Source organism: Calypte anna, chromosome 11 (assembly GCF_003957555.1).
Source record: "Calypte anna isolate BGI_N300 chromosome 11, bCalAnn1_v1.p, whole genome shotgun sequence".
Classification (NCBI taxonomy): domain Eukaryota; kingdom Metazoa; phylum Chordata; class Aves; order Apodiformes; family Trochilidae; genus Calypte; species Calypte anna.
The window spans coordinates 1573099-1678515 of record NC_044257.1 but is presented as its reverse complement, the minus strand read 5'-3'; the positions used below and the strand labels follow the sequence as shown (position 1 = coordinate 1678515).

At 52.5% G+C, this 105417-nt stretch overlaps 1 protein-coding gene across 1 annotated transcript; it reads right to left on the bottom strand.

The window, feature by feature from the left end:
- Positions 1-352: 352 nt before the first annotated feature.
- On the bottom strand, positions 353-96768 carry PLEKHG4 (pleckstrin homology and RhoGEF domain containing G4). Its single transcript, XM_030457671.1, has 23 exons — positions 95973-96768; positions 79101-79298; positions 70479-72612; positions 64459-64650; positions 60278-60401; positions 59172-59265; positions 53790-53876; positions 51965-52081; positions 49300-49398; positions 48134-48282; positions 31088-31226; positions 28672-28794; positions 27975-28166; positions 9806-10728; positions 7926-8175; positions 7170-7259; positions 6634-6858; positions 5716-5886; positions 5070-5283; positions 4411-4527; positions 4053-4322; positions 1864-2690; positions 353-656 (listed from the first exon to the last, which is right to left on the bottom strand). The coding sequence occupies exons 1-22, from the start codon at positions 95973-95975 to the stop codon at positions 2362-2364; spliced, it is 6240 nt and encodes a 2079-aa protein (XP_030313531.1). The 5' UTR covers positions 95976-96768; the 3' UTR covers positions 353-656; positions 1864-2361.
- Positions 96769-105417: the final 8649 nt, after the last annotated feature.

The following is a 105417-nucleotide window of genomic DNA, read 5'->3' as shown; positions in this document are numbered from 1 at the left end:
GGGTTAGTGCAGAGGGAGGAGGTGGCAGGGGGTTAGCACAGAGGTAAGCTCAGCACTGAGGCACTGGAGGGATCATCTGAAGAAACACTTGACCGTAACAATGGAATTGCTTTTATTAAAACAGAAGTGTTAAGCCAAGAAAATAAATTATTGCTATCATAGACATATTTAGAACATAAGGAAGGACGTTAAATCTTGAGCTCCAGGTCAATATAACCCTGAAACAGAAAGTTAAACTACTTTTCTTAAATACCTCAGCTTCACTTCTTGCCCTTCCAAACTCTTTATAAAATGTGCAGCTTACAGAACAAACAGGAACAGAGTCACTCGTAACAAAAATCTATACAGCTCATAGCTTTAAAAACAACAGTTTATTTTTTTTTTCCTCTCCAAACTGCTATGTTACTTATTACTCATAAATATAGGGCTAACAAATTCTGAATGCCAAGGTCCCATCCAACACCAAAGCTATTACGTGTAAGTTGACAGAAACCTTCTTGGGACTCCCTCCAAGCAGAGCTCAGCTTGGGGCCGTTTGAACCAGAGTCTAATTATGTGTAAAAAACCAAAAAAACCCAAATAAATATCTTCAGGGGTGAAGACTGTCTCCTCCTGATGCTCAGAGGTCTTCAAGGAGTTTGAAATGGCAATCAAACCTGGAACACAGCACAGGCAATGGTCAGAGGGGCTGCAGTCCCAGAGGGGGCAGGGGGGTCCCACAGGTCCCTCAGGCCTGGCCAGGGGTTTTACAAAAGGCCTGAAAAGCTTTTTCTCAGAGCTTTTGTTTTTTTGTCAGAGCTGTGCCTGGGGAGGGAAGGAGGGAGAACACTGTACTGGAAGCACCTGGAGGGTCCTCACTCCTGGGGAGGGGCTGTCTCCACACCTGGGCACTCACTGTCCTCCCAGCAGTGGGCCAGCAAACCCCACTGCTTCTGTGGCCACTTGGAGGGTCCTGTCTGTGGCCCAGAAGGGGCTCTGGAGCTGCAATCTTGGCTGGTTCTGCCAGGATCTGCTCTCCCTGCAGACTGCAAGCCGTGGGCCTGTGTGCTTTCAGCACTCCTGCAATGCCAAACCTGTGAGCCATCTGCCACCCTGTGCCTTGCCCATCCAAGCCACCCTCCTGCATTCCTGCTCCTGGGGAAAAGGGAGGCTCAGTCCTAAGGACAAGAGAGGAAAAAGCTGAGCCAGAGAGAGGTGAGCTTGGGTGGGCTGTGAAATGACTTTCCAAGGGCTGCCCTGTGGCTGTGTGTCTCACCAGGGCTCATCATCCTTCCCCAGCTCAACAGCAACTTCCTGGCAGATGAGGCATCCTCCAGAAATCAGCACACACAGGAGCAGCAGCTGGCAGCTCCCTCAGGACATCCTGACCAAAACCTACTGGGTTCCTCTGCCTGATGACATGCAGTTAAAGTTTAAAGGAAGCTCTGGGATAAATCCAGCCTGGGGAGAATACCATGGATTCTCCAAGACAGTTCAGAGAGCAGCATTTCAGCAAACAGCCACAAAGAGACAGATTAGTGGTTAGACAGCTGGGCAGCATTCAGAGGAAAGAAGCTCATCTGAACACTGACACTAAGGTGGTGTCCAAGCCTCTACTACCTGAAAGTGGTTTTGCTTCTGCCCCTTCAGAGCCAGAAGGCAGCAGAATGGCTGTTTTTAGGTGACAGCTCAACAGGAGCCACCTCTGGGGGGGCTCATCTTCCCTGACCAGATGAATTAGAGCCCCAGAGACTGCTCAGGAATGCATGCTGAAAACTTCTGATGGAGAAACAAACAGAGGGTGAGAGCCTCCTGACTCAGAGCTACTGACAAACCTGACCAGCACTGAGAGCTGCTGGAAAATCCCTTTCAGGGGCTACTTACAACAACTCTGCTTCCTTGGGTGGTATAGGTGGGGCTCACACTATTGTCGAGGGACTTAGGGGCTGCTTTCTGCAGAGGAGAGAAGCCAGCATTAGTACAGGGTTAGAGGACAACAGCATCAGGACACCACCTAGCAAGAGGGGAAGCAGCTCAGAACTCCAAGGAACACAAGAGGAGACACTCAGTGACAGGCTCCTGCCTCCTCCATTTCGTTGCTGTCCCCAAAAAGGCCCAAACCTCCCAGGAAAGGAGCTCAGCAGCATCTGCAGCACAGCCCCATCCATCCCAGAAGGTTCTGTGTGCACCTCATCCCAGTATTAAACAGTATTAAAGCTCCTGTGTGCAGCATCCCCTCCTGCTGTAGATTCCAGCACTGCAGGTCCTTTCCAGAACATCTCCTCAGGGATCCAGGCCACTGCAGGGGGGGAAGGGGTGGGCTCTGACACCAGAGGGGCTTTCACCTGCCCCAGAAGAGCAGAGTCTCTGCAGGAGGAAATCTCACTTCCCCAGAGTGATTCCTAGCCCAAAACCAGGATCTTCAGTCCCCCCATGAGAGGCAGTGGCTTGACCTGGGGCAGCAGTTGCAGGAACAGGTAAAGTGAAGAGAGGAGTGTGGCTGCTGGCACTTACTGCAGAAATGTACTGGCTGTTGGTGAACCTGGGTTTCTCCTCCATTGCAGAGCTGTGCTGGGAGCTGAGGGGCATGAAGGATGGGGAGCCCATGTCTTCACAGAAGCTTTCTTGTGGGATGCTGGAGACACAGCCACTGTCAGAGCCACTGGAGCCACTGCCTGACATGCAGTGTGATGACTCTGAGCTGTCTGTTGCTGGGGGAAGAGAAGAAAGTCATTCTGATGACCACAAATCTGGTCTACAAGACCTGCCCCACATACACAAGATGTTCTGTTTGCAGAGGCACTGGCCCCACAAGCCCACAGATAAGCCACACTCCTGTCTGGGCCTCTCAAAAGCCACAGGTAACAAAACAGCCCATGAAGTGTAGCAAGTGGTGCTGAAAACTGGTATGGATTGGCCAGGGAAATCCACACAGGGAAGCCAAGGTGCTAATGAGAGCAATGAACCAAATGCCTCATACCTGAGGGACAGGCAGAGACACCAGCACCCACCCACCAGGCTGCAGCACCAAGCCTGCCATGGGGATCTATGGACCTTCCCTCTGCCAGTTCCCACCATGAGAGCAGAGCCAGAGCTGGGGTGGGAGGGATGGGACCTCCTTGCCCTGGGCTGGCTATGGGGCAGTGAGCCTGGTGTGAGGGCAGAGCACAGGCAGGGGCTGTATGGATGCTGTATGTATTCCCCCTGTATGGATGCTGCATGTGTTGCCCCTGTATGGATGCTGTATGTATTCCCCCTGTGTGTATTCCCCCTGTATAGATGTTTTATGTTTTCCCCATGTATGTATTCCCCCTGTATGCATGCTGTATGTATTCTCCCTGTATGTATTCTGTATGTATTCCCCCTCTATGGATGCTGCTGCATGTATTCCCCCTGTATGCACTGCCCCTGTATGGATGCTGTTTGTCTGGCCTCTGTATGGATGCTGTATGTACTCCCCTTGTAAGTATTCCCTCTGTATGGATGCTGTATGTATTCCCCCTGTATGTACTGCCTCTGTATGGATGCTGTAGGTCTGGCCCCTGTATGTATTCTGTATGTATTGGCCCCTGTGTGTATTCTGTACGTATTCCCCCTGTATGGATGCTGTATGTATTCCCCCTGTATGTATTCCCCCTGTATAGATGTTTTATGTTTTCCCCATGTATGTATTCCCCCTGTATGCATGCTGTATGTATTCTCCCTGTATGTATTCTGTATGTATTCCCCCTGTATGGATGCTGCTGCATGTATTCCCCCTGTATGTACTGCCCCTGTATGGGTGCTGTATGTGTTCCCCCTGTATGGATGCTGTGTGTCTGGCCCCTGTATGCATGCTGTATGTGTTCCCCCTGTATGGATGCTGTATGTACTGCCCCTGTATGGATGCTGTATGTGTTCCCCCTGCATGGATGCTGTGTGTCTGGCCCCTGTATGGATGCTGTATGTGTTCCCCCTGTATGGATGCTGTATGTACTGCCCCTGTATGGGTGCTGCATGTGTTCCCCCTGTATGGATGCTGTGTGTCTGGCCCCTGTATGGGTGCTGCATGCCCTGCCCCAGCAGACACATACTCAGGGAGGGCTGGCTGCTGGTCTCCTGCTCCAGCTCATCCTCCTCGATGCGGGCAGCCACGTCGAAGGGGCGTCGGGGTGCCAGGACCCCCGGGAGCAGAGCCTGGTCCAGGTACATGTGGAGGTTGAGGGGTCCCAGCAGGGAGGAGGAGGAGGAGGAAGGGCCATAGGGAGCTGGGGTGCTGCCAGCGGAGAGCTGAGCCTGGCTCCTCTTGTAGGGGTTGGAATGGTCGAAGAGAGACACTGCGATCGATGCTCTGGTCCTGGCACCTGCCAGGAAACATCCCAAAAAATCCCTGAGCACCAGCCCTGCCTGGCTCACACGGAGTAAGGAGGGAGGCACGGGCAGTGCACAGACCTCTGCCCTTCATGATGTAGTCGATGGCCCGGTCATTGATTGCTGCCTCGCTGGGTTTGATATCCAGGAAGGGTTTGTTGCCCACACCCATGGACACCATCTCCTGCATACGGATTTCTGGAGGGAGAGAGCACAGCCACATCATGACACTGCCTCGACCCATCCCACGGGCACCAAGCAGCACCAGGCCAGGCTGCTCCCCAAGGCCTGAGGTTTGATCTGCTCTGCCCAGCTCCCCAGCTGTGAGGACTTTCTGCAGAGAAGCCATCATGCCCTCATCTGGCCAAGCAGCTCAGTGCCATGCCACCTCTGAGGGTCCTACCAAGCAGGAAGCCTTGGGTGGAGAGGAGGGACTCAGCCAGCCAGCTGCCACTCCAGCAGAGACCCAGAGCAGGGGGAGAGGAGCAGAGCTGCTCCCAGCACAGCCCACACTGACGGTGCCAGCACCACCTTGGTTCATGGAGTCCAGGCAGCCTCACACAGAGCTTGGGCTGCTCAAGGTTCCTGGGGATGAGGGGCGAGGAAGAGACATGCCCAGCCAAGCCCAGCACATGCTGCAGAGGCTGCATGCTGGCACACAGCTGCTTGCTGCACAGAGCTGCCTGGGAACAGACTCCAAACCTACTCAGGACAGCACGAGCTGAAGAGGCCTCCCGCACCTTTGGCAGCAGAGATGCCCCAGGAAGGAATCACACCTTTATTGCGGGCTGCCTGCTGCCACAGGATCTTGGCAATGTCACTGGTCCAGGCCTGCTTAGTCTCAGCTGAGCTGGCCTGGAGGATGTAGGTGTCATTGGACTTTCGCCTTCGGAACCAGATCTCAAAGCGCAGGCCGCTGTCTCCAGAGTTCTCTGTCAGACCAATGTCTGCAGTCTGCAGGGAAAAGGAAGAGCAAAGCCATCAACTGGGGCTCCAGCAGGAACCTCCACCCACACCCAGTGCATCCAGTGCTCAGCAGACCCAAGGGGAAGCAGCCCGAGGGTCTGGACAGGAGCAGGTCCAGTAGCAACACAGCAGAGCGGTTCCCAGTGCCCAGATCTGGCACCACCTCCCAGCCACACACTCCCTGCTTTTCCCTCACACTCTGCACCCCTCAGCAGACCTTGGCCCCACGTCTCACAGCACAGAGGAGGCCCAGGCATTCACGTGTGAAGTATTATTCCTTTACAGCCTGTGTGGCCAGGACAAGGCTCAGCTTTGGTGGGAGCAGCTCTTCTGCTGTAGGCTCCTGCTTCCCCCTGTGTCCCTGGGGAACCCAGCCATGGACACCCCCTGCAGGAGAGGGAGCTGCAGGGCTGCCCTTACCTTGAAGGAACGTTTGTAGATGTACACATCAAAGCCACCCTCAATCCTCTTGGGCTTGCTGAAGAGGATCAGGTCCTCAAAGAGGAAGACGTGTCGCTGGCACTTCCTGCGGCCCAGCCAGATGGCGAACTCGTCCTGCCTCACCAGCTGCCCCTGCTCCTTCAGGTTCACCTGGACACAGGGAACACCCTGCTCAGATCCCAGCAGGATCAAGTCTGGGCAGCAGGGTCCTCCCACATGGCTGTGGCCCAGGTGAAGCTACCTGTCACCTGGGGAGGGCTCTTGGAGAGGTGGGGCTGTGTGGCACTGGCTCAGAGCTCAGGGGAGAGCTGTTCCTTTCTTCTCATGGGCATAACTGACACTACACCCTCTGCTGTCACCCTCTGCAGAGCTGTGACAAACCTCTGGGGTGGCAGCTGGAGGCAGCAGCCATTGCATTATCTTAGGAGGAAGAGGAGAGCTGAAGAGGAAAGGAATTCTAACAAGTTGCCAGGAGAACATCTAAGTCAGTCCTTTCAGCCCAAGATCCCTCATCCTCCTCCACCCTCTGGTTTCTCCTCCTCCAGTGCTGCACTTTCCACACCTTTCCTTCCAGCCCCACCCACCTGATTCTGTCCTACCCCTGGCATCACCACGAATTTCAATTCCTTCTTGTAAACTTATCACCAACTCAAAAGAGATGGAAGGGCCCCAGACAGCCTGAAGGATGCCATCTGCAAGGGCTGCCTCACGCTGCCAGTAAGCACCTGGGAGCACGCCCATGGGAAACAGCATCCAGGCTGGGGATCAGGGGGACCTCCAAGCCACACTGCTCCTTTGCCCTGCACCTCAGTAATCCTGCCATGCCATCCCAGCAAGGAATGCTCAGCAGGCAGCCCAAAGACCCCAAAATCTAGAGAAAGGGACCCTGGGACATACATCACAGTCCCGGATGGCATCCATGGCCAGCAGATCGTTTCCGTGCCGGAGCTGGAACTTCACCATCTCCTGGGCTGCACGGAGGTAGCTCAGCTCCTGCTCCTGGGCCTCACTGCACTCCTTGATCAGGTCCTTCAGGAGCAGGGCGTATTTGCTCATCCTCTGAATGGGTTTCAGCAGGTAGGAGGCCAGGTCCATCTTATCCCCAAGCTGCACCTGCTTGAACTGAGAAAGGCAGAGGAGTGAGGGCAGCAGGTTGCTGAGCAGAGCCCCGTGTCCCCAGGGAGGCACTGGCACCCCCAGCTCTCCTGACAGGGAGAACCCTGTTTGCTCTGAGGCTGTTGCACCAATGCTGCTGGGTGCTGGGCTCCTTTCCAAGCACCCACCCCCTCTCTGCCCTGTCCCTCCCACGTACACTTGTGCAGAGCTGTGCCAGGGAAGCACGGGTGGTGATGAAGGGAAAGTTAGATGATGCTGATCAACTGATCAGTGATCCAAACCCCCAGAGCAATCCTGATGCAGGCAGGGGAACTTACCTTGAAGAAGGTATTGCCATGGCTGGCCAGCAGGGAGTCTGACTTTGGCTTGTTCTTGCTATACAAGGCATACATCCCAAACTGGTCTTTCTGCAAAAGAGACCTCGTGTGAGAGCAGGCCACCCAGGACACAGGGATGGCCATGCCCTGGCATGGTTACCCTTGTACCCTTGTACTTCTGCCTCTCCCAGGCTGCACCAGAGCCTGCTGTGGCATCAGGAATGACTTTGCTTTAAGTTTATTAAGAACCAAGGAATGTTCTTGCCTTCCTACTCCTACAGCAGCTAGGACTTTTGAATCCATTGTCCTGTCACCCCTTGCTTCTTACACGTCCCAGCACACACCCTTTACCTGCAAGCAGCAAACATGCATGGGGCAGCTGAGCTTAAGACCAGTGTCCCACGCTTCTCCCAGCAGCCCTTTCCAACAGGACCTGCAGGTCTGCAACCTCCCCTCCACACTAACACCTCAAGCAGATGTCAGGGTAAGGGACAGCCCTGCAGAAGTAGCTGGGCTTTGAGAAACAGACACTTTGCTTCCCTGGCAAGGTGGCAAGAGGAAAGGCACCAAGGAAAGGCAAAGAGCATCTGCTGCTGCCTGGGCTCAGCCTCGCAGAATCATCCCAGTCCAACCCCAGCACAAGGTGGTCCTCCCACTCCTTGAAAGCCACGTGGAGGTGAGCAGCCCCCCCAGCAGGCACTGCTGGACCAGGGAAACCCCAGGAAACCCCAGGAGGAAGGTGTGTGGATGCCTTACGTGTCGGAGGAAGCAGTGGCTGACCCGCAGCGGGTGGTTGCAGCAGCTCTCAAGCTCCCGCAGGAAGTACTGGCTGTGGAAATCATAGAGCTTCTCCAGGTTGCCAAAAATGACACTGCGCTTGCCCCGCAGGTCCTGGGGGAGGTCGGGACGTTCCATCTCAGGGAAGTAACTCTCAATGATGTAGGAAAGGGAGCGGACATACTCCCGCTCCGTCGTCACCATCTCGTCGATGATGTGCCGCAGCTTGCTGCAAGGGAAGCACTCAGCCTTGAGGGAACCCCTTCAGGGGCTTTCCCTCCAGAAACTTCCCCTGAGACCCAGTCTGGAAGTGAGAAGATCCCTGAGAACCACCCGAGTTCAAATTCACAACCATCTGTGCTGGTTCTGACCCTGAGCATTGACCCAAAGTTTGGGGGTGATCCAAGGTTTTTCTGTTCAGGAAGGGGGGACACCACACCACATCTCTGGGGTCCTTAAGAGTCACAGAATCATCACCAGGGTTGGAAAAACCCTCTAAGGTCATCAAGTCTGTCCTACAACCCCTAACCACTACACTATTCCCTGTGGCACCTCCTCTACCCATCTTTTGAACACCTCCTGACCCAACTCCAGCAGGACACACCCCAGGCTCACCCAGGCCCTGCTCTGGACACAACAGCTTGGTCTGCAAACAGCCACACTCCTGAAAACAGGGAAAGGAGAAGCCACAGGAGTCATCAGCCTGATGCTTGTGGATGCAGTGGGAGGCAAAGTTACCCCTGGGAGACACCACCAGGTGCTGCTGGGCTTGTCCTGACAGCAGGAAACAAACCTCATTCATATCCCTTCCTCAAACAGAAGCTCCTACTCCAGGTTGCTCCACCCATCTCTGAAAGGATCACTCAAGAGTTACTCGAAGTTTCCACTGTGAGGCAGTGCAGCACAAAACCAAACTCCTCCAGCTTGTGCCTGGGATCCTGGCACCTCTGCTTCCCCCAGAGGAGCTGGGCCACCCCGCTCAGCACCCACTGCAGGGCTGCTGCAGCACTCTGAGAAGCAGAGCAGTTGTCCTCCTGTCTGCTGTGCTCATCCCCTGCCATCAGCTTTCCCTCCACATGCTGGGATATCCCAGGCCCCTTCCAGAGGATTTTGCTGCACTATCCCATCCACAGCAGGAGCAGTGTAGCAGCTCTGGTGGGTCCCCCTGCATGCAGCATTGATTTTCACCTCCACCACTATCTGTATTTTTATTACATCCCAGGAGAGCAGCTGAAGGAAGCAGTTCCCATCCTTGGGTTCTCCACATCCTAGGCACATTGCTCTAGGACAACAAAGTTAAGCTGAGATCTTTGAGCACAGAGAAGGAATAGAAAAGAACAAAAGCCAGCTGTAGGCCACCCAAACAGAGATTCCAGCCCTGATGAGCAAATCCTAACACCCTCTGACATGTGAAGAAGCTGTCACAGAGTTCTGGAAGTGCCCCCCACCACTCTGGCTACAGCCTCCCCCCAAAAGTGAGGAGGCTGATGCACTTTGCTCTCCCACTGCACCCTCACCACTGCCTCACTGGTTCCCTGAGCACCATGTCCCTGTGATCCCCATCCCCCAGCACCAGCAACGTTTAAAGATTCTCCTGCCTGGGAATTGCTCTTTCCTCTGGTGAAGGAATTATGCTGTAGGGGAACAGCAAGAGATCCCATTTCTCTGCCTCTCCCCAAAGGGAGCTGTCAGGGGACATGCTGGTGAGCCTGCTCAGCACCATGTGCAGGTGTGTGGGGCAGCTGGAGCTACATCTTTCCCTGCCCTGACCTCGTCACCACCACAGAGCCCTTCACATCTTTGCCAGCTGCCTTCTTGCCGGCCTGAGGACCTGAGCCCCCAGTGCCACGGTCACTTACCTGCCCCAGCTCCTGGCTTCTGAGGCAGAGAGGCAGCCCTTGTGTCCCTCCAGCATGGAGTCTGCAGCCCAGGAGGGGGTGGCTGGCTGCCTCAGGGCGAATGTCCTGTCCACCAGCTCGGTGCTGCTCACCTCCAGCCCCTTGATGAAGACCCCGGTGTTGCCGTACCGGGCTGGCTCGCTCAGCGTCCTCTGGCAGCCCGACCACAGGCTCTCCCCACAGGGCAGGTCAAAGCTTTGGGCTTTCCTCAGGATCCTCCTGGGAGGCAGCTTCCCGGAGGCCGGAGGGGAGGTGCAGGATGGTTTCACCTCCAGGGTTTCTGATATGCTCTCCAGGTTTGACTTTTCTTCGGGCAGCTTTGGAGATTTGGAGGCCTCGCTGCCGGAGTGAGGAGCTGCTTGGCAGACAAAATCTTCCCCAGCACTGACACTGCCAGGGCAGCTCAGGGAGTGTGGGGGAGCTTTCTCCTTATTCCACCCCAGGGAGGAGCTGGGTCTGCTGTAGCAGTGGGACACGCTGCAAGTCCTGTCCCAGGGGGACCCGGAGGTGGCTCCCTGGGAGTGCCTGAGGTGGGACAGGTTGCTGGGCTCGCTGCTGGCCCGGGACTGCTCCCCCACAGCTGCTCTGCGGTCTGACAGCAGAGATTTCCTTGTTCTCAAGGCTGCTTCCAGTTTCTTTTCAAAAACCAGCTTGGTCTCTTGGCATTTGGACCACGCAAACTTCCACTGCTTGAGTGCTTTGTCACTCTTGAGCTCGCAGGCCACCTCCTTCATCTCCTGGAAGCGGGAATCGCTGATGCCCGGGTGATGCCCCTTGTAACTCTCCAGGCACTTGATGACCCCCGTGCAGTGCTCAGCAGAGCTGCAATCCTCCATGCTGATGCAGGCGAGGTGTCTCATCCCTTCCAAAGCCCACTCGTAAGCCTGCAGAGAGCCAGAACAAAGGGCAAAAGCTGGTCAGGGGGATTCGGCGAAGAATAACCCTGACTCGGTGCCTGAAGACAAGAAAAAGAATCAGTGTGTGGCCACCACAGTTCCTCGAGTGTGAGAGAAGAGGGGGGGGGAGGCTGCTGGTGTCAATGGGGTTTAACAATTCAGCTGAACAAACAGCTCCTTATGCAGAGGGCTTCAGCTGTGCTGACTGCTCTGCCACAGCCCCACCTCCCCGCCAGGTCCCGGTGACACCCACGCTGCTGGGCACATTGGTGCTGCTGCCAGGACTGTAGGAATTCCCATCCCAGTGTAAAACCTGGAGCCTGCCCTCCACCCCTCCATCCCCACCAACACCAAGCAGGAGGAGGTTGAGGGGGGATCCCTAAGCTGCAGGGCATGGGAGTGCTGCTCCCCAGGCTGTTTCCCTGGAGATGACTGCATCACCCCCAATGCTCTGACCCATCCTTGCAGGAATCAAGAATCAGGGACCATGCCAGCCCAGCTACAGGTTGTGCACTCTCCATGCTGCTACACCACCACCTCTGCCTGCCCTGCCTGCTGAGCTCAGCAGTTTATTTCTGATTCTCCATGGATGATGGAAACAGCTTCATGGGACTCAACTCCAGCAGTGCTGCACGTGCTGGCCTGGCCAGGACAGCTCTGACAGTTCAGAGGAGCAGCACAAACCCAGACTCAAGGTCTGAGTGCCCTGGTGGTAGGAGAGGGGCTAACAAGGTGTTCTACACCAAGACTTGTCTGTCCTTGGTAAAAATGAGAAGAAAGGCAAACATCTGCATTGCCCAAGCTCATAAGCCACTGCTTTCTCTATAGAGAAAGGGTGATAAGGTTGAACTGTAAAGTGACTCAAGTGTGAGCAGCTGCTATGAGGCCATGGGACTTTACTGTTTGTCACTGAAAACACAGTTATTTGTGAAAATCAGATGCACAGAGGAGGGAAAAAACATCCAGGATGGGCCTGTATACCTGCTTTGTATATACTCACACTCAGTGCCAGGAATGAAGTGACAGTCTTGGACCATCTTCCACCTGCTGAACCACCTTACCCTAACAGTCTTCACTCCAAGAGCTTAAAAACACCCATTTTAATGCACAATAAGGCTCTAGAAGACCAAGAAAATCCACCCAAACTTTATGGGAACCTGAAGCAGAACCTGCATCCCCATCAGGGACGTGGTGGTGCAACAGATCAGGTGCCAGGCTCACTCTCTGTTGGTGACAGAAGGCAGGCAGGGCAGGGCAGGGCACACTTCATTCACCTGGTGCCCAGCCCAATGAGAACCAAGCACTGGTGTTTGTAGGAGAGCTGAATGCCAGCCCAGGAGGGGCAGCCTGCAGCTCAAGCAGTGACATCTGTCCCTGGAGCTCCCCCAGCCATCCCCATCCCTGCCCTGAGCTGCAGCTGCAGCTGCAGGGGGTTGTGCCCCATTACTCATGCAGACAGAGCAAGGAGCTGCTCCAGCAGCTGCTCAGAGAAAACACTTCTCAGGCAGCCCAAATGCAACCACAGCACAGGACAACCAGAGGAGCAGCAATCCCCTCCCACAGCCCTGCCTGGCGGCCCCTCACCTGCCTGTCCCCTGCATGGCCAGGACATCCCAGACCCTGGTGAGAATCTGCATCCCATGGTGAGAATCTCACCCAGCTCACCCCTGGTGAGAATCTGCATTTATTGCTGCTGCAGAGGGGCTCTGATTCTCTTGAGGCAGAAGCACAGCCAAGGTAAGGTGAGGTGCTGCCAGCAGATGGGACAGATGGACCATTTTGCTGCATTTTGATGAGCTGCTGACTCCAGCTGTATGGAAACCAACACCATCCCCTTCCAGCTCTGTCCTGAGCAAGGGCTGGTGGCTCGGGGCACATCTCACCTGGGCTGTGGAGGTCCAGGGGTCATCCTGGCCCCTTTCACTAAGAGATGGGAAAAGCTGAGCTGAAAAGGCACCCAGGGCTCTGCAAGAGGGTGCTGAGAGCTGTGTGCAGGAGAGGCCCAGCCAGCAGGACGCCCTGCCCAGGAGGGAAGGCCCTATGAAGGCCTTCTGGGAGGCTGGGGACCTCACTTGGATGCACAGATGGGAGAGAGAGAAAAAAATAGCCTGCTTTTTCTTCTAGGAAACTCTGCAGATCTGTGTGGAGTGAGAGTGAGGAGGAATTTGGGCTGCAAATCACACAGTGAGGCAGCCCTGGCACCTCCTGTCTTCATATGCTATCTGTCTGCTCTTGGCAAGGACCCCAAAGGGCTGCACAGAAATGACTCTCAGGCTCAAGGACATTTCTTCCATCCCCTGTGACCAGCTCAGCTTTGTCCCCTGCACAACTGGAGCAACCTCCCACACTCCACAGCTTCTTGGGAAGATGCTAAGTGGCCAACAAGGCTTTTCTCCAGTCCCATCACCTGCTTCATCTGTCCCTTGTAGCACCCAACCTGTCCTGGAGGGAACACCCTCATGCAGGGAGGGGTGGCCATAAGTTTCTGTCCTGGGAAGGTTGCAAACCAGGCTCTGGGATCCTGCCCTCCAGCTCTGGGACACTCAGGGAACCAGGCAGCCCTTCAGCTTTCTCTGCAAGGCTCCAAGAGCTGCTCCTATGTAAGAGGAGGCACCACCATGCAGGGAAGGGGAATCCTCCCAACCATGCCTGGAACCAGGCAGGAAGGAGCCTGCACCTCAGCTTTTGATCTTTCAGGACAAGTTGTTGCTGCAACTCCCAATTAGAGGATTAAAGACAAAACATGCTTCCTGCACACACACACACACAGGGCTGACCCATCCTGCACCTGGGTGAGCAGCCAGCAGCAGGTTGGTCCTGCCAGGCTGCCAGGGGGAGGCTATCTGGGAGCTGCTGTGCCACAAGGAAGAGCCAGGGACTCCCAGGGAGCACGGGGCAGCCCTCAAGCTGCTCATCTCACCATGGGCAAGACCTGCAGGGAGGGCACTGAGGACAGAAGCTCCCAGGGTCTGTTGTCTTTGGCATCACTCAAGTGCCATCTGCAAACACAGGTTTGGAGAAGCTGCTCTGCCCTGGCTGGGAACACCTTGCCAGCTCTGCACAGAAGGCCTTGCAGGGTCCTGGATCCTCACACTTCCCCAAGCCAAACCTAGCACAAACCCACCAGATTCCTCTCAAACAGAAGATGCAGTTGTCTCTGAGATACCTGCTGGGTAGCCAGGACAGGAGACACCCACCATGTACCTGCAGGCACAGGACAGAAGGGGCAGTGCCTCCTCCTTCAGCCCTTCCTGGGGGGAGAGGATGACTACAACTGCATTTTTCCTGTCCCATAGGAAACTGGGTGTCTGGATAGGCAGGTGAAGGAAGATCACAGCTGCTCCAGCTTTCTGCAGAAGAATAAGGCACCCAGGGAGGTGCCTAACTGCTGTGAGAAGGTTTCTTTCTGAATCCAGAGTGTGGAGGGGAGCTGTGATAGGGGTGATGAAAACCAGACTGATTCTGATGGGAGCAACACTTCAGGGAGGGACACGGTGCAGCTGTGGGTGTGATGACAGAAGCACAGCACTGACACACACCAAGCTCCCCATTCCTTCTGTGGCCACATCCCAGGACTGCAAAGCCCCCCAGCTCCCTTGATTTTGTACAAGACACAGAGAGGGAAGCAGCACAAGAGCTGGGTACAAGGACAGGGAAAAAAAAAAAAAAGAAAAAAAGAAAAAAAAGAAAGGAAACCAATATAAACAAGCCCTGATCCAGACTGCATTCAGACTGGGCTCCATGCTGCCATTCATTATCAAAACACAACAGTTCACAGGTCTCTGTGGCAAGCACCAACTGCCCAGCTCCCCCTTTAACAGGACCTTCTCTCACTGCCAGGTTCACCCCAAGTGAATTAACTTCAGCCATGAGTTTGGAGAGCAAGCTGGGGTTTGCTTGCTGGAAAGGAGAGAAATTGATGCAGCCACAAAAGGCCAAAGCCCCTCTGTGGTTGTGCCAACCCCTTCTCTGCAGCTGGACACAGTGCCAGGCAGGTGCCACCAGCCCCAGGGCTCAGTGCTGGACCTGGGAGAGGGACAGGGCACTTACAGAACACAAGCTCCAAGTAAATGCTGCTCTCCTGCATGGAAATGCCTGCTCCCTGGGTGTTCCTCTAATGACAAGTGCTCATTTGGGCTTAGTCCCTCTAAAATTCAACCTGGCTTTCTTTCAGCTGCTTTGCCTCACTGGTGTGTCCCTTGTCACAGGCTGCTTCATGCACAGCATCAGCTGGAGACTGGGTGCTGACAGTTCCAGAAAACCACAATTAAAAAGCCATCTGATACACAAATATACTGAAAGCAAAATTATCCAAGCTAAAATGTGTCACAAGGGGTGCCAGGCAGCAAAAAGTGACAAGGCTGTTCCTCTGCTAACCTGGGGACCAAGAAAGAAAAGCAGAAAGTTGTCAGCTCCCCTCACTTGGATCTGCTTTGTGCTTTCCTCAGGCTCCTACCCCCTGATATTCCCAGTGCCCAGGAAGGAAGGGGCAGGGGGAGAGCAAAGCTCCAGGATCTGCTGATGGCCTCTGGCAAGTCAATTCACCTGTTAAAACCAGAGCTTGCCCTCCCTGCCTCCTGCCTCTCCACAGGGGGGTCCATGTTCTGCCTCCATTCTCTCTGTGCTCTCCATCACCATCCCCTGGGGCCAGACTGAGCCAGGGCCACCACTCCAGAGCTCTGGCTAGTCACAAGCAACTGCTGCTAGCCCAAAGAGCAGACTGAGGAGTCCTGGCAACTGCAGGAGGAGAAGGATGGAGCCACACTTCACAGCAGAACTACAGAAGTGGGAGTAGTACTGAGTGTTCTCCCTGGGGAGATTCTGACTGAACACAAGAGGGAAATGTTTCCCCCTGAGGACAGTCAGACACTGGAATGGTCTCCCAGGGGAAGGGGTGGATTCCCCCACTTGGGAAAGTTGGAAGTCTCAGCTCCATGGGGTGCTGGGACATCTCAGATAAACAATAATATCAGAAGGGTTGGACCAGATGATCCCTGAGGTCCCTTCCACCCTGACACTCCATGAAGTGCAGAGAACACCCTGCCTGGGAGCAGGGCAGCTCTCCCACTGTGCATGGAGAGAAAACATCCCACCCCAAATCCAGGCAAAATTCAAAGCAAGCTGCTACCTGACAAAAGAGCTCTGGAGAACACAGCAACCTCTCCAAGACACTGAGATGCTTTTTCCACATCTCCAAGAGCCAAAGCTCCTGCTCACCTCTAGCAAGATTTGCAGCAGCACTCAGATGTACAAGAAACCATGGGATTTCAGCAAAGCCACCAAGAAGTGGTGAACCTCCTCTCTACGTGGACTTTTGCTGTTCTTCTCTTCCCAGCCCTATAGCATTCAACTTTTCCAAGCTGCATTTGAAGCCCTGCCTGGGATTCTGTACCAGCAGAAACCAAACTAAACAAAGCTGTGACTTACGTGGGATGCAGCTCTGCTTTAAGCAGAAGAAAGGACTCACCCCCTCTCAAAGTAAAAAGTTCAATTCTTTCTGAGTTGCTCTGTAGCTCACAATGCCTCTCCCTCCTCTCTCCAAGGGAGGGCAGACCACTAAATTCACCAGCTCACCTCAAACCAGCTGCTAAGGAAAACAAACTTTAAAATCCTGTGTTTGGATTTCTCTCTGTTACAGAGTGCAAACATCACAGGAGGGCAAAGGATGAGAGAGAAGTGCAGGATACAAACTCCCTGGGTTTAAGAATTAGGCTGGAGAACAGGTAGGAAAAAAGAACAAGGGCCAGGGGAGCACCAGCAGCACCATCAAAGGGTGCTCACTCCAGCAGCCTGCTTGGAAACCCTTGTGCAGCAGCACTCTGGAGGAACACAAACAGAGCTCAAAAATCCCTTCCCATTTCCCCTCTGGCCAGTCGGGCTTGACAAGTCTAATTACAGGAGGATATAATTGGGTAAAATAGCATTGCACATGATTTTTCAGCTCTCATGACAGCAGGAGAGCCCCAGGGGTGACTGGGGCTGGTGGTGCTGGCGTGCAGGACGCGTGCTTGTCCCACTTTACCTGCTGCAGCTGCAGCACCTCAGGTAGCCCCAGCAACACCAGGCTGACTCAGCTCCTGAATCACTAAATGCCACCACAATCCCTGCTTCAGTCCAGGTCAGAGCTTCCACGGAGCCTCTGCCAGTTTCAGTGCATGCACCTGCACACCAGCACACAGGGATGCACATGTAACGTGCAGGGATGGATGGTGACTCCTCAGGAAGCTGCTGGTTGGGATTTGCCCTCCCCAACCATCCCAACCTGTGGATGCTCCACGTCCCAACACCCAGTGATGTGCAGCTTACCCTCAGTTACTCCTTTTTGCTCCCTCAGGGCTTTACATCCCCTTTTCTCCCCCCATTTTTTCTGTCCCACCAAGGGGGTTTCCTCCACATATAAAAACTCCCAAGCCTGGACAGGCAGGCTGAGCTTGCTCCCAGTAAAACCTGAGCCTTTCATGTCTGCCTTTGCTGCAAACCATCCTCATCACATCTGAGGCACTGGTGGTCATTTCATCAGCTCTGGAAAGCTTTTTTTTTTTTTATAGGGAAGTTCAGCTCACAGCCCCTTCTCACCAGAACAAGAGCAGATGCTGTTTCACTGCCACTGTCACCTATTATCCTGCCTCCTCCTCCTCCTCTCTGATGCATCCCCAGTTACAGCCTCAAACTGGGAGCTGAAGCCTGATTTGGGTACAGCCCTTTTCTCAGGCTGCCCCAACAAGTGGGATCTGGGGGCTGGTCCTTCAGTTTGGCCCCAGCCAACATCAGAGCCATGAAACCACCTAAGGACTGACCTGAAAGGAGCTACACACACACTGAGTGTAACTCCCTGATGAGGAAGAGGAGGAGGAGGAAGAGGAGGAAGAGGAAGAAGAGGAAGAGGAGGAAGGGGAGGAAGGGGAGGAAGGGGAGGAAGGGGAGGAAGGGGAGGAAGGGGAGGGAGGGGAGGGAGGGGAGGGAGGAGAGGGAGGAGAGGGAGGAGAGGGAGGAGAGGGAGGAGAGGAGGAGAGGGAGGAGAGGGAGGAGAGGGAGGAGAGGGAGGAGAGGGAGGAGAGGGAGGAGAGGGAGGAGAGGGAGGAGAGGGAGGAGAGGGAGGGAAGGGAGGGGAGGGAGGGGAGGGAGGGAAGGGAGGGAAGGAAGAGGAGGAAGAGGAGGGAGAGGAGGAAGGGGAGGAAGGGGAGGAAGGGGAGGAAGGGGAGGAAGGGGAGGAAGGGGAGGAAGGGGAGGAAGAGGAGGAAGAGAAAGAGGAGGAAGAGGAGGAAGGGGAGGAAGAAGAGGAAGAGAAAGAGGAGGAAGAGGAGGGAGGGGAGGAAGAGGAAGAGGAGGAAGGGGAGGAAGGGGAGGAAGGGGAGGAAGGGGAGGAAGGGGAGGAAGAGGAGGAAGGGGAGGAAGGGGAGGAAGGGGAGGAAGGGGAGGAAGGGAGGAAGGGGAGGAAGGGGAGGAAGAGGAGGAAGGGGAGGAAGGGGAGGAAGAGGAGGAAGAGGAGGAAGAGGAGGAAGAGGAGGAAGAGGAGGAAGAGGAAGAGGAGGAAGGGGAGGAAGGGGAGGAAGGGGAGGAAGGGGAGGAAGGGGAGGAAGGGGAGGAAGAGGAGGAAGAGGAGGAAGGGGAGGAAGAGGAGGAAGAGGAGGAAGGGGAGGAAGGGGAGGAAGGGGAGGAAGAGGAGGACAAGGAGGAAGAGGAGGAAGGGGAGGAAGGGGAGGAAGAGGAGGAAGAGGAGGAAGAGGAGGAAGAGGAGGAAGAGGAGGAAGAAGGCAGCATCCTATCAGGCAAAGGGCAGAGTGGCACCTGGGAAAGGTCCAAGAGCCTCACATTAGCAGCCACACTGAAGATCAAGCCCCTGCACGATGTGTGAGTCACTGGAGCTGGAAACTTGCACCACCACAGCCACAAATCATTCTCTCCTGGGCCAGATGGAAAAGCAAAAGCTCTAGAGGTGCCATCAGCCCTGCCAGCCCTGTGATTATGCAGTGCAAATCCCCAGCTGTAACATCACACCCCAGGGCAGGCAGGACAGGCTGGGTTGGGGTAGGTGTCTGCTGTCTGCCCAGCACTGGCTCCCTCCTAACCAGGTCCTCCCAGGCCCAACTGGGGATTGGGAAACCTCCAGCATGCCCTTGGGCCTGGATGGGGGAGCCTGGATGCTTCCTCTTCAGTCTTCAATTCAGATCCCTTCCCTTGTGACAAAATAAACTCCACTTCACCCTTCAGTGATGTGCTGGGATCTCTCTGCACTGTGCCTGGGCAGAACGTGCACCCAGACGCCTGAGGGACCACCCCTTCTCCAGGGTGGCTGACAAGGCTGGAGACAGCTCCTTGGTTTCAGAGCCCCCTCCCTAAGCTGTACCCACAGGATGAGAGCCCCTGGTCAGAGGCAGAGGGTGCTTGGGAGAGCCCTTGTCCATATGTCCAGGGCTTTGATATGCAGATGGAGCTATTGTGAGCTCCAGCCCCATCTGCACACCCAGAGGAGCTTCATGTCCAGATTGCCTGAACAGATCTATTGAACTCCCGTGACTAAAGGGAATTCCATCCTCCAGAAGGATCCCAGCATCCAGATGGATGCCAGCACACAAACATTCAGAAAAACCTGTCCACTTGTGCAGCTCCCGTTCCGAGTTCAAAGTGAAAATAAAAGCCCTGAAATCCAACATTTTATGGACATGCAGGAGGCTGGGCTCAGCTGCAGAAAAGGCCTCTGCTAGCATCAGATCTGGCACCTCGAGGCAATTTGTTCCCCTTGCAGCTCAGCTGCAACACGAGCTGGGAAATCCCTAAACCTGCCAGGAGGAAATGTTCCTTCCCTGCCATTAGTGACCAGCTACCTGTGTCCTGATCCTGCAGGAGAGCTGATCCCACCCCACTCCTGGAGGAGGAGCCCCTGGCTTTCAGATAGCTGGCAGTCTGTACTCCTCATGGGCAGCCCAGGGCACAGAGGAATTGTTTCTTAGAGGTGACCAAGGATGAAGGCAGCAGATGCTTTCAACACATCAAGCACTGCTCCCCTGCAGAAACACCAGTGGCAGAAGGTGCTGGCACTCCTGGGATCAGGGAAAGCAGGGTGAGAAGCCTGCATCCCAAAAGATGCTGCTCCTGGCTGGCTCCCTGGGCCTCCTCCTGCCATGGGGAAGGATTCAGCCAGCAAAGCAAGAAGAAGAAACCCCCAGATCAAGGGTTTGCCCCCCTGCACATGCCACAGACATCACACAGACCTCCTGGTGCACTAAGACACTGAGGTGCTGGGGGGGGTGAGGTGTTCAAAAGCATCTCAGCTCGAGAACCCTTCACCTTCAACTGCAAATCTGCTTGGATGTAGCACCCTAATTAATTTCCTGCTGCCTCATAACACTGAGAGGCAAATTTATGCACCAGTCTCACCCCATATTGTGCAACCAGAAAGGAACACCAAGTTGCTGGTGCTAAATACCACTTAGAGTTCACCTACAGAGCTTGCTGGGAGCCAGGGGTGCTGCTATGGTGCCAATTTGGTAATAAACTCATTGATGAAACAGGAGAAAATAGCCTGAGGAGCAGCAGATCCAGCAGTGAATTACTGCAGAACTAATAAAACAGGAACAGTTTCCAAATCACTGATTTGGCAAGTCAGAAAAATAGAGGGGAGCTGTAAGGTGCAGCAGATCAGATTTAAATGGTCAGGATTTCTTGTTTGTGCAGGAGAACTCTCACAAAGTCCAAGGCAAAGCAAAACTTCCTGATAATGAATCCTCTCTGATGGGAAAGTGAGCATCAGAGGCTTATTAACCTTGCAAGAAGACTTCTTTGGCCAAAACCTGGCAGGGAGGCAAAGGGAGAGATTTCACACATTAACCTTGCACGAACTCTGCCAGAGGATCAGTTTTCCAACTTCTGGGCTCATTCCCCCCCCCTCTCCCCTCCACTGCTTCAGGCTGTGCATGAAAAAAGACACCCCTGAAATGGGAGAGCAAATCAGACTGATGTCTGACGTCCCAGGGCACGACTTCCAAGGGTAACATAGGAAGGAGAGAGAAAAGAGAGCAAAAGAGATGAGCCAGCTGTTGTCAGACAATACTGCTGCCCTGAAACTGGTCTACAGCGTCAGGAAGGCACAATCTGTGCTCCCCCCAGTTGTGCTTCTCAGATCTTCCTTCACCATCATCCAGATTTGCATCAGTACTCAGTACTGCCTGACTGGAGCAGCAAACCCCAGAGAAGTAAAGCAAACCCCTGGGCAGAGGCAGGAGAAAATGTTAAGCCTCTCACAGGGACTTTACTCCAAACCCCAGCAAAAACCTCATTTGCTCAGAGGTTTTGGGGGGCAAAGCTCTATTCTGACCCGAGCAGGACTGCTAGTGAGACCCAAGCATCCTGCCATGGTGCCTCCCTGTTCAGCAGATGTCTGCCACAACCAAAGCCTCCTTTTCCACTTTGTTGCTACACTCACCACTTCTCCTCCAAACACATTTCCACAGCAGGGAATCCTAACACCCTTTCAGTAAAATTAACTTTCTACCTGTGAGAGGAAAAACCAAACCAAACCACCAAAAAACCCCAACACTTTTAGGTCCCAGTCACCAGGATCCTTTCCAGCATTCACAACCTTTCTTTCCTCACCAGCAGATAAGTAAAAAGCAGCATCAAAACTTCATTGCTCTAAGGGGACTCCATACATTTGTTGTTTGGGGTTTTTTTTCCTCAAAACTTTCATCTGCAAGGCTGTGTCTGGGACACCACCTGAGAGCAAGCACAGCAGAAAACAAACTATCAGCACCTCACTGTTCTGAATCTTCTGGGGAGCAGTGGGAGGTAAAGCCACCTGTGGAAGTCAGCTCATTTATCATGCTCTGGCCTTCTGCTGTCAGATTGGGATCAGCTCCGTGTCTGGATGCAGGGAGAGCTGTGACAGCAGGTTCTGGGCACCGATGGGACAGGAGCCCAGGAGCTGTGCCAGCAGGTCCCAGGCACCGATGGGACAGGAGCCCAGCAAACCTGGGAGCAGCTGAGGAAAGCAGCTCCTCACTCTGCAGTCCTCACCTCGAAGAGAAGTTGGGGCAGGTGGAAAGGTGCCAGCAGCTCGGTGTGACCCAGCTCCCCTGGGGACACCCAGCAACTTGCAGCCACAGCAGAATTATGGCAAAACATGCAATATCCCCTCACGAGGAGAAAAAGGGACAGGCACTGCTGTACTACAGCCCGGGGACTCACAGGGACCATGCGGAGATGAGCAGAACCCGCAGAGGCGAATAGAACCGGGTTCGGTCCGGGGAAAAGCAGCCACACACACAGCGTTCTGCTTCCTGCCGGACGCGGGCAGAGGCGCCCAAGAGCCGAGGGAAAATCCTCCTGCTCCACATCGCTCCCAAAGAATCCCGAACCAACTCACCCCTCAGGCAGAGCTCCGGCCACTCGGTACTTAGCAGAGGTTCTGCTGGGGCGGCTGCCGGAACCGGGCTGGGCTGGGCTGGCTGCCGAGGCCCGGGAGGTGCATGGGGTGTGCAGGGAGGCTCCGTGGTGCCAGCGCGGACCGGACCGGTGGGAAGGAGGCTCCGGCCCCGCCTCGGGCCCCAGACGCAGCAGCACTTGTTAGGGGATGGAGCAGCGCTAGGAGACTGCTGGCATTCCTACAGCAGGCAGGACAATGGGGAGGGATGGGGAGGGATGGGGAGGGATGGGGAGGCGCTGCCATAATCAAATGCAGGCCAGCCGGCCCTCCCCCAGCAAGGGCAGGCACCTCCTTCACTTGCCAAAGGCTTTGTTTTCTAAGCCACGCAGAACAAAGTGGCTGAGGAGAAGGAGAGGAGGAGGACATGGGAGGAGAAGCCGCTGTGGGGGTAGATCCACCCGTGAGCACAAGTAACCCACTCCACCGGAGATGTCAACACAGATGGAGGGGGGTGGGCAGCCCTTGAACCCTCCCAACAGAGCTCAGAGGCAGCAGCGCCTTCTGCAGAGCAGAAAGGAGGCAGGGACAGCTGGAGAGTGTTCCCAAAGGATCAGCAAAGGCTGGTGGTCCTCTGGAGAATGGGATCCAAGGCTGGCAGACAGAGAGAAAGCGAAGGAACAGCTCATGGAGCAAAGAACTCCCAACAAGGGAAGTTTCAACCAGCCTCATCCCACCAATCCTCAGCTCCAGCCTGTCAGTGCCTCCCTTTGGAAAGCACCTTGAGGGGGATTCTTCCACCTTGAGGAGAATGAGACAGAGACAAAACTCACCTGACACCACCACTGACACTCTGTGACACTTTCTATGACACTCAGCAGATCTGAAGCATTGAGCCAGGCACCAGCATCCTGCAATCCCTGACCTGTCCCCAGGAAGGCTGTGAGCTGACCCAGACAACATCTGGTACACAGCTGATGAAGCCTTGCAAACCTGGCTTCTGCATCTCATGTCTGCAGCAACAAGTCAGAGACTCAGAGACACACACTTCCCACTGCCATGTGTGAGTGGGAAAATGCACCCATGAGAACTCTCACTAATTATTAGATCATAATATTTTCCTCTAAAATGATGATGCACAAGTCTGTTGTGCAGCTTGTTGATTGAAGGAGAGATTATTTGGCTAGAAAATGCCCACACAACAATCTTCTACTAAGTGAATGCAAAAGCAAATGTTATTATATGAATATTAAATAAATAGAAAGCCCTGAGCCCTGGCAGAGGCAGCATCTTGCACAACCACCCTGACAGGCAGGAGAAGCCCCTGGGAACACCTGAGGCCCTGCCTGAGGGTATCCAGGTGCTGAGGGATGGGATGGGGACGCTGCCCTTTCCGGCTGGCTCAGAGCTTCCTTCCAGGGGTGACTTTCACCATCAAGTACCAAGCACCTTTGCTCTGACCTTTCTGCAGGACTGGTTGGGATCCCAGGACTGGGAGAGATGGGGCTGTGTGCTCCAGCTCAGCTGAGATGCCAAGTGATGAGAGCCAGGGAGCTGCCAGTCCTCCCAGGACACAGAGCTCCACGTCAGCCACCCCCTGCCTGGGGTTCAGTGCTGGGGAATTTTGCTGGTGGGGAAGTCAGGAGCAGGCAGAGGCCTGAGGAATCCATTTCACCCAAAGAAAGCTTGAGAAAGGAAAAAAATGGGAAGCAAGAAGAGGGAGACTTCTCTATCTCCTCCTGGTGTGCTGTGACAGGGTTCCTGTGGAGCCAGGATGGGTGGTGGTGGGGGAGAAGGGTGCTGGGGGCTGCTCCCCAACCCAAAGCAGAGAGCAGTGCTTGGGGGACCACAGACACCCCTGCTTGCTCTGCTCCCCTCTGCTCCCCCAAAGCCAGATCTCCACAGTCTTGGAACTGAGTAAACAAGGGGGAGCAGTAAGACCAGGCCTGAAGCTCCAGAAGATGGCAGGGTCCTCAAGTGTGCCCATGGTGCCCCCTGGGCAGGGATGTGGCAGGCAGCTCCCCTCACCCCCCCAGGACCAGCACAGCCACCACCAAGAGCTCCTGCTGCAAAGGAAGTGGGGACAGAGCCACCAAGATGATGAAGGGAGTGGAACATCCCTGAGGGATGCTCCCTGAGGGAGCTGGGGCTCTGCAGCTTGGAGAGGAGGAGACTGAGGGGTGAGCTCAGTGATGTTGATAAATATGGAAAGGGTGAGTGCCAGGAGGATGGGGCCAGGCTCTGCTCAGGGATGTCCAGTGACAGGACAAGGGGCAGTGGGGACAAACTGGAGCACAGGAGGTTCCACAGAAATAAAAGGAAAAACTTTTCCACTGTGAGGGTGAGGGAGCCCTGGCCCAGGCTGCCCAGGGGGGTTGTGGAGTCTCAAAGCCCCCCTGGAGGTGTCTGTGTGACTGCTGGAGGTGACCCTGCTCTGGCAGGGGGGTTGGACTCCAGGATCTTTCAGGTCCCTTCCAAACCCTCACTTTCTGTGATTTCTGTGAAAAGGGAACATGCAGTCTGGCCCAGCTCAGGCTGCCTCATGGCAGAGCAGCAGAACTGCCAAGCAGTGAAGGACACAGCATCTCAGACTGTACAGGGTTGTGCTGTCCTGTCCCACAGCATGTCCAGCAGCAACATTTGCCCACCACATGCAGCAGAAGGGCCAGAAGAAGGGAACCTCCCCTTCCCAGCAGGCAGCAAGGAGCATGAGGGATGGGTACCATGGTGGGCACTCCTCTCCCTTGGCAGATGCTGAGATGTTTGGAGAAGCTGGGGCTTGCCAGCTCATGGCCACTGTGTGCATTGCTTCTGCATCCTTAGGCTCCTTCCCCAAATCCTGGGGTCTGGCACACTGCAGGCTCTTTACAAGAAGGAAAATCAAGGACATTGAACTCCTGCTGCTGATCCCACCTCTGATATTAGGGAAAGGAGAAGGGCTTAGCAAGGCACTGCCAAGATCTCTACAGGAAGGTCAAAGCAGCTCAGCATCAAAAGAGTGAAATCAGTTTAGATAAAATCTTCCACTTTCCACCCAGCCCACAACACTGACTTTGGTCTGGGAAGGCAGAGAGCACTCTGGAGATGAAGATCAAAATAATCAGCACTGAAAGAAATTCTGTGCTGCACAGCAACTTCTGCCCTCATCCCACAGCTGCAGGATGTGTATCCCTTCCACACCCCTGGTTTCAGTTGGCCACCAGTTCACAATACACTAAATATATAAATATAAATATAACACAGGCATTGTTTATACATCTGCTGAAAGCAGGGAGATCAAAATCCTCCTCCTGCACACAGGAGACACCTCTTCTCCACACAGTCAGTTCTCACCAGGGCTGTGCAAGGCACAACCAAGAGGGATGTGGCTGCCAAGGACTGCAGCCCCCAGCTGTCACCCACCAGAAAATCATAGAATCACAGAATGGGCTGGGTTGGAAGGGAGCTCAGAGCTCATCAAGTCCAACCCTTGATCCACTCCCCCCGTGGTTCCCAGCCCATGGCACTCAGTGCCACATCCAGGCTCTTTGGAAAGATCTCCAGACACGGAGAATCCACTACTTCCCTGGGCAGCCCATTCCAATGCCTGATCACCCTCTCCAGAAAGAAATTCTTTCTCATCTCCAACCTAAACCTCCCCTGGCACAACTTGAGACCCTGCCCTCTTGTCTTGCTGAGAGTTGCCTGGGAAAAGAGCCCAACCCCCCCCTGGCTCCAACCTCCTTTCAGGGAGTTGCAGAGAGTGATGAGGTCTCCCCTGAGCCTCCTCTTCTCCAGCCTCAACACCCCCAGCTCCCTCAGCCCTTCCTCACAGCAATTCTGCTGGATCCCTTCACAGCCTCCTTGCTCTTCTCTGGACCTGCTCCAGCACCTCAAGCTCCTTCCTGAACTTCCTGAGGGGCCCAGAACTGGACACAGGACTCAAGCTGTGGCCTCCCCAGGGCTGAGCACAGGGGCAGAATCCCTTCCCTGGACCTGCTGGCCACGCTGTTCCTGAGCCAGCCCAGGATGCCATTGGCCTTCTTGGCCACCTGGGCACACTGCTGGCTCCTCTTCAGCTTCCTGGCAATCCAGACTCCCAGGTCCCTTTCTGCCACTCTGTGCCCAGCCTGGAGCTCCCCATGGGGTTGTTGTGGCCAAAGTGCAGGACCCGGCACTTGGAATGTTGAACCTCATCCCCTTGGGATCATCCCAACTCTCCAGTCTGTCCAGGTTCCTCTGCAGAGCCCTCCTGCCTTCCAGCTGATCCACACTTCCCCCCCAGCTTGGTGTCATCTGCAGATTTGCTGATGATGGACTCAATCCCCTCATCTAAATCATCAATTAAGATAGTGAACAGAAATGAAGATATTAAACAGAATACAAACAAAACGCTGTGACATCCTCAGAAATGGGTCACTGTGGGATCTCTGTACCATTTGTGTACCTAGGAATGGCTTGGAAAGGCTTTGGAAGATCCCCTGTCACACCTGACCACTTGGCAGCCCAAGTGTGATGCAGTTTCCATGCCTGACTGGAGCAGCCACCATGTGCCACACACCTTGCTCCAGACACCTCCAACTTTGGCTGAGTCTGTTCACACAGCACCAACATTTGGCTTGGCCACAGACAGGACAAGATGCTGAGCAGAACTTGGCCCCTTCCTGGGTGCCACAGTTTATCAGAGAAAGATGACAAAACCACCCTTAGGAGGAGCCCTGCCAGGACCCCCATGATGGCTGCAGGTCCAGAGCAGCCCCTGCACTCAGTGAGAACAGAGCACAGGTTCCTGCCCCTCTCCTGTGGCCTAGGAGGCACTTTTCATTGTCTGGATAAAAATTAATAATTAAAATACACATTCTCACAGCAAGACCTCTACCTGAGCTACAGGGGACCTTCGAGAGCACTACTCCATCCTCCCTTGTCCTGGCAGCAGTTTTCTGGGCTGCCTTCTCCACTTCCCTCCCTCACACAGGATGCTTTCTCCATGTTTTTGTGTTTAGCTGAATCTCCTCGTGCCTCTCTGAGCACTTCTGGCTGCCAAAGCAGCTCAGAGAGTGGCACCTCCATCTGGTACAGCTTAACTTCCACTGTCTGTTCTTTCTGGAATTTGAGAACTTTAATACCCAATGTTTGTACAAGTGTGGAATAAATGGAGCACAGGCTCCCTGGCCTCCTCTGCTTGCCAAAGGCGTGTTTTAAAATGCACTTAAAAAAAAAAATCCTCCTGTTTATTCAACTGCAGCTTTGGAAATTAAAGGACACCAAATCCAGCTGCAGGTCTGCTGCCAAGTGGGTGCATTTGCATTAAACCAAACAGGTGAGAAGGGCAGTTCCTCAGTGGAGTCACCACATTCATCCTCTCCTCCTCCTCCTCCTGCTTCCCAGATGCCTGGGCCAACCCAGCCTCCTGGTTCCCTCAGCCAAACTTCCCAGCACCATGTTCTGCTGCTCCATTTCCTCACACAGGGCTCCAGGAGAGAGAAGCTGGGCCACATTCAGGGATGAGTAGCAGGGTGCTATTCCTGATGTCTCAACAGCCTGAATTCACCAGTGTGTAAGGATACAGCAGGAATAAAACACAGGCAGCTTGCCCTGGCCAAGACTGGGCACAAAGCAACTGAACTCTTGGCCTCTGATGTCCAAGCCAGCACTGCCAGGACCCTCCTGGCCACTGCAGACATGAGAGGGACCTCCAAGCTACAGCCCAAGATCTCTTGTTTATAACAGATGTGGACATTTTCCTGAATCCACATCCACCCCTTCTTCTCCAAACTGACTGGAAAAGAATCACTGCAGACACCTGAGTGTGAGGTGAGGGGGCTTTGCAGACCCAGCTCCCTCTTGGTGCACACACAACATTTCACACTTTTCACAACCAACCCAGCAGTCTCACCTTGTCAAAGAACTCATACAGCCTGACAGTCTCACAGACTCGGTGCCTGCTTTCATCCAACTGTGTGCAGAACTCTTCCAGTTGATCTCTGTAAGTCTGCAGCTTCCCCTTATAAGATCCTACATCCACAGAGGAAAACTCTTCCCATTGATCCATCTTCTTCAGTGCATCCTGGCCCCTTCTGCAATAGTCCTGAAAGCAAAACAGGGCCAGGGGTGAGGGCAGAGACCTGACAGGAACAGCAGAGAGTCTTCAGTGTCATTAATATCTAGGGCTACTGAGACTGGTTTTTATGGTTCAAATCCCATGGGCAGGGATGCACCTGTTTAACACAGAATTCCAGACAGTTCTGCCCTCTGTCATGATACACATGAGCCACACAGCAGCTCATAAAGACCCACATCACAAGGCCACAGATCAGTGAGGATCAAAACAAGCCAGTGGTACAAGCACATTAAGGGATTAACAAACAAAAACCAGATCCATCTTCCATGACAGCAGTTGCTTTTCTCAAGACTGGTAAATACCATCTCCTGAAGGGCTGAGCTGGTGGCTTTGGCTACAAGGACAGCAGGGAGCCAAGAAGTGTAAAGGAATGACACAGATCTTGGTGCTGAGCCCTCTACCAGTGCCACATGAGCACTGGACACACATGCTGCCAGCTCAGACTCTGGTTTTCCAACCAGACAACACTTACACTGGCAACAAGATCAAACTCCCTGAACTGCTTTTGGGTTTGAAGCAGAGTCTCCAAAGAATCCTCCAGGTTGATCATTTCCTTAAGCCTTTTTCTGCCAACATTCTCAATCCAACTGATGACCTGGGTGGGAGAAAAGGGAAAAGGTTGGCTGTTAGTCACACTGTGCTACTCACCAAGGCCTTCATGTGGGGAGAGGAAGGAACTGCTCTCATACTGCTGGTCATGGAAAGAATGTCCATGGCCACTTCTCCCCTCAGCCTGGCATTTCAGCCTCTTGCTCAAAGTTTTTTTCCACTTCAGGTTACTGAGTAATTGCCAAGCTTTGCTATTGCTCAGCAAGCAGCCTTAGGCATAAACAGGGCAAGTAGCTGCTTGGGCTCTGTTTCAGGTCAACCATGGCCTAATACAAGCCCTGCAAGCTGCAGGCTGGCCTGATAGGATTATTATTGTTACCCCCAAGTGGGATAAAATCTCCCACATTTCCCACCCCACTTCCCTCCTCTAACTGGCAGGGCAAGAGCTATGTCAGTGTGAATCTACTGACAGATTATCCCCTCACCTGCAACATTTCAGAGTCCTCAGGGGCTCTTGGTTACTGGTTTTCTGAAGGCAGATGAGGGTAACTCTTCAACAGGCCATGGTTCTAAGGCCCTATCCCAAAACATGGGCAGACAACTCCCTAACAGGGGTGTTCTAAAAGCACAGCAGATGCAGGAGGCCAGGCAGGGGAAAGAAGAGCATTTCCATCAACAGTGGGTTTTAGAAACAGGCTAATAAACTTGGCAGGCATAGCTGCACCTGGGGGTGGGGAATAAACCTTTCCTAATGCCCATCCATCCTATCTTCCTGCATCATCCCAATCCATACCCACAGCCAAGGACAAACTTCTGGACTGAGCCCATGGAGTGGGCAGGAGGAGGAGATGGGGAGGGCTCCCAGGTTGTGACCCACACAGCAGATTTAAAAGCAGGAGCTGCTGCCACCAGCAATGCTGCAAATGACCCACAAGCAAAGTGAGCAGGGAGCAGAGGGACAGTTCTGCTCAATTCAACCAAAAAAAGCTCAGCTTCACTCAGGGGCAGGTCACAGAGCCTGCCTTTGTGCCTTTTTTTTTGGTTTCTGTTTGGTTTTAGGAACCTGTGTGTATAAGGGAGGCTGTACTAGGTTGTTGCATCACACTTAAGTGTCCTGAACACACAGCTCCTGGAGCCCAAGTGTCTACCTCCAAATGGGAGGTCATTAAAACTCCTGGATCCACCTTGGCCTGGGAGAACAACAGGCAGGCTATTGCCTTCTCTCCCAGGGGAAAAAAGCCCAGAATCCTAGAAAACCAATAGTGAAACTGGACCCAGTGCTGATTTTTGGGGATGCAGGTTCCCAAGGTGAGCTCTGAACAGCACGGAGCCCTCCACAGACACACAGGGTAGAAGCAAAACTTCCCATTGCTGAGGAGCTCCAGCAAAGCAGACTATGGGAGACTCCTTCATCCCAAGGCTGAGTTGAGGGTGCTGGGACCTGCAACACTGACAGAACCTTTCCCACCCTGCCAAACACTCAGCCTGAGCTGCTTTATGACTCTTTAAGGTCCAAGCTCTGCGTGGCTAGAGGTCTCAAAGGTCTTTCTGGTTACTTCAGTGACCCCACAGCCCTGAAGTGTCCCAGTGAGCACCAGGGGAAGCTCAAGCTCCCACAGAAGAGCAGGGGAGTGCATGCTGGGGGGGTAAAAGCAAAGCTCTGAGGCAAAGGACAAAAGCCTGTTCCCCTGCCTGCAGACTGGGCTGCACCCAGAGGGGAAGAAGGAGCATGCCTGGGGCTTGTGAGATAGCAGGAACAGGATAGCACTGCCCAGGAATCCAAACAACAAGGAGCAGGGAGGGCAGTTGCCTGGGGTATGCAATGTCTGGCTCATTCTGCAGCAGGATGTCAGCATGCCCTGGAGGGGACACGCAGACACATCATCAGCTGTCATCAGCCTGGTGCCATTGCTCTGCTGCTTCCCAAGGTGGAACATCAAAATGGTTCCTCAACAGCCTTCCTGGGAGGGTGCTGCTGCTGCCCAGTGTGGAAAGACACCCCAGCCCCAAGTGTGCCATTTACTGAAGGGCCACTGCACTGTGCTCTTTAAGTCTGGGAAAACATCACAGATGTTGAAAGGCTTTGCCAGATCCACACCTACAGAGCAGCTGGGAGACTTCTGCTTGGTGTGAAGAGTTACCAGGCACCCAGAGCCTGGGTTCTCAGCACATCAGAAAACACAGCCCAAATCCTAATGCTCACTTATTGGGGTTTTTTTTTTTTAAGGGTCTACAGGCACCGTTCTACACCTTCAGAGGAAAGCCCACGGTACCTGCTGTGGGATGCAGAGTCAGAGGGTGGCAGCAGGCAGTCACTACAACTGTCCCACGGGCCTTACCTCCTTGAAGCATTCTTCCACTTTCTCAAAGTCCATCACCAGCTCCAGCTCCTGGATGAATTTGTTGGACACCCTCACCAGGCGGTGAACGCCCTCATCGAAGCGGCTGTAGAGCAGGCTGGCAGCATCCAGGGACTCCCTGGGAGGGGACAAAACCTGCTCAGGGGATTTGTTTCCCATTAGGTCCTTCCCCCAGCACTTCATGCATGCAAACACAACCTGGCTACCAGCAGTGTCTTCCTGCAGGGGTCTCAGCCCTCACCCCTAGGCTGCAAACCCTCTGGCTGTAGGAATATTCACCTGGGAGTGACCTGTGCTCTTGTGGCAGATAAGCAGGAGGACTCTTACAGTCAGAGAAACAAAAAGACAGCCCTATTTCTACCAGGTCACTTCAGTCATCCTCACCAAACCACCACTGGAAGAAATCCCTAAGAAACTCAACGTGAAGCTGAGTTACAGGGAAAGCTCCCCCTGCAGCAGAGCCTGGGATAGGATGTGGACACATTGTCCTGGGAACACTGAGCAGCAGGCAACCCCTCCAATGACCACACCACAGGCTGGAGCTGCTGGGAGAATTCCTGCCTGAAGCACAGCTCACTTAAACATCATTTTAGCAGAAATACACCCTGAAGTCCCTTCAAAACCAAAAGGGTTCAACAATTGTCCAAGTGTGGTCCCAAGCTGTGACCTTTGAGTCCTTCCCCAGCCTGGCTGGCACTCAGTTACAATAAACCTGTGTGCAGACTCTGGTTGATTTTAAACCCCAGCAAGAGCCATAAAACTGGTTGGAAAAAATCCCCCAAACCAACACTGGAAGAAATCCCAAACCAAGATGAAGCTGAGTTACAGGGAAAGCTCTCCCTGCACTGGAGATGGGATGTGGACACATTGTCCTGGGAACACTCAGCAGCAGGCTGGGGGTTTTTCCACCACCTGTAAATCCTTTCTGCCTCCAAACCTTGTCCCATGTCCATCAACCTGTCCGTGTTTCTATCTGTTATCCAGGTCAGCTGCTCTGTGCCCATCAGGACCATTTCAAGATGCTCTGCTCAAACACAACCCCACTCTCATCTCAAGCCACCCCCTCCCAGCCAGGCTTCCTACAAGTGTCAGACTTCCAGATAGGATCATCCAGCTTTCCATAAATGCAGGTCATTACACCACTGGGTTTTCATGGGACATAGGCTCAGTGTCTACAGGCACCATTTGAAATGAGTTTAAGTCAGTAAATAAGCAATCACTGGGAAGCAAATCTCTCCTCCACGATGACAACAGTATCCAGTGCTTGATGCCCCACCAGGAATTACTTCCACCAACCTAACAAGTATGCAAAGCACCCAGAGATGGAATGTTACAAAGCTGTGCTGGAAAGATTCAAAGCTGGATCTCCCCATCCTCCCCAGGCAGCTGTGCTGACCCAGCAGGCACCCTGCCAGCCAGGCCACACCAGAAATGAAGCTCATCTGCAGAGAGGCAGGGATGGAGGCTTCCTTGGATGCTGGAGCCAGGGATTGAGCACATCCCTTCCCTCTGGCACACTGATGGACACCAGCATCCCTGCAGATCCATCAGTTCCTTCCAGGTGTCTGCAGCACCTCTCCAGCACAGGTTTGGCCAAATTAGAGCAAGGATCTAGAACAGCAGTCAAGCTTATTATTATTTCTGTGTCCCCCTTAACTTCTGGTGTTTCCTCTGCCCCTGGATTTCCTCTCCTCTCACGTGGAGGGACTCAAGAGACACCTTCCACAAAAACACCACAGCCTTCTTCAGCTCTACACCACCACGTTCAGCTGCCTGAGCATCTCCTGTGCTCACCCTAAACCAGCTTTTGTTTTGCAACTGTCTCACAACTTTCTGGCTCATGAGAGCAGGGCTTTTGGGTCATATTATTAAAACGATCCAAAGCACTTGTGAAATAGGTAGCTTATAAACTCCAGCAGCTTTGCTAATGGGAATTCATAGAAGCAATTCAAGCATTCATACTCATTGCTGTCGTAGGTTGCTGCTATCTTTCCATCAGCAAATCTGCAGATGACACCAAGCTGGGGGAAGTGTGGATCAGCTGGAAGGCAGGAGGGCTCTGCAGAGGGACCTGGACAGACTGGAGAGTTGGGATGATCCCAAGGGGATGAGGTTCAACATTCCAAGTGCTGGGTCCTGCACTTTGGCCACAACAACCCCATGGGGAGCTCCAGGCTGGGCACAGAGTGGCAGAAAGGGACCTGGGAGTCTGGATTGCCAGGAAGCTGAAGAGGAGCCAGCAGTGTGCCCAGGTGGCCAAGAAGGCCAATGGCATCCTGGGCTGGCTCAGGAACAGCGTGGCCAGCAGGTCCAGGGAAGGGATTCTGCCCCTGTGCTCAGCCCTGGGGAGGCCACAGCTTGAGTCCTGTGTCCAGTTCTGGGCCCCTCAGGAAGTTCAGGAAGGAGCTTGAGGTGCTGGAGCAGGTCCAGAGAAGAGCAAGGAGGCTGTGAAGGGATCCAGCAGAATTGCTGTGAGGAAGGGCTGAGGGAGCTGGGGGTGTTCAGCCTGGAGAAGAGGAGGCTCAGGGGAGACCTCATCACTCTCTGCAACTCCCTGAAAGGAGGTTGGAGCCAGGGGGGGGTTGGGCTCTTTTCCCAGGCAACTCTCAGCAAGACAAGAGGGCAGGGTCTCAAGTTGTGCCAGGGGAGGTTTAGGTTGGAGATGAGAAAGAATTTCTTTCTGGAGAGGGTGATCAGGCATTGGAATGGGCTGCCCAGGGAAGTAGTGGATTCTCCGTGTCTGGAGATCTTTCCAAAGAGCCTGGATGTGGCACTGAGTGCCATGGGCTGGGAACCACGGGGAGAGTGGATCAAGGGTTGGACTTGATGAGCTCTGAGCTCCCTTCCAACCCAGCCCATTCTGTGGTTCTATGATTCTAATGGGAATTCATAGCAGCAATTCAAGCATTCATACTCATTGCTGTCTGAGGTTGCTGCTATCTTGAACCTATGAAATGCAGCTGCCCAGGAGCACTCAGTGGCAACCAGCCTGGAGTTTTTAGGCAGCACTTCATGGACACGAGGTAGCACAATAGGTCTGGACAACCAGCTCTGCATAGCAGGAATCCACAGGATTTTTCCATTCAGAATTCCAGCCAGAGCTCAACAGCCAACTTCTCAACCCTCAGACTCTTAAGATACTTTTTGTTTTTCCTCTTCAAAATGCCATCAGACTGAATGAATTCCTGCAAAGTGCAGCCAAAAAAAAAACCCCTAAATTGTTTCTGGCCTGAGATCAGTGGTATTGCAGTGCAGAGCAGACAGGTTTCCTACACACGATCTCCAATCTTCAACAGAAAGATCAGAGCTGTTAATACCCCTCCTGCATTTCCCCCAAAATCACCATAAACAAACAGTGGTGTTTGGTAACCCTTTCCCAGGGATGGACTGGGATCCAGCCCAGGAACCTGCAGCAGCAGCAGAGCCATGAGCAGCGTCCAAGCTTGAGCTCTGGAGTGTGTTTATGGAGCAGGTTGGGAAGGGCAGTTCCCAGCAGTGACACAGCTTGGGCAGCTAATGAGAAACAGGCTGAAAGATGGCTGGAAGTTGTATTTGGCAACCCCCCTGACGTGGTTGGATTTTGGGGCAGCAGAGAGCATCTCTCGGGTCGTGGTTTCTGAGTGAGGCTCCAGCAGAGTGAGCGCCAGACAGGCAGACACCCTTTGGTCTTATCCCACAGGAGTCCCTGCTGGCATCATTGCCTCTCATCCACCCAGGATGCTGGGTGCACCCAGGGTGCTGCAAATGCTGTTCCTCCCACCCACACAGCCAAGCAAGCACCTATCACTTTAGATATTACAGGCCATTACATGCAAATATTTGCCATTATCCTCTCGTGAGGCAAAATATTTTTCCAGCCTTTCCATGGAAATCAGTTTGGTGCTGATGCTGCCTCTTTGATGGCACTCATCAGCAAGCTAGATTGACCTGCTAGACCTTTCTGTAATGGGAGGCCTTACATCCACCCAAGCCCTTGATAAGGGCTGCAGTGCACCATGAGACATCACAAGATGCTGACCTCGTGCTGTGTGGCAGCTTGGGACAAGAGTTCAGCTCCTCTGTGGCCCAACCTGGCACGGGGAGCCAGGCAGCCCCACTCCACTCCTCTCCATACCCCTTGGAGGAAACAGGACTCCAGATGTCTCCAGTTTGACTCCTCTTTAAGAGGAGTCACTCACAACCTGGGCTGCAAGGCTCTCCCATGGAGCAGACAGCCCCTTTTTCCCAGATTCCCAAAACATGGGCTCTCCTGGTGGCAGGGATGGCCAAAAAACCACCCTTGAGGTGGAGGGATAAGGAGTGATAACAAAACTAACATGTTTTAAGTGGTTTTTTCTAAAGAGATACAGGCCTATCACAAACCAGCACGGACAAGCTCAGCCTCTGGGAGCACCTCTAAGGCCAGCATTGGCCTTGCCACCAGCAAACCACTCCAGGGAAAAAAAGGTTCCAAAATGGAGTCATAAAATACTGCTTCTGGCCCCCTCACTGAGCCCCAAGGAGCCCACCTCGGGAGGAGAGAAAGGCTTTGGGGGAACTTTTTGCTGCTGAGCTGAAGGACTGAAAAAAAATCCACCCCAAAGAGTGTTCTTCTGGCCCCACACGTGTTCTTTCCCCAGAAGCAATTTTCCCAGATTGTTTGCAGCACTTGAGAAATAAAGAGCCAGGCTCTGAAGACCTCAGTAAAACCAAGTTTTCACTGAATTTGCAGAAAAGGGTTGTAAAGGACCAAGCTAGAGCCCCAGATGAGCAGCAAGCCCCCTGTGCAATCCACACCCCAGTAAATACTGTGGCAGCCACACACATCTCCAGCTGCTTTCCTCTTCCTTCTGTCCCAGCTGATCCCATGGAACTGAGAGTGACATCATGAACTGAACCCACACATGGAAAACCTTTGTGCTGCTGACCCACGGGCATCTCAAACTTACTCAGGGCATTTGGGAGTTGATGTTCTGAGAAGGGACTGGGCAGGGAATTCATTTCAGGTGAGAGGGCTGGAAATTTGCTCTCCTTTTCAGTTCAAGTTGGGCTGTTCAGAGCATGGCACCTTCCCTGAGACCCCTTATTCTTGCCACTTCAGCCATTTTGTTTTCTTGGAGCTATTGATACACATCAGGGCACAACCCCACACCCTAAGGCTTCCTCACCTCATGGTCCTAAAGTTTCCCAAAGTCTCCTCTGGGTTTTTGCAGCCCCAGAGAGATGCCAGGTGTGGCCTTACCCCATCCCTCCTCTACCTCACCCTGTTCCTCCAGACCCAGCATCTCAGCCCTTTGTTCCAAGGTCCACTCAGGCTGTTTTCACACGTTCTGCCTGGCTTGGCAGGCATTCAGTGAAACCTCAGTGTCTGCTTGCTCTTCTGTTGCATCTCCAAGGTAACTCCATTCATACACTGTCAGCTCCACACAGTTCCCTTTTCCCAGCACCACAGGCTCCCTGACTAACATCCATCTTCTGCTCCTATGGAGAGGAAATCCAGCCCTTCCCACCCTGCAGCAGGCAGGCAAACTGAGCCAAACAAAGAAACCCCCCACAGCCCATGGGAAAGTTTGGCTTTTTTTAATTCCCCCCAACCCTTCCAGTGCTCACAGAAAGGATCTGCTGGGTGCTGACTTCCTTCTCCCAAACCTCTGTAAATCTCTTTCCCCATTTACACACATCCATCCAGTTGCTGATACACACTGCAACAACTCCTCCCTAAACCATTTCTGGTTGTGCTGAGCCATCCTTCCAGCCTCCTCATTGCAGAAAAAACTCTTTATTTTTCAGAGTCAGACCTGGGAGTTTTTCATTCCTATTCCTTATTCCTTTCACAGCACCTTGAAGCAACCAAACCACATCTCAAGCATTTATTTGAAGAGGAAGAAGTGACTTTTCCCTCCTGCCACACAGAGGGAAGTACTTGGTTGTTAAGCACCTTGAAGATATTTTAATAAGGTTTGGGAAAGCCCATGGGAAAGTTTGGCTTTTTTTACTTCACCCCAACCCTTCCAGTGCTCACAGAAAGGATCTGCTGGGTGCTGACTGCCTTCTCCCAAGCCTCTGTAAATCTCTTTCCCCATCTACACACATCCATCCAGTTGCTGATATTCACTGTAACAACTTCTCCCTAAATCATCTCTGGTACTCTGGTACACTCAAGGCCACTCTGCAACATGGGAAACCATCCCATGCAGAAAAAAACTCTTTAGTTTTCATATTCAGACCTGGGAGTTTTTCATTCCTGTCCTTCACTCCTTTCACAGCACCTTGAAGCAACCAAACTCAAGTGTTTATTTGAAGAGGAAAAAGTGACTTTTCCCTCCTGCTACACAGAGGGAAGTACTTGGTTGTTAAGCACCTTGAAGATATTTTAATAAAGGCCTGAAGCAATTCTGAGAGAGAAAAGCAGAGTGTTGTTTGAAGCCAGTGGAAAGTCTTGTCAGAGGATAGATCTGTTGGGATCCACTGCCCTCCACATCTGAGTGTGGTAACCAGAGGCTCTCCCTGCATTCTTCCATGCTCAAATCACCCAAAATAATTTTGCAGTAGTGCAGAGTCAATATAATTTATAGCAAAAAGGAGCAGCTTGATGTCAGTTTATGTTTCCCCCCAAATCCTGTTTTCATTGGGCAATAATCATTTCAGCAGAAAACGTTCCAAACGTCTTCATTTTTCTGGAGAAGTGCCAAGCAGTTGTATAATAACAGGGGAACTTGAAACCTGTAATTGGGAAAGACCATTTCTGTCTGAATCTGCCCTTAAAAAAAAAAAAAAAAAGAAAAAATCTATCACAGGAGGGGTACACTTCAGCTTTCAGAGTAAAAATACCTGATTTCTTTTTGCAAACAGGTGGTGACAGAAGTGGCATCCAGCAGGCTGGCAGGAGCAGCATGAGGCATGCTCAGCCATGGCAGGGATGGGCAAAGAGAAGGGAGGAAGCAGCAGAACTTTTACTGCTCTGCACTGCCTGAAAAAACTGCTCCATCCAGCCAACAGCCAGAGGAGCAGCTACAGGAAGGCTAAAGCCAGAGCTCACCCACTGCCCAACCTGGCTCAAATGGCAAAACTTGGTGGAAGGAGGAGCACAAGACACAGGGCCTTTTGGCAGTGTGTTTGTTGTGCTGCAGGCACATCCAGTGCTGATAATTTGCCCTGGAAAAAAAAAACAAAACAGATATCCCTGATCATTCTGTGCTTTAGCACAACCCTGGGGAGATGTCACAACACAAACCTCCCCTTGCCTTCCACTCCTGGTGCTGAACTTCCTCTGTGGATGTACCTACAGGTTTGGCAGGAAAGGAACAGGATCCAGCAATGAGGAGGATGGAAGGATGGCTTAGCACAAGCACATCACCCAGGTCATTGGTGCTGATTCTTTGGCTGCAAATCCTTAATGCATCCTCAGTGCTGCTTCAGGAAGAAGTCTTTCCAGGGAAAATCCTGAGTGCCTGAGGGCTCTTTCAAGAAAGAAAATGCATTTGAGCCTTTCTTGGCCATTGATGCATTTTGGTAGCAATCTACATGGCTGCCAGGTTTGTAATGAGCCCATACCTGGAGGTGGATCCCAAATGCTTGCTCCTAAAAACAAGTTAAAAACTTGACATGCAGCTGAGGTGGCCACAGGGAAGCTAATGCAGATACTGCTGGACACACTGCAGGGAACAAAGAGCCACAGTGATTTTAATTACCCAGCAGAAGTATTTGAGGAACCAGGTAAATTGTGAGAACCCCCAAGTGTCCTTAGAAAAGCCACAGAGAGGTCAAACACCAGGTTTGGGGCTGCCTGTGGGATTGGTGCCACAGGAACTGCAGACACAGCCAAGCACCCAGGGCTGAGTGAAACCCTCCTCAGCAGGGCACCTCTCAAGCACACACACTGAGAGCAACCCCTCCAATGACCACACCACAGGCTGGAGCTGCTGGGAGAATTCCTGCCTCTTCACTTAAACATCATTTTAGCAGAAATACACCCTGAAGTCCCTTCAAAAGCCAAAGGGTTGATGCACACAGTTCAACAATTGTCCAAGTGTGGTCCCTTTGAGTCCTTCCCCAGCCTGGCTGGCACTCAGTTACAATAAACCTGTGTGCAAACTCTGACTGATTTTAAACCCCAGTAAAAGCCATAAAACTGGTTGGAAAAAATCCCCCAAACCAACACTGGAAGAAATCCCAAGCCAACATGAAGCTGAGTTACAGGGAAAGCTTCCCCTGCAGCAGAGCCTGGGATAGGATGTGGACACATTGTCCTGGGAACACTGAGCAGCAGGCAACCCCTCCAATGACCACACCACAGGCTGGAGCTGCTGGGAGAATTCCTGCCTGAAGCACAGCTCACTTAAACATCATTTTAGCAGAAATACACCCTGAAGTCCCTTCAAAACCAAAAGGGTTCAACAATTGTCCAAGTGTGGTCCCAAGCTGTGACCTTTGAGTCCTTCCCCAGCCTGGCTGGCACTCAGTTACAATAAACCTGTGTGCAGACTCTGGTTGATTTTAAACCCCAGCAAGAGCCATAAAACTGGTTGGAAAAAATCCCCCAAACCAACACTGGAAGAAATCCCAAACCAAGATGAAGCTGAGTTACAGGGAAAGCTCCCCCTGCACTGGAGATGGGATGTGGACACATTGTCCTGAGAACACTCAGCAGCAGGCTGGGGGTTTTTCCACCACCTGTAAATCCTTTCTGCCTCCAAACCTTGTCCCATGTCCATCAACCTGTCCGTGTTTCTATCTGTTATCCAGGTCAGCTGCTCTGTGCCCATCAGGACCATTTCAAGATGCTCTGCTCAAACACAACCCCACTCTCATCTCAAGCCCCATGCCTAGTGCCCTGATTTATCCTTCTTTTCACACACTCCTGGTGTTTATGATCCACAAAGTGGCAATGCTATTAATGATCCCAGAATTAAAACAGCTACCCCAGTGTAGCCATAAAAACCCCCCAGGATGGCTGGGGCAGAGCCAGGAACTTCAGGCAGTTCAGCTAACATCCTATACTGGAAACTATTTGGAATTTTTTCCACAACCTTTTTAAAACAGATAAAACCCACAGTGTGTCACCAGTTACCTAATGCCCTGTTGGCACGAAAAATATTATTAAAAAAGAACAGGCAAAACCAGAGACTTCTGGGTAAATTCCCACTGAATCCAGGAAGATTTGGGACAGAAGACAGCAGAAAATAAACAGCAGAAGGGGAGCAGAGGAAGATCATCTGGTGAAAAGATCTCAAAGAACAATGGAAACTTACCTAGAGAGAGCTCTGCAATCTTCTCCCTCTCTTTGAGAACCAGAATTGGTGCCAGAACTGGCTCTACCCAGCACTTCAGACACCCAGAGCTGCACTGGCTCCACACTCCCTTGTGTGCAGGTTTGTTTAATGCAAGTGTAAGAGCTTTTTACCAGGAGAAAACCACCAGGCAAACAGAGGGAACAGGTTAGACTGTAATGGGAATGAATACCAAGCAGCAGGGGATGTGTTTGGATAGAAATGTCACCCTGTGCTCCTCCCTCCACCTGACAAACAAATAAGAGCATGGCAGAGCACTGCCACCCATGCAGTGCTAAAGGGCAAAGCTTTGGTGCTTGTCACCATCTTCTGTGTCCCCAGCACCAGTGCAGAGGTGTCTTGTGGCAGAAAGCTGCCAAGCTTTGGGGCCAGGGTGTTACTGAGCTCATTTCAAGGTATACTGAGAGCTTCTCCTTAGGTTTTAGGATTAGGTCCTCAGCAGAACCAGGGAGAGGGCAGCTCTCAGTGGAAGATGCACCTCTCAGATAGGATCAGGAGCATGTCCTAGGGAAGTGGCAGCATGAGAAGGGCCCAAAGCTCCCAGAGAGGAAGATGAACAAGTTAAGCAAACCAGAAAAATGGCATCAATGAAAGGGACACAGGCACTGCCATCTTCTGGGGACACAGGCACTGCCATCTTCTGCAACATGCAAGCACAGAGCAGCCACCATCAAACTGGCTGCAGCACAGACAGAAACCAACACATCCCCAAAACAGAGAGGGGATGGCAGAAGACTGTAACACCTCCAGGAAGGCTTTCCCCATGTGGGCTGCCTGGCCTTGGCCACCAGCACCCAGCAGCAGGCAGCCCACATGCTCTGCTCCCCCTTGTAGCTGCCACAACAAAAAGCTGGCAGGTGCTGGTGGTGTTTTCCTGTCCTGGTCCTCTCAAACCAGGCCATGAATGCACAGCTTCTACCTTTCACACCAAGAATGTCACCCATCCCAATCTGCCCAGGCTAAGATTTACACCCCAGACACTTGTCTCCCCCTCTACTCTTGCCCCCAGCTTGTCCCAAGTTTGGGATCCTCAGCTTAGTCTCTGCCTACACCTCAGCCAGGCAGAGCTTCAGATGCTGCTCATGGAGACCCTTGGCAGAGCTTCTGCATTCCCCAAGTTCACTTTTGCCAAAAAGAGCTCATAGAAAAAAAGCTCACCCACTTTGCAGAGTGGCACATGCCTGCCTGGAACACCCCAGGAGTTATCACAGAATCACAGAATGGGTTGGGTTGGAAGGGAGCTCAGAGCTCATCAAGTCCAACCCTTGATCCACTCCCCCCGTGGTTCCCAGCCCATGGCACTCAGTGCCACATCCAGGCTCTTTGGAAAGATCTCCAGACACGGAGAATCCACTATTTCCCTGGGCAGCCCATTCCAATGCCTGAGCACCCTCTCCAGAAAGAAATTCTTTCTCATCTCCAACCTAAACCTCCCCTGGCACAACTTGAGACCCTGCCCTCTTGTCTTGCTGAGAGTTGCCTGGGAAAAGAGCCCAACCCCCCCCTGGCTCCAACCTCCTTTCAGGGAGTTGCAGAGAGTGATGAGGTCTCCCCTGAGCCTCCTCTTCTCCAGCCTCAACACCCCCAGCTCCCTCAGCCCTTCCTCACAGCAATTCTGCTGGATCCCTTCACAGCCTCCTTGCTCTTCTCTGCACCTGCTCCAGCACCTCAAGCTCCTTCCTGAACTTCCTGAGGGGCCCAGAACTGGACACAGGACTCAAGCTGTGGCCTCCCCAGGGCTGAGCACAGGGGCAGAATCCCTTCCCTGGACCTGCTGGCCACGCTGTTCCTGAGCCAGCCCAGGATGCCATTGGCCTTCTTGGCCACCTGGGCACACTGCTGCCTCCTCTTCAGCTTCCTGGCAATCCAGACTCCAGGGTCCCTCTCTGTCTGGCTCCTCTCTGTCCCCAGGTTGCTAGAAGTGGGAGTCTTGCTGAAGAGCCACAAAGAGGAGCTCCCACAACCCCACACAGCTCTATTCCATCACCAGCAGAGGTCCAAGTATCAATGGGCCACAATTTCACACAGAGCCAGTGCCCCAGTGCTGGAGGTGGAAGCCAGGCACAAGTGTCAGCCAGGAGCTCATCCTCACTCCAGTTCAGGACCAGGAATGGAGGAGCTGCTGCTCAGGAAGTCCACTCCACACTGCTCAGTACCTCTGCTCAGCTCAGGTCCCCACCCAGGGCCTCCAACCAGATCACCAAACCACACTAAAAATAGCCAGCTCACAGAACCAGCTCTTGGCTCTACTCACTCCACCCTGGAAGTTCAGAGTCTGACTACACTGCCTGCTGCAAACAAAAGGAGAATTCACTCCTCCATCTATTTATAAGCTGCTTATTCACAGCTCACAAGAATAAATTCCTTTCAGATGAAGAGCCTGGGGGAAGAGATTATGCTTCTTCTGGTTCCATCTTGTACACAGCCCAGCACCCAACCTGATGATGCCTTCACCCAGCTGAGGTTTTTCTCCTCCAGCTCTCACCCTGAGCCTTGTGGCCATGCACAGCCCAGCCCAGTCCTGTTCCTGTGCCATGCCAGGAGTGCAGGTTCATGCTCTGGTTCAGCCAGTGCAAAGCATCTTTCTGTGAATATAAACTGTTTCTATCTTCTTTACCCCACTTCTGACTCCCAGCATATCCAGAGGACAAAAGGCACCCTTGGACACCACAGCTCTGCACGTGTTCCCATCCTTTGGCTCAGCTGGAAGAGGAGCAGGAACAAGCAGAGCAGTGGGAAATGTCTGGCTAGAGACCAGGTTAAAAGTCTCCCTGCCCTGCTGCCCAGCCCCAGGCAACCACCTCACTTTGCAAGAGCTCCCACTGCTCCTGGCAGATCTTCCAGGCTTATGATGGAAGTGCCACAGAAGTCTCTGTAATCCACCACAAAATAAGCATTTGTCCACCTGCCACAATGCACTGCCCTGAGCTGCCACAGGCTGGTTGATCAATACAGGAGATACACAGAAGCCAGAGATCCCATCCTGACCTAATTTATGAAAAATACTGTGTTTATGAATGGTTTCCTGTCCAAAGGTTGGGAAAAAAAAATAAAAATCAGTATTAGTAACACTGAAGTGATGTCTGTCTCTGTGCCATGTGTCTCCACTACCCCCCAGGAATACAAAGAGCTCCACCTTTCCATCCCCTGGAAGACTGGGACAACAAAACCTTGGAAGCTCTCAGGAAACAGACCTGGGCCTTCAGAGCAGCAGATGGCATGACAGCAAACATGCTGGCTTCAACCCCAGCCAGCTCCACCAAGAAGGAATAAAGGGCCTTTTATTGGGCCTTCAGCAGGCCAGCTGCCCCTTTAGGTGGCCAGCCCGTGGTGAAGCTGTCATTGCAAAGGTGCCACAAAGCTCCTGGCCCATCAGTACCAACTCTGGGCCAGCTTCAGGCAAGCCTTCCCAGGGATGGAGAGCAGAGAGGGAGCAGCTGAGCCCAGCACGTTGCCCTCAGCTCCCTGGGATGGGCTGCCTGCAGGGTGTGTGCTCTGGCAACAAAGCTCCACAATGGGAAAGGCTTTTCCCAGGAAGACTGCTTGGAGAAGTCTTTCTCTCCCTTGAGCTGCTTGGGTCAGGTTGTCCTTTTACAAAGGGACCCCAAGGAGAAGGAATTATGGGGATTTTTGTTCTGACTGGGACAGAGTCAAGTCACCAGCTAAAGCCACTGTGTGGTGCTACAGCATCCCACAGGACAGGGCAGCCAGGAGGGACTCCTGAAGCATCTGCCAGAGAGAGGGATGGGTGGGAGCATCCCTCCCACATCCCCCACCCAGGACCACATCTTTGATGGGCAGGAGTTCAGCTTCTGCAGGAAAGGAGCTGTGTCACTGTCTCAGCAACCCCTCAGCAGCAATGACATCCCACTGCTCCTGTCACCAGACATTCCAAGGGCAACTCTGCTCTGCAGGGAAACGTGCCCAAACCGATCCCAAGGGAAGAGTTTCATTACCAAGGGAAAGACTAAAGCAAGGCTTGTTTGCTGTCTGCTCCTGAAAGGTATTTGGCAGATAAAATCTGAGTACAGAGCACCAGGCTGCTTCCCTGCCTGCTCAGCACACTGTCCCTGACCTGCAGCCAGCCACTGTCAGATGGCTTTGTCCCTCTCTGTGTCCCTACCAGCTCCTGGTATTCTTTTTGCCACGTGAAGTCACAAACCAGCAAGAAATTCAGCTGTGAGGGTTGGCGAAATGCATGCCCTGGGAAAGCAGCAAGTCAGCCTCTGGCTTGTTTAACCCCACAGTGATGGAGCAGCTGGGCTTGGCTTCTCTGTGCCTCTTCAGAAATACAGCTTTTTTTTATTATTATTACTTTTAGTCCTGTTCCTATGGTTGGCATATTTCAGCTGGGAGTCAAGAAAACTTTTCTTACAATTTTTGCCCCAATTTATGTGCAGTTTTTGCACTGTTTGACAGCTTGCCTCCTACCTTCTGACTGGTAAGTCTTGGCAGCCATGATCACAGAATCCCAGACTGGTTTGGGTTGGGAGGGACCTTAAAGCTCACCCAGTCCCAACCCCCTTAGATATGCAGGGACACCTCCCACCAGCCCAGGTTGCTCCAAGCCCCATGCAACCTGGACTTGGACACTGCCAGGGATGGGGCAGCCACAGCTTCCATGGGCAGCCTGGGCCAGGGGCTCAGCACCCTCAAATTAAAGAATTTCTTCCTAATGTGCAACCTAAATGTCCCCTCTGCAAGTTTAAAACCACTACCCCTTGTCTTCTCACTACAGCCCTGTGCCAAAAGCCCTCCCCCAGCTTTCTGCTTGATCAGGATTTTGCACAAGACAGAAGAAAAAACCTAAAACAATGGGACACGTGATTAACACAAGAGCCAAGAGGTGGCTCAGCAGGATAAAGCCACTTGACTTGTTTTTGTAGATAATTTGATTTCAAATATTGGTTCAGTGGGCATGGAACTGAAGATTGTTAATCACTGCTCAAGATTTTACAGTTCCAAATTCAGCAGAACAACACAACAGGTCCTGCTGACTGCATGGACACAACCAGACTCCTGTGCTGGTGACACTTCACCCCTGTCACCAGTCAGAAAAAAAAAACATCAAATACTGGGCCCAGAGACAGCAACAGCCACAGCACCTTAGCTCTGTAAGCCACAATGTTTTGTCCCTACCTTGCTTTGATCCTCTCTGTTAAAGAAGCCTTTGAAAAATCAGAACCACAAGAACCTTTCCAGAGTTAAAAGAGCTCAGAACCTTTAATAGCTACACTCCAGTTTGGAAAGAAGGATCAAGTGCACTGCCACAGAGGACCTAAACCCAACAGTGCTTCTCAGGCAGAATTTTCTGGCTGAGTGATGGAGTTTTTCCCCCCCTTTTGAAAGGATTCTGGAAGAGGGAAGAATGAGCAACTTTAGTCCTCTGCCCAGAGCTAGAGGACAAGCAGGCATCTCCTCCAGTAAAACACTGCATGGATTTTAGTTTCTGCAACTGCTCCATGGGCTCCAAGAGGAATATATTCATGTATATTCATATAATATCCATTATATTCATTTATCTTCAGGCTGAACAGAGCCTCAAATATGTGACCCACTGCCCATTTATACTGAGAGGCAATGAGTACAACCTGAATTAAACAGAGAAGATGCTACACAGCCTGGGCATACACTCAAACATTGTGCTATCAAAGAACTGAGTGTGTATCCCCTGCCCTTGCTAAGGGAAGCAAAGCAGCAGAGATTACCCCGAGGGGCTCTGTCAGATCAGATTTCAAAGCTGACCTTTTCCCTGCACAATCACACAAGGCTTAGCTTAAACCCAAAACAAAACATAAAAAGCAGGCATGTTCACCCCCTCCTCCCGGGACTCTGAAGTTGCTATGTGTTCCTTAAAATAAATAAATACATAAACCCCTCCAAAGCAACAGTCCTTATTATCTGGGCCTCTTGCATCATGTCAGAATGGAAAGGCAGGACTGTACCAGTTCTACCCAAAAACTTCTCCAAGAGGAACTCAGCACGAGTGTGTTCCCAGAGCCTGCCAGGGCTGCAGAGAGGACTCACAGTGACACAGCTGTCCCCACACTCCCCTCTCACTCAGCACCCAAATGCTGACCCCCAGAGTCAGGCAGCAACTTGCACTGCCATCCCCTTGCTGAATTTTCAAAGACAAATGTTGCTCTTTGCCCAGTGTCTGGGTGAGATGCCCTATCCTGCTGCCGGGGGGGGTTGGGCTCTTTTCCCAGGCAACTCTCAGCAAGACAAGAGGGCAGGGTCTCAAGTTGTGCCAGGGGAGGTTTAGGTTGGAGATGAGAAAGAATTTCTTTCTGGAGAGGGTGCTCAGGCATTGGAATGGGCTGCCCAGGGAAGTAGTGGATTCTCCGTGTCTGGAGATCTTTCCAAAGAGCCTGGATGTGGCACTGAGTGCCATGGGCTGGGAACCACGGGGGGAGTGGATCAAGGGTTGGACTTGATGAGCTCTGAGCTCCCTTCCAACCCAACCCATTCTATGATTCTATGACCAAGCTAAGCCAGCTCTCTCACCAAGCTGCACAGCACGGGGCTGCAAGCTTCAAAAAGCAGAGTACAAGAAAGGGAAGCAGCACATGGAAGGCCAAAAAAAACCCAAAGAATCTTCACCAGCTCAACAACTGAAGTTACAGCAAAAGCTGTCAGCTCCATACAAGACTTCAGACTATAGTTTAGGACATTGGTCATTCATGTTTTATAAGAAACTAATGACAAATAACTAAATTATGGACAGCTTACAGCAATTCAATCAGAATTTGTCAGTTCAAGTCTGAAACCAAGCCTTTGTAACATAGCCTGGGAATGTAAATAGAAGCAGATGAAAATAATCTCATTCAGGAAGTCTCTAGGTGCTGGCTGGTTCCTGAGCAGCTCCCAAGGTGGGACTCCTCAGATGGTGCTGGCCTGGGCATGGCAGACCCTCACCTGATGGTGCCCATCACCATCACATCTTGGCCAGTGGACCTGCTCCTGTAGCTTTCTGTGATGGCACAAAGACATCTGACTCCAACCCAGCCCATTCTATGATTCTATGATTCTATGATTCTTCCCTCTGGTCCCTCCCAAGATGAGAGTTCCCCCAGAGCAAGGCTGCAGGTGCACAGAGCTCCCCCACACCCCCCTGACACCTCTGCACCCACATCCCAGCATTTCCCTGACACTCAGGCTGGGAATTCCTGGGGGCTGGGGGGTGTCAGGGCTGTTCTCCTGCCTTGCTGTTTGCCCAGCACCCAGCAGAGAGGCCTTCACACACTGACAGGGTGCTCCAAGAGTATAAACAGGAGTTGTGCAACTCCCTGGGGATTTTAAGGGCTGGCCCCTCTGCTCATACCAACTCTGCAAAGGGGCAGTGAATGTTTGTTTGTGCAAACTGGACCAGTGTGTGCCAGATCAGAGCTTGCTCCAGCCAGAAAGCATTCCTGGCAGTGAAGGTTCTTGGAAATCCCCTGGTTCAAGGAGTGCCTTGGTTAATCACACAGTGAGGATGCCTTGGATCTAAACATTCATCACTGGCACCACCAACAAAGATTTGTCTTTCTGAGGGGCACAAAATACCCATCTCTCTCTCCACTACAGAAGATGAGTCTGATTTGGCTTGGAAAAGGAACTTGAACCACAGAAGCAAATCCACCCAGACCACTTTTTTTTTTTTCATTACTCTTTTCACCTTTCCTGCTTAAAACCAAAGTCCTCTTGCAGAGAGGGTCACCTTGCAGAGCCACCCAGGGGCTGCCTTTGCTCATCTCCTCCTCTTGGGGCTTACCTGTAGTCCTGGGTGAGGGTGACACAAGATTCCTCCTTCCTCAGTCTGGCCAGGAGTGCTCCACCCTCCAGCTGCATCCTGACCAGCTGTGTGTCTTCCAGAACATTCACCATCAGCTGCCTGCAGCTCCTGAGCAGCACAGCTGCCTCCTGGAGAGAGGGCAGGAGCCAGATGAGCAGTTAATGCAACCTACAGGCAAAAACCAGTGCCCAACCCAAAACACACACACACCAACCAACCAACCAACTAACACCTCACTGTGGCCCCCCCTAGGGAAGAGGGAGGTTGGTTCCCTCAGCTGTTGCCCTGCCAAGCCCAAAGTGTTAAACAGTTCTTGTGTTCTCCAGAGTTTTCCCACCAGGTAAAACTGAAGCCCAGTTCCTATCACTGTTCACACTTCATTTGCTGGGCACAGAAAAACAAAATGAGCTTTCCAGCTTCACCTTCCCCTCACAGCAAGCTCCTCCTGTTCCCAGAGGCCAGGTCTGCATGGGACAGGAGCATGTGAAGGGTTTGTGGATCTACCATTGTGTGCAGAAGGCCCAGAGCAGCCCCCATTGCACCCTCCCACATTTTCCTGCTGGGATGCTCAGGGCCAGCAGGGATTCCCTGCTCTGCCAGGGGGCCAGCACCTCCTCAAGACTTGGGGATCAAACCTGTTTGTCACAATACTGCCTCAGCCTTTGTACCCCTTCTCCTCTTCCCACTTCCAAAGTTCTGTTCCAGAGGCAGCAAAGCTGCAGCTCAGCCTTGGCCTCCCCAACACCCCCTGTGCTGTCACCTACCTTGTCACCACCGGAGCCAACCTGGTGTGGCACAGCCTGAGGCAGCTCCTCAGAGCCAGCACCAGAGCTGCAGAGCTGCTCAGAACACACTCCAGCACCCAGCAACAACAAGCTCAGCTGCAGAGATGCCCTGGGTGATGCTGAGGGATCAGAGAAGCAGCTTCCACACCCCCTGGAGCCTTCAATCTCTTCATTTGGATCAGCCCCTTCTAGTCCTGCAGTCCTGACAGCTCCACAGTGACACACAGCTCTCAGAACACCCTACTCCTACAGCTTGCAAACCCAAAGCTACAGCTTTTCTGCAGCTCTCCTGACTCTTCTGCCCCAGCCCAGCTCTGCCAGGGACACTCTATACCTCAGTTCTGCCAGGGACACTCTTACCTCAGCTCTTTCTGGTAGTTTTGCAGATTCCATTTTATGAATGGCTCCCCAGAGGAAGGCACAAGCACCTTGGCATCCTTGCAGAAAGTGCTCCAGCTTCTACAAGGAGAAAGCACCAAGGCCTGATCACTGTCTCATGGCTTACAGGAAAGCTTGCAGAAAGTTGAAAGGACAGAGACTGAGAGGATAAAACACATTAAGCCAAGGGTTAAATTACACCAGAGGCTTCAGATGCATCACTCCCTGCAGAGGCTTCTATGCAGACCTTCAACTCCAGGACTCACAGCTCTGTGGGCCACACTTCAGTGTAAAAAAAAAAACAAAAAACATGCACTTGTGTTCCACATTCTTCTGCTATTGCCATTGCTTGCAACTTCCCATGAAGATGAATCACCACAAGTGAATTTTGGAGGAACAAAACACAGAACAACAACTTAGAATCTCTCTACTTCAAGTACTTTCTGTTTAGATTAAAAGTAGTGTAAGCTAAAGATTAGGAAACTGGAAAGCTCCCACAATTAAGCACCTGAAACTACTGACAAATCTGAGATATCTCTTCTCTTCATGGGAAGGAGGAGAAAATACACCCCCCCCCAGACATTTCCCAGGGTTCAGCAGACAGCACTTTTCTGAAAAGTCAGTGGTATCAAGACTGAAGAGTCTCAGGTTCCAGCCTCCAGCCACTGAAATCAGAGAAGAGAGAAACAGCTCTTCCAAAACAAGAGCACTCAAAACAAAACAAAACAAAAAAGCAGCTGTTTGAATCTTTCCCAAACTGTATTCCCTCCTCCCTGGTGTGCTGGAGCAGCCCCAGCAGGGACAGATGAGCAGGATGCAGGTGTGATCACAGATAGGGGGAAAAAAATGCTGCAGACTGAAGGGGCTGAGCACTTGGGTCACTGACACAGAAACACTGAATAAACACACACCCCACACAGACTGGTTCTTGCACTGGCTCCCTCTGGTAGCATTCTGCATGTTGAGATATAAGGCACAAGAAGGGGTCTGGTGTCATTCTCCTCCCTTCCAGAACTATCTGCTGCATGGACAGAGCACCTCAGCTCTCAGACTTCTCTCAGCTCTGTTTAGAAAACTAATCCATAACCTCCTGCAAAGCTTCTCTGCCAAATAGACCTCAGATTCAATCCCAGACAGCAAGATCAGGTTTCTGTAGTGCTGCATCAGTGCAGGTTCACACCAGTCCTTTTAGTTGCAAGTTTAAAAAGCAGATTCTGAAGTAAGGCAGAAAAGGTCTTTGGCACATTTGGCAAGTGCTGAGCCCAGCTGCTGACATTTGCCACCAGCAACACTGTGGTGTCACCAACAACACCCTCTGTGCTGTGCCACACAGCATGCTGGGCACTGAGATCACAGCCAAAAGTCCTCTGAATATTTTGGGAGCAGAGGTGGTGGCTCTGCCATCCCCCAGGGTGAGCAAATGAAGCCCAAGGTGAGGACACCCAGTGTGTGTGGAGGCTTCCAGAGCCGAGATTGTATCACAAGTCATGTCCCAGTGTGCAGCTTTAGAGATCCCACGGAGGCTTCATTCCCTTCACAGCACCAGTATACCCCAGAGCTGGCTACTGGGGCCACAGGTGCTGCTTTTGCAGCTTTCTGGGAGCATGCAGAGCCAGCAGCACTGCAGCCCTGCTGCATGGGTGGCTGCAGCACTCTGTGCCGGGGCCACTTTGCTCAGAGGGTGTCTGGAGGGGGCAGTTTGAGCCCCTCTGCCCCTGAGGCTCCAACATTTCCCCTGCTTGCTCAGCCTCCCTGCACCTTGGGCTTGTCCTGAGCAGGATCCACACTGCAGATCTCCTGATCCGAGACTCTTCCCGGAGGAAAATGCAGAGATCAAAGAGACCCGCGGGACCGCGGCATCCTCAGAGCAGCCGAACCCCAGGGAGCAGAACCGGTTGCTGGTACTGCCTCCTACTGTTACCTCCAGAGACAGCCTGCACGTTCCTCTGCTTCTTTACACCATGTGCCGGCTCTCCAAGAGGAATATGATGCTCCCCTGGGCTGAACCTTCTCTGTATTTTTAGTTTAGAGACTTTCTAAGTAGTTCAGATTTGATGACAACTTTGGGAAGTAAGTGAATCGTACCTAAAGGAGGAAAAATGTTCCTGGAAGTAGCTGAACTTCCAAATTTCACTCCTGCTACAGCTGCAGATTTTACTAAGGAGCTCTTAGGCAGCTCTGGGGAGCCTGCTCCAAACCCGAGAGGATCAAACTACTTCTATTGTGCTCGAGTACTTGATTGTTAGTTCAAGGGGAACATGATCTAACACCTTCTCCTGAGATTAGTACAAGAAGTGTCTTGCCCTTAAGCTTCAGAGCCAAGAGCCTCTGTCACAACAACCCAGGATTCTGCTTCTTTCCCTTCAAAACAGGATCAAATGTGAATTAATGCAATTCAAGTAGAGGAGTTGGAACCACAGATTCCAGCTGATGCAGATCTTGCCAACAGGTCGCAGTGTGCATCCATTTCATGAAGACAGCACGAAGTATTCCCTTGGTAACAGATTCATTTGTGTAAACAGCTATGCCAGAAACCACTCTGCTTTAATGCCTGTAGGTTCAGGTGTTGACAAGCTCCCCTGGCCTCAGCTCAGTTACCATGCCACTCCTTCCCCAGATCCCAAGGAGCACAGAGCATCCCACTCACCATGCGGAAGCTCAGCCAGTCCCGGTGGCAGTAGGGGAAGGTCCCATCCAGCTCCAGAGGCAGCTGGGAGCTGTCTATGTGCTTATGCAGGGATTTCATGGATGTGAGAAGTTCAAACTGCACGGGAACAGAAGAAATAAAAGCACATCTTCATGAGAATCTGAGCACTGGAGGAAGAGGGGAGGGTTAACAGAAGGCAACAGCCTTTATTTCTTCATCTCTTTCACCCAGAGCCTCATACACAGTGTGTATCTGATGTGTAGCTACAGTGTAAAGGTAAAAAAAAAAACAAAAAACCTCTTGGAGCAGCTTGCTGTACAGCTTAGTGAGTGAACCTTGAGGGGCTGCAGGCCACAACATGCTGTCCCATAAAGCAGAACATCTGTGATGGAAGCCTGGCAGCAGCCAGCCTTCTCCAGAGTCAGCACCTCCTGGTGTAAACACAGCAACTCCCTCACACCTCCCCACCTCACGCTGGGATCTGCATTTCTTTGGAGAGCCCCAGAGGTTAAATCCAACCCCCAGCTTCCCCATCTCACCTCCTGGAAAAACAGCCAAGCCTCTGCCCTACCCTCAGCTCTTCACTGATGGCAGCAGCTATTTGCTCCAAGTGTTTCCTGGATCCTGACAGGGATAACTTGCCTTCCATGAGTCTGGAAGCCCTCAGAGAATTTTTACACTCAGAGAAGAGACAAGTGCTCCTGCAGGTAGCTGGAAGCCAGCCCAGACACCAGGAACTCAGGTGCAGACATTTAACCCCCCCATATACACACTGTGAAGTTTTCACCTCCTTACAAAACAGCAAGGAGGTTCCAATTCCTCCTGCATGACCTTGTCAGCCTTTGCTCTGCTCCCTCCTACACACTCTGGGTTTGCTCAAGGTTGTTTCATGTCTCCTGTGGCTCTCCCTCCATGCACACACCTGCAGCCCCCTTTCTCCCTTCAAATTCTTCCCCCTGGGGGCAAGGTGGAAATGGACTCCTGTGCTGCTCACACACCACGTTTTCACCCACAGGAGTCCAAAGTGAGGTCCTGGCCTACTCAAACATCTACAGAGTTCCAGCAGGCACAAAATTTCAGTCACTCTTGTAGCTGTAACAGTCTGGGAGCAGAGGAAAATGATTGGGATGCATCCTGATGCTCTGTTCACTCACCACAGAGAGTGGCTGAGAACCTGCTGAGGTTCCTCACACAGCCCTGGAACACCAAGGCAGCTTTACTTCCAGTGGGGGCTGTTGACTGATGCTGTGAGCATCTTCCCTCCTCCACCAGCACCTCCTTTTAGTCTTCCCAGACACTTGGGCTGCAAAGGGAACCTCACACACATACACAGCTCTTCCCCCTCCTGCAAAAGCCTCTCAGTCACTGACAGCAGCAGCTATGAGGAGAGGAAACATGAGATATACCAAAAAAATTCAGGAAAGCTACAAGAGCCTTCACATGGTGGAGTTCAGGATTCAGCCTGACGTGATCTCTTCCTGACCAAGGATTTCCCTTCTTATTGAGATGTTAAAAGCATCTCAGTTACTGTTAATTGTGCTGGGCTTCTCTGTACAGCTGTCCATGTTCCCAAAAAAACCCCCCCTGTCTTGAGGGGCCCAGCAGTCTGACATCAGCATGGCACAAATGTCACTGATGGACTTAGCAATAAACACAGGGTGACAGAGATGTGCTCAGCTCACAGAAACTTTACAGCCCTGTAAATACCACACCTGGAAGAAACCACGACCCTAAAACACATGGAACAGCTACAAAGATTTCATGTGGGACTAAACAGAGGGTAGCAAGAGCTTCCCAGCACACCCTGGATGAATGGGTCCATTACCTGTCCAGCTGGGGGCTTCTCCATCCGAAAAGTCAGATCCCTTTCCACGAGGAGCAGTACTCCATGAATACAATGAGGATCCACATCCTACAACAGAGCACAAACCCATTACCAACCTGCCTGGGATGTGAAGGAGAACATAACAGATCAGATCTGCACAGGAGGCTGCAAATTATCCTCCAAAGGTGTTCAGGAAGCCTGGAAAGCAGTCACCAGGTAGAGGGAAGGCCACTCCATGGAGCACCAAGGCAGTTTGCTGCAGTATGAAAGGAAGCAATGGAAAAGGTCAAGTCTTTGCTATCCTAAAAAAACCTCAACCCTCTGCACAGGAAAATGGGCAGGGGAAGAACCATATGCAGTGTCCAAGTTTTTTTCTTGATCACTTCTCCTAACTGAAAGGGAGTTTTATCACCCTGCACCCCCAGTGCCAAAAGTGTCATCTTGACCTCACTTGACCAAGTCACAAGTAAGGACTTGAATCCTCCTGCTACTGTTAAACCAACAGAAATTCCAAACACAGGGGACATCTGGCAGCTGGAGTTGAAACTCTGGGATCCAGGTCTCCCCCAGTTATAGAATTCCTCTACAGGGAAGTGAGAAACCTACCCAGAGAGTGCCAGCAGGAAGAGAGAAACACAGCAGAAAGATCCAGACCATGGAGACAGGTGGAGACAGGGCCTACTATAGCCAGGATTCCTGGACCAGAATCAAGGAGCAAGGAGAAGAGCCATTTGAGCTGTTGTTCCACACAACTAAGAGTCATCCCATTTGGATGTCTCCTAAATGGTCTTTGCCTCTGCAAAGAGCCTGGAAACTGTCAAGCAGTAAATCCTGCCTGGAACTGCTGAAGCTGCAAGGACCCTGCACACCAGGCATCAAGGGAACCAGGAAAGCAAACACAAGGACACCAAATTCTGCACCAAATTCACATATTCCAGAACAGAGGAAAAACACCTTTCTCTCATCTGGTTCTGAAACAGGAGCCTTTTCAACTGGCAGGAAGAAAATCCCAACTGAAAGCCCTTCCAAAACAGTGAGAGGTTTCTCAGTCTTCTCAAATCCCTTTCTCCAAAGCAAATTACTCACACTTGCATTCTCATTGGAACACTGATCAAAAGGCCAAAAAAAAGAATTTACTGCATAATTAGGCTCTATTAGGTAAATACTGAAGAGAGGACAGGGAGGCATTACAGCTATTTTAGCAGCTCTGTATTTGTTTGCCAGAAAGCACTGAAGGATGAAGGCTATTCACAGCTTCATGACAGACCATGGTACTAAATAAAGTTATTCTTTCACAATCCCTTTTTCTACTCCAACAGTCACAAGATGTGCAATCTGAGTGAGGGCTAAGGGTGGTGATGGTGTAACAGGAGGTTACACCAACCACCACAACACTCACTTGTTTCTTACTGATGAAAACAGAGACTGTATAAAAGCAGTCACCAACAAAACTCAGGAGGAAAGTTCAGGGTTTCCCAAGCCAAGAAGTGACATTTCCAAAGAAATCCAGTCTTTTTCACCACATTTTTTTTTAAACAGCTGAAGAGCCAGGCTCCTCCAGCACTCACTGAGCAGTCCAAATGGACTCAAGTAGTTCACAGAAGTCAGGCAGAGCTGGAGGCAGCTGGATGCTACCAGAGGAAGCTTTCCTGCTGTCTGTTTAACCTCTTACCACCTCTGCTACCAAACCCAGCTCCCTGGCAGTGTCATGGTTTAGGCCCAGGCCTCCTCTCACTCCCCTCCAGGAGGAAATCCACCTGAATGCTCATTAACCAAGACAAGGAGGTTTGGTGATGGGCAAAAAGAAGAGACAGACTCAACTTGGGAAGAAAAAAATAGTTATTTCACCTATCAGGAGAAAGAGAAAGCACGACCAGATCTTAATACCTCCCCCCTCCCTTCCATCTTCCAGGGTCCAACTTGCTCCCACTTTGGGAGCTCCCCAGCAGTGGGGGTTTAGGGTCAGTTCCCCCCAGGGTGTTTCTGCCCCTCCTTCTCCTCAGGGGGAGGACTCCTCACAGCTTTTCCTACTCCAGCACAGGGTCCCTCTCATGGGAAAGAATCCTTCATGTACCCCTTCAACCTCAGTCCCTCCCAGGACAGGCTGCCCAGAGTCACAGCTGCTTCAGGAACCTCCCCTGCCAAGGGGTCCTTCAGGGGCTACAAATCCACATTTATCCCACTGTGTTCCTTCAGGGACTGCTCCCCTGTGCTCCTCCATGGCTGGAGGGAAATCTCTGCTTGGGCACCTTTTCCCCTCCTGACCTGGGTGTCTGTGGTCTGGCACTGCTCTGACCTCCTCCTCTCCTCTGCAGGTCTTTTTTTTTTTTTTTCTACTATCTTTGCAGTTTCCTTTTCCCTTTCTTGAATACGTTTCTCACAGAGGTGCATTCAGCTTCCCATATCTGCTCAGTGTCCTGGTTTGGGCCAGGATAAAGGGGATTTTCTGTCTTGTCCTTTTGCTTTCAGCTCAGTCTCTTGTCAGCAGCTGCACTTGCTGAAATTCACAGCAAGTTTCTCAGGCAGTGGCTGCTCCTGGGACTGATAACTCCATGGTTATAGTTACAGCCAGAGCCTGGTGTGCAGAGCCAGGGACACTGCTCAGCTCTGAGGAACAGTTTGCCCTCCAGAAGGAATAAAGAGGTCCCACCTGCAGCCTCCTTTGGGGAGGAACAGACAAGAGAGATGCCAGAACTGACCAAACAGAGGATTCCATCCCATACACCTCAGACTCAGGAGAAATTGGAGGCATCAGGAGGGTCAAACCCATTCCTGCTTCCCCTTCTTCCCCTCTCCCTCTTTGCTTCAGCATCCTGGGAGGATTCTGTCTGTTCCTCTGCCTGTGCTCCTGATCCATTCCAGCCTGGATCTGTGTGTTCCTGCCTCCAGCTCCCAACTCCTGCTGACCCCAGGATTCCAGCCTGGACTTTCCCAGGGCTGCCCTGCAGCCTCGGTGGGGATGGGAGAGTTATTGGGGGAGAGGGGAGAGGAACCTGGGATCAATTTCCCTGTATATTTGTATAGATTTAGTAATTTTTCCTATTTATCATTACTGTCTCATTAAAGCTGTGCAGTTTAGTTTCCAACCCATCAGTCTCTCTCCCTTATTCTCTCTCCTTTCTTTATCAAGGAGGAGAGGGGGATTAATAGGGAGCTTCTGTTACTCGGTTTAATTGCCAGGCCAGAGTTAAACCCTGACGCTCAGCCTTGGCCTTAGCTGGAACTGTGGGGTTTTCCAGCAGCTTCTCAGAGGAGCCATCCCTGTGATCCCCCTGCTCCCCAAACACCACTGCACCAACACCAGACAAGCAGCAAAGAGTTCCCCACATGTCAGTGAACTTCTCACCTCCCAACCCGGGCACAGTGTGAACAGAGGGGCATCCACAGGAGCTGAGGAAACACCAGAGTCCCTACCCTGCCTTTTAATGTTCTTTTTGTTGCTTTGTTTTGGGGTTTTTGTTGGGGTTTTTTCTTGTTGTTTTGTTTTTTCCCCCTAAGAGACTGGAAATCCCTTCTTCCACCTTTCTGAGGCAGAGCCTGCAAACAATATTCTGACTTCCTGATCCCAATGGAAGCCCAGTGCCACCCTGGCACTGTCTGAAGCACAGCCTGCCAGGAATATCTGTGGAGATGGGATGGTCCCCAAATACCACATCCAAACCCAAAGTAACCACTTCTAATAGAGCAGTAGGAGGTCCCCAATCTTGAACATCAGCCCAAGATCCTCTGTGCTTTGCAGTGACAGGACATGTGAACACACCCCTTGAGCAGGAAGATCTGCACACAGGTTTTTGAGATGATGCTTTGTGACCTTAGAAGCACAACACCCAACCTGGGCCTTTGCATCCCCTGGCCAGCAAGCCCTGCTTGTGCTCCAGAGAGCCTGGCTTGCCCTGCTGCAGTTCCAGTCAGTTTTCTGTGTTCCTGTTGGTCTCAGAGCAGATGAGAGCACTGCTGAGGTGGCAGAGGGAAACACTGGGGATCTCCAACAAGGCTCAGAGGAGCCAGGGAGTTATTCCTGTGCCAGAGCCAGGTGATGAGTGAGCTGAGCAGGTCTTGTTCATGGAGTCTGCAGAAGAGTCAGGGTAAAACCACAAGCAGTCACCAGCTCCTGTCAGTCACTCTTACCTGAAGCACATGCTCAGCTCCAGAAATGGCTTGCAGCACATTAATTAATCCCTGTTAGTTAACTAACTGTTGGCACCACCCTGGTAATGAGGTGCTCAGAGCCAAACAGCCATCACAGCAGGATATTCCAGAGGCACTGCAAGAAGCTTCCCTCCTCCTCTTTCCAGAGGGTAGGAAACTTAAACGAGAGCACTTCTATTCCTGCCACCCTTGGATGAGGCTGGAGACCCAAAATCCACAGTCTCAAAGTGTTGCTGATTTCCAAATCATCCCAGTAAGACACAAACATGCAACTGTGGGCAAACAAATGCTCAGCACCTTTAGCAAGCCCACTGCCACAGGGGCACAGCATGAAAGAGAAGCTAATTTTGCTCGTTGCCTCTGCAGGATAGAGGAGGGCACCAGATTACTCCTTCTCCCCAGAAAATGAGCACAGCAATGGAGCTCAGAGCTCCACCCAGCCCAAGGAGCAGGAGGACAGAGCTCTGACTCAGCCTCAACACTCAGATGTGGCTCTGAAGCACAGCAAGCACTCAGGCATCAGGCTCATTAAAGCATTGCCCTGTTCCAGTTGGTGGAGTTGGGACTCCTAAGGGACCTAAGCTCTGATTTAAAAGGAACACCTGCTCAAACAAGATTAGTCACAGCTCCAACCCAGCAGCTTCTGGGCTTCCTAAGAGCAGCAGAGAGCTTCCTTGGGGGAGTGGGGGCAACACAACACACTTGCTCTGCAAGTGACTGATAGGAAAGCCTTTGACCTGGAGCAAGATAGGGTTACAGCACGTCCAATTCCACTCACTCACCAACAGCTGCATGTCCTCTTCCACCTGGCATGACCCTTCCCTCCCCAGCAAGTAGAGGCCTCTCTTCCTGCCTTCTCCATGGGGGGCAAAAATCCCTGAGGATTTCCCAGATCACCTCAGTGCAGGGGGCAACATGACCAAGCACAATAATTCATGGCAGTGTTTGGACTTGGCTGGGGGCTGTTTTCAGCACTGAGATGGAACCAGATTTGGAGGGGTTGGGAGGGGTGGGAGGGGTGTTCTCCTCTTACTCAGACTTGCTTTGGGGTTTTTTTGCTTTGTCTGCAGACCAGCAAGTTCAGGTCATCCTCCTACAACAGGGCTGGGTACATAACTCCACCTGCCAAAGCCAACTGAAAGGCAGCTGGAGACATGAGCTCCAGATGGAGGTGTAAGATGCAGCCAGGATGGGAATCCAAGTCCTGCTCCTCTGCCCAAGCTCCAGGCTCACCTGCAAGATGCTGAATGCCTTGAAGAGAGCAGGAACAGGTGAGCAGCGACGAGCATCCACGAGGACTGTCAGCCCCAAAGCCTGACATTCTGGTCTACAAGGACAGAGAGAGAGAGATCACTGTTTGTCACCAGAGAAAAATAAAAGTATGCAAACAACCCATAGTCATGGCAGGGTGAAAAAAAAAAAACAACCCAGTCTATTCTGGCTTTGTAAGGACAGGGAACTACCTGGCCACCTTCTCCTAACCAAAATCCATACACAGAAACCACCATCTGGATTGCTCAGTTTTTCCCTTTGCTATTTCCACCTGAACTTCCCATTTCTCCAGTTCCTAGGACACATCTCACTGGCTGCAGAGCTGCTGATACTCACCCCATCAACCACCCAGGAACACCAGTCCTTCCTAACTGTGTTCAGGACAAGCTTGGCTGTAGCCACACTGCTTAACAGCATCCAGACCCAACATCTATCTTGCCCAGAATCAGATTTGAAGGGAGAAGCATCAGAAACAAAGCCTGGGTTAAGCCTGCTCCTTTTATAAATGGTTTAAAGGCTTCAAAACAAACAAAACAGAAAAAAATCACTGGCAGAGTGAGCTTTACTTCTTATCACTTTAATCACCTACAAGTGAAACAAAGCCTCAACTGAGTCCAAGATGAGTCAGGGGAAACGTTTGTCACAGAGAAAGGAAGAGTAGCTCCAGCAGCAGGCAGCCTGCAGACTCCCCAAAACTACTGTCAGCCCTTCCAGATCCTGTAACACAGAGCTGCTGAATGACTGCTCCCAAATCCCATTTCCTGAGCAAATGAAAGACAGCAAGAGCAGCTTGGATCCATGGCAATGCAGGGAAACACTCAGTACTACACCTAGTTCTACCACACCACGTGCACAGGGCACATACAGAGTGGCCAAAGTGCTTACTGAGCACCAGGCTGCTCACCAGAGCAGGAGATCTCTCTACCTGAACCATTTTGGGACTGTCTGGACCAGGTTCCTAAGCCCATAAAGAGCACCTGCACCACCCACCACCTCAGATGGCACACTGAAAGGCAAAGCAGCCCCTGCAGCAGTGTTCCCCCAGCCAGGCCAGCAATGTCACCCACCTTGGGATGGAGTGCAGGTACAGGAGGAGTCGTACCAGCTGGGTGGTGTTGCAGTGGGGGTTTAACCAGACAGTGTTCCTTGTTGTTATTATGGCCACTGCACGTCCCAGTTTATCCCTGGTACCTGTGAAAGCAGAAAGGAAAAGATGTCACCCAGGGAGGTCAGCAGAGCCTCGTGCCAGCTCTGTGTGTGCCTCATTTCTCACCCCCACTCCATCACCTATGGCAGGGAGGGCTCCTCACAACCAGCCCAAGAGTACCCTGAGGACTGCAGGAAGCTCTCAACACTCTTCCAAAACTATGCAAATGCTGCCCCAGAGCAAAGCAGCTGAGCTCTGCTTGTCTTCTTCTCATGGCACTGCTAAATTTGGACTTCTTCTACCAAAACACATCCTTCATAAATTATCCTTGAAGCTGCCTCATGCTAACACAACCTTGTGAGAAAAGCAGGGATCTCATCAACTCCAGATCCATCACTTCACCTCCACCTGCCTTACAATATTCCCAGGGCAAGGGGGCAGGGACACTGCGGGCTGAGCCTTCCCGGGTAACCAGACACCTCCTGGGAGCAGAGCAGGAGCCCGGGGCTGCTCCTGGGAGGCTGCAGAGCACACTGCTGCCTGCCTGCACCTCTGCCCGGCCCCACAGCCAGCCTGGGAGCTCTGGGGAAGGAGAAATCCCTCTGCTTCCCTCAGCCTGGAAAAGAGCTTCACTTCCCAAGGACTTGAGCCTGCTTCAAGAGCTCACAAAACTAGCTGATAGCTTTGAGCTTGAGCGTTGAAAACTCAAAAAAAAAAACCAAACCAGGAGGACATCAAAGTGACATTTTTGCAGCACTCCCTCCAGCCTCCTCTCCAGCTGCAAAGGGAAGGGAAGGACCCAGCCAGCCTGGGAGCTCTGGGGAAGGAGAAATCCCTCTGCTTCCCTCAGCCTGGAAAAGAGCTTCACTTCCCAAAGACCCGAGCCTGCTTAAAGAGCTCACAAAACTAGCTGACAGCTTTGAGCTTTAGCTACAAGGTGCATTGAAAACTCAAAAAACAACAAAAAAAGGACATCAAGGGGACATTTGTAGCACTCCCTCCAGCTGCAAAGGGAAGGGAAGGAGCCATCCAGCCTGGAAGGTCTGGGGAAGATCCCCCTGCTTCCCTCAGCCTGGAAAAGAGCTTCACTTCCCAAAGAGCTGAGCCTGCTTAAAGAGCTCACAAAACTAGCTGATAGCTTTGAAAACTCTAAAAAAGACCCAGGATGTCACAGGAGGACATCAAAGTGACATTTTTGCAGCACTCCCTCCAGCCTCCTCTCCAGCTCCAAAGGCAAGGGAAGGACCCAGCACTCAGGAGCAGGCAGTGCCTGGGGACTGAGCCTGCCCAAGCAAGCAGCAGCCTCCCAGCAGGGTCAGCAGGAAGGTCAGGGGGTTGGAGAACAGTGGGGACTACACCTCTAGTGTGGGAAAAGTAATTCTCAAGAACAGAAGCTGCTTCCTGTCACACAAACCCTCTGTGTGTGTGCTGGGGGGGATTTAACTCCCCCAAGCACAAGATGCTTAGAGAAAGTTGTCTCTGCCTCTTCTCAACTTCATTGCTACCCCAGGAGATGCTGCTCTGGGCCACCTCTCCCCACCCCAGGGACATGGGAACTGGGAGGTAAAGCAGATGGGCAGCTCCAAGCACAGAAAACTCCCCTGGTGTCATCTCAACCTGTCACTAGGACACGACTTGAGCAAGGGCTACAGGCACAGATGGGTATCACTTAGAAAAAGGGATTTTTCCCTCCCAGGGACCAGAACTGCAACAAAACCTCTCCTGCCAAAATCCTTCATCAGATTTGGGAGGTTTTACTACTCCTGAAATACAGTACTCTGGACACAGAGTCACAGAGCTGGAGAGAAATGTATAAAACTTATTAATATACCTTGTTTCACAAGGTAAGGAAATCATCAGAAATAAAATAAAAATTCAGATATAAAATAAAAATTTATCAGAAAAAAAAAAAGCCAATTACTGTAAAAATAGCTCAGTAACAGCTTTCTTATTCTGAAGCAACATCTTTTGTCCATCAGGGAGGCTGGGCACCACCAGAACCTGATTAAACCCTGAACTTCCATATAAGAACCTGAGAATTGCCTGACCAGGTCACACAAGTAATCCCAGAGTGAGGTCTCCAACAGTGGCACACCCAGGTGATTCAAGAGCAAAATGCAGGAATGAAAGTCCTGAAAGGAAAATTTCTTCCTAACTCCATCAGCTCCTGGTTTATTAATGGGGGAATAAGAGATATTCACCATTCCTTCTAAAAATTATCCTTTCTAATGTAATTATTACATCATTACCAATGTCTGACATAGAGTGCACTCCCTCAGGTGTGGGAATTGCCCACTGAAACCCCAAAGGAGACACGTAGGAAAAGGTATGTCAGTCAAAGCCAATACTGCTACTTAGAAAACATAATTCCTCCCTAAATGAAACTCCCCTGGCAGTGGTATCAAGCCCAAACTTTGTTTCTTCAATGCATTGCAATTTCATCCAATATTCACATGCATTTGCCTCATTTAAGATCTGTGTGTGCTGATAGGAAACAGCCAGAGCACTCCACATCAGCATGGGCCATCAGCTTCTCCAAAAGACCCCTCTCTCTTTGGCCCTTTCATTTTCTGGCTGCTGTACACAGCATAAAAATGTCCAAACTGATCAGTAGATGGGAAGATCAGAAATCCTCCTTTGGAATTTGTTCTAACAATTTACCTCCCAATGCAAAATGAGGTTTGAATGTACCAGAACTCTGCCCTCCACTTGGTTCCTCATTTCCCCTTCTCCCAGAAGACTGAAAAAGTCTTGCTTCCCTTTCCTCCTTCCCTGCACAAAGGTGATCTCAAAACCTTACAAAACAAACCCTACAGCCTCTTGCCATAAGATATCCAACTCAGTTACAAGCTCAGGCTGTCACCCTTCTCTGCACCACCTCCAATATTCACCCTCTGTAACAAGGGCCAAACTGCTTGAAAGCCCAAACTGCTTGAGAGAGGTAAAATGATTTTCTTATCCTGGCTTGTCACCTCTTCTGAGCTTAAAATTATCCTTGCAGGCCCAGCACTGTGTCACAGCCCTCTCTCCTGTCCTTCTGGCTCTCCTTCCCAACTTCCCCACACTGCACAGGTTTCCCTGTCCTCTTCTCTGCTCTCTGGCCAATTTTCCACCTATTTTCCCACACATTTCCTGAGATGACCAAACCCAGCCCTGCCCCAGACAGCCCTCTTGCTGGCTGGAGAAGGAATCAAGACCACAGAGGTGGTTTGGATGCTGCCAGATGGCTGCTTGGCAGCAGAGAGGCAGAACTCAGCTCCTCTGCTTCACTGAGTAGAACACAAAAACTGAGTGGGCCCTGCACACCAAGAGGACACAACTGCTCAGTCCAACAGCCTCAGCTTTGCTTACTGCTCTGCCAATCCTTGTCCCCAACACAGAGGTTTTATCTGCAGCAATTTGCTGCTTGCTGCCCTATCAGATACAAGCACTGAAACAATGTCTGACCAACAACTGATCTGGGCAGAACAATTCTGGGAAGTCCTCCCTTGAGAGCTGGTTTTGTCACCTGCTGTTTGGCTCTGCTCTCCTTCATCCCACGTGCTGCTCACTGGGGTGTTCCTCTCCACACACTGTGTCATGAAATCAAATGTTTCCTAAAAATTTGGTATATAACCTAGGCAGCTACGTTGAACCTACCAAGCTTCTAATTAGCAAGGACAAAACTCATTATGCAGGGGCACTGTCAAACAGCATCTTCTGCACTGCTGCCCTTTAATTATCTCCCAAGTGAATCAAGATCCTATTGTGTCAGTTAGGTCTGTCATGGCCCACCAGCCCATCATTAGCTGCACCCTCACTTTTCTCTTTTTGAACTAGTGCTATGAGCCCATGGATTTGGCATTCCTGACTCATCCAATGCTTGGCTGACATTCTAAGACTCCTGGGAGCAAGTTAACATGACTTTCATGAGAGGGAAGTCCTGCTTCCTGTCCTTCCCATCCAGAAACTTTAGAGGATGCAAGAAGCATTGCTCACGAACAGGCTTGGGGTGAAAGAAATGGAAGTGGCATCATTCTGCAGTGCTGCAAACTGAGGTTCATCTCCCTTGCTCTCTTACAAACCACACTTCCCCAGACACATTCCAGCTCAGGTACTCACCAGGCAGGCAGGCAACACCACTCTGGAGAACCTCTGGGTTCACATCCTTCATTATGGGAGGTGCAGACAGACCACCCCAGGCAGTCCCAGGCACAGGGGAGGTCAGGGGAGTAGCAGCTGATGAGGTTTCCTCCAGGGCACTGACTTTACTGCCTGCTGCTTTCCTTGCCTTTGCACCTTTTGACACCACCCCTGTAAGACAAAGCAGCAGTCAGAGGCACGAGCAGAGCTGCACCCAAAAGGTCCCAGGTAAGAACCAGATGAGGGAGGGACATTCCCCCAGCCCCACCACCACTCTGCAGCTCTTCCACTCCTGGGGCCAGCAGCATGTGTATTCCAAACCTCCTCCTAAGATTAATGCTGCTGGAATTCTAAAAGAATAAACCAGGTCACTGTGAGTTTTTGCAACTTGCAGACTTCAACTGAGGTCAGGATTGCTGCAATCCAAGCCATTTTTAAAGGTAACAGAGCAAGGAGTACAAGTGTGCTCACAGCCTCCAAGCCTGGCACAGTTTGGAAATCCCTGGCCAGGCTCCAGCAGCTGGAGCTGAGGTGATAAAGCAGCTGCTGATGGGGAGAGCTGCTCCAGCAGAGCAGAGCTACTCCCCCAGCACCACTTCCAGATTAGTTCCTGAAAATATGAAGTCAACCCAAGGCTGAGAAATCAGCTGGAAGTTAGCCAGAGAGGCATTGTTCTGCCCATCCAGGTTTGTTTGGTTTTTTTTAATAAGCAGGTAACAGGTAAGTCAAAGCAGATTTTACAGTCCTGAAGAACAAGGTGCTTACACCAAGCAGCTCTGTTTGGGAACTGGAAAAAAATGCTTCCTTCACCTGACACACACCAGCTTTCTAGTAAAAAGTCTAAGAAGCAATTCTTTCCAAAACTACAACATGGAAACTGATGTTAGTTTTGCCAAATTTCACGTAGAAGTAGCTGGGAAGAAGAAAAAAAAATATTATTTACCTACTGTGCAACAAGGATTATTCCCCATTTTCCAACACTGTAAGAACTGGGAGCCACTGATGTGTCTTCAACAATACATCTTGAGCATCCTAAGTACAGGGGTAGGCTATCCCTCTTTTGGCAGAAAGATAAAGAAAAGGCCACTTGGCTGCAGATCCTCATACTTCAATATTTACCAATAAAAAAAAAAAAGTCAACTTCTCTTCAGGAAAGAAAAGAGAGTGGAGTATTTATTTGCTTGCTATGAAGTTAGACATTTTAATTGCTATTTAAAAATGACTTCAACCATCCTGCCCTCCTGCTGCATCAACAGTGCTAACAATTGACTCAGTTTATTTACTAACAGATTCCAATACTTCATTAAAGAGCAGAAGCCAGAACAAAGCAGTCCTTGAAGTGGCTTTCAAGCCACAAGTTTTAGCAGTGAAGGAGATTTACAGGTTGAGGCTCAGCCCAAACTACTTTCCAAATCACTACAGTGAGGGAGAGCAGTGCCCTGAGCAGCATGGCAAAATCATTCAGCTCTGGGGGGAAACTGGGTGGGGGGCTCCAGGGCTCTGCTATGACAGAGGAGCTGCTCATTACTCCTTGGTAACTACTCCTCTTGAGGGAGCATCCCTGGGACCCAGCTTGGCATTTGACTCCACAAGCTGCTCTGGTGGCTCTGCAGAGTCCTGGGACACATCAGAGCTCAGTTCCCTTCCTCCTCATGCTGCCTCAGCCTCCTCTTTCCAGTGCTGCAAGGTCATTCACTTTAGACCATACTGCTAGATCTTCCTGAAATGCCATTTTAGAAGGGCACTAATCTTCTGCAGATGGGACATGTTGAGGATCACCAACTTTAAGTCACATCCCAGCAGTTTCACACTAAAGGGTGCTGGACTTCTCCAGGAGAATATCTTCTGAGGGAGCTGTAGAAGCTGGGCAGTAAGCAGAACCACAGAATCTGCATTAAACAAAGCACACTGGCAAAGAGGACCAAAAGGTGGCATTTAAAGACAACAAGACAGGGTACAAAGCTTTGCTGAGGCAAGAGAAAGACATAAATATACACAGCAGCCCTGCCCTCTTGGAAATGAGCTCCCAAAAGCCAGGAGACAGAAAGGAGACACAGCCTAGCTCAGCCTACGAGACACAGTCCTAGCACTGGGGTTTTTCCAAAGCCTCACTGGAGCTGGAGAGCCTGGAGAGCCTGCAGACTAGGCACATGCTGCTCCAAAAATCCTCTTCCCTCAACTTCACAGGCTGGGGTCAGGTCTGCAGCAGCATCCACCTGCCTCCTGGCAGGCCCAAGCACAGCTCTTGGGTGTTTGGAACCTGGGGTGGAGGCACTTCCCAAAAAGGAACTGGTAGAACGCAGAGGATTTCATCACAAAGCAAACTGAGAGCTGGGATATCCAAGTTTGCAGGTTCCACCTTTCCCTGAGGTTAAGGAAGTGGGAGAGGAGGATTTGCTTGTGTGCATTTCAAAGAGACATTTAGCATTTTTCCTGCACACTGCCCCTGCACCAGTATCCTCACCTGGTACCAGGGAGCCCTAACAGGTGCTGCTGAACATGTCCCAGTGGGGCTTCTCAGACAACTGCTGGAATATCAACACATTTTCCACCTCCAAAATAGAGGAATTTTTTCCAGAGCTGCAAAGTTTCAGAATTCGTTTTCATTTAAATGTCAGTTGCTGGGGAAAACCAGCACTCAGACTTGCTGTGAATGGAACCAGTGTCAGTTTGAAGCTGCCAACTCAAACCAGCCTGCATCCGACCTAAAATCTTTCTCAGCTAGGTTATAAGTGTGCAGAACATAAGCTCAGTTCCTGCCTGGGAGTGGGAGGGAGGGAAGAGAGTAAAGGGGTGAGGAAAAATTTGCAAAGACAGCAAACTCAGCTGCCCCAGATCTAAAGGTGTGTTTTGACATGACCTACAACTTCTGCAAGTTCCCCCTCTCCCTCACACAGAGCAAATCATGTGCCTGCCCACTGCTGCTGAGGTGTGAAGTGCAGAGCTGAACTGCCCCAGTAATGCTTAAGCTTTGCTGTTATTTATAGTTTGGGCCAGATCCCCCCAGTTTCCAATCAGAGCAGTAAAATGATCTCAGCACGAGACAGTCCCAGAGACTTTCCCTTGCCCAGAGTCTGGCTGGCTGGAAAAGTCCTCAGCCAGGACATTGCTCCACTTTGTAACTTCATCTCTGAATTACTGCTGCATTACTGAGGGTTTAGCAGGGCTAGATAAGGGGGTGGCTTGTCTGGATCTCAAGGCAATCAGATGTAATTGAATGGATTAAGCTTCTTACAGTTCCAGCTAGAGTGTCTAAGAAATCCTGCCTGCATTAACAGGTACTTGAGCTGCTTCAGGCCTTAAAGAGTTCAGTTCTTGGGACTGGGGAAGTTTCTGGTGATTTAAGTTGCTTCTTTCACTTTACAAACTCTGAGACAGCAGTTCAGGGTCTGGTGTTTGTGTTTTGGTTTTTTTTTTAACTGCAAGGCCAAAGTTTAATATCATCCCAACTGGGCCATAAATGTGTTGCTTGCTTCAGCCAAATCCCCAGAAACGCTGAAGCTGTCTGTCTTTAAAAACAAATGACACACACCCCAGAGAGCTCTGTCTGTCATCACTGAAATCCACAGCAGCAGCCAAGAGTGGAGAGCAGCAAGAACATCACACTTCCTATCTCACAGAGGAGCTGGACCTGGCTAATTTTAGACAGAAGAGCTGGGAACACCAAACAAGCAGCCACCAAAGTCATAAGGCAAGTGCAGAGCCAGAGTGTGGGTAAAACCCAGGTTTGTCAGTTCCAGTCCTGTGGAAAAACCAAGTCATAGAATCATAGAGTCACAGAATGGGCTGGGTTGGAAGGGAGCTCAGAGCTCATCAAGTCCAACCCTTGATCCACTCCCCCCGTGGTTCCCAGCCCATGGCACTCAGTGCCACATCCAGGCTCTTTGGAAAGATCTCCAGACACGGAGAATCCACTACTTCCCTGGGCAGCCCATTCCAATGCCTGATCACCCTCTCCAGAAAGAAATTCTTTCTCATCTCCAACCTAAACCTCCCCTGGCACAACTTGAGACCCTGCCCTCTTGTCTTGCTGAGAGTTGCCTGGGAAAAGAGCCCAACCCCCCCCTGGCTCCAACCTCCTTTCAGGGAGTTGCAGAGAGTGAGGAGGTCTCCCCTGAGCCTCCTCTTCTCCAGCCTCAACACCCCCAGCTCCCTCAGCCCTTCCTCACAGCAATTCTGCTGGATCCCTTCACAGCCTCCTTGCTCTTCTCTGGACCTGCTCCAGCACCTCAAGCTCCTTCCTGAACTTCCTGAGGGGCCCAGAACTGGACACAGGACTCAAGCTGTGGCCTCCCCAGGGCTGAGCACAGGGGCAGAATCCCTTCCCTGGACCTGCTGGCCACACTGTTCCTCAGCCAGCCCAGGATGCCATTGGCCTTCTTGGCCACCTGGGCACACTGCTGGCTCCTCTTCAGCTTCCTGGCAATCCAGACTCCCAGGTCCCTTTCTGCCACTCTGTGCCCAGCCTGGAGCTCCCCATGGGGTTGTTGTGTTGAACCTCATCCCATTGGGATCATCCCAACTCTCCAGTCTGTCCAGGTCCCTCTGCAAGTCAAGCCAGTTGAGGGCAATCAGGGGAAGGGATCCCCATGGCAGGGTTGCTCATTGCCACACATCTCTCAAGAGCTAAGGAGAGCCAGAAGGTGACCTCTTTTGTTCTGCTCACTGTGGCAGATGCTCTTCACACACATTTCAGAGACAGGAACTTTTGTGCTGACCCCTCTGTTTCACAGAAGAGAAATTGTTGTCACTTCAAAAGCTGTGGGCCTGCCTAACTGTGGAACTAAAATACTTTGGTGCAGCTGTCAATGAAATCTCATTGGACATCTTAGCTCCAGGAGGAGGTCACATTCGAGGCATCAGGTAAAATGGGACTTTTGGACACTTGAGAAAGTGCTTGCAGTCAGGCAGAGTGGTGCTGCAGCAGTGACTGAGGCTCTCACACACACAACTCCACACCAGCACAACCATGACACTGGCAGCCTGGCCAGAGAAGACCAACTCTTGATCTGCTTGTTGCTCCCCAGGATCAGCCATGTTCCAGCAGCATGGGTCTGTACCCCCAACCCTTTCAAGAGTCCTCTTTTCAAGCCAGGTCATTTTCCTACCTAGGGGTCTCAGGAAATCCAAGCTGTTGAACTGGAATGCCACATTCCACCTGCTCCCACCACACACTGGCTCTTGGATGGGATGGACATACCCAGCTGCAGCTTTCCCAACTCAGCAGAGCTGGACAAGCCACCAGGGTGTCCATGCAGGTACACAGTGCCAGGAGCAGCCTGGAGCTAAAGGCAGAGAGAGCTGCATTGCCCATTCAGCTCCTCTGGAGGAAGCAGAGCTCCAGGACAGGACACTGGCATAAAGAAGCCTGGGCAATACCTGCCTGAATATACAGTTACAGTTGAAGTGAAATATTTAGTTTCTCTGTGCTCTCCCACTGAAGTACCTGCTTAGAGGAAAGCACACTGGAGGAGAAGGGAAGAGGGGAGGACATCCCTCAACTTAGGAGTTTGCTTCTTAAATGAGTCCCCACACACATTTGTTGGTTTTCAGGCCATGCTACACAGCTAATATTTTAATGTGCTTCCTCTTGCTACAGTTATCTTCCTAAAGCCAATCCTCAGCTATAAAAGACTGGCACAGTTAGGACATTCTCTTCTCCTGCACTCCTGTTACACACACACACACACACACACACACACACAGGGGCAGCCACCAGCAATCAGAGCAACTGAAATTAAATCTCTTCCACTTTGGTCTCTACTGATGTAAATTTGCAAAGATGTAAATCTGATTTACTGATGTAAATTTGTTAAACAAAACACCTGTGAAGGGAAAGCTAATTTCCAAGCCACAGAAATGACAAATTAAACCCCTTTCCTGGAGTTTGTGCTGTTGCCCCAAAGCCCCCCAGCAATTTGTCAGCTGTGAGGGCTTGGCCTTTGGTCAGTGTTACACACAGATCAACACACAAACACACAACCATCCAACTGCTGTACCTTTAGGAGATGATGCCCCAGGAGCTGCCTCTTGCTGGGATTGCTCAGTGGGTCCCAAGGACAGTGGTCCAACCTCCAGTTCCTCTTCAATGGATTCCAGTGTTTTTAAGGCTACAGGCTTTGACCTTTCCCTGTAAGAAAAACTTCCCTGGCTCTCCTCCCTTCTCTGCCAGTCTTGAACAGTAACACACTCTGGGTTCAGCACAGAGCACTCTTCACTTTCCCAGCCCTGTTTTTCTGACTGTCTTTGTGGTTCCTCACACCTCTCTCTAGACCTCTGGGTTCTCAACTGACTTGAGTCTTCTGCTGGTGCATCAGGGCCCAGGAAAGAGTCACTGTTCCTGAACTGTTCTGCCCTCTGACCACCCTCTGCAGACAGAGCAGTTTGGAGCAGCACATTTTCTTTAGCCTTCTTCAGCTGATGGGCAGAGACCTCTTGCTCTTCACCATTTGACAAGAGTCCATCTGTAGGAGCTTTGGCAGAACAGTGACTATGACTACTGTGACTCTCACTTACAGGCAACATTTGTTCAATCTCTTGGACTTCCTCAGGGCTGTCCCCTCTTCCCAGTTCAAATTTATCTACTTCTCCTTGGTTCTCCTCTGGAGGATTTAATGGAGAACTAAGATTTGCTTCCTGATCACTGCAGCAAGCACCAACTGTTCCTACATCTTCTATGTTCCCTGAAAAAGAGCCTCTCTCCACACCTACATCTGACCCCTCAGGCTTGGGAAGTGATGCAGCAGCCTGGACTGGTGCAACCCTTTCTCTGACACTCTGGCAAGAAACATCAGAACTTTCCCTCAGTGTGCAATGTGGTCCCAAAGGTCCCAGGACAGACACAGAAGGGGGGTCCAGCTGTGTCACCTCATGGTGACCCTCAGGCAGTGGTTCTCCATGTTCCCTCAGCACCACCTCCTCTATAGCACAAGCTGCAGCAGCATTTAGAATTCTTTCTGGGCTCTGCTCTGATGTTTCAGCATCAGGATTTCCACTAGGAGCATCACTTTTTCCTCCCACACTCCCAGCAGCACCAGGCATTTGTGTTCTGCAGCTGACACCAGCACAGAGGGGGCTGTAGCTGCACAGTGCATATTGCCCATTGATGGATTGTTCCCTGCAAGTGTCCTGCTCTGCAGATGAATCTGCATGGCAGGGAGGAGACTCAGCCCCAGGAAAGCTGTTCCCAATGTTTCCAGCTCCACCTGATGTCAACTGTCCTTCCGGGGCCAGTTCTTCAAGTGCCATCATCTTGTTGCTTTCCAAGAGAACTGTGTTTTTGAGAACTGCAGCAGAAGTCCTCAGAGTGTCCTTTTGACAGTGCTCCTTCTGTCTAAGTGCTGCCTGAACTGAGTTCTTGGAGTAATTACTGTCCTGGGTGACACAAAACCTCTGCTTGCCCTTAGACGCATCCACTCGTGTTCTGGGCTGAGTCAGGTAACTTAAAGCCAGGGACTGGGTCAAAAATCCTGGGTTTGGTCCAAACCTGGGCAAGGAAACTTCTGTCAGCTCAACGTATTCCCCTTCCAGGTCACTTTTCAAGTCCTCTTGAGCCCCAGGACTTGGACAGACACCATTGACAAGAGCTTCACTCAACTGGGGCACGGTGCTGCTAACCACCAGATCGTCCTGACTGGGAGTTTTCCCCCGTGGGTATGGAGATCCTAGGTCTGCTGAACTGCACTCAGCATGGTCCACAGGGAAGCCCAGAACTGAAGGCTGCTCTGTTATTTCTGCAGAGATTATATTGTTTTCAATTATTTTTGGTTTGTTTATAAATTCAGGATTAACCACTTTAGCCCAGGGGACACGAAATATTTTTTCATCAGTGGTGAGTAAACAATTTTCCAGTGCTCCATCCATCCGCTCTCCATTGATAGCACTCAACCATTCCAGGGTAAAAATAGAGGTATAGGAAACTTCTGGAATCACAACCTCCTCAACATTATGATTGTCCTTTGCCAAATATTTCAGTACAATCCGTGGAGACTTCTTGAGATAGGGGACCACCTGCAGGTAGAAGTCACCAGGCTTCAAGATTCTCCAGTCAATGGCAGCCAGCTGAACTACAACCTTCTCGTGGACACACAGGGGCCATCCCTGATGGAGAAACAGCAACCCAGAGTATGGAACCTGGGGAGAGAAGAGAAAAGGGGTTCAGCTTCATCAGAGCTCTAGGACAGGAGAGATCAGCACTTGCTTTCTAACTGCAGAACAGTGGAACTGAGGGGCTTTGGTTATCAGTGCCAAGAGAAGCCATCCACACAGAGGTCTTCTCTTGAAAAAGCAGAAAGAAGAAAAGTTACCAGTGCAAAGGACACAGAGCTCCTGGAAGGTGTCCAGAGCAGAGGCACTGAAATGCTCAGAGGGCTGAGCACCTCCCTGGGAAGCCAGGCTGAGGGATTGGGGTTGTTCAGCCTGGAGAAGAGGAGGCTCCCAGGTGAGCTCAGAGCAACCTTCCAATACCTGAAGGGGCTACAAGAAAGCTGGGGGAGGGCTTTGGACACAGGGGGGTGGGGAGAGGAGAAGGGAAATGGGTTAAAACTTGGAGAGAAAGGGGAGATTGAGGTTGGACATGGGGAAGAAATTCTTTAATCTGAGGGTGCTGAGCCCCTAGCCCAGGTTGCCCATGGAAGCTGTGGCTGCCCCATCCCTGGCAGTGTCCAAGTCCAGGTTGGATGGGGCTTGGAGCAACCTGGGCTGGTGGGAGGTGTCCCTGCCCATGCAGGGGGTTGGAATTAGGTGATCTTTAAGGTCCCTCCCAACCCAAACCAGTCTGTGATGCTATGATTTAGGGTCTGAATGTAAATAACTGGCTGCCAGAACTCTCAGCCCTTTTTCAAAGCTGGATCAGCATACAGAGGCAGAAGTCAAAGCCCCAGATCCCCAGGGCAGAGAAATCAGGAGCTTCCAGTGGTCAGGCTGAGACCCAGGCTCTGCAGTAGGACCAACTGGAGTGACTCAGAAAGCCAAAATTCAGAGTGGGCAGCACCCCTGACCAAGAGCCATTAGAGAAAGACATGCAGACAGCAATCTACTTGCACCACACCAACAAACCCCACTGTCCTCTGCTGCAGACCATCCACAGCCACCAGTGAGAGTGGTCAAACACTGCACAGCAGCTCCAGAGCATCCCCAGTGGTTGTACCAGGGACACTTGGTATCAGGCTGCCAGGAGGAGGTTAGAGCTGCAGCAATCTCATTGCACAGGATGCCACTGCTCAGCCTGGCACCACAGAGTGTCTGTGGGCTGGGGAAGCCTTGTTGTTGGGTCTTCAGACTGAGGTCTGCTGGAAGAGAGGCAAAGAAGGGCTTTGCTGGTGAGGGAAGGCAGAATGAAAATGCCAAGGTCTGTCTGAGGACTTGGTTTTATCCCCTAATGTGCTCTCCTGGAGCATGCAGCACTTGCCACTTGATTTTGTTGAAGCCAAACTGAAGAGCTGGGTGAAAAGCACCACACAGGGTGCTCCCCAGAGCCCGTGCAAGACAGATGGGGACACATGACATGGGATGGCTGCAACCTGCCAGGGAGCAGGAGGAGATACTGGGAAGACAAAGCAGGAGAGAGGAGGCAGCAAATGAGGAAAGCAGAGCAGGACAACAACAGAAGGAGGCAAGCAAGCTGCTAGGAACTACACTTAGTGTACCAGGGAGCTCCTTGTTACCAAAACACAGCAGTGCTCAGGACAAGTCTCAGACAAATCCCAGTCAAGTAAAAGAACCAAAGTTTCATGGCTTAACAGTCTTGAGTCAATTATTTACAGCTTTATAACAACTTCAAAAAAGAAATCACTGCTTTGAACTTGACTGTGGGTCAAGTAAGATTTAAATTAAGCCATGACATAAGCCATCACTTTCATGATTAATTTCATCTTTCTCTGTCACCACGAGGGTTTAGCTGGTATTTACTTGTATCAGTTGCAATACCTCTACTAAAAAGCCACCACAAAGGCTTCAGCATTGGTAGCATCAGACTTCAGACGCTTCAGAAGGCTTCTTCCCCTGACATGGTCACAGGGCAGTCATGACAGAAAAAGCAGTTTATGAAAACCCAGTCTTCTCCCAATCCAGATGACAGAAAAAATATTTCAATTCTAATATTTTGCAACGCAGCAAAGAAACCACAGAAGGAAGGAACTTCCTCACACACCTTGAAACAACATGTAATGCCACCAAGTTATTTGTTTCCTATGTTCAAGCTTTACCTTCAGCCCAGCCAAGTCTCTTGCAAAGTTGCTCAGAGGCCTGAAAGACCAGATCATCCTTCAGGTTCAATAATTCTCCCTGCTCAACCCTGGAGCTTATTATCTGGATGCATTCCCACTGCTTTGAATTATTAACTCATGCCATTTCACCTCCATCATCTCTTAGGCCTGCCTGAGGTACCTCTTTGGTGATTCCTTTTAAAAATAACTTCCTTTGTTCCACTTTTTCACAGTGCAAAGCAGTGCAGAACACCTTGTGCAGTGGCACCAACACTTCCCAGCTGTGCCAGAAGCATCTCCCAAAGCTCAAGTCACACCTGGCTTTCAGTCATGCTCCTACAGCAACCCAGACACCTGGTCATTTTTTTTTCCTTTCTGAACTGATGAACCCCAGGATCACAACAGCACAGATCACAGCAGAAATTCTGCCTATTCCCTCGTGGAGCCACACGCCTGCCCTCTGAGCCTGCTGTTATAAAACCTGAAGCACAAAGTTTTAGAACCCAGGTGACACCAGTCCAAGCAGGAATCCAAGTCACTCAACAGCCTCACGTTTTCAGACTTCAGAAATGGAGCATCCTCATGCTGCTCCCTGCCCCAAAAAGTGCCTTCAAAAGGAAGATTCCATGAAAAGGCTTAATTCAGTTGTTTTAACCTTTTATTTTGAGTCTCAAGTATCTGCTCTTACACTGTCCAATCACTACAGAGCCAAAGCAGGCTCAGCAGCCAGAAACAGACTCTGTGCCCAGTGGCTGCAGACAGGAGTCAAGCTGCTGCTGCTGCTGCTGCTGCTGCTGATGATGATGATGATGACAAAAGAGCTGGGCATCACCTCCAAAGATGGCTCCTAGAGCTATGGGCATGGCTGGGCAGGGACATCTGAAGGCCAGGGGCAAGATCTGATTTCTCCCTCTGTCCCAAGCAGGGGACAGACCCTTGGTGCACCCTCCATGCACCCCTCTCCAGGCCCTGGGGATCACATGCAGGTAACTGATTTAAGACACCAAGGTGAAGCCTTGTCTAATAGATCATGAAGCCACTTACACTTCTGTCACTGCAGAGGATAAGGAAAAGATGGAGGGCTCTCAAGATGTCCTACAGCAGCCATTCAGACCAGAGTTACTTCCTCACATACACACACACAGTTAGGAGAAGCTCCCATGGAGGAGCTGAACTACAAACTGAGGAGGAAACATTGCTTTTGTTTAGACTCTAAAAAGCAGACAAGCTGCTAAAGAACAAGAAACAGTCCTGTGATTTCAGGCAGTGAGGACAGCCACACCAATGTGTCATTTCCCTCAAAAAAAAGTAATTTTCCACAATAAATAGTCAAACAAGCAGACTTCTAAATGAAATATGGAATAGCCTGGGCCCACCTCTAAATCCAGAACGGGGCACCTAGAGCCTCCTTTGATCTCCCTGCATTTCCACCCTGAAAGCACAAAATCACAGGTCTTGGGCAGAAGGGGTCACAAACAACTAAAGGCTCAAGGCTTTCACCTGTGCTCCTGGAGAAGCCTGTGCCCACACTCTGACACTTGCTCCTCACTGTCCCAGACATGGCACAGCTCAGCAACCCCCCAGTACTTACTGCTGAGCCCCCATCAGCCCTGCACCTTGTAGCTCCTGTCTGGGCCAGGCTGGGCCCGAGCCCTCCCCCATTCCTGGGCCTGTGACAGAAGGGTGGTTCCAAGCCTAGCTCCTGCCCCTGCCCCAGCTCCCCACACAGTGCTGCAGGTGTAGAACAATCCAACCATGCTGCTGGTTCCTCCTCCTGCAGGACACCTGCACCATCACAGCACCCTCATCCCCATGCTCCCTGGCCCCATGAGCTAGGCCAGCCTGAGGAGCTGCCAGTATGCAGGGCCCCTCCAGGCCCCACCACCCTCACCTCCTCCTGCCTCAGTGCTCCCCAGGCCCCACCACCCTCACCTCCTCCACCTCATGTCCCACCACCCTCACACCTCTGTCACCTCAGACCCCCTCACACCTCTCCCACCTCAAACCCCACCACCCTCACACCTCCTCCCATCTCAGACCCCATCTCTCACCTCAGCCCACACCACCCTCACCTCTCATGGATCTCAGGCCCCACCACGCTCACCTCTCACCTCAGGCCCCACCACCATCACATCTCTCCCGCCCCAGGCCCCACCACCCTCACACCTGTCACCTCAGACACCCTCGCACCTTCTCTCACCTCAAACCCCACCACCCTCACACCTCCTCCCATCTCAAACCCCACCACCCTCTCACCTCAACCTCCACCACCTTCACCTCTCACCTCAGGCCCCACCACCCTCACACCTCTCCCGCCTCAAGCCTCAGCACGGCCCCTGGCTCAGGTGTCCATCACGGCAGCCTCCTGCTCCTATTGGCTGCCGCACCGCAGCTGTCCTCCCATTGGCTGTCGGGAAGCACAAGGCCCGCCCTACCGCCCCACGCTGTCCCTCAGAGGCCCGGCCCGAGGGCAGCCATGGCCCTGCGGCTGCCCCAGGGAGGAGCGGCACCCTCAGTGCCCACCTAAGTGCCCCCCTAAGTGCTCCCTCACTGCCCTCTCACTGCACCCCCACTGCCCCTCACTGCCCCCCCTCACTGCCCCCCTCACTGCCCACTCATTACCACCTCACTTCCCCACTCACTTCCCCCCTCACTGCCCCCTCACTATCCCCCCTCACTGCCCTCTCACTGCCCCCCCTCACTGCCCACTCATTACCCCCTCATTACCACCTCACTTCCCCACTCACTATCCCCCCTCACTATCCCCCCTCACTGCCCTCTCACTGCCCCACTCACTGCCCACTCATTACCCCCTCATTACCACCTCACTTCCCCACTCACTTCCCCCCTCACTGCCCCCTCACTATCCCCCCTCACTGCCCTCTCACTGCCCCACTCACTGTCCCCCTGACTCCCCACTCACTCCCCCCTCACTGCCCCCTCACTCCCCCCTCACTGCCCCACTCACTGTCCCCCTGACTCCCCACTCACTCCCCCCTCACTACACCCCTCACTACTCCCCTCACTGCCCCCTCACTGCCCCCCTCACTCCCCACTCACTGTCTCCTCAATGCCCCCTCACTACTCCCCTCACTCCTTCCCTCAATGCCCCCTCACTACTCCCCTCACTCCTCCCCTCACTGCTCCCCCACCCCGTGTCTCACCCCCATCTCTGCCCCAAACGCATTCCCTCAGGCAGAGCAGTGGTGTGGGCCCAGCTCCCTGCTGGGTGCTTCCCTCACCTGCCCTGGGCACTGCCAGGCGCTCCGAGATCTCCAGGAGTGAGGAAACTGCTGCCTCCTTGGGTGAGGGAGGTGGTTTGGGGAGAGCTGGGGAACGTCTTGCAATAATTAGCAGTGCATCCAAACTAAAAGCCTTTTTTTTCTTTGAAAGGGGAAACCACCCTGTGCATCACTGCATTGGAAACTGTAGCTACATAAATCGATGGGATCGTTGCTGCTGGGACATTCAGGGTGAGAGAGAGCAGCTCCCCGGAATTCTTATGCACAACTTTGGATCTTCTTGTAGAGGCTCAGGAAGACACAGCCAGCACCTCGCTGGAGGCTGGTGACAATGTGGTGAGGCACACACTTCCAAGGTGTTGTTAAGGCCAATCCATGGGACGTGATGGGTGCTTCCCCCTAGCACTTCACCTCCTTGAGCCAAACAAGCAACTGACTATCTCAGCTTCTGTTTAATACCTTTCTTCTCCCAGGAGTCCCTTGTCCTCCACCATGAGGGCTTCTACTGAAAGCCTGCCACATACCCCCTCTAGGTTTAGAAACAAAAAGGAACAGGGAACAAACCCTGTTTTTAGGCTGTTGGGGTTGGTTGGCTTTTTTTCCACCTTGTAAACTTTGAGCCAAGTTTGTGATGGAGGCATTTGACTCATCGTTTCTAACATTTTAGACTCCCAAACAGTAAAGCACATTAATCTTGGACTCGTTCTGGCAGTAAATGTAACGTGACTCCTCGGGGCTACTGAGCCTTGCGACCGTTCCAGCAACCATCAAAAAGGGAGCTGGAGTTCTGGGAAGAACACTGCCTGGCAGCATTTGTCCCCTCCATGTCCCCCAGCCAGCGGTGGGAGCCCAACAGCTTCATCCATGGAACAGCTGGGGTCGGAAGCCACCCAAGACCACCATCACCAGCAAACGCTCCACTAAACCTCCCCCTCTGAACCCCTCCAGTGTCCCTCGTTCTGGAAGTCCAGGGCACTGCTCCACACTTTATCTCAGCACAGTTCAGCTCGGATAACTATTTCCCAACTGTTTCCTAATTGCCTGCCCGCCCTCCCACCTAGGCTGCCGTACACACACACGCAAAGCCCTTCTTGCCAGCTCCTTTTTTACATAGGAGACGAGAAGGAAAGCTCTTGGAGCTTTCCAGAGGCCTCAGAGAGCATGATGTACTTACACAGGCATCCTGCTGAATGCACTGCAGGATGTGCTTGGCTGGAATCAGGAAGTCTATGAGGTAGCGCAGTCCATCCCCACGGTACGTCTTCTCCACCACATCAAAAACTTGGCAGAGGACAGTGGCTGCGGTGGCCTCGAAGGGAGGGTAGAGTGCTGATAAGGTGCTCTGAATGCAACTGTCCAGAGACTCCGAGTCCTGCCAAGAAGAGAGAAAGCGTTAGCGGTACCACGGCACCGCACGCCCCGCTTCCCCGGACCTGCCCCACGCCCCCACCTCCAAAGGCAGGAAAGATCAAAGGAGCAAAACTGCCTTTCCTTTCCAGTTGTTTTTTGGCACCGGTGTTCCCAGGTAAACAGCAAAAAAAAAAAAAAAAGAAAAAAAAAAAATGAAAAAGCTGTCCCGGAAGGCGAGGGGAGCGCCTGCTGAGCGCCCTGCTCGGCAGCCAGGAGGTTTCCCAGTTTTTTGCTTACGCAGCAGCTCAGTCCCTCTCCTGCCTGGGCTGGGTGGGGCGGCTCCAAAACCATCGCCACAGCACGTGAGCTGTGTGAGCCAGCCCGGGCTCCACGGGCAGGAGGGAGCACTGAGGCCCCTCTGCCAGACACCTGGGTTTGGAGATGCCCACCGGCACCGGGATGCGCCCAAGCCTGGCGGAATCCCAAAGGGAGCCACAGGGGTTGTGCTGAAGTTGTGCTGAAGCTTGGCAGCACGCTGCACTCCGATGTCCCAGTGCAGCTGGAGATGTTTGGTACCAGGAAAAGCCACTCACCGGTGCAATCCTTCATCATTCAGGGCTGTTTGCCTCTCCTGAAAGGCTTACTCTGGGAGCCAGAGATTTTCTGGAGGGAGAGGTGCCTCCCGACAGGATCCACAGGCTGTGTGGCAAGGGGGTGGCCTTTGGTGCCTGAATCAGAGGCGATGCCTTCCCTACTTCCACCCTCATTTGGGAAAGCTTGCCAGCCAGAGCCTGCCCGTGGTGTCAGGACCAATTCCAGCACTAGAGGCCAAATTCTGATTTGTTATATGGGTGTAAATCAAGCCAGCTTGCCAAAAAAAAAAAAAAAAATATAATAAAAAGATAAATCTGTACACATCAGGTGAGAAGATTGGGATCCCTCTTTTCTATTTTAGAGGGGACCCCTCTGGCTAGCTTACAGCAAATGGGAGTGAGTTTTGCTGCAAAACCAAATGAAAGTTTACTCAGGTGTCTGGCCAGATCCTCGTCTGATCCAAATCCACCTCCTTTCACTGGAGACAAGAAAAGCATTTCAGCCGCTGGCCCAGAAGCCCTACAGCCTCCTGCAGAAGAGGAACAGCTGTGTGGAGATGCCTGAAAAACATACCTCAGGCCCACAGCAAGATGGGGAGAGAAAGTTAAACAAAGCAGTGCCCCAACCAACAGCTTATGCCCTCACCAGGGAACAGTCCTGGAGGGATCAGGAGGAAGCAAACCCTTTCCCTGCTCCCACTCGGAGGGAACATCACTCCAATCACCTCCACGGGCCTAAGAAAATGAAACAGTCCCAGGGGAAGCCTACACCAACCTGCAGCCCTGCAGGGATGATGCTTCTCACACACAAACCTCCCCATCTCCTGCACGATTTTTAAATTCCTCTTTTAGAGTTTTGAAGGTTTTAAGGGCCAGATAAACTCCCTGCTCTGTGCTAAAGCCTTCCTGGAGGGATGGCAGGAGGGCTGAGGTGATGCCTCCACCATCCCTGCACACACCGAGCTGGCAGGAGGCAGGTGAGAGGCAACCCATGCACTGCCCAGGGCCTGGCACTGCTCCCAGGGGCAGCACCGAGCAAGGCTGGATGGCACCGAGGTCCTGCAGTGTTTGCAATATCTTCTGAGAGACCAGATGCCTACTGCAACACCCCTCGAGGTCAATGCAACAAGACAAACAGAGGTTAAGGAGCTGCTTTTCATATTCTTAACCTAAGGACTCAAAGCAGGAGGTCTACAGGGACACTTCCAAGGGCTGAGTGCCAGGACCTGGATCAGGAACAGGGAAGGGATTCTGCCCCTGTGCTCAGCCCTGGGGAGGCCACAGCTTGAGTCCTGTGTCCAGTTCTGGGCCCCTCAGCTCAGGAAGGAGCTTGAGGTGCTGGAGCAGGTCCAGAGAAGAGCAAGGAGGCTGTGAAGGGATCCAGCAGAATTGCTGTGAGGAAGGGCTGAGGGAGCTGGGGGTGTTGAGGCTGGAGAAGAGGAGGCTCAGGGGAGACCTCATCACTCTCTCCAACTCCCTGAAAGGAGGTTGGAGCCAGGGGGGGGTTGGGCTCTTTTCCCAGGCAACTCTCAGCAAGACAAGAGGGCAGGGTCTCAAGTTGTGCCAGGGGAGGTTTAGGTTGGAGATGAGAAAGAATTTCTTTCTGGAGAGGGTGATCAGGCATTGGAATGGGCTGCCCAGGGAAGTAGTGGATTCTCCGTGTCTGGAGATCTTTCCAAAGAGCCTGGATGTGGCACTGAGTGCCATGGGCTGGGAACCACGGGGGGAGTGGATCAAGGGTTGGACTTGATGAGCTCTGAGCTCCCTTCCAACCCAGCCCATTCTAGGATTCTATGATTCTACGATCAAGCATTTAACCCCCAGTCCTATATGGGCTGTTTTAAACAAGCTTCTCCCTACCCAGAAAAGAACAATATCAATCCCAAACTTTTATTCCATTAAGTGAGATGGAAAACCTGGAAATTGCCAGACATTTCCTTCGCTGCACAAACAGGTCTTCAGAGCAAAACATCCAGACTGGGGAGGTCAGGAGAACTCTGCTGAGAGCTGACACCCTGCAGCTTTCTGTACAGCTCTGCTCAAGCCCACCCCCACACAGGGTGTGAGGGGAGGACTTGGCAGAGTTTAGGAAATAGAAGAGGAGAAAAGAGATGGAGAGGAACTGTGGGATGAGTTAGTACTGACCCAAAGGGATAGCCTAAACCAGAAGTCTGCCTTTTACATGCTACCCTAGACCTGCTAAAAAAGGCTGTAGGGTAGGGAAATGGGAACCAAACCCAGGCAGAACCTCTCACAGTTGGGCATATTAATGTTCTTGCTGCCCACTGACACAACACTCTGAACATGAAACATTGTGCTGCTCCTGTGCCCTTGAGAAGTGACAGAGAGAGGCCAAGCACAGCTCCAGTAACCTCTGCTGACACCAACCTGTCCCCGCAATCATCTGTGACAGAACTGGTCCTGACAGAGGTGCCCTTGCACCCAGCCACCAGAGAGACCAACCAAGAGCTCAGCCACAACCCCAGGACACTGCTGGTAGCACTGGACAACGATTTCCCTCTGACCCTCTGCAGTCCCTGGGTTCAAAATCTCAGTCAAAACCAGCTCTCTGTGTGTTTCTGTACCCTCTCCTGCCCCTCTGCTTCTTCCCCTGCTTGAGAAAAAGCCTTTCAGGTATCAGTCCCCTCCCCTGAATGAAATTTGTTACACTTATTAGTGCAAATAAAACAAAGAAGTCAAAATATTTGTGTATGAGTCAGTGCATCGCTCTGAGGTTCTCACACCATTCCTGCTGTCTTAGCAAAGCTTTCACAAGACAATTATTAACATTGGCACCGAACCAAAAATCCTTTATAAGGTTAAAATAAACCAAGTCCTGTGTTATCCTTCCTTTAGCAAGATGCAGAATAACCTTCCCCAGCAGCCACTGCAGTGCTGCCAGTGACTGCTTAGCAGAGGCTTTCTCTCTGGACAGGCTTTGCCATGAAGCCACCACAGCTGGGCAAGCTTTGGAGGGACAGAGAAAAAAAGATTTTAACCCCTATCACATAGCAGAGAGAGGGGGTGTTAGTGCAAACCTCTGCTGATTCCACAGGAAAAGTCCCAAACCAGGGAGCAAATTCCCACCCCCCTTGTGCTGCATCCTTGGGCAGCTGCAGAACCAGGATGGACGTGGCCTCCATGTGCCACTGATGAGATGAAGGCAACCAATTCCCAACACCATTCCTGCTGTTTTAGCAAAGCTCTGACCAGGCAATTATTCACACTGGCGCCACATAAAAAATCCTTTTTAAGGTTAAAATAAGCCAAGTTGTGTCTTACCCTTTAGTAAAAAGCAGAGGAACCCCAGCCAGGGGTGGCAGGAAGGCAACACCACTCTGCATTGCTCCCACCCCCCCAGGGTCATCTCCCAGGGATGGGTCTTGCCCAGGTGGAGGGGGAAATGTGATAAGAGCCTCAGAAATCACCTTGAAACACAGAAGGTGAAACACGGGCAGAGCTTGGAGCCTGCAAGAGCAGCAGATTCAACCCCAATCCGATTAAACCAACTCAGAGCCCTAGGGATAGGGCTGCTTATTTGTACTGACATCTCAACCTGCACAGAGGGCTGAGGAAAGGGCTTCAGTGTGGCCCTTGTGTGCAATGCCAGAGTGCAGCCCCCCCAGACCCCCCATAGATGAGCCACAGTTTGGGAAACTCACAGGAAGCAGCTGGAGCCATCACAAGAAGGGAATGGCATCCTGTGCTCCAGGGCTGATAAACCTCAAGTCTAGAGCCCATCCTACCAACAAACCACATCCCTGATTCTCCAGCAGGTGATGCAACTCCCAGCAGGAATGAGGAGAAACCTCTGCGACCCAAGGTGAGGGGAAAGTGCCTGGAGAAGAGGGAAAACGAGCTGAGCCAACACGGATCCATGGAGAGGGCAGCCCTGCCCAGGCACCTTCCACTGCAGCCAGCAGCCTCCAAGAGCTGGCAGAGCCCAGCACAGGCACCTCCTGGGCAAAGCAGCCCCCGACAGGGTATGGAAGTCTGAGACTTCCCTGCCTCCAGCAGCATTGCTGCATCCCCGTCCTGGGAAAGGGCCTGGACATTTGCTCCTTTTCAGCCACCCCACACAAAGGATTGCTTCCCAACTGAGCCAGGGAGCATCTCCCCGAGCTAAATCTGTCTCTAGACTCAAATATTTCCTTGTCAGCCACACGGGAGGGCCTATGAACTGCCACACACTCACCACACCTCCCAAAAGAGAAACCAGCTTTTAAAATAAACTCCTCTATAAATCAAGGCGCTAAATAAAGCCCAGGTTAAGGTCACGTCCGGCCACACCGGTTCCAGTGCTCCTCAGCTGGGAGCTGCCTGCCAGTGCAGGGCATGGAGCAGAGGGAATGGGAAGCAGCACTTTGGGATGGGCTCTGTGGGCAAAGCTGTGCGATGGGAACAGCCCAGCAAGAGCCACTGGGGATGGAGAGGAGCAGAGAGAGCCCGGGAGAGCTTCCCACGACTGGCACAGGCTTGGGGCTGAGTGGGGGCAGAAATGAACAGGATTCCCCTCCCTGCCTCCCTGGTGTAATGGGAATCACAGAGGCTGTGGAATGGATGGAGGGATAAGGAATGGTGTGGCAGAGCTCTGCTGCACAGCCCCAAGGGCCCTGCTCCCTGTCACAAAGTGCAGCAAGGTCCAGGGGTCAGGGAGAGCTGAGGTTATGAGCACTGGGCAGAAGCCTCAAGCCAGGACGAACCAGGAGGCAGCAGGAAGAGGAGCCTGGGACTCCTGAGGTGACATGAGCACCTCTCTTGGTGCAACAATCTGCAAGATGGGAGAGGAGCATAGAGTCATAGAATGGGCTGGGTTGGAAGGGACCTCAGAGCTCATCAAGTCCAACCCTTGATCCACTCCCCCCATGGTTCCCAGCCCATGGCACTCAGTGCCACATCCAGGCTCTTTGGAAAGATCTCCAGACACGGAGAATCCACTACTTCCCTGGGCAGCCCATTCCAATGCCTGAGCACCCTCTCCAGAAAGAAATTCTTTCTCATCTCCAACCTAAACCTCCCCTGGCACAACTTGAGACCCTGCCCTCTTGTCTTGCTGAGAGTTGCCTGGGAAAAGAGCCCAACCCCCCCCTGGCTCCAACCTCCTTTCAGGGAGTTGCAGAGAGTGATGAGGTCTCCCCTGAGCCTCCTCTTCTCCAGCCTCAACACCCCCAGCTCCCTCAGCCCTTCCTCACAGCAATTCTGCTGGATCCCTTCACAGCCTCCTTGCTCTTCTCTGGACCTGCTCCAGCACCTCAAGCTCCTTCCTGAGCTGAGGGGCCCAGAACTGGACACAGGACTCGAGCTGTGGCCTCACTCTTAGTGCATCAGTTGAAGTTTCTGCCTCCATTCGTGGGCACAGGGAGAGCTACGTGGCAGCTCCAGCCACTGGAAACTCCTGCCATGCTACATTTCTTTCTGACTCAAGACTCAGCTTCTTCCTCTTTGGGACCTGCTGCTCACTAATTAAGGCTGAACCCTGGAGAGGTTTGGAGATTCCTATGGGTTTGGAAAAGAAGGAATCAGCTTGTGCAGCGAGCAGAGAGAAAGTCCCCAGGGCTACACAGCTTGCAGAGCATCAGAATCCCTGTGCCCTCCCAGCAGGCAGCTGGGACAACAACCCAAGTGGCTCAGGACAGCACAGGGAAGGACTTGGAATGCTGCTGGACCTCCAGAGCTTTGGCAGTGTTTTCCCTACAGCTTACCCAAGCAGCTGCTGAGAAGTCAGTGTCTTACTCAAGAATCTACAGACACTGAGTCCTGATCAAGGAACAAATGAGGAAGAGGTATGGATCTTCCTTGCTGACAGCTCAGATGCTGTCTGAAGACTCCTGAAACCATTAACATGGTGAGGCCAAACACTCTTTTCTAGCAGGCTGGATTGACCCATGTAACATGCTGAGGATTCACAGAATGTCAGGTTGGAAGGGACCTCAGGGATCACCTGGTCCAACCCTTCTGATGTTATTGTTTATCTGAGATGTCCCAGCACCCCATGGAGCTGAGACTTCCAACTTTCCCAAGTGGGGGAATCCACCCCTTCCCCTGGGAGACCATTCCAGTGTCTGACTGTCCTCAGGGGGAAAAATTTCCCTCTTGTGTTCAGTCAGAATCTCCCCAGGAGCACCTTGTGCCCATTGCCCCTCATCCTGTCCATGGGACTCCTTGTAAACAGGGAGTCTGCATCTGCTTTGGAGCTGCCCTTTAGGTACTGGAACATCATAACAAGGTCTCCCCTGAGCCTTCTCTTCTCCAGGCTGAACAGACCCAGTTTTCTCAGCCTCTCCTTGCATAGCAGGTGCTCCAGTCCTCTGGTCATCCTTGTGGCTCTTTTCTAGACCCTCTCCAGCCTGTCCACATCTTTTTTGTAGAGTGGGGACCAAAACTGAACACAACAGGCCAGGTGCAGGCTGACAAGCACCAAGTAGAGCAGGATGATGACTTCTTTATCTCAGCTGGTGACACCCTTGTTGATGCAGCCCAGCATCCTCTTGGCTTTCTTTGCTGCTGCAGCACACTGTTGGTTCACGTTGAGCCTGGGGTCCTACAAGACCCCCAGGTCCTTTTCCACAAGGCTGCTCTCTAGCCCAGTGGATCCCAGCCTGAACTGCACTCTTAGGTTATGTGTTCCCAGGTGCAAGACCTTCCATTTCTCCATGAGGAACTTCATCAAGTTCCTGCTAGCCTACTCCTCTGGTCAGTCTGGGTCATCCTGGAGGGTGACTCTCCCTTTTGGGGTGTCAACCTCTCCTCTCACCTTGGTGTCATCAGCAAACTTCATCAGGGTGCTCTTGATCCCAACATCCAGGTCACTTATGAAGATGTTACAACAACATTGGGCCCCATATCAATCCCTGGGGGACTCCACTTGTGACCCCTTGACAGCTGGATGAGAAACCATTCACTCAGCCTCTGGGCTCAGTGTCAGCCAGTTCCCCAGCCCCTGCACACACCACTTGTCCCAAGGCCATGCCGGGTCCCTTCCTCCAGGAGGAGGCTGTGGGGGACAGTATCAAAAGCCTTGGAAAGGTCCAGGTGGACCACATCCACCTCTCACCCTCCACCACTGCCTTTTGCAGCAGAAACTTAGCTGAAGGAGCCGCAGCTCTGCTCTAAAAAGCCCAGCTGAGCATCCCAAGACTGGAACTACACATCCCAACACGCCCCAGTAAAAACCCAGTGCTTGCCAGGGCTTGGCAGAGCAAGCAGCAGAGAGCTTGGGTGGTGGAGCAGAGCCTGGGGAGGCTGTGAGCACGGGGAGCTGTGGCACCCAGCTCTGAGTCACCTCGTGTCTCAGCTCCCACTCACCAGGGAGGCCTTGCCAGGAATTCCTGCAGCTTTGTCCTCCTCCTGCCAGCTGCAGGGAGCTTGGCCACATCCTGCAAGCACCCACTTTCCCCTTTCTTGCCCAGGGACTGAGGAGCAGGACAGGGGGAGATCAGAGCTTGCAATGGGGAGGGGAAACAACCCAACCCTCCCACACCCTGGAAAAGGGAAAAAAAGAGAGAAACTGGGAAGAGGCAGAGCTCCAGTGATTGCCATGCAGCACCGGGCCCCCAGCCAGCTCTGGGACTGGGGGAAAAGGAGCAGGCACTGAGCAGGGCCAGGTTAGCTGGTCCCTGTACCACCAGAGCCTGCCATACTCTGGGCTGCTTGGCTGGGGCTGCTCAGCACTGGGGCTGACGTGAGAAACCTCGTTTCCAGTAAAAACAGAGCCTGGGCTTTCCACGAAGCCTTTTTACTTTCTGAAAGTAGAGCTGAAAGCCAGGGTGCTTTGCCTTTGAAAAACGAGACATTTCTCTGCTCAAAAAAAAAAAAAAAAAAAAAAAAAAAAAAGAAAAAAAAGGAAAAAAGAAAAAAAGAAAAAAAAGAAGTCCTTGGCTAAAACCGAGGCTTGTTTTTCTGACAAAATTTGAGATTTCCCACTCTGCTCCTGCAGGGAGGGGAACCCTCCCAGCCCCATTTCCTGCGCCGCTCTAATCACAGCGGCAATGAGTTCAAGAGAGAAAAATCTTCCCAGAGCAAGTGCCAGCTCCCCCCTCTGCTGCTGGCTCCAGGGCTCAGGGGGAGGCTGGGAGGCACCCTGCCTGCCTCTGGGATGCTAAAATCCCAACCTATTAATTGGTGTGGCTCCAGAGGTAGGCACTCACCCTGCCCTAATGACACCACCGTTCTGTGAGATAACCAGGAATGGCTTTACCTACTCTTTGGGCTATAGTTTCAGGCTTTTCAGGGGAAAAAAAGAAAAGCATGGCACCCAGTCCCACTGGGGAGCAAAGTGTTGGTAAAGTGTTTGTAAAGTCTCACCCAGGCCGGCTCCGCTCAGAGCTGCCCCCCTGGCAGTGCCACCGTGGGATCCCAGCTCCCTTCCCCTGCTCGGCAGCTCCTGCAGCCTCCCAGGGAACGGTTTTCTGCGGATGGAGCTCGGAGAATAATTTCCAGATGCCTCCCTCTGGCTCCCCCAGCCCTGCTCTGGGCTGAGGCAGCCAAAGCAGCTCCTGCTGGGCAGCGGGCGGGATTATCATTCCAGGCACTGCAGGAAAACAAGCGCTTGAAAGCGATTAACTCATGATCTCTCATTTAATTAAACAAAGGGGAAAAACGATGCATTTGCTTTTCAGCTCCGGGGTCCCAACTTCTGCGCATGCCACAGGGCTGGGCACGCTCAGCTGGTGCACAGGGCAGGCCCAAAGCTGGGTGACACCCCCCAGCCCAGGGCTGCTTTGTTTTCACTCCCAGGGGACATTCTAGTTTGCTTTGGAAGCAAGCTGGAAGCTCCAAGTTTGGAGCCAGAGCAGAGCTACTCCAGTGCTGCCTTCATGCTGGAGGGGAAAGCAGGGGACAGGAAACTCAGAAGAGGTCCAGGTAGATCCCTGAGCCTGTCTGTGCCACCTGGAGCTGCTCCCTCCCCAGAGCCCTGCAGCCCAGCAGGATGTTTACATGGATCTGATACAACAGCACAACAAGCAAACCTGCTCTCAACTTCCCCAAAGCCCAGTGTTCATCCTTGCCAAAGACACATCCTGGTGGAGTCCTCCAGGCAGGAAAGCCTGTGCACCTGGAGAAGTGGGGCTTTTCCCAGCCCTTTGCCTCCAGGGAACCTGGATGCACACAGCAGCTTGCCCAGCAAGCTCCCTGCTCTTCCCTTCCACCATCCCCAAGCCTGGCTCCAAACACTGCTTCCCAAAGGTAACAGCATCACATTTGGGCACAGCAGCCTATGGCACAGCTTCCCACCAAAGTACAAGACAGAAAATCACCTTTATCCTGGCCCAAACCAGGACAGCTCTATATTCATGATAATCCTTCTCTACCCACCCCATCAGGTTTTCCTATCCCACCTTCTCTGGAGCAGGGCCTGTGCTGTTCTGTTCTGCCTGTGCAGCATCCATCATCAGAAAAGCTGCTGACAGCTGCAGGACAGAGTGGAGAGGCCAAAGGGAGGATGAAACGCTGAGCCACAACTCAAGAAAGTCCTCTTAGAGCCAGAGAGGAGCAGAAGTGGGAAATGGGGACAAAGCCTTTCCCCACAGGGAGATGTCCTGCTCATAACTGAGCTGTCACTGACCTGAGCAGGAGGGAGGGCTCACCCAGGGCAAGGAATGAGCCCCTGCTCCCCCCACAGGTCTGTTACTTTCTATTAGCAATAGATCAGGGAGATGCTAGAGGTGTTTAAAGGGCATGTGAGAGAACAAACCCAAGCCCTGACCTTACGCAGACATCCTCCAGCTGAAATGAGGGCCTGCAAGGAGATGAGAAGAGCTGTGTGTACAACACCATCCTACAGCTGGAGAGCAGCTTATTTGGTTTAGTTTTATTGTGGGGTTAAGTCCTTAATCTGGAATAACTGTCTAAGCACTGAGTTTGTGTATTTTAAATCACTGGCAGAGATTTAACAACACAATGAACCAACAAAGCTGTGCTCAGGGGGATGCAAAGTTTGGGTACTTTTTAAAGACCCTTTGCAGCACCAGACCCACTCTGGGAGAGCCCAGGTGCCTGGTGGATGTGGTGTCAGTGCCCAGCATTAGCCACATATCATTCCCCCCCTCTTTGGGACCCCCATATTAGGGCTGCACCCCCCCCCCATTCCCACCACCAGCCTGCATGGGTGGGACACCAGCAGTCTGCCCATGGCACCATAGGGCATGTTCCAGCCAGGGATCTCCACATTCAAAGTGTTGTATTCCTCCAACAGGCTCAGGCACTGGGGTCAGAAAAGGCTTGCTAAATCTTGTCAAATATCACAGACAGAGCCAAGAATTTCCCAGGCCACTTCTGCACCAGACAAGTCCTGGGACGTTATGGCAGCTCCCTTTCTTCACAGGGCTCTCCTAGGAAATGCACTAAAACTCTTCCTCTCTGCTACCCAAGAGGAGAAATTGTTTGGGTTCATTCATCTCATTGTTAGTTACAGATTTTTTTTTTCTCCACTCTCAGCTTCAGGTGTTGGCATCCATCCAACCTGACCATCACACCAACCTGGCCAGCAGCATCTTGTACCCCTTGCTGTTTGTGCCAAGTAACAGGGCTGTAGACAGAGGAAAGATTTGTTCATACCAGCCAGCTATGAACCACCCTGAGGATGCTCTCAGCCAAGCAGGTCAGCTCATTTTAACACCTTTTAGTCAGAGGCATTAGGGCCACAGCCAACAACTTGTGTTCAGACACCCATCTGGGGGCATCTTAGAGCAGATGGGCAGCCTCCTGTGCTCCAAGAGAAAATGATAATCCTTCTGCAGGACAGCTGACGAGTGCCAGAAATTATCTTCACAGTGTTAACATTTAGATTATTACTTCTGGGCCAACTCTGCACATGTTCTGAGCTCAAGGCTGCAGACGGATGGTGTTGAGATCACAACCCTTCTTCTGCAAGGTGCAGGAGCTGCTGGGCAGGTTTTCCATGGATTTCCATGGACTGATGGATTCCCCAACTCTTGTAACCTCCATAATTAAGTAGAGCCTAAGAAAAGTTAATGTTTTAGTTAAAAGAGAGTTCCCAGCTGTAACACTCTACAGTCCCAGCATCCCATAACAGATGAGCCCCAGTTCCTTTTTGGCATTAAACACACTGCAATACCATGTGCTCGTGAAATAAAAGTCCTGCTATGTCAATGGGATGGAGAAACCACCCTGAAGCCAAGCTGCATCTCCAGGAGGCTCTGGGCAATTGCACAAGAAAAGAGTTAAGTGCTCAAGGACATTCCTTGAAGGAGGAGATCCCTCCACCTTTGGGAAGAGAAAGAAGCTGGCAGCAACCAGGTCCCACCTCTGAGGAAGAGACTGCTCAGAAGGCTCACCAGAAGGACAGAGAAGACAGCACAGAGATGGCCATGGCTGTGACACCTCAGTCCTGTCTGTGCCCTGCAAGGAAAAGTGCTCCTGGGCAGATGGACCCAGAGTTATTCTGCTCACAGAATAACAGAATTATTATCCCAGAGTTATTCTGCTCACAGGGGGACAGACAGGGCTGTGCTCAAGCTCTCCCACCCCTCAGGAGCCAAGCTTGGGACTTTGATGGATGCAAATATTTCCCCTAGGTGCAGATACAGCACTAAATCCATGCCTACTGGGGAGCCAAGCACACCAGTCAAATTCAGGGCATTACTTTTACTAAAACTCCTGACTTAGAAAGCAGTAAACACAGGCTTTTAAAGCTACTCTTCTTATAACTTTTTTTTTTTTTTTCCAAGCAGAAAACAGTCTCACGTGTCCCATTATTTCCATACATATCAAAGGAGGGTGGAGATTTAACTAGCAATTTCTAAAAGGCATCTTTGTGCACAGAAGGGATGTATGCCAAAACGTGGGTGGTTATAAGCCCAGACACAAAGGAGAATACATCCACAGGCATTTTTCCCCTTGATCCATTAACGGGTCTGCATACCAGCCTCCTGAGCATATGAGAAGGACCTTGTTCAAAAGGTAAATGTCTTCGGAAAGATGACAACAGACAGTAAACAATCCACATCCTTTACCATGCTGGAGGCTCAGCACCACTGGGGTTTGGGTTTTTTTTTTTTGGGGGGGGGGGAGGAAGAGTCACTGAGATTTGCCAGGCAGCCTCAGGGAAGGAATCCTCCTGAAGGAACCTGCTCAGGAAGCCTCCCAAGGGAGTCTCCTGCAAACACTGCCACACCCAACACAGGCTGCAAAGCTCAAGGTGGACACCTAGCTCAGAGCACCAGAACTCCTGCAGCTTTCCTTCCCCATGCCATGCAAACCACCAGCACTTCATCCTCTTGAGGTCACCAGAAGGCTCAGTGGAGCCTCCTGCACAAATAAACATGCAGAAGGAGCCCAAGCAAGTCTTCACCAGGTCCCCACTGCTCTTCTGCAGAGCCAGTTGATTCCATTCTAATCCCCAGCTGGAGCAAGGTTTCATCCTGAGCATCCCCACCTGATGGCAGGATGGGAAACAGCAGCAGACAAAGGCTTGCAGATTCATTCAGTGCTGCTCTGATCTTGGAAGTTTCAGCTTAAGTGTCCAGTGAGACCAAAAAATGGATAAGTATGAAACCAGCCAGGAGCACTTACCACAAGAAAGGCCTTGGTTTTTTGTTCATTTTTAAATGAAAGCCCAGGCCAGGCACCAGGGATGAGGCACACTGCAGAGGTGTGGTCTTAGCATGGTCACATCTTCAGAGCCAGGCATGTCCATTCCCTTCTCCAAGCTGCATCCCAACCATCAGAAGTGATACATCCCAACCATCAGAAGTGATACATCCCAACCATCAGAAGTGATGCATCCCAACCATCAGAAGTGATGCATCCCACCATCAGAAGTGATACATCCCAACCATCAGAAGTGATGCATCCCAACCATCAGAAGTGATGCATCCCAACCATCAGAAGTGATACATCCCAACCATCAGAAGTGATACATCCCAACCATCAGAAGTGATACATCCCAACTATCAGAAGTGATACATCCCAACCATCAGAAGTGATGCATCCCACCATCAGAAGTGGGCAGCTCACCCTAACAGACTCTCCTTGCTTTTTATGCCTTTTACTGCTCCTCAGTCAGCACCACACCTGATCCCAATGCCTGATCACTTGCTTTTCCCAGTCCTTGACAACTCTAAGCTCTGTGGGACAGGAGCAGGAGGGTCCTGCACAGCTGGAGAGCCATGAATAGGAAGAAAAGGTGCTTTGATATAGGAGTGCCCACAGGGATGGTGAGTCTGGAGCTTCTGCAGGGGACACCCTGACTGTTCCAACAGATTTTTCAGGTCTTTGTTACTGAAGGGCCCTGTACCCCCTGTGCCTTCCACACTCACCCAGCACCAATGCTCAGTCCCAGGCTGCTCCCACAGTCCCCAGGGTGGCTCAGGTTGGCACAGCTGGGTCACAGACAGGGCTGTGTTGAGGTGAAGCTGGAGACTGAGGCTCTGGGAGCTGAGAGGCTGTGACTCTGTGCTGATATTTAGGAGCAGAGCTGCTGGCTGGCTGGCTGCTGCTGGCTGGCAGCAAGACACTACCAAGGCTCTCACCTTGTGATTTCTTCTGCCAGCTTCCCACTGAGGAGCTGAGTGCAGCCAGGGGCGTGATGGCCACTGATCCCACGGGTGCTGCAGGATGACAATTTTCATGTTCCTCCTCGGGTTCCTGCCCTGCACACTTCTGCATTCCCACCTGGTGCCAGCACACACGGGGTGACTGCTGGGGAGGGCCACATGGATGCAGCTGGCCTGTCACCTGCATTTAGCCCTGATTCTCACTGCTGCAACAACCAGCATGAGCACCTCTCCAGCAGTTTTGGAAAGGAATGGAACACGAAGCACAAATTGTCATCCTTGTTGCCCCAGAGAAGATGCATTCAAACCACTTCCATGTGCTGAGAATTATGTCTCTGGGCTCTGTCTGTGTTCCAACATCTTGCTCATGGCTTTGGCACAGAAATAAAGACAATCCTAAATGCTTAAAGCTCTTTGTGATTCCCAGACTCACTTCCTTCCCACCCCAGAAGAAGACATCACCAGAGGACAAAAGAAAGTCTATTTTCTGCTGAAACCCTCTTCCTCTCCTGCCAGCACAGAGGTGCCACCTGAACTTTTCTGCAGGAAGACACCAGCACTTGCACCTCATGTGACACAGCTCCTGCTCTTCATTTCTGCTTGGGGTGTTCCTCCACCTCACAATAGTCCAGGGAAGTCCAAGGCACAGCTCTGGGCTACTCTGGCCTAAGGTATCTTACACAGTTGATATCTGAGGCATCACCCAGGTGCAACAACCCCTGTGGATCTGTGCTCCTATCACGTCAGCCCCAGTGCTGAATCAGGACAGATGCTCTGGGAAGAGGAATCCCCTGCCCCACACTGACCAGGGCAGCCACACTGTTCCAGACTCCCATTGGGATCCAAGCTGCCAAGAGTCCTGTGGGCTGCCAGAGGCCAACAGAATGACCTACATTCACTTTTTCTTTTGTCTGCAAGGTTTGGTGGATTCAGCAGGACACCAAAAACTCGAGTCAAGCAGAACAGCCCTGAGCTACAGTCCCAAGTCAGCCCCTCACAGATCCCACTACAGCCTGGTCTGCCACAGCATCAAGAACAGACACTTGCCTCGGAGCACGGGTGACCAAAATGTGCCCAGCACCCACTGCCAAGTCTGACACCTTGACCTCTGCTTTGTGCTCCTGGCAGCTGCCAAGCCTGAAAGGAGCACTCAAGAAGCAGATGATCCCTCCTCAGCAGTGGCACTTGGTCCCTGCCACCGTGGCACCATGGCACTGCTCTGTTCAATGGCCCCTGCTTCAAACAGCTTTTGTATCACACATTAGAACAAGGTGAAGAACCTGAGCTGGGGATGAAGCACTTGGGAACCAGAAAGTCACCTCCAGCTAGCAGGAGCAGGGTAGCAGTGGCTGCTTTCTGCCCCACAAGCCCTGCTCCAGCTCCCGTGGCAAAATGCAGCCCATGGGACTGCAAGGGGTGGCACCCACCCTGCACACCCCTCTCAGGGCTCTCCTTTGATTTCAACATCATCCAATAACCACCAGAGACCAGAACTTGGCCAGGAACACACTGGGCATGGGGGGAGGGAAAGAGGTCTCCTGACTGGGGTGGAGAAGTGGGAGCAGAGGCCTCCAGAGCAGGACAGGAGAGGAGGGAACACCACAGCTCCCACAGAGGGTACAGGAGCCACAGCTCTCTGCAGAGGAGCTGGAGGGTGGCAAAGAGACATGGGTGCACAAGCAGGGCTGCAGAAGCCAAAAGTTGGGCAACTTCAGCAAAAACAGAGATTCTCCAAGTCCAGGAGCTGAACTTTTAGGAAAAACCAAGTGACTGCCAGAGCAAAGCAAGCTGCTGGTCCTGCTCAGGGGCTTTGCTCCTGCAGTGGAGAAGCAGCTCCTGGTTTGTTCTCAGCAGAGCAGGATGCATCCAGGGGATTTAGGGGTGCTGGGCACCCAGATCCCATCCTGAGCCCAGTTAACAAACAACCCATCAGCTGCTTGCAGAGCAGGGAGGGTCAGGGACTGCCCTCAGCCAGCCCCTGGCAGAGGGCTGCTCTGCTGCTCAGCTGGGCTCACCAGCCTCTCCCTTCCCAAAACAAGGATCTCCATGTGCAGAACTTTACACTGAAAGGGAGAGACCTCTGCCCAGCCTTGACATGGAAGGGTCTGGCACTGCCCCCCCCCCCCACCTTCCTCGGCTCTCTGGGGGTTCAGCACCAGCGCCAGCCCCCGAGGTGTGGGGGTACGGAAGGATCCCCGGGGAGGGGTCTCTCTGGGGTCTGTTCGTGTTCCTGCCCAGCCCCGAGGGTTTCCCCCAGCCCCTGGATGCCCACCCTGGGCAGGAGAAAAGAGGCAGCAGGCTCTCTGCTTCCCGGGGTTCTGCAGGAGAGCAGCGCACGCAGCCCTGGCACAGAGCCCACAGACCTGTCCCCCGTCCCCGTGTCCCCGACAGACACCCCACGGGTGACCGGCGCCACGGAAAGCCCCTTGTCCCTGCAGCCACCATCCACGGGTGCAGTGTGCCACCCGAGTAACGGGAAGTGTCCCGAGAGCCATTTCCCCGTCCCGGTTAGCTGCAGGCACTGGCTCCAGGCAGGCTGCCCCGACAGCAGCCCGGGGGCAGAGCCCTTAGCGGAGTTTTCCTTACCATGTTTCTGGCCTCCTTTAATTCCCTTTCACTTCCAAAAGCAGCGTTTTTTCTCTTTTTCCTCCATGTGTGCGGCTGGGCGTCTCCTCTCGCCTCAGACGTGAAACCGCCGGAGCACTTTGAGTTCTGGACTGTAATCCAAACCCTCACCGCCCCCAGCACCGCTCCAACTAATCTAACTCATGACACTACCGGCGCTGAGCAGGGGACCTCCGAGGTTTCTCTGACAGCCAACCCCAGCACTGGAGGGCAGAGGGGACATAGCGAGCCCGGGGGGCCGCGGCCCTCACCCTGCCAGGAGGGTTTGGGCGAAACCGGCACCGCCGGCACAGCCCCGCTCAGCGCGGATGCTCCGCGGCCCGGAGCTGGCTTCTCCCAGGAAGAACTGAAGAGGTGCTAGAGGAAAAGAAGCCCGCGGCAGGCATCCCGAGGAGGTCTCCAGCTTCCCAAAGCGGTTTTCCAGCAAACTCCTTTCCCCCCCTCCTCCTCCTCCTCCTCTTCGTCTCCTCTTGGCTTTGTTTTTCTCCGAAGTCCGGAAAAGTTTCTCGGCTCTGCGAGCTCCTGGAGGCAGCGCTGCAGGTTTAAGGAAAACGCCGAGAAATACAAAGAGTGCTCTGAGATGTTGTTTGTCTAACTTCCAGGAGGAAAAGCGAGAGGGGCTGTGACCGCTTCAGGCGACGGCAACAAACTGCGTGGGGCTCGGGCGAGCGATGCGGAGACCTCACCCCCTCCCAAAGGAGGAAGTAATTTAACATGGCAAATTTCTCCACCCCTCCATTAATTGTTTAAGATGGCCAGGGGCCAAAACACTGCCTGAGCAGCGGGGAAGGTCACCGGCAGGCAGGCAGCAGCCGCCAGAAGTGACAACGGGAAAGGGCAGAGCCACAGAGGCGGAGAGGGAGGGGACACGGGCAGGTGCCGCGGGGCATCCCAGGATCTGCTGCCAGATCCTGGAAGCTTTGTGGAACGGGAACAAGGCCCGGAGGTGACACTCGGGACAAGCCCCGGAGCCCTGGAGATAGGATTCGGACCTGGATCCGGGAGCTGCCTCCCCAGCCTTGGCCAAGCACCGCTCAGGAGAATCGGTGGGGACTGACAGGACATCGAGGGGGTCACAGGGCCCCCTCTGGGAGGGGTCCCACAACCCAGTCCCAGGGTGACCCAGGCAGGAGCTGAGGACCCAGAGCAGGAGGAACGATGTCCCCTGTGAGGACAGGCTCAGGAGAGGAGCCCTCTGCTTCCAAACACTTCTGGTCCCAGGGTCTGCTGCCACACAAAGGCTTTGTGGAACGGGAACCGGGCCAGGAGGTGACACTCGGGATAAGCCCCGGAGCCCTGGAGATGGGATTCGGACCTGGATCCGGGAGCTGCCTCCCCAGCCTTGGCCAAGCACTGCTCAGGAGAATCGGTGGGGACTGACAGGACATCGAGGGGGTCACGGGGAGGGTACCCCGCTGCTTTGCACCTCTGGGAGAGGTCCCACAACCCAGTCCCAGGGTGACCCAGGCAGGAGCTGAGGACCCAGAGCAGGAGGAACGATGTCCCCTGTGAGGGCAGGCTCAGGAGAGGAGCCCTCTGCTTCCAAACACCTCTGGTGCCTTGGCAGGGCACCAGAGCAACAGAGCCCAGACAGCCTGGCCCAGCTCAGGAACACCTTCAGACCCCCCTCTCCTGGGGAGGACTGGCCACAACCCCCACTGCATGTGGTGGCCTCACAGCCTTTTTATCAAACAATTTAAAGAGACTGGATGATCTAGTAACTGCAGCAGTAGTGGTTCAAGGGTTGGACTTGATGATCTCTGAGGTCCCTTCCAACCCAGCCCATTCTATGATTCTATGCCAACAAACAAGGCTCTGAGCAGCCCCAAAGCCAACACTCAACACAGCAGCTGCTTGATGTGCTGCTGGGTTTCCTGTGAGCAGCAAGGATGGGTGACAGTCCCTGCAGGGATGCACTTTGCTTTCCTTAAGCAGGAAGAGATAGATGTCCTTCTAAAAGGGATGTGACCCTGGCAGTCAGTAATCCCAAACTGGGTGAAAGAGAGCATCCTTGCCAATGCCAAGGGAATTAACAACCCAGCCCAGGATCTGCACCAATGGAAGGAATCTGTGACCTTGTCTGTAGGTGCAGAGGAGCCTTTCCCCATCAGATTCTTAGCAGAAGGATGAGGAACCTGGCACTGTTTCCCAGCACAGCATCCAACCACAGATTCCACTGGCTGTACAGGGCTACATTTGCAAAGTAGTCTTGTCCATTTTCCAGTCCCCAGACACATCTCCCAGCCCACACTTGTGGCTAGTCCTGTGCTACATTCTCATGCAGATGCTGGGACTCTCCCTAAGCACTGCAGCCCCTCCGAGGAGGGCACAGAGAGCAATGTCCTTCCAGCACACACACACCTCATGCTGTCACAGCTACTGAGAGATTTCTGTTGGAGACCCAGCCCCTACCACAGAGGAGAAGGAGGCAGAAGGGATCCACCAAGCCTCTCACACCCAAATGCTTTATGGAATTCTCCCTGCTGTTTCCCCAGCTGCAGCAACACGTCCAGGTTAAAATTCAGGGGGCCATGGCTACCCAGCACCTTGCCCAGGGCTGCTCAAGGTCTCTGCACTTACAGTGGAGTCTGCAGGGGACCAACCTCTGATCAGAGATCTGAAGCCTCTGAGCAGTCTGACCACCAAGACCGAGCTCTTGAGGGCTACTCCAGCAGCAGGCAAAAGCCCCAAGCACTTCAAAAGCCTGCTGTGGGTTTGGAAGGGTCCCCACAGGCTCCAGCACAAGGGCTATTGCACAACCCAGGAGCCACCTCATTCCTGAAACAAAGTGCAGTGCAGACACAGGTGGGGCTGGGGCAAGCTGGGAGTCCATGAGGATGAAGGGGATGGAGCTGGAAACCTGCTGCCATGTTTCCACTGAACAGGTCAGGTCTCCTGCAGCCACACCTGTGGCAGCAGCTCTGGTGTTAGAGCAGCTTTCATCTTGCCTCACCCCTTTGGGTGGCTGGCACAAACCTGGGAGCACAAGGTTGCCATCTCCTGTAGTCCTGAGTTAGCAGGTAAGACACTGTCAAGCCACACGATTCCTTTGAGGGCCAGAAAGAGAGAAGTGGCACTTCCAAGGGCTGGTCTGGGAGCCTGCAGCATCCCCATCAACTGAGGAGGAGGGCAGCATCTAAGCACAGAGCCCAGACCGGGTTCATTTGGGATCAATGGGATCATTTTCCACCTTTGTGGCCAGGGGCAGAGCCACAGCCAGATCAGACAGCCAAGACTCACTGTCCCCTCAAGCTGGAATAACCATTAGCACACACTGTGACAGCAGCTCAGCTGTGAAGGTGACAACTGGCAAGTTGCACCACGCAGGGTGATGCAGGGAAGCTGCAGGTATTTATGGGTTGTCCAACACCAGTGTCTTAGAGCACATCCCCACAGCTCCTCCCTTCTCTCCCCAGGGCTCAAAGCTGAGGAGCACAAGGATTTCCAGGCTGAAGAGCCTGAACTCAGCTCTCCCCCACCCCAGTCAGAGGTAGTGAGGTGATTTCCTGTGCTCAGAGGAACATGGCACTGCTGTTTGCTCATGGATCCTAATATAGCTTGCTGCACTATTTTATTTTTTTTTAAAGTGGTCTTTCCCTCCTCTTCTGCATTAAAGCTCCGTTTCCCTCCCAAGCACACGGAGACAGCTGTAGCCAGCACTCCAGTGGGTGTTCAAAAGCCCCTCTTGACTGAGGCTGCCAACAATGCCATGCTTGTTCCCCACACAGCCTCACTCTGTCTCCCTGCAGGAGCAGCTCCTCACTCTCACACGAAGCTGCCCTTTCCTCAGGGTGCTTTCATTGCTAAAGCTACTGCAAAAAGGCTGCTGTCATCCAACCCAGAGATTGGGGTGCTCCAGCTTCCCCGTTCAGCAGACACAAGTCCTTTGCAGAGACCCAGAAGCAGTTTTCCCCTCGAGGAAGTGCTTTGGTACCCAGGGGCAGCAGCTGAGTGCTGCCAAGCACAACCTGTTCCCCAAGTGAAACATGGCAAAAAGCAGGAAATGCTGAGGGGAGGAAGGTTGGGGAGCCCAGCTCTGAAGCTGAAAGAGTTGAAGAGTTGAAAGAGGAGGGGGTGGGACAGGGGTCAGCAAGTCAACTGTTCTGAAACTTCAGGGGTTGTAGCTTCAGACTCTCATCTCTTTGCCCCATCCCCTTCCCCTTTGCTGGCTCTGCAGTATTCCTCAGGTGCCTGCTGAAGGAATCATGACCACCTAGAGCCCCACAGGAGCTGGGGGAGAGCTCAGACAGAGGCAGGAGGCAGGCAAGGACCTCTGAGCCACTGCTAGAAGACTTCTGCTTCTTTTCAGTCCTGCAAATCAGGGAAAGCTCACTGCTTTTACCACCAAGGCTCAGCTGTGCAGGAAGAAACACAGGGCAGATGTTCAAGATGCCAGATAAAGACATTGTCTGACCCAGAGGAAGTTGTGCAATATGCCTGCTAGCAAGAGGACTGCAGCAGGGCAGCCAGCAGCTCTTAGGAAAACAGCCCCACAGACTCCAAGTTCACTTAGCATGATCCCTAGTGTAGTCCTTGGCACAGCTCAGGGAACTGCCTGACTCCATAAGGACTTCCAAGGGAAAGGAGAGCCTGTAAGCAGGCTGTGGCAGAGCAGTGCTCCAGGACTTCCAGCCCCTGCCAACCCACTCATCAGTGGGTGCCACTCAGTCTACCAGCAGGCATCTCCTCATCACCAGACCAGGGCTCTCCACCATCCACACACATGGCTACACAGATGTCCTGGGGATTAAGCTCTGCCCTGGAAGAACTAAAAAAGAAAACTACATTGTGGTCCCACGATGGAAAACTACATTGTGGTCCCACTACATCGTGGTCCCACGAAGCTACCCCACAGTGAACCACATCCCCCTGCCACTTGGCAGCATATAAAACCAGGAGAAGCCCCCAGGGAGCAGTGTTAGACCCTGCTCAGCACTGACAGGTGCCTTAAAACCAGTGATGGATGTTTGCTTGGAACAGGTTTCATCAAAGAAACGCAACAAGTGCTGCAGCAAGGAGAGCTGCAAGCAGCCCTTGTACCAACAGCAAAGCTTCCCTGTTAGGGAGACACCAGGGGGGTTGTGTGCTGTTTAACTATTATTAAACCTTTATTTCAGATCACACGTAAAGCAGGCCTCAGCTTCACAAAAGCACATCTTGCTTTAACTAATTAATTTGATAATCCCCTCTTTGCAATCCTCAAGCCATACTCAGCTTCTGAAGCAAGTAATTACCACTAAGTGGCAACCTCTTTGTGAGGCCCGCTCTGATTAGGGGAAAAAAATGTCTTAAGCCAGAAATATAATTGTGGTGTGATTTCCCAGAAGGACTGGAGGAGAGCCTACACAACAACAGCTGCTCACACCGTGTGAAGAAACAGGAGGAGCTCAGTTACCAGGTCTCCAGCAACACTTCAGGATGTTGTTCAGGGCCACTTGCAAACCTGGCACCTAGTTACCCGTCAGGAGGGCTTTCCAGGAGGTGTTTTACAGGTACAGAAGTCAAGAAGGTCCCACTTAGGGACTTAGGGCTCTCCCTAAGTGGGAGATACCCACTTCATAATAAATAATACCCACATGTCCCAGAGGGTTGGGGGAAATAAAAAGGCATGCAAGCTCACAGTCCCACACAACCCAAGCAGGGAATGCCTGCCTTAGGGCTTCCCTGCAGACATGGAGGAACACCCTGAGGAGACTGAGGTGTTCTGATGAGACACAGGTTCTTCCCAGACAGCCCAGTTGGGCTCAAGGCATGCACAGCATTTCCCAGTCTAATGCCTGCTCCGAGTGCCCAGCTCTAGCATCAGTCACTGCCAGAGCCTGCAGGACCAAGTCCTGCTCCTGTGTAGACCTAAGACACCAGTCTTGGGCTGGTGAGGGAGTTTTGGCCTCTCTCATCTTTCGGCTGTACTTTTGGGGGAGACACAGATGCCCCCCAGGCCATATAATGGGTCCAAGCTGCAGGTTGCTCTTGGGTGAACACCTCAACAACCCCAGAGACTTCTTCTGTCAAAGTCATGGATGCAGCCAGCATGAGGAGGAGCAGAGCTTGAGTGGAAACCAGGCCTCCTGCCCCTCCAGGCACCCTTCCCAACAACAGGCACCCTTCCCAACAACAGGCACACCCCACCACCACCACCCCCTGAGGTGTTTTCCCACTGGGATAGACTCCCCCGTCTGGGTGCTGGGTCTCAGCATCCCAAGTGCTCTGAGCACTGGTTGGCAGGACACAACCACCGTGGACAGACCACCTCAAAGCCCACAAAAAACCTGGAACTGAGACCTGCAGGATGCAGGGCATGGCAGGGCCACGTCTCTGTGCATGCAGACCCAGTGAGGAGAGCTTAAATCCTTTAAGAGGAGCTGCTTGTTTGTCTCCCTGGAGGTCAGGCACTGCCTGCCTTTTCTGAGGATCAAGTGCTCTTCACTTAGAAATCCACCCGTGGTTTCAGGACTGCTGCTTCAAAACTCATCACCATCTCTGGTCAGAAGAGGACAGACTGGCTTCCTCTGAAGAGCAGCCTCAAACTGACCCCTCCCTTTCCAGAACCCCTGCATTTAATGGCACAAACCAGGCATGTTTCCCCTCCTTGCTGGCAGTGATGCTGCCTGTTAATAATGAGTCCCCACAGCACATGTTTACTGCCCTCTCCCAGACATGGTGCTCACTTCCCAGTGGGCACCCACGCCCTTCCCTTTCTGCTCCCCCTTCCAGGTCTGCCTGAGAGGGCAAGGATTGCAGAGGGACACCCACCCTTCCATGTCTCTGCAGCACCAGCCCCCTCAGCTGTGTCCTTGCTCTGTGCCCAGCTGAATCTTCAGCAATCAGCACCCACAAGATACCTGTCCAGCCCACAACAGAAGCAGCAGATCCAGTGGGTTCCCCCAGGAGGTCCTAAGCACTAACCCTTGCCAGACAAAGGCTAAGACACACTTCTGAGCTGCAGACCTACTCCTTCTCTTCCCCAAATAACCTAAATTCAACCACACCCTGCTAGGAGGGAGTGTTGCCAGCTCTGACCACCTCACTCCAGGGGAGCAGGGACCCTCTGACCACTGCCTGCAGCCTCTGTGGAGCCAGGGCAGCACCCAGGTCCTTCCATGGGTGGCAGCCAGGGGCTGCAGCACCTCCTTCACTTGGCTCCTGCAGATCTGACCCCCAGAACTGCCACCCCACCAGCTCCTCACAAACCCCACACTTACAGCCAGCCCTTGCAGAGCCTGTGCCCAGCAGATCCCAGCAGATCCTGCAAACCCTCCTCCCATGGCAAACCCCACCAGTCCCTCACAAACCCCACACTTACAGCCAGCCCTTGCAGAGCCTGTGCCCAGCAGATCCTGGCAGATCCTGCAAACCCTTCTCCCATGGCAGAGTCTCTCCAGAGCTCTGCAGGCAGGGAATGCAGCTGTGTCAGCTCAGCACTGGCTGGGGCAGAGCAGTGCCCCGAGGTGCAGCTCCAGCTGTGGACATGCAGTCACTGCATGGGCGTTCCCAGCCCTGGCAGTGCTGCAGCAGTGCCCACTCAGCTCCAGCAGTGCCACTCCAGGTACTTCTCTCTCCAAGCTCTTTTAACTCATTTCCCCTTTCCAGCAGGGGAATGGCAACCTGCTCAGAGCTGAGCCATGCTCTCCTCTGGGGCTTGGCTTCCCATCCATCCTTGCTCACCTGGCAGCAAAGGGGAAGGATGTGGTTCCTCTTCCCAGCCTCAACAGAACCACTCTGCCTTGCTCCAGGCTGGGATCTGGGTGACTCTGCAGTGGGCAAACCACAGTTTGAGGTCAGGGTCTTCTTCCCAGGACAGTCTGGAGCCAATTCTGGTGGCTGCAGATCCTGCAGAGCACAGGAGGTGATGGGAAGGCTCCTCAGATGCCACCGGGAAGGGCTGGTTTGGCAGGGATAGGAGCAGTCTGCCATGAGAAATCCGTGACAGGCAATTTAGAGGGGTGAACCTCAGGGAATGCCTCCAGCAGAGATGTGAGGCAGGAAGGCAGAGAGGGGAGGCTGCAGGGCACGCTGGGTTCCCAGAGATGTTGTGATGGAGATTGTGGGACCTACAGCAGGGGCCCTTCCCTTCCAGTGTGGTGCCAGACAGGGCTGGTGCCTCCTCTCCACGGCACCAGCACAAAATAGTGGGATTTAATCCCAGGAGCAGCAATGGCAATGTGTGTCCTGGAAGAGATGAGCACCTCCAGCCAGGTGAGGCAGAGGGATGTCATCCATCTCTCCTGGTTCTCTCTCACTTGCCCTTCTCCCATCCCAGGATGGCATTCCCTTCCTCCTGGAAGGATCTCTGCTGCCAGAGCCTGCTGGGGTAAGGTCACTTACAGAGCACACATGGGGTGGGACCTTCTGTCACCCACACAGGGACGGCTGTGGGTGCACACCCACCACCCAGAACCAGGATCTGGGCTCAGCACAGAGTGGGGTGGGCAGGCAGGGATAGGCTGGGATAGGCAGGGATAGGCTGGGATAGGTAGGGACAGGCAGGAATAGGCAGGGATAACAGGGACAGGCAGGGATAGGCAGGGACAGACAGGGATAGGCAGGGATAGGCAGGGATAGGCAGGGACAGGCAGGGATAGGCTGGGATAGGAGGGACAGGAAGGAATAGGCTGGGATAGGCAGGAATAGGCAGGGATATGCAGGGACAGGCTGGAATAGGCAGGGATAGGCAGGGACAGACAGGGATAGACAGAGATACGCAGGGTTAGGCAGGGACAGGCTGGAATACGCTGGGATAGGCAGGGACAGGCAGGGATAACAGGGACAGCAGGGATAGGCAGGAATAGGCTGGGATAGGTAGGGATAGGCAGGGACAGACAGGGATAGACAGGGATAGGCTGGGATAGGAGGGACAGGAAGGAATAGGCTGGGATAGGCAGGAATAGGCAGGGATAGGCAGGGACAGGCTGGAATAAGCAGGGTTAGGCAGGGAGAGGCTGGGACAGGAGGGACAGCAGGGACAGGCAGGAATAGGCAGGGAGAGGCAGCTGCCCGCACCTCCCAGGCACCCGTCAGCAGGGCAGCAGCAGCTCGCAGGGCTGATCCCCTGTCAGGCCGAGAGAGCCCCGCACCAACCACACACACACTAATGTCTCCCACCCCTCCAGCCCAGCCCCTGCTGCCATGGCCCTGCCCCGCCGAAGCTCCGCCGGCGCCTGAGGGAGCGCGGCCGCCGCCATCTTGGGACGGGCGAGGGAGAGGCGCGGGGCGACCCCTGCGGGCGGCGCTGGGGGGGGCAGGGGCGGCCCGGGATCCCCCCCAAGCCCCGCATCAGGGATCCCGCAACGTGCGGAGATCTGCGGGGAGACTCAGTCCCGCCGGGATCCATACGGGGGTCCTGGGATCCAGGCGGGGGGCCCGGGATCAAACCGAGCGTCCTGGGATCCAGATACCGGTACCGGGA

What these genes read in the sequence shown, in the direction of transcription:
- PLEKHG4 (XM_030457671.1), bottom strand. An exon ending in AGTTTGATCTTGTTGCCAGT is followed by an intron (nt 28,167 to 28,671) that starts GTAAGTGTTGTC and finishes TTTTGCTTTCAG; the next exon opens with GACTATTGCAGAAGGGGCCA. An exon ending in CAGCAGCCAGCCCTCCCTGA is followed by an intron (nt 2,691 to 4,052) that starts GTATGTGTCTGC and finishes CTCTTCCCCCAG; the next exon opens with CAACAGACAGCTCAGAGTCA.